The sequence below is a fragment of the Haematobia irritans genome, unplaced genomic scaffold (genome assembly GCF_050003625.1).
Source record: "Haematobia irritans isolate KBUSLIRL unplaced genomic scaffold, ASM5000362v1 scaffold_8, whole genome shotgun sequence".
Lineage (NCBI taxonomy): Eukaryota > Metazoa > Arthropoda > Insecta > Diptera > Muscidae > Haematobia > Haematobia irritans.
In genome coordinates, this window is record NW_027445841.1 from 887,714 (window position 1) to 1,031,892 (window position 144,179).

At 34.3% G+C, this 144,179-nt stretch overlaps 1 protein-coding gene and 1 long non-coding RNA gene across 2 annotated transcripts; one reads left to right on the forward strand and one right to left on the reverse strand.

Moving 5' to 3' along the window:
• The first annotated feature begins 25,518 nt into the window (after positions 1–25,518).
• Positions 25,519–108,854, forward strand: LOC142242840 (activated Cdc42 kinase-like). Its single transcript, XM_075314361.1, has 11 exons — positions 25,519–26,293; positions 61,366–61,435; positions 71,292–71,703; positions 75,116–75,417; positions 75,482–75,782; positions 75,843–76,168; positions 78,630–78,786; positions 78,871–79,625; positions 79,695–79,935; positions 100,322–101,974; positions 108,185–108,854. The coding sequence occupies exons 1-11, from the start codon at positions 26,290–26,292 to the stop codon at positions 108,374–108,376; spliced, it is 4,413 nt and encodes a 1,470-aa protein (XP_075170476.1). The 5' UTR covers positions 25,519–26,289; the 3' UTR covers positions 108,377–108,854.
• On the reverse strand, positions 52,929–53,524 carry LOC142242848 (uncharacterized). Its single transcript, XR_012724211.1, has 3 exons — positions 53,353–53,524; positions 53,199–53,276; positions 52,929–53,130 (listed from the first exon to the last, which is right to left on the reverse strand). It is a non-coding gene; the product is annotated as an uncharacterized LOC142242848 (long non-coding RNA).
• Positions 108,855–144,179: the final 35,325 nt, after the last annotated feature.

Sequence of the window (144,179 nt, forward strand, 5' to 3'; positions counted from 1 at the left end):
CCACCCTCAAAAAATTGAAGAATCCACCCAAAACCTAAAAAAATTGAAATTTTTATATGAAAAACTTCTTTTGGCCATATCTCCTAAACTAAGCGTCCTAGAGCGAAAAGGAGGATAATACGTGACCACCCTCAAACATTTGAAAAATCCACTCAAATCCTAAAAAAATTGAAATTTTTATATGAAAAACTCCTTTTGGCCATATCTCCTAAACTAAACCTCCTAGAGCGAAAAGGACGATAATTCGTGACCATCCTCAAAAAATTGAAAAATCCACCCAAAACCTAATAAAATTGAAATTTTTATATGAAAAAGTTCTTTTGGCCATATCTCCTTAAATAAGCGTCCTAGAGCGAAAAGGACGATAATTCGCGACCACCCTCAAAAAGCTGAAAAATCCACCCAAAACCTAAAAAAATTGAAATTTTTATATGAAAAACTTCTTTTGGCCATATCTCCTTAAATATGCGTCCTAGAGCGAAAAGGACGATAATTCGTGACCACCCTCAAAAAGTTGAAAAATCCACCCAAAACCTAAAAAAATTGAAATTTTTATATGAAAAACTTCTTTTGGCCATATCTCCTAAACTAAGCCTCCTAGAGCGAAAAGGACGATAATTCGTGACCACCCTCAAAAAATTGAAAAATCCACCCAAAACCTAAAAAAAAATTGAAATTTTTATATGAAAAACTTCTCTTGGCCATATCTCCTAAACTAAGCGTCCTAGAGCGAAAAGGACGATAACTCGTGACCACCCTCAAAAAATTTTTATATGAAAAACTTCTTTTGGCCATATCTCTTTAAATATGCGTCCTAGAGCGAAAAGGATGATAATTCGTGACCATCCTCAAAAAATTGAAAAATCCACCCAAAACCTAATAAAATTGAAATTTTTATATGAAAACCTTCTTTTGGCCATATCTCCTTAAATATGCGTCCTAGAGCGAAAAGGACGATAATTCGTGACCACCCTCAAAAAGTTGAAAAATCTTCTTTTTGCCATATCTCCTTCTTTTGGCCATATCTCCTTAAATATGCGTCCTACAGCGAAAAGGACGATAATTCGTGACCACCATCAAAAAATTGAAAAACCCACCCAAATCCTAAAAAAATTTAAATTTTTATATGAAAAACTTCTTTTGGCCATATCTCCTTAAATATGCGTCCTAGAGCGAAAAGGACGATAATTCGTGACCACCCTCAAAATATTGAAAAATCCACCCAAAGCCTAAAAAAATTGAAATTTTTATATGAAAAACTTCTTTTGGCCATATCTCCTAAACTAAACATCCTAGAGCGAAAAGGGCAATAATACGTGACCACCCTCAAAAAATTGAAGAATCCACCCAAAACCTAAAAAAATTGAAATTTTTATATGAAAAACTTCTTTTGGCCATATCTCCTAAACTAAGCCTCCTAAGCGAAAAGGACGATATTTCGTGACCAACCTCAAAAAATTCAAAAATACACCCAAAACCTAAAAAAATTGAAATTTTTATATGAAAAACTTCTTTTGGCCATATCTCCTTAAATATGCGTCCTAGAGCGAAAAGGACGATAATTCGTGACCACCCTCAAAAATTTGAAAAATCCACCCAACACCTAAAAAAATTGAAAGTTTTATATGAAAAACTTCTTTTGGTCATATCTCCTTAAATATGCGTCCTAGAGCGAAAAGGACGATAATTCGTGACCACCCTCAAACATTTGAAAAATCCACCCAAATCCTAAAAAAATTGAAATTTTTATATGAAAAACTTCTTTTGGCCATATCTCCTTAAATATGCGTCCTAGAGCGAAAAGGACGATAATTCGTGACCACCCTCAAAAAAATTGAAAAATCCACCCAAAACCTAAAAAAATTGAAAGTTTTATATGAAAAACTTCTTTTGGCCATATCTCCTTAAATATGCGTCCTAAAGCGAAAAGGACGATAATTCGTGACCACCCTCAAAAATTTGAAAAATCCACCCAAAACCTAAAAAAATTGAAAGTTTTGTATGAAAAACTTCTTTTGGCCATATCTCCTTCTTTTGGCCATATCTCCTTAAATATGCGTCCTAGAGCGAAAAGGACGATAATTCGTGACCACCCTTAAAAAATTGAAAAATCCACCCAAAACCTAAAAAAATTGAAATTTTTATATGAAAAACTTCTTTTGGCCATATCTCCTTAAATATGCGTCCTAGAGCGAAAAGGATGATAATTCGTGACCACCCTCAAAAAATTGAAAAATCCACCCAAAACCTAAAAAAATTGAAATTTTTATATGAAAAACTTCTTTTGGCCATATCTCCTAAACTAAGCGTCCTAGAGCGAAAAGGACAATAATTCGTGACCACCCTCAAAAAATTGAAAAATCCACCCAACACCTAAAAAATTGAAATTTTTATATAAAAAACTTCTTTTGGCCATATCTCCTAAACTAAGCGTCCTAGAGCGAAAAGGACGATAATTCGTGACCACCCTCAAAAATTTGAAAAATCCACCCAAAACCTAAAAAAATTGAAATTTTTTATGAAAAACTTCTTTTGGCCATATCTCCTAAACTAAACATCCTAGAGCGAAAAGGGCAATAATACGTGACCACCCTCAAAAAATTGAAGAATCCACCCAAAACCTAAAAAAATTGAAATTTTTATATGAAAAACTTCTTTTGGCCATATCTCCTTAAATATGCGTCCTAGAGCGAAAAGGATGATAATTCGTGACCACCCTCAAAAAATTGAAAAATCCACCCAAAACCTAAAAAAATTGAAATTTTTATATGAAAAACTTCTTTTGGCCATATCTCCTAAACTAAGCCTCCTAGAGCGAAAAGGACGATAATTCGTGACTACCCTTGAAAAATCCACCCAAAACCTAAAAAAATTGAAATTTTTATATGAAAAACTTCTTTTGGCCATATCTCCTTAAATATGCGTCCTAGAGCGAAAAGGACGATAATTCGTGACTACCCTCAAAAAGTTGAAAAATCCACCCAAAACCTAAAAAAATTGAAATTTTTATATGAAAAACTTCTTTTGGCCATATCTCCTAAACTAAGCCTCCTAGAGCGAAAAGGACGATAATTCGTGACCACCCTCAAAAAATTGAAAAATCCACCCAAAACCTAAAAAAATTGAAATTTTTTATATGAAAAACTTCTTTTGGCTATATCTCCTAAACTAAGCGTCCTAGAGCGAAAAGGACGATAATTCGTGACCACCCTCAAAAAATTCAAAAATCCACCCAAAACCTAAAAAAAAATGGAATTTTTATATGAAAAACTTCTTTTGGCCATATCTCATTAAATATGCGTCCTAGAGCGAAAAGGATGATAATTCGTGACCATCCTCAAAAAATTGAAAAATCCACCCAAACCCTAATAAAATTGAAATTTTTATATGAAAAACTTCTTTTGGCCATATCTCCTTAAATATGCGTCCTAGAGCGAAAAGGACGATAATTCGTGACCACCCTCAAAAAGTTGAAAAATCTTCTTTTTGCCATATCTCCTTCTTCTGGCCATATCTCCTTAAATATGCGTCCTACAGCGAAAAGGACGATAATTCGTGACCACCATCAAAAAATTGAAAAACCCACCCAGCGCCTAAAAAAATTTAAATTTTTATATGAAAAACTTCTTTTGGCCATATCTCTTAAACTAAGCGTCCTAGAGCGAAAAGGGCAATAATACGTGACCACCCTCAAAAAATTGAAGAATCCACCCAAAACCTAAACAAATTGAAATTTTTATATGAAAAACTTCTTTTGGCCATATCTCCTAAACTAAGCGTCCTAGAGCGAAAAGGATGATAATTCGTGACCACCCTCAAAAAATTGAAAAATCCACCCAAATCCTAAAAAAATTGAAATTTTTATATGAAAAACTTCTTTTGGCCATATCTCCTTAAATATGCGTCCTAGAGCGAAAAGGACGATAATTCGTGACCACCCTTAAAAAATTGAAAAATCCACCCAAAACCTAAAAAAATTGAAATTTTTATATGAAAAACTTCTTTTGGCCATATCTCCTTAAATATGCGTCCTAGAGCGAAAAGAATGATAATTCGTGACCACCCTCAAAAAATTGAAAAATCCACCCAAAACCTAAAAAAATTGAAATTTTTATATGAAAAACTTCTTTTGGCCATATCTCCTAAACTAAGCGTCCTAGAGCGAAAAGGATGATAATTCGTGACCACCCTCAAAAAATTGAAAAATCCACCCAAATCCTAAAAAAATTGAAATTTTTATATGAAAAACTTCTTTTGGCCATATCTCCTTAAATATGCGTCCTAGAGCGAAAAGGACGATAATTCGTGACCACCCTTAAAAAATTGAAAAATCCACCCAAAACCTAAAAAAATTGAAATTTTTATATGAAAAACTTCTTTTGGCCATATCTCCTTAAATATGCGTCCTAGAGCGAAAAGGATGATAATTCGTGACCACCCTCAAAAAATTGAAAAATCCACCCAAAACCTAAAAAAATTGAAATTTTTATATGAAAAACTTCTTTTGGCCATATCTCCTAAACTAAGCGTCCTAGAGCGAAAAGGACAATAATTCGTGACCACCCTCAAAAAATTGAAAAATCCACCCAACACCTAAAAAATTGAAATTTTTATATAAAAAACTTCTTTTGGCCATATCTCCTAAACTAAGCGTCCTACAGCGAAAAGGAGGATAATTCGTGACCACCCTCAAAAATTTGAAAAATCCACCCAAAACCTAAAAAAAATGAAATTTTTATATGAAAAACTTCTTTTGGCCATATCATAAAGCGAAAAGGACGATAATTCGTGACCACCCTCAAAAATTTGAAAAATCCACCCAAAACCTAAAAAAATTGAAAGTTTTATATGAAAAACTTCTTTTGGCCATATCTCCTTCTTTTGGCCATATCTCCTTAAATATGCGTCCTAGAGCGAAAAGGACGATAATTCGTGACCACCCTTAAAAAATTGAAAAATCCACCCAAAACCTAAAAAAATTGAAATTTTTATATGAAAAACTTCTTTTGGCCATATCTCCTTAAATATGCGTCCTAGAGCGAAAAGGATGATAATTCGTGACCACCCTCAAAAAATTGAAAAATCCACCCAAAACCTAAAAAAATTGAAATTTTTATATGAAAAACTTCTTTTGGCCATATCTCCTAAACTAAGCGTCCTAGAGCGAAAAGGACAATAATTCGTGACCACCCTCAAAAAATTGAAAAATCCACCCAACACCTAAAAAATTGAAATTTTTATATAAAAAACTTCTTTTGGCCATATCTCCTAAACTAAACGTCCTAGAGCGAAAAGGACGATATTTCGTGACCACCCTCAAAAATTTGAAAAATCCACCCAAAACCTACAAAAATTGAAATTTTTTATGAAAAACTTCTTTTGGCCATATCTCCTAAACTAAACATCCTAGAGCGAAAAGGGCAATAATACGTGACCACCCTCAAAAAATTGAAGAATCCACCCAAAACCTAAAAAAATTGAAATTTTTATATGAAAAACTCCTTTTGGCCATATCTCCTTAAATATGCGTCCTAGAGCGAAAAGGATGATAATTCGTGACCACCCTCAAAAAATTGAAAAATCCACCCAAAACCTAAAAAAATTGAAATTTTTATATGAAAAACTTCTTTTGGCCATATCTCCTTAAATATGCGTCCTAGAGCGAAAAGGACGATAATACGTGACCACCCTCAAAAAATTGAAGAATCCACCCAAAACCTAAAAAAATTGAAATTTTTATATGAAAAACTCCTTTTGGCCATATCTCCTAAACTAAGCCTCCTAGAGCGAAAAGGACGATAATTCGTGACCACCATCAAAAAATTGAAAAACCCACCCAAAGCCTAAAAAAATTGAAATTTTTATATGAAAAACTTCTTTTGGCCATATCTTCTAAACTAAACATCCTAGAGCGAAAAGGGCAATAATACGTGACCACCCTCAAAAAATTGAAGAATCCACCCAAAACCTAAACAAATTGAAATTTTTATATGAAAAACTTCTTTTGGCCATATCTCCTAAACTAAGCGTCCTAGAGCGAAAAGGATGATAATTCGTGACCACCCTCAAAAAATTGAAAAATCCACCCAAATCCTAAAAAAATTGAAATTTTTATATGAAAAACTTCTTTTGGCCATATCTCCTTAAATATGCGTCCTAGAGCGAATAGGACGATAATTCGTGACCACCCTTAAAAAATTGAAAAATCCACCCAAAACCTAAAAAAATTGAAATTTTTATATGAAAAACTTCTTTTGGCCATATCTCCTTAAATATGCGTCCTAGAGCGAAAAGAATGATAATTCGTGACCACCCTCAAAAAATTGAAAAATCCACCCAAAACCTAAAAAAATTGAAATTTTTATATGAAAAACTTCTTTTGGCCATATCTCCTAAACTAAGCGTCCTAGAGCGAAAAGGATGATAATTCGTGACCACCCTCAAAAAATTGAAAAATCCACCCAAATCCTAAAAAAATTGAAATTTTTATATGAAAAACTTCTTTTGGCCATATCTCCTTAAATATGCGTCCTAGAGCGAAAAGGACGATAATTCGTGACCACCCTTAAAAAATTGAAAAATCCACCCAAAACCTAAAAAAATTGAAATTTTTATATGAAAAACTTCTTTTGGCCATATCTCCTTAAATATGCGTCCTAGAGCGAAAAGGATGATAATTCGTGACCACCCTCAAAAAATTGAAAAATCCACCCAAAACCTAAAAAAATTGAAATTTTTATATGAAAAACTTCTTTTGGCCATATCTCCTAAACTAAGCGTCCTAGAGCGAAAAGGACAATAATTCGTGACCACCCTCAAAAAATTGAAAAATCCACCCAACACCTAAAAAATTGAAATTTTTATATAAAAAACTTCTTTTGGCCATATCTCCTAAACTAAGCGTCCTACAGCGAAAAGGAGGATAATTCGTGACCACCCTCAAAAATTTGAAAAATCCACCCAAAACCTAAAAAAATTGAAATTTTTATATGAAAAACTTCTTTTGGCCATATCTCCTAAACTAAGCGTCCTAGAGCGAAAAGGACGATAATTCGTGACTACCCTTGAAAAATCCACCCAAAACCTAAAAAAATTGAAATTTTTATATGAAAAACTTCTTTTGGCCATATCTCCTTAAATACGCGTCCTAGAGCGAAAAGGATGATAATTCGTGACCACCCTCAAAAAATTGAAAAATCCACCCGAAACCTAAAAAAATTGAATTTTTTATACGAAAAACTTCTTTTGGCCATATCTCCTTAAATATGCGTCCTAGAGCGAAAAGGACGATAATTCGTGACCACCCTCAAAAAGTTGAAAAATCCACCCAAAACCTAAAAAAATTTAAATTTTTATATGAAAAACTTCTTTTGGCCATATCTCCTAAACTAAGCGTCCTAGAGCGAAATGGGCAATAATTAGTGACCACCCTCAAAAAATTTAAAAATCCACCCAAAACCTAAAAAAATTGAAATTTTTATATGAAAAACTTCTTTTGGCCATATCTCCTAAACTAAACATCCTAGAGCGAAAAGGGCAATAATACGTGACCACCCTCAAAAAATTGAAGAATCCACCCAAAACCTAAACAAATTGAAATTTTTATATGAAAAACTTCTTTTGGCCATATCTCCTAAACTAAGCGTCCTAGAGCGAAAAGGATGATAATTCGTGACCACCCTCAAAAAATTGAAAAATCCACCCAAATCCTAAAAAAATTGAAATTTTTATATGAAAAACTTCTTTTGGTCATATCTCCTTAAATATGCGTCCTAGAGCGAAAAGGACGATAATTCGTGACCACCCTTAAAAAATTGAAAAATCCACCCAAAACCTAAAAAAATTGAAATTTTTATATGAAAAACTTCTTTTGGCCATATCTCCTAAACTAAGCGTCCTAGAGCGAAAAGGACGATAATTCGTGACCACCTTCAAAAATTTGAAAAATCCACCCAAAACCTAAAAAAATGAAATTTTTATATGAAAAACTTATTTTGGCCATATCTCCTAAACTAAGCGTCCTAGAGCGAAAAGGGCAATAATTCGTGACCACCCTCAAAAAATTGAAGAATCCACCCAAAACCTAAAAAAATTGAAATTTTTATATGAAAAACTTCTTTTGGCCATATCTCCTAAACTAAGCCTCCTAAGCGAAAAGGACGATATTTCGTGACCACCCTCAAAAAATTCAAAAAATCCATCCAAAACCTAAAAAAATTGAAATTTTTATATGAAAAACTTCTTTTGGCCATATCTCCTAAACTAAGCGTCCTAGAGCGAAAAGGACGATAATTCGTGACCACCCTCAAAAAATTCAAAAATCCACCCAAAACCTAATAAAATTGAAATTTTTATTTGAAAAAGTTCTTTTGGCCATATCTCCTTAAATATGCGTCCTAGAGCGAAAAGGACGATAATTCGTGACCACCCTCAAAAAATTCAAAAATCCACCCAAAACCTAAAAAAATTGAAATTTTTATATGAAAAACTTCTTTTGGCCATATCTCCTTAAATATGCGTCCTAGAGCGAAAAGGACGATAATTCGTGACCACCCTCAAAATATTGAAAAATCCACCCAAAACCTAAAAAAATTGAAATTTTTATATGAAAAACTTCTTTTGGCCATATTTCCTAAACTAAACATCCTAGAGCGAAAAGGGCAATAATACGTGACCACCCTCAAAAAATTGAAGAATCCACCCAAAACCTAAAAAAATTAAAATTTTTATATGAAAAACTTCTTTTGGCCATATCTCCTAAACTAAGCCTCCTAAGCGAAAAGGACGATATTTCGTGACCACCCTCAAAAAATTCAAAAATACACCCAAAACCTAAAAAAATTTAAATTTTTATATGAAAAACTTCTTTTGGCCATATCTCCTTAAATATGCGTCCTGGAGCGAAAAGGACGATAATTCGTGACCACCCTCAAAATATTCAAAAATCCACCCAAAACCTAAAAAAATTGAAATTTTTATATGAAAAACTTCTTTTGGCCATATCTCCTTAAATATGCGTCCTAGAGCGAAAAGGACGATAATTCGTGACCACCCTCAACAATTTGAAAAATCCACCCAAAACCTAAAAAAATTGAAATGTTTATATGAAAAACTTCTTTTGGCCATATCTCCTTAAATATGCGTCCTAGAGCGAAAAGGATGATGATTCGTGACCACCCTCAAAAAATTGAAAAATCCACCCGAAACCTAAAAAAATTGAAATTTTTATATGAAAAACTTCTTTTGGCCATATCTCCTTAAATATGCGTCCTAGAGCGAAAAGGACGATAATTCGTGACCACCCTCAAAAAGTTGAAAGATCCACCCAAAACCTAAAAAAATTTAAATTTTTATATGAAAAACTTCGTTTGGCCATATCTCCTAAACTAAGCGTCCTAGAGCGAAAAGGGCAATAATTCGTGACCACCATCAAAAAATTTAAAAATCCATCCAATACCTAAAAAAATTGAAATTTTTATATGAAAAACTTCTTTTGGCCATATCTCCTAAACTAAGCGTCCTAGAGCGAAAAGGGCAATAATTCGTGACCACCCTCAAAAATTTGAAAAATCCACCCAAAACCTAAAAAAATTGAAATTTTTAATATGAAAAACTTCTTTTGGCCATATCTCCTTAAATATGCGTCCTAGAGCGAAAAGGATGATAATTCGTGACCACCATCAAAAAATTGAAAAATCCACCCAAAACCTAAAAAAATTGAAATTTTTTATATGAAGAACTTCGTTTGGCCTTATCTCCTAAATTAAGCGTCCTAGAGCGAAAAGGACGATAATTCGTGACCACCCTCAAAAAATTGAAAAATCCACCCAAAACCTAAAAAAATTGAAATTTTTATATGAAAAACTTCTTTTGGCCATATCTCCTTAAATATGCGTCCTAGAGCGAAAAGGACGATAATTCGTGACCACCTTCAAAAATTTGAAAAATCCACCCAACACCTAAAAAAATTGAAATTTTTATATGAAAAACTTCTTTTGGCCATATCTCCTTAAATATGCGTCCTAGAGCGAAAAGGACGATAATTTGACCACCCTCAAAAATTTGAAAAATCCACCCAACACCTAAAAAAATTGAAAGTTTTATATGAAAAACTTATTTTGGCCATATCTAATTCTTTTGGCCATATCTCCTTAAATATGCGTCCTAGAGCGAAAAGGACGATAATTCGTGACCACCATCAAAAAATTGAAAAATCCACCCAAATCCTAAAAAAATTGAAATTTTTATATGAAAAACTTCTTTTGGCCATATCTCCTAAATTAAGCGTCCTAGAGCGAAAAGGACGATAATTCGAGACCACCCTCAAAAATTGAAAAATGCACCCAAAACCTAAAAAAATTGAAATTTTTATATGAAAAACTTCTTTTGGCCATATCTTTTATATGAAAAACTTCTTTTGGCCATATCTCCTTAAATATGCGTCCTAGAGCGAAAAGGACGATAATTCGTGACCACCCTCAAAAATTTGAAAAATCCACCCAAAACCTAAAAAAATTGAAATTTTTATATGAAAAACTTCTTTTGGCCATATCTCCTTAAATATGCGTCCTAGAGCGAAAAGAATGATAATTCGTGACCACCCTCAAAAAATTGAAAAATGCACCCAAAACCTAAAAAAATTGAAATTTTTATATGAAAAACTTCTTTTGGCCATATCTCCTTAAATATGCGTCCTAGAGCGAAAAGGACGATAATTCGTGACCACCCTCAAAAAGTTGAAAAATCCACCCAAAACCTAAAAAAATTGAAATTTTTATATGAAAAACTTCTTTTGGCCATATCTCCTAAACTAAGCGTCCTAGAGCGAAAAGGACGATAATTCGTGACCACCCTCAAAAAATTGAAAAATCCACCCAAAACCTAAAAAAATTGAAATTTTTATATGAAAAACTTCTTTTGGCCATATCTCCTAAACTAAGCGTCCTAGAGCGAAAAGGGCGATAATTCGTGACCACCCTCATTCAAAAATCCACCCAAAACCTAAAAAAATTGAAATTTTTATATGAAAAACTTCTTTTGGCCATATCTCCTTAAATATGCGTCCTAGAGCGAAAAGGATGATAATTCGTGACCATCCTCAAAAAATTGAAAAATCCACCCAAAACCTAATAAAATTGAAATTTTTATATGAAAAACTTCTTTTGGCCATATCTCCTTAAATATGCGTCCTAGAGCGAAAAGGACGATAATTCGTGACCACCCTCAAAAAGTTGAAAAATCTTCTTTTTGCCATATCTCCTTCTTTTGGCCATATCTCCTTAAATATGCGTCCTAGAGCGAAAAGGAGGATAATTCGTGACCACCCTCAAACATTTGAAAAATCCACCCAAATCCTAAAAAAATTGAAATTTTTATATGAAAAACTTCTTTTGGCCATATCTCCTTAACTATGCGTCCTAGAGCGAAAAGGACGATAATTCGTGACCACCCTCAAAAAAATTGAAAAATCCACCCAAAACCTAAAAAAATTGAAATTTTTATATGAAAAACTTCTTTTGGCCATATCTCCTTAAATATGCGTCCTGGAGCGAAAAGGACGATAATTCGTGACCACCCTCAAAAATTTGAAAAATCCACCCAAAACCTAAAAAAATTGAAAGTTTTATATGAAAAACTTCTTTTGGCCATATCTCCTTCTTTTGGCCATATCTCCTTAAATATGCGTCCTAGAGCGAAACGGACGATAATTCGTGACCACCCTTAAAAAATTGAAAAATCCACCCAAAACCTAAAAAAATTGAAATTTTTATATGAAAAACTTCTTTTGGCCATATCTCCTTAAATATGCGTCCTAGAGCGAAAAGGATGATAATTCGTGACCACCCACAAAAAATTTAAAAATCCACCCAAAACCTAAAAAAATTGACATTTTTATATGAAAAACTTCTTTTGGCCATATCTCCTAAACTAAGCGTCCTAGAGCGAAAAGGACAATAATTCGTGACCACCCTCAAAAAATTGAAATTTTTATAAAAAAACTTCTTTTGGCCATATCTCCTAAACTAAGCGTCCTAGAGCGAAAAGGAGGATAATTCGTGACCACCCTCAAAAATTTGAAAAATCCACCCAAATCCTAAAAAAAATTGAAATTTTTATATGAAAAACTTCTTTTGGCCATATCTCCGTAAATATGCGTCCTAGAGCGAAAAGGACGATAATTCGTGACCACCCTCAAAAAATTGAAAAATCCACCCAAATCCTAAAAAAAATTGAAATTTTTTTATGAAAAACTTCTTTTGGCCATATCTCCTAAACTAGGCGTCCTAGAGCGAAAAGGACGATAATTCGTGACTACCCTTGAAAAATCCACCCAAACCCTAAAAAAATTGAAATTTTTATATGAAAAACTTCTTTTGGCCATATCTCCTTAAATATGCGTCCTAGAGCGAAAAGGACGATAATTCGTGACCACCCTCAAAAAATTGAAAAATCCACCCGAAACCTAAAAAAATTTAAATTTTTATATGAAAAACTTCTTTTGGCCATATCTCCTTAAATATGCGTCCTAGAGCGAAAAGGACGATAATTCGTGACCACCCTCAAAAAGTTGAAAAATCCACCCAAAACCTAAAAAATTTAAATTTTTATATGAAAAACTTCGTTTGGCCATATCTCCTAAACTAAGCGTCCTAGAGCGAAAAGGGCAATAATTCGTGACCACCATCAAAAAATTTAAAAATCCATCCAATACCTAAAAAAATTGAAATTTTTATATGAAAAACTTCTTTTGGCCATATCTCCTAAACTAAGCGTCCTAGAGCGAAAAGGGCAATAATTCGTGACCACCCTCAAAAAATTTAAAAATCCACCCAAAACCTAAAAAAATTGAAATTTTTATATGAAAAACTTCTTTTGGCCATATCTCCGTAAATATGCGTCCTAGAGCGAAAAGGACGATAATTCGTGACCACCCTCAAAAAATTGAAAAATGCACCCAAAACCTAAAAAAATTTTAATTTTTATATGAAAAACTTCTTTTGGCCATATCTCCGTAAATATGCGTCCTAGAGCGAAAAGGACGATAATTCGTGACCACCCTCAAAAAATTGAAAAATCCACCCAAATCCTAAAAAAAATTGAAATTTTTTTATGAAAAACTTCTTTTGGCCATATCTCCTTAAATATGCGTCCTAGAGCGAAGAGGACGATAATTCGTGACCACCCTCAAAAATTTGAAAAATCCACCCAAAACCTAAAAAAATTGAAATTTTTATATGAAAAACTTCTTTTGGCCATATCTCCTTAACTATGCGTCCTAGAGCGAAAAGAATGATAATTCGTGACCACCCTCAAAAAATTGAAAAATGCACCCAAAACCTAAAAAAATTGAAATTTTTATATGAAAAACTTCTTTTGGCCATATCTCCTTAAATATGCGTCCTAGAGCGAAAAGGATGATAATTCGTGACCACCCTCAAAAAATTGAAAAATCCACCCAAAACCTAATAAAATTGAAATTTTTATATGAAAAACTTCTTTTGGCCATATCTCCTTAAATATGCATCCTAGAGCGAAAAGGACGATAATTCGTGACCACCCTCAAAAATTTGAAAAATCCACCCAAAACCTAAAAAAAATTGAAATTTTTATAAGAAAAACTTCTTTTGGCCATATCTCCTTAAATATGCGTCCTAGAGCGAAAAGGACTTTAATTCGTGACCACCCTCAAAAAATTGAAAAATCCGTCCAAAACCTAAAAAAAGTGAAATTTTTATATGAAAAACTTCTTTTGGTCATATCTTCTAAACTAAGCGTCCTAGAGCGAAAAGGACAATAATTCGTGACCACCCTCAAAAAATTGAAAAATCCACCCAACACCTAAAAAATTGAAATTTTTATATAAAAAACTTCTTTTGGCCATATCTCCTAAACTAAGCGTCCTAGAGCGAAAAGGAGGATAATTCGTGATCACCCTCAAACATTTGAAAAATCCACCCAAATCCTAAAAAAATTGAAATTTTTATATGAAAAACTTCTTTTGGCCATATCTCCTAAACTAAGCGTCCTAGAGCGAAAAGGACTTTAATTCGTGACCACCACCAAAAAATTGAAAAATCCACCCAAATCCTAAAAAAATAACATTTTTATATGAAAAACTTCTTTTCGTCATAACTAAATTTCTTTTGCTCATAACCTAAACTAAGCGTCCTAGAGCGAAAAGGACGATAATTCGTGACCACCCCCAAAAAAATGAAAAATCCACCCAAATCCTAAAAAAATGAAATTTTTATATGAAAAACTTCTTTTGCCCATATCTCCTTAAATATGCGTCCTAGAGCGAAAAGGACTTTAATTCGTGACCACCCCCAAAAAATTGAAAAATCCACCCAAATCCTAAAAAAAGTGAAATGTTTATATGAACAACTTCTTTTGGCCATATCTCCTAAACTAAGCGTCCTAGAGCGAAAACGACAATAATTCGTGACCACCCTCAAAAAATTGCAAAATCCACCCAAAACCTAAAAAAATATAAATTTTTATATGAAATATGCGTCCTAGAACGAAAAGGACGATAATTCGTGACCACCATCAAAAAATTGAAAAATCCACCCAAATCCTAAAAAAATAACATTTTTATATGAAAAACTTCTTTTCGTCATAACTAAATTTCTTTTGCTCATAACCTAAACTAAGCGTCCTAGAGCGAAAAGGACGATAATTCGTGACCACCCCCAAAAAAATGAAAAATCCACCCAAATCCTAAAGCGTCCTAGAGCGAAAACGACAATAATTCGTGACCACCCTCAAAAAATTGAAAAATCCACCAAAAACCTAAAAAAATATAAATTTTTATATGAAAAACTTCTTTTGGCCATATCTCCTTAAATATGCGTCCTAGAGCGAAAAGAACTTTAATTCGTGACCACCCCCAAAAAATTGAAAAATCCACCCAAATCATAAAAAAATTGAAATTTTGATATGAAAAACTTCTTTTGCCCATATCTCCTTAAATATGCGTCCTAGAGCGAAAAGGACGATAATTCGTGACCACCATCAAAAAAATTAAAAATCCACCCAAATCCTAAAAAAATTGAAATTTTTATATGAGCAACTTCTTTTGGCCATATCTCCTAAACTAAGCGTCCTAGAGCGAAAAGGACAATAACTCGTGACCACCCTCAAAAAATTGAAAAATCCACCCAAAACCTAAAAAAATTTAAATTTTTATATTGAAAACTTCTTTTGGCCATATCTCCTAAACTAAGCGTCCTAGAGCGAAAAGGATGATAATTCGTGACCACCCCCAAAAAATTGAAAAATCCACCCAAAACCTAAAAAAATTGAAATTTTTATATGAAAAACTTCTTTTGGCCATATCTCCACCCTTCTTTTGGCCATAATCCACCCAAAACCTAAAAAAATTGAAATTTTTATATGAAAAACTTCTTTTGGCCATATCTCCTAAACTAAGCGTCCTAGAGCGAAAAGGGCGATAATTCGTGACCACCCTCAAAAAGTTGAAAAATCCACCCAAAACCTAAAAAAATTGAAATTTTTATATGAAAAACTTCTTTTGGCCATATCTCCTTAAATATGCGTCCTAGAGCGAAAAGGATGATAATTCGTGACCACCCTCAAAAAGTTGAAAAATCCACCCAAAACCTAAAAAATTGAAATTTTTATATGAAAAACTACTTTTGGCCATATCTCCTAAACTAAGCGCCCTAGAGCGAAACGGACAATAATTCGTGACCACCCTCAAAAAATTCAAAAATCCACCCAAAACCTAAAAAAATTGAAATTTTTATATGAAAAACTGCTTTTGGCCATATCTCCTTCTTTTGACCATATCTCCTAAACTAAGCGTCCTAGACCGAAAAGGACGATAATTTGTGACCACCATCAAAAAATTGAAAAATCCACCCAAAACCTAAAAAATTTGAAATTTTTATATGAAAAACTTCTTTTGCTCATATCTCCTAAACTAAGCGTCCAAGAGCGAAAAGGAGTTTAATTCGTGACCACCCCCAAAAAATTGAAAAATCCACCCAAATCCTAAAAAAATTGAATTTTTTTATGAAAAATTTCTTTTGCCCATATCTCCTTAAATATGCGTCCTAGAGCGAAAAGGAAAAATCTTTATATGAAAAACTTCTTTTGGCCATATCTCCTTAAATATGCGTCCTAGAGCGAAAAGGGCAATAATTCGTGACCACCCTCAAAAAGTTGAAAAATCCACCCAAAACCTAAAAAAATTTAAATTTTTATATGAAAAACTTCTTTTGGCCATATCTCCTAAACAAAGCCTCCTAGAGCGAAAAGGACGATAATTCGTGACCACCCTCAAAAAATTGAAAAATCCACCCAAATCCTAAAAAAATTGAAAGTTTTATATGAAAAACTTCTTTTGGCCATATCTCCTAAACTAAGTGTCCTAAAGCGAAAAGGACGATAATTCGTGACCTCCCTCAAAAAATTCAAAAATTCACCCAAAACCTAAAAAAATTGAAAGTTTTATATGAAAAACTTCTTTTGGCCATATCTCCTTCTTTTGGCCATATCTCCTAAACTAAGCGTCCTAGACCGAAAAGGACGATAATTTGTGACCACCATCAAAAAATTGAAAAATCCACCCAAAACCTAAAAAATTTGAAATTTTTATATAAAAACTGCTTTTGCTCATATCTCCTAAACTAAGCGTCCAAGAGCGAAAAGGAGTTTAATTCGTGACCACCCCCAAAAAATTGAAAAATCCACCCAAATCCTAAAAAAATTGATTTTTTTTTATGAAAAATTTCTTTTGCCCATATCTCCTTAAATATGCGTCCTAGAGCGAAAAGGACGATAATTCGTGACCACCATCAAAAAATTGAAAAATCAACCCAAATCCTAAAAAAATGAAATTTTTATATGAAAAACTTCTTTTGGCCATATCTCCCTAAATATGCGTCCTAGAGCGAAAAGGACGATAATTCGTGACCACCATCAAAAAATTGAAAAATCCCCCCAAATCCAAAAAAAATGAAATTTTTATATGAAAAACTTCTTTTGCCCATATTTCCTTAAATATGCGTCCTAGAGCGAAAAGGACGATAATTCGTGACCACCATCAAAAAATTGAAAAATCCACCCAAATCCTAAAAAAAATAAAATTTTTATATGAAAAACTTCTTTTGGCCATATCTTCTAAACTAAGCGTCCTAGAGCGAAAAGGACGATAATTCGTGACCACCCTCAAAAAATTGAAGAATCCACCCAAAACCTAAAAAAATTGAATTTTTATATAAAAAACTTCTTTTGGCCATATCTCCTAAACTAAGCGTCCTAGAGCGAAAAGGAGGATAATTCGTGACCATCCTCAAAAATTTGAAAAATCCACCCAAAACCTAAAAAAATTGAAATTTTTATATGAAAAACTTCTTTTGGCCATATCTCCTTAAATATGCGTCCTAGAGCGAAAAGGACGATAATTCGTGACCACCCTCAAAAAATTGAAAAATCCACCCAAAACCTCAAAAATTTAAATTTTTATATGAAAAACTTCTTTTGGCCATATCTCCTAAACTAAGCCTCCTAGAGCGAAAAGGACGATAATTCGTGACCACCCTCAAAAAATTGAAAAATCCAACCAAAACCTAAAAAAATTGAAATTTTTATATTGAAAACTTCTTTTGGCCATATCTCCTAAACTAAGCGTCCTAGAGCGAAAAGGATGATAATTCGTGACCACCCTCAAAAAATTGAAAAATCCACCCAAAACCTAAAAAAATTGAAATTTTTATATGAAAAACTTCTTTTGGCCATATCTCCACCCTTCTTTTGGCCATAATCCACCCAAAACCTAAAAAAATTGAAATTTTTATATGAAAAACTTCTTTTGGCCATATCTCCTAAACTAAGCCTCCTAGAGCGAAAAGGACGATAATTCGTGACCACCCTCAAAAAATTGAAAAATCCACCCAAAACCTAAAAAAATTGAAATTTTTATATTGAAAACTTCTTTTGGCCATATCTCCTAAACTAAGCGTCCTAGAGCGAAAAGGATGATAATTCGTGACCACCCTCAATAAATTGAAAAATCCAACCAAATCCTAAAAAAGTTGAAATTTTTATATGAAAAACTTCTTTTGCACATATCTCTTACGCTATGTGTCCTAGAGCGAAAAGGACTTTAATTCGTGACTACCCCAAAAAAATTGAAAAATCCACCCAAATCCTACAAAATTGAAATTTTTATATGAAAAACTTCTTTTGCCCATATCTCCTAAACTATGCGTCCTAGAGCGAAAAGGATGATAATTCGTGACCACCCTCAAAAAATTGAAAAATCCACCCAAAACCTAAAAAAATTGAAATTTTTATATGAAAAACTTCTTTTGGCCATATCTCCACCCTTCTTTTGGCCATAATCCACCCAAAACCTAAAAAATTGAAATTTTTATATGAAAAACTTCTTTTGGCCATATCTCCTAAACTAAGCCTCCTAGAGCGAAAAGGACGATAATTCGTGACCACCCTCAAAAAATTGAAAAATCCACCCAAAACCTAAAAAAATTGAAATTTTTATATTGAAAACTTCTTTTGGCCATATCTCCTAAACTAAGCCTCCTAGAGCGAAAAGGACGATAATTCGTGACCACCCTCAAAAAATTGAAAAATCCACCCAAAACCTAAAAAAATTGAAATTTTTATATTGAAAACTTCTTTTGGCCATATCTCCTAAACTAAGCCTCCTAGAGCGAAAAGGACTTTAATTCGTGACAACCCCCAAAAAATTGAAAAATCCACCCAAATCCTAAAAAAATTGAAATTTTTATATGAAAAACATCTTTTGGCCATATCTCCTAAACTAAGCGTCCTAGAGTGAAAAGGACGATAATTCGTGACCACCCTCAAAAAATTCAAAAATCCACCCAAAACCTAAAAAAAATTGAAATTTTTATATGAAAAACTTCTTTTGGCCATATCTCCTTAAATATGCGTCCTAGAGCGAAAAGGAGTTTAATTCGCGACCACCCCAAAAAAATTGAAAAATCCACCCAAATCCTAAAAAAATTTAAATTTTTATATGAAAACCTTGTTTTGGCCATATCTCCTAAACTAAGCGTCCTAGAGTGAAAAGGACGATAATTTGTGACCACCCCCAAAAAATTGAAAAATCCAACCAAAACCTAAAAAAATTGAAATTTTTATATTGAAAACTTCTTTTGGCCATATCTCCTAAACTAAGCGTCCTAGAGCGAAAAGGATGATAATTCGTGACCACCCTCAAAAAATTGAAAAATCCACCCAAAACCTAAAAAAATTGAAATTTTTATATGAAAAACTTCTTTTGGCCATATCTCCACCCTTCTTTTGGCCATAATCCACCCAAAACCTAAAAAAATTGAAATTTTTATATGAAAAACTTCTTTTGGCCATATCTCCTAAACTAAGCCTCCTAGAGCGAAAAGGACGATAATTCGTGACCACCCTCAAAAAATTGAAAAATCCACCCAAAACCTAAAAAAATTGAAATTTTTATATTGAAAACTTCTTTTGGCCATATCTCCTAAACTAAGCGTCCTAGAGCGAAAAGGATGATAATTCGTGACCACCCTCAATAAATTGAAAAATCCAACCAAATCCTAAAAAAGTTGAAATTTTTATATGAAAAACTTCATTTGCACATATCTCTTACGCTATGTGTCCTAGAGCGAAAAGGACTTTAATTCGTGACTACCCCAAAAAAATTGAAAAATCCACCCAAATCCTACAAAATTGAAATTTTTATATGAAAAACTTCTTTTGCCCATATCTCCTAAACTATGCGTCCTAGAGCGAAAAGGATGATAATTCGTGACCACCCTCAAAAAATTGAAAAATCCACCCAAAACCTAAAAAAATTGAAATTTTTATATGAAAAACTTCTTTTGGCCATATCTCCACCCTTCTTTTGGCCATAATCCACCCAAAACCTAAAAAATTGAAATTTTTATATGAAAAACTTCTTTTGGCCATATCTCCTAAACTAAGCCTCCTAGAGCGAAAAGGACGATAATTCGTGACCACCCTCAAAAAATTGAAAAATCCACCCAAAACCTAAAAAAATTGAAATTTTTATATTGAAAACTTCTTTTGGCCATATCTCCTAAACTAAGCCTCCTAGAGCGAAAAGGACGATAATTCGTGACCACCCTCAAAAAATTGAAAAATCCACCCAAAACCTAAAAAAATTTAAATTTTTATATTGAAAACTTCTTTTGGCCATATCTCCTAAACTAAGCCTCCTAGAGCGAAAAGGACTTTAATTCGTGACAACCCCCAAAAAATTGAAAAATCCACCCAAATCCTAAAAAAATTGAAATTTTTATATGAAAAACATCTTTTGGCCATATCTCCTAAACTAAGCGTCCTAGAGTGAAAAGGACGATAATTCGTGACCATCCTCAAAAAATTCAAAAATCCACCCAAAACCTAAAAAAAATTGAAATTTTTATATGAAAAACTTCTTTTGGCCATATCTCCTTAAATATGCGTCCTAGAGCGAAAAGGAGTTTAATTCGCGACCACCCCAAAAAAATTGAAAAATCCACCCAAATCCTAAAAAAATTTAAATTTTTATATGAAAACCTTGTTTTGGCCATATCTCCTAAACTAAGCGTCCTAGAGTGAAAAGGACGATAATTTGTGACCACCATCAAAAAATTGAAAAATCCACCCAAATCCTAAAAAAGTTGAAATTTTTTTATGAAAAACTTCTTTTGCCCATATCTCCTAAGCTATGTGTCCTAGACCGAAAAGGACTTTAATTCGTGACCACCCCCAAAAAATTGAAAAATCCACCTAATCCTAAAAAAATTGAAATTTTTATACGAAAAACTTCTTTTGCACATATCTCCTAAACTAAGCGTCCTAGAGCGAAAAGGACGATAATTCGTGACCACCCCAAAAAATTCAAAAATCCACCCAAAACCAAAAAAAATTGAAATTTTTATATGAAAACCTTCTTTTGGCCATATCTCCTTAAATATGCGTCCTAGAGCGAAAAGGACGATAATTCGTGACCACCCTCAAAAAGTTGAAAAATCCACCCAAAACCTAAAAAAATTTAAATTTTTATATGAAAAACTTCTTTTGGCCATATCTCCTAAACTAAGCGTCCTAGAGCGAAAAGGACGATAATTCGTGACCATCCTCAAAAAATTGAAAAATCCACCCAAAACCTAAAAAAATTGAAATTTTTATATGAAAACCTTCTTTTGGCCATATCTCCTTAAATATGCGTCCTAGAGCGAAAAGGACGATAATTCGTGACCACCCTCAAAAAGTTGAAAAATCCACCCAAAACCTAAAAAAATTGAAATTTTTATATGAAAAACTTCTTTTGGCCATATCTCCTAAACTAAGCCTCCTAGAGCGAAAAGGACGATAATTCGTGACCACCCTCAAAAAATTGAAAAATCCACCCAAAACCTAAAAAAATTGAAATTTTTATATGAAAAACTTCTTTTGGCCATATCTCCTAAACTAAGCGTCCTAGAGCGAAAAGGACGATAATTCGTGACCACCCTCAAAAATTTGAAAAATCCACCCAAAACCTGAAAAAATTGAAATTTTTATATGAAAAACTTCTTTTGGCCATATCTCCTTAAATATGCGTCCTAGAGCGAAAAGAACTTTAATTCGTGACCACCCCCAAAATATTGAAAAATCCACCTAATCCTAAAAAAATTGAAATTTTTATACGAAAAACTTCTTTTGCACATATCTCCTAAACTATGCGTCCTAGAGCGAAAAAGACTTTAATTCGTGACCACCCCCAAAAAATTTAAAAATCCACCCAAATCCTAAAATATTTGAAATTTTTATATGAAAAACTTCTTTTGCACATATCTCCTAAACTAAGCGTCCTAGAGCGAAAAGGACTTTAATTCGTGACCACCCCCAAAGAATTGAAAAATCCACCCAAATCCTACAAAATTGAAATTTTTATATGAAAAACTTCTTTTGCCCATATCTCCTAAACTATGCGTCCTAGAGCGAAAAGGATGATAATTCGTGACCACCCTCAAAAAATTGAAAAATCCACCCAAAACCTAAAAAAATTGAAATTTTTATATGAAAAACTTCTTTTGCACATATCTCTTACGCTATGTGTCCTAGAGCGAAAAGGACTTTAATTCGTGACTACCCCAAAAAAATTGAAAAATCCACCCAAATCCTACAAAATTGAAATTTTTATATGAAAAACTTCTTTTGCCCATATCTCCTAAACTATGCGTCCTAGAGCGAAAAGGATGATAATTCGTGACCACCCTCAAAAAATTGAAAAATCCACCCAAAACCTAAAAAAATTGAAATTTTTATATGAAAAACTTCTTTTGGCCATATCTCCACCCTTCTTTTGGCCATAATCCACCCAAAACCTAAAAAATTGAAATTTTTATATGAAAAACTTATTTTGCCCATATATCCTAAACTAAGCGTCCTAGAGCGAAAAGGACTTTAATTCGTGACCACCCTCAAAAAAATTAAAAATCCACCCAACTCCTAAGAAAATTGAAATTTTTATATGAAAAACTTCTTTTGCTCATATCTCCTAAACTAAGCGTCCTAGAGCGAAAAGGACTTTAATTCTTTACCACCCCCAAAAAATTGAAAAATCCACCCAAATTTTAACAAAAATTGAAATTTTTTTGTGAAAAACTTCTTTTGCCCATATCTCCTAAACTATGCGTCCTAGAGCGACAAGGAGTTTAATTCGTGACCACCCCCAAAAAATTGAAAAATCCACCAAAATCCTAAAAAATTTGAAATTTTTATATGAAAAACTTCTTTTGCTCATATCTCCTAAACTATGCGTCCTAGAGCGAAAAGGACTTTAATTCGTGACCACCCCAAAAAAATTGAAAAATTCTCCCAAATCCTAAAAAAATTTAAATGTTTATATGAAAAACTTCTTTTGCCCATATCTCCTTAACTAAGCGTCCTAGAGCGAAAAGGACTTTAATTCGTGACCACCCCCAAAAAATTGAAAAATCCACCCAAATCCTAAAAAATTTGAAATTTTTATATGAAAAACTTCTTTTGCTCATATCTCCTAAACTATGCGTCCTAGAGCGAAAAGGACTTTAATTCGTGACTACCCCAAAAAAATTGAAAAATCCACCCAAATCCTACAAAATTGAAATTTTTATATGAAAAACTTCTTTTGCCCATATCTCCTAAACTATGCGTCCTAGAGCGAAAAGGAGTTTAATTCGTGACCACCCCCAAAAAATTGAAAAATCCACCCAATTCTTACAAAATTTAAATTTTTATATGAAAAACTTCTTTTGGCCATATTACCTTAAATATGCGTCCTAGAGCGAAAAGGATGATAATTCGTGACCATCCTCAAAAAATTGAAAAATCCACCCAAAACCTAAAAAATTTGAAATTTTTATATGAAAAACTTCTTTTGCCCATATCTCCTAAACTATGCTTCCTAGAGCGAAAAGGACTTTAATTCATGACCACCCCCAAAAAATTTAAAAATCCACCAAAATCCTAAAAAAATTGAAATTTTTATATGAAAAACTTCTTTTGCTCATATCTCGTAAACTAAGCGTCCTAGAGCGAAAAGGATTTTTAGTTCGTGACCACCCCCAAAAAATTGAAAAATCCACCCAATTCCTACAAAATTTAAATTTTTATATGAAAAACTTCTTTTGCCCATATCTTCTAAACTAAGCGTCCTAGAGCGAAAAGGACTTTAATTCGTAACCACCCCCAAAAAAATTTAAAAATCCACCCAAATCCTAAAAAAGTTGAAATTTTTATATGAAAAACTTCTTTTGCACATATCTCCTAAACTATGCGTCCTAGAGCGAGAAAGACTTTAATTCGTGACCACCCCCAAAGAATTGAAAAATCCACCCAAAATTAAAAAAAAAATAAATTTTTATATGAAAAACTTCTTTTGCCCATATATCCTAAACTAAGCGTCCTAGAGCGAAAAGGACTTTAATTAGTGACCACGCCCAAAAAATTGAAAAATCCACCCAAGTCCTAAGAAAATTGAAATTTTTATATGAAAAACTTCTTTTGCCCATATCTCCTAATCTATGCGTCCTAGAGCGAAAAGGACTTTAATTCATGACCACCCCCAAAAAATTGAAAAATCCACCAAAATCCTAAAAAATTGAAATTTTTATATGAAAAACTTTGCTCATATCTCCTAAACTAAGCGTCCTAGAGCGAAAAGGACTTTAATTCGTGACCACCCCCAAAAAATTGAAAAATCCACCAAAATCGTAAAAAAATTGAAATTTTTATATGAAAAACTTCTTTTGTCCATATCTCATTAAATATGCAACCTAGAGCGAAAAGGACATGAATTCATGATTACCAAAAAATTAAAATTTTGATGAAAATCCTCATAATAATCCCCCAAAAATTAAAAATTTCATCCATATCCTAAAATAATCAAACTTTTATATGAAAATCTTTTTTTTTTGCTCTTTTAAACTAAGCGTCCTAGAGGGAAAAAGTGGTTGTGTGTTCACCCCTAAAAAATTTAAGATTCCGTCAAATTAAATAAAAAATCCAAATTTATTAAATTAGTTTTAAATAAAATAAACTTTGTGAATTTTTGTTGTATATAATTATTTTAAAGTTGTTTAATAATATAATTTTTGGAAACATAAACTTGAACTTTTTTAGAAGAATTGATTAAATTGTGTAGCACATCTAGTCCGGCGATACTAGAGCTGTCATTCGGGATTAATGCTGTCCCTAAATTCATGGATTTTCGGGACAGGATTTATCCCGAATCCCGGGATTATAAAAAAAATAATCCAAATGTGTGAAATATTTGGCTTTTTTGGATTTTTATTATTTTTTTTATTGATTTTTATTAATAAATGTTTTATTATTATTGGCCCAATTTGGCTTATTGTATTGTCGTAATAAATTGAAATTGGTGTCTTCACAGGGTAGTGTCGACTGTGATTGATGCTTTTCATCTGCTATAAGATAAGATATACGCGAATATCTGGTGAAACTTTGGATGCCTTGATATTTTTAAGATGTTACTTAAATCGATTAAGTATAAAAAAGAATCCTTAAAATTTGAATGAAATAGCTTTTAATTTATTTTTGCCTTCATATGTTTTATTAAGTAGCAATTTACGTTTCTTTTGTTACTTTTGATTAATGTACAATACTTTTTTGATGCTGTAGATTGTTATTACTCAAAATATTTAAAGCATCCTGAAAATTTCGAGATTCCGAAAAAAAATCCCGGCATCCCCGGATTCAATATTTAGAAATCCCGAATCTCGGGATTTATAAAAATCGAATCCCCGAATGACGGACATAATCAGTACCGGTCTTTTGTAACAACTATGAGTCACCCTATTGATTATATTCACTCGTTAAATAATATCGTTCCATTGCTACGTTATACGTTAAACGCATACGATTTAATTTAAGTAACCCTAAGAACTCAGCCGTCTGCTAATGGTTGCAACAAATAGGCACAACCTGAATGAATAAAGCAAAACAAATAATGACCATCAACCATGGGCAGAACGTATTAGTAGCTCAGTCGGATGCGGAGCAATAAAGTGCACATACAAAACAAAATTTATAAACAATAATTGCTATATAATTAAGTAATGCAAACATCAAGTAAATGTAACAACACCAACACAAAATAATTAATTTCTCAGTGAAATAGTGAAGAAACTATCCAAACAAATATGCATATTGTATGGAATAAAGAAAAGCTATCGGCCTCCAACTCCCTCCGTAGAATGAAATGATGTATACCAATAAAAATGTGAAGTAATATTGTGAATGTGTATTCCTGTATTCCGAAAAGAAAATCATAGCAATTTTATCAATAATAATTTAAGTGAAAATCAAGCTCATATATATTAGTGAAGAGATATAATAAAGTGCGGCATGTTTCTAGCTAATGGAAGTAATGGTCATAGGCACAAAATTTTGTTGAGAAATATCAGTGTCCAATAAGATTTGGCATTAACTTTATTATCCGGCATATGAAGATGTCTAGTGTTTAAATCCCATGCTGCCTTCTTTTTCGATCCTAATAGAAATTTGTCACAACTCCCTTTAGTTTTGGATCGGATCAGTTATTGACGCCATCCATACTACATTACTTGATAGAATTCTTGGAAGAGTGCAGTCACCGCAATTCTTAAAAATATTTGCAGAATAGCTTCCGGCAGCACAACAAGCACAAGCACCATTATAGCACAACAAAAATAGCATCCATCCATCGTTCCATAATTACACACTCCTGTTGGTTCCTGTTGTTGTCGCTTTGGTGCAATAACAATGGGTAAGTGGAAGGAAATATTGAATCTTTATTTGTGTGGGGAGAAACAAAAAAAAAAAAAGAAGTGGTGAATGTATTGTTCTGCGTTTTGTTGTTTTTTATTGTTGTTGTATATGTGTTTGTGTGTTTTATTTTTTAATGATTTTCTGGATGTTGCTGCTCTTGGCGATTTTGTTGTTGGGTTTCTTTTTCCTCTCGCTAACTGCCACTGCCTGTGTTAAAACAAAACACAAAAAAAAAGTTTGTCGAGTGTTGGCTGGCTGGTTGGCTAGCTGGATGGCTGTTGATGAACGTTGGTTGGAAAGTTTTCTCGCTGTGTGCGGTATTGTCAAATGGAACATGTGTCCCATTTTGGATTTGCCTTGTGTTCATTGTTTTTGTTTTTGTAGTTGTTGTTGTTTTCTGTTCTTAAACCGTATGTTGTATTTTATCATAATTAGATTGTTGTACTGATTTACTTTGTTGTTTGTTGTGTGTGCATAGGCGAACAAAGTGGCATCCAAAGTCTGAATGGGTCTAGCCCGCTTTATATGTTCATGGGAGCAGTAATATATAAAATCGTATATATTATTTAAAAATACATCCAAAGTTTCTAAAAATGGCCCGAGGGGGAGGTGTGGGCTTATAGATTACTCACAAGCGTAGACAAACACACACACAAGCTCCACAATGGATAATAGCGAATAAGAACAAACGACCAAGATACCAGAGAAGGCTATGGCGTATCATTTATCGCACAAGAGGGCCAGCCGTTAATGGATAAGCTTTCATTCATAAAACCCCCTATGAGTTGGAATGTTTGAGGTTTTGTTTATGATATAGGCCTACAACAAAACAGTTTCAAATTCTTATTTTTTTTTGTTCGAAGGCCATTTTCGATGCATGAAAAAGTATTTTGCAGACATCAGCAGCCATTTGTGTTATTTCACATTGTTTTGATGTGAAGAGTCAAAATCAAGCCCTTTTTTGGAAGAAACTACATCGTAATGCTAAACATAGATGTGGGGTACGACTATCGATAGTAATATGCCTATCTCAACAAGATGACCAACCAGTGTGAACTTCAGATTGTTAAACGAATTCAAGAATGACTGTTCTCAATGGATCTTCAACTTCGATTTCAAAGTTGAGAGATTCTATGAGATTTTGAATAGTTTTGTGTCTGACAATCACCCAAAATAGGGACTTTCCTAAACCCATAATTGGAAAATTTGTATTTGTATTTTTTGTCATTAACCAAAGTAGCCATTAATAATTGAAAATACTTTAACTTTTAGGATTTGGGCAAGTATAATTCGAAAGTAGAAATCGAATATGAAATCAGTTTATTTATAGGTTAACATTGTGAAAATTGAGATTTAAGCTGAAAGTCTGATTTTGGGCAGATTTTAGTATTTGGGCCACTGTAGCAAAAATCGAAATGGGGGATATACCAAGTACTGGTTGTTGTAGCCCCTAGTAATTTATGTATGAAAAATAAATAGGGAAAAATAAAAGACAAAACATACAAATTATTAGGATTAGACATTTAGCCCTCTACATCCAGTTCGTGGAAGCGAGCTGCCTCTATTGGATGAGGACACGCGAAGAGAAACATCTTGAATTGCCGAGTTCAGAAGGGAGAGGTAACTATTTAAGTACTTGGAGATCAGGGATGGAAAATGCAGTACTATAGTACTTTTTTCAGTACCGTAGTACCTCCGCTAATGATTTAGTACCTTTTGTGTAGAAATTTTTGAGCCGATATCAGATTTATGGTATAATAGTTTTGACAAAATATTTTCAGAAAATCTTTAATAAACTTATTTGTTAATAGTCTTTTTAAAATTTGGCAAACCAGACTAGTTCATGGAAGAAAATCTCGATTTTTTAAAGCCACAGTCAAAAACATGCACGAACACTTTCTAGATAAGAATTTATCGATCGCGTACTAAAATAATCTACCAACATTTGGAAAAAATCTTACCATAAACTACCAAAAAAATATTATTTTGCAAAAATGTATTTTTCAGAAAGTTTTGTCAAAATTTTACGTCTACAGAAAATTTTGTCAAAATTTTATTTTATTTTTTGTCAACATTTTATTTCTATAGAAAGTTTTGTCAAATTCTTATTTCTATAGACATTTTTGTCAGAATTTTATTTCTGATGAATATTTTGTCAAAATTTTATTTCTATAGAAAATTTTGTCAAAATTTTATTTCTATAGAAAATTTTGTCAAAATTTTATTTCAATAGAAAATTTTGTCAAAATTTTATTTCTATAGAAAATTTTTTCAAATTTTTATATCGGTTGAACATTTTTTTTAAATTTTATTTCTATAGAAAATTTTGTCAAAATTTTATTTCTATGGAAAATTTTGGCAAAATTTTATTTCTACGAAAAATTTTGTCAAAAATTTATTTTATTTATCTATGTTTTTGGTACTTTTGTTGAAATTTAGTGAAAAGTACTTTTTCGCTCAAAAAATACCCTTGTACTTTCTTCAAAATTGTATTTTCCATCCCTGTTGGCGATACCCCATCTTAGCTTAGATAGCACCGACCTGGTTTCTCTCTCTGATCGTCGATAATAGATGGTGGTAGTACAACTCTGCACAGGTAGTAATATAGCCTTTTGAACCGCTGCCGTGTGTGCCGGCCTCAATGGCGTCCTTATTCACTCATTACTGTCATCGCCGATCAAGTGTTTTATTGATATCTTCTTTAAAATCAAACCGAGTGGGCTTGCTTCTTTCGGTTGGTACCCTCCTGGATGTGGCATCCGATAACATTTTGGGCTCATGCTTCTCTGGTGTTTTAGAGTGACCTCCAGTGGCAATCAACACTAAAGCATTTTGCACCGTTTGAAGATTTCTACATTGGGAGCCCTAACGGGGCTGCATAATCGATAAGGGACGACCACGAATGTGGGTATCGAGTTCCAGGTTAACTCCCTTGGTCCACGATATGAAAATGGTGGCCGTCGACTTAGGGGCAGAAAGTTTCAGATTCCTGTCGACAAGGAAGTCCCTAAGTGAAGGGAGGTAGTCATTAATCCTCATCTCAAGCTCCCTGATGTCCCTACCTTTTGTCACTATGGAACGGTCGTCCGCGTAGGTGAACCCTTGAACATCTGATGATGGGAGGGGAGCCCTAGCCACATAAAACTTTAAAAGGAGGGGGACAGTACACCGCCTTGAGGTACACCTTGTTTATTTCTCCTAGGCGAAGATTTTTTTCCTCTGCATTGCACATAGAACTGTCTGCCTGCCATGTAGTTCGCGAACCATCTCTTAAGATTATTAGAAAGGCAGGTTCCCATAATATCTCCTAAGAGGGTGTTTCGAACGCCTTAGACATGTACAATGCTACGAGAATCGAACGTCTATGCGGCCTCTTACTATTCAATCCCTCCGTAATGTTGGCTGTTAATTCGCACAACGCAGTGGTCGTACTCCGAGCGGAATCCATACTGATGTTGATGCCAACATTAGATGTTCTGTGAAGTAGGGCAGTAAAATAGCTTCCAGAATCTTCGTACCGGAGAAAGAAGAGTAATTGGTCGATACGAGTCTCCAAGAGGGTCCTGCTTTCCTGGTTTCAAAACTGGAATAACCTTCCCTATTTTCCAAATGTCTGCTATTTCGAAAATGTTGAGGCACACATTGAAGCTATGGGCCAGGAATCTAACGCCATTCTCCCCAATGTGCTTCAACATCCTCGAAGCCAATCCATCTGGGCCAATTGCTGTGGAGCTCTTGGTGGCCTTTATCGCCTGCAGCACATTCTGCTGACTGATGACCAAAGGGTAGCTGTTCTGTCTGAGTGAACGGAAGACTGGCTTTTGCTTTCTGTTTGCACGATCTACTGTCCGGGGTGCTCGAAAGCATTCGCTACACAGGAGTCATCTTTCGAAATTTGCTCCGGATGGTAGACCACAACCGTTTGGATCCAAGATCGGACTCCTCTAAATGCTTGCGCACTTCACTCGTTTGTTGGTGGCCACAAGACAGAGATTCGGGATCCTGCGGTCAGCTGGATCTACTTTCTGGATCTCGTCCCACTTATCTTCCACTGGTTGTTGTTGTAGCCCTTCGGAGTTTGTATTTTTGAGTTTTTAGGGAAAATAGAAATACTCCAAATGGAGGTTTGCAGTCCTTGGACAGAGTTGAAAGCCCTGTGCCCGCCCCGAGCCATAGACCCGACTGCAACGAAGCCACTTTGAGTTTTGGTTATGTACAATTTCATGGAAAGGATATGTACCTGTTACCATAGTCGTATATCACATTTGACAGATAGTGCTTTTCATATCTTCCTTTTTTATTATGGTATAAACATTTGATTATGTATTCGTATCAAAAATGTAATTTTTCTTTGAATACAAGATTGACACCATTTTTTTGTAAAAAACTTTACATATTTGGATGAGCAACATCGTGTGAACGAACATTATACAAAAAGTATATTTTTTGGGTTCCAACACATTATTATGTGATCATAATGATTTTTAATTGAAATTGCTTTTGTTTTTATTACAAAATTATTTATTACATATTTTTAGTTGTTTTTAATTTTGAATAATTTAATACGGCCAATCTAAGTCTTAGGTTCCCCTCCCATTGATTGGGCTGAATCCAAATTAAGTTTAGTTTAAGCTATCAGATTACGGAACTACAGTGACTAAAAAAAGTATTCGTTTTTTTGCTTTCTTCAAATCAAATGTATTTTTTTGTAAACCGTTTAACATTTATATATCCTCCACCATAGGATTGGCCATATTGGACAACTTTTACGTATAGCCCCCATATAAACCGACCCCCAGATATGGCTTGCGGAGCCTCTTAAAGAAGCAAATTTCATCCGATCCGGTTGAAATTTGATACGTGGTGTTAGTATATGGTCTCTAACAACCACGCAAAAATTGGTCCATGTCGGTCGATAATTATATATAGCCCCCATATAAACCGACCCCCAGAATTGACTTGCGGAGCCTCTTAGAGAAGCAAATTTCTTTTTTTTTCGCTTTTACGTATAGCCCCCATACAAACCGACACCCAGATTTGGCTTGCGGAGCCTCTTAAAGAAGCAAATTTCAACCTATCCGGTTGAAATTTGGTACGTGGTGTTAGTATATGGTCTCTAACAACCACGCAAAAATTGGTTCATATCGGTCCATAATTAAATATAGCCCCCATATAAACCGATCCCCAAATTTGAGCTCCGGAACCTCTTTGGGGAGCAAAATTCATCCGATTCCGTTGAAATTTGGTACATTACGTTAGTATATGGCCGATAACAACCATGCCAAAATTGGTCCATATCGGTCTGTAGTTATGTATAGCCGATCCCCAATCACACAAAAATTGGTTCATATCTCCAAAAACAATCTATCAACATTTTATTTCTATAGAAAAATTTGTCAAAATTTTATTTATATAGAAAATTTTGTAAGAATTTTATTTCTATAGAAAATTTTGTGAAGATTTTATTTCTATAGAAAATTTTGTCAAAATTTTATTTCTATAGAAAATTTTGTCAAAATTTTATTTCTATAGAAAATATTATCAAAATTTTATTGCTATAGAAATTTTTGTCAAAATTTTATTTCTATAGAAAATTTTATCAAAATTTTATTGCCATAGAAATTTTTGTCAAAATTTTATTTCTATAAAAAAATTTTGTCAAAATTTTATTTCTATACAAAATTTCGCCAAGAATTTATTTCTAAAGAAAATTTTGTAAAAATTTTATTTCTATAGAAAATTTTTTCAAAATGTTATTACTATAGAAAATTTTGTCAAAATTTTATTTCTATACAAAATTTCGCCAAGAATTTATTTCTAAAGAAAATTTTGTAAAAATTTTATTTCTATAGAAATTTTTGTCAAAATTTTATTTCTATAGAAATTTTTGTCAAAATTTTGTTTCTATAGAATATTTTGACAAAATTTGATTTCTATAGAATATTTTGACAAAATTTGATTTCTATAGAAAACATCCCATCCCATCTTCATCTCGGAATCCCATTTTAGCAGCGCTGAAGTGAAGATTTTCTTTCAAAATGTTTAAATATGTTTGAATACATTTTGGCATTCATTATCCCATCAAGAAAACTACGCTTCCAAATCCAAGTGCTGACATACAACCACCATTTTTTGCACTTTTACTTTTTTTATTTTCAAGGTTTCCCCAGGCTTTTGCTTGAAACTGAATGTAAAATTTCCAGATTTTACTTCTCGTAATCATTTGAATAGGTGGGGGTAAAAATCTACAGATTTTTCATTTCAAATCTTAAAGAAGCAAATTTCAACCTATCCGGTTGAAATTTGGTACGTGGTGTTAGTATATGGTCTCTAACAACCACGCAAAAATTGGTTCATATCGGTCCATAATTAAATATAGCCCCCATATAAACCGATCCCCAAATTTGAGCTCCGGAACCTCTTTGGGGAGCAAAATTCATCCGATTCCGTTGAAATTTGGTACATTACGTTAGTATATGGCCGATAACAACCATGCCAAAATTGGTCCATATCGGTCTGTAGTTATGTATAGCCGATCCCCAATCACACAAAAATTGGTTCATATCTCCAAAAACAATCTATCAACATTTTATTTCTATAGAAAAATTTGTCAAAATTTTATTTATATAGAAAATTTTGTAAGAATTTTATTTCTATAGAAAATTTTGTGAAGATTTTATTTCTATAGAAAATTTTGTCAAAATTTTATTTCTATAGAAAATTTTGTCAAAATTTTATTTCTATAGAAAATATCAAAATTTTATTGCTATAGAAATTTTTGTCAAAATTTTATTTCTATAGAAAATTTTATCAAAATTTTATTGCCATAGAAATTTTTGTCAAAATTTTATTTCTATAAAAAAATTTTGTCAAAATTTTATTTCTATACAAAATTTCGCCAAGAATTTATTTCTAAAGAAAATTTTGTAAAAATTTTATTTCTATAGAAAATTTTTTCAAAATGTTATTACTATAGAAAATTTTGTCAAAATTTTATTTCTATACAAAATTTCGCCAAGAATTTATTTCTAAAGAAAATTTTGTAAAAATTTTATTTCTATAGAAATTTTTGTCAAAATTTTATTTCTATAGAAATTTTTGTCAAAATTTTGTTTCTATAGAATATTTTGACAAAATTTGATTTCTATAGAATATTTTGACAAAATTTGATTTCTATAGAAAACATCCCATCCCATCTTCATCTCGGAATCCCATTTTAGCAGCGCTGAAGTGAAGATTTTCTTTCAAAATGTTTAAATATGTTTGAATACATTTTGGCATTCATTATCCCATCAATAAAACTACGCTTCCAAATCCAAGTGCTGACATACAACCACCATTTTTTGCACTTTTACTTTTTTTATTTTCAAGGTTACCCCAGGCTTTTGCTTGAAACTGAATGTAAAATTTCCAGATTTTACTTCTCGTAATCATTTGAATAGGTGGGGGTAAAAATCTACAGATTTTTCATTTCAAATCAAGGCGTTATTTTATTATTTTCTTGGAAACTTACACGAGATGTTTATGATTCCTCTAAAACTGAAATAAAAATGGTTCTTTTAAATCCAAAATGTTATCTAGGTAGAATCTTTAAATTTATCTTCGGGAAGCGTACTGGTTGAACTGATCTGCTTGGGAGAATATCTGTCATAAAACCCCCTGGAATTCTACATATTTTCAAGAAGAGTTTTCAAAGGAAACTATTTAAGATTTGGCCCAGGCGAACTTACTGCTGTATATACTTTTTTAATGTATGCTCGGTAAAATAAATAGACTTGTAAAGTCGTTTGGAATATAGTTCAGTATATGTTGCATCAATTTTCGATTCGACTAAGGCATGGATTTCGATTTCGACTAAGACGTGGATTTTGTTGATTTCCAACCTTCAATCCCCAAACCATTTCCCTGCATTAGGAATAATTTTCAATGTAAGTAAGCCCAAACGCAAATGATCGTTTGAAAACAATGCAATAGTCTGCCGGTAAAGATAACTATAATGTAGTTAAAATGTCTAGTCTACAAGATATAATACCATTGTGAACTTCCTAACAGTTTGTGTCAGCTACTTTATATCACACTTCAGCACCGGGAAATTGATTATTTCAATTTTGTTTTAGTCATGTAAAAAAAACTCATTTAGCAACGTCCTGATTTCGCAAACAATATAGTTTTAACTTTAATGCGGAAATTTGTTCATTTCCCACTATAGCAATTGAAAGGCTCAGTTGTGTGTAATTATTTTACAACAAAATTTAAGAACATTTTTTATAATGTCAAGTATTTCAATTGGTCATACGAATGATAAGAATTTTTCCAAAGTATTTGTGTTTTTGGAAATGTTCCGCATTCATATTCACAGTTACGCACATTTATAATAAACATCCATATAATCCAACTGTGATGTCAAGCATAACTCCCAAGGCGACGATTAGTCATCCTTTATTTTTTCCTACTAAAAGATTAAAGTACATTGAAAAATCCATATCCATTTCGTTTGGAATAAAATAAGAAATACATAAGAAAAGGCCGAGCCTTGTGTGCGAATATAAACTTTTATTATCACAAATTGGGCGGAATTAAATTGGCTTTGGCATGTATGGTCGTTGAGTGTGTGTGCGTATATATATGTTTGTAGTTTTATCAAAGACCATATAAACATTTAAATACGCACAAAATTGCCAATGTTCGATAAATACAAATATCTGAAGAAAAAACTACCTTCATATTGGCGATTCCTCAATGTACAGTAAGGAGAAAATGAATTATATCTCAATTGATTTGGAGTTATTAGTTTTACATAGAGAATTTTCCAGGTTGGCTGATAATTCCCCGGCCTAACAAAGAAAACCACATTTTTTTTGTCAAAACTCGTTTTTATTATTCAACATAGTTCCCTTCAAGAGCGATACAACGATTATAACGACCTTCCAATTTTTTTGATACCATTTTGGTAGTACTCCTTCGGTTTTGATTCCAAATAGGCCTCAGTTTGGTCGATCACCTCTTCATTGCAGCCAAATTTTTTCCCTGCGAGCATCCTTTTGAGGTCTGAAAACAAGAAAAAGTCACTGGGCCAGATGTGGAGAATACGGTGGGTGGGGAAGCAATTCGAAGCCCAATTCATGAATTTTTGCCATCGTTCTCAATGACTTGTGGCACGGTGCGTTGTCTTGGTGGAACAACACTTTTTTCTTCTTCTTCTTCATATGGGGCCGTTTTGCCGCGATTTCGACCTTCAATAAAAAAATAAAAATTATTCCATGCGCATCCCAATAAACAGAGGCCATTTCTTTGCCAGTGGACTTTTGAGTCTTTCCACGCTTCGGAGAAGGTTCACCGGTCGCTGTCCACTCAGCCGACTGTCGATTGGACTCAGGAGTGTGGTGATGGAGCCATGTTTCATACATTATCACATATCGACGGAAAAACTCGGGTGTATCACGAGTTAACAGCTGCAAACACCGCTCAGAATCACCAACACGTTGTTGTTTTTGGTCAAATGTGATCTCGCGCGGCACCCATTTTGCACAGAGCTTCCGCATATCCAAATATTGATGAATGATATGACCAACACGTTCCTTTGATATCTTAAGGCCTCTGCTATCTCGATCAACTTCATTTTACGATGATGTTTTCGTCGGTAACCACCTCATTCGGGCATCCACTGCGTTCACCGTCCCCCGTGCTCATTTCACCACGCTTGAATTTTGCATACCACTCAATTATTGTTGATTTCCCTGGGACAGAGTCCGGAAACTCATTGTCAAGCCAAGTTTTTGCTTCGACCGTATTTTTTCCCTTCAGAAAACAGTATTTTATCAAAACACGAAATTCCTTTTTTCCATTTTTTCACAATAACAAAAGTTGCTTCACAAAAGACGCTCTATCTCATAAACTAATTGACTTACAGACGTCAAATTTTGACACGAATCATTTGAAGGTTGGTACTATATAAAAATAACATGCATTTAATACTAGCGACGCCATCTACGTGTCAGACCGGGGACTTATCATCCAACCTGTTATTTCCTAACACTAATGCTATGTGGACGCGGATACTTCCGGATGTATTTGCATAAAATTTGCAAATGTGGTAGCGCTTATTGCCTCTAGGAACTGGCGAATGTCAACGATGGCGCTTTGAAAGATTGGAATTAGAGGGACAAGTAGGCGACAGAGAAGTGCAGAACCTAATAGAAAAATTGACGACAGATGGCGTTCCAACGCCATCGCGAAATATGTAAAACTCCAGGAGTGATAAGGTTTGGGTTTTTAGCCGGTATTATCGATATACATAAAGGGTGATACGGTCAAAATTTGGTCAAGGGAAAACGCGTGTAAGTCGGTGAAATCGTTTATTTAAAAAATCAAATTAAATTTCTTTTTCAAGTTCAATTAGTATAAAATTCAGGAAAAATATTCAGTTAGGCTTTCGTTTTTCCAAATCCGAATTGCCGGGCCTCACGCTTAACACCTGCCATCAGATTTTGTACAGCCACCTTGTCCACCTTCTTCGCCGCAGAAATCCAGTTTGCCTTGAACTGCTGCTCGTCCTTAGCAGTTTTTTTGGTATTCTTTAGGTTTCGCTTGACAATAGCCTAGTATTTCTCAATTGGGCGGAGCTCTGGCGTGTTGGGAGGGTTCTTGTCCTTGGGAACCACCTGCACGTTGTTGGCGGCGTACCACTCCATGGCCTTTTTACCGTAATGGCAAGATGCCAAATCCGGCCAAAACAGTACGGAAACCGTGTTTCTTCAGGAAAGGCAGCAGACGTTTATTCAAACACTCTTTCACGTAAATTTCTTGGTTGACAGTCCCGGAAGCTATGAAAATGCTGCTTTTCAAGCCACAGGTACAGATGGCTTGCCAAAGATATTTGCGATATTTCTTTGCGAACTTCGACAGTTTTATGTGCTTGAAAATATCTGCTACCTTTCCCCTTCCTTTTGCCGTATAAAACTCCTGTCCCGGAAGCTGTTTGTAGTCGGCTTTGACGTAGGTTTCGTCGTCCATTACCATGCAGTCAAACTTCGTCAGTATCGTCGTGTACAGCCTCTGGGATCGCGCTTTGGCCGTCGTATTTTGTTTATCATCGCGATTTTGAGTCACTACTCTTCTTGCTTGGACGGCATTTTGACAACTGAAGAGTGAATTCCAAAATCAAAATAGGAGCAACATTCTACACACACAAACCTTCAAAATGAGGAGTGTTCAGGTTTTTTAAATGCAAAATTGAAAGAAATACGTCAAGTTTATATTGACCAAATTTTGACCATATCACCCTTTATATCGTTCGAGTCCGGCATACGACTAAACACGTTCTTGTCAGATGTGTAAATGGATTTTTACCTCTTACTTCGAGCATACTAATATGCACTTTTTCTTATATCTGGCTTTTATATCGATTCACAAACTAACATACATATCTTAGATTATAATATCTTTGAACTTTATTAGAGATTTAAATCTTTGAATGTTTTTCAATGGTCATTTAAAAAATCTTTTCAATACATAACATTTTTGCAAATGGTCATAATTCAAAGGACCGTAACTAAACACAGCGTTTTCTCTACAATACAATATTCATATACATGTGTTTGGATTGGTTGGTGTGCCAACCAAACGAATGGAGTTCATGAACTTGATAGTGAAAAGAAAGTAATATACGAAACAAATGTTCATCCAATGTACATCAATTCTTTGATCACATTAAAGTACATTTTCCAAGGATTTTGTATTGGTAGTCTGTTTTATACTTATTTTCCACTAACGTTTCAGAAAGACCATTTATCTTAATGACATTGGGCCTGAATCTTATAGCCGTATCCTAACGATGCGTCATACATCCGTGGTTCGTCACTTATAGTAGTGTTTTCTAATGGTTCGATAACACACAGAAAAAAATTACTGATTCAATCACGAAATTAATCGATCAAATTTCCTTTTTAAATGAAATTTCTTCAATTACGAATTGTTTTGAAATAAAAACTATATCTGTTTAAAAATTACGTAATATCTTTCGGCACTTTTTAATAGTTACTTGTTAATTTAATTAAAAATTGAATTGATTTTGGTAGAAGAACTCAATTAATTTTTAATAGATTCAATATGTCGAAAAACTCAATTAATTTTTCAATTGAGAGTTTATACTTTCACCCACTTTAATTGCAACATGTTACATATACACTGAAAAAAAGCATGACCGTTTCCAAAGATTTTGTCTTTACTTTAAAAATTTTGGTATTGATTCCGAGCCAAAGCAGCGTAGAATACAAGTAAGGATATTTTTAAGACACAATTCTCTTTTAAATTTGGGTTTTGTATACTTGCTTCTAGGAAGCAAACTTTAATTTTTCGATTTTTCAGCTTTTTTTCTTCATATGCTATCAAAGTCCTTTAAAAATAACTTTATTTTCCAAATTAAGACTCGTCTTCCAGTAAAAATTAGACTATGTTTCAAGTAAAAAACCTCTTTATAATACAGTGTTGAAAAACATGTCCTATATTAAAACGATTTTTTGCTTTGTAGTCAAGATGCAAAAAGACAACGAATTTAAAGACAATTTCATTAAATTTAAAGATTTTTTCTGAATTATTGAAGTCTGAATTGGCCCATTTTTTTTTCTTTCGTGTTAACAGGATGGCTGATAAGTCCCCGATCTAACAAAGAAAAACACGTTTTTTTTTGTCAAAATTCGTTTTTATTATTCAACATAGTTCCCTTCAAGAGCGATACAACGATTATAACGACCTTCCAATTTTTTGATACTATTTTGGTAGTACTCCTTCGGTTTTGCCTCAAAATAGGCCTCAGTTTCGGCGATCACCTCTTCATTGCAGCCAAATTTGTTCCCTGCGAGCATCATTTTGAGGTCTGAGAACAAGAAAAAGTCGCTGGGGGCCCGATCTGGAGAATACGGTGGGTGGGGAAGTAATTCGAAGCCCAATTGATGAATTTTTACCATCGTTCTCAATGACTTTGGCACGGTGCGTTGTCTTGGTGGAACAACACTTTTTTCTTCTTCATATGAGGCCGTTTTGCCGCGATTTCGACCTTCAAACGCTCCACTAACGCCATATAATTGTCACTGTTGATGGTTTTTCCCTTCTCAAGATAATCGATAAAAAGTATACCATGCGCATCCCAAAAAACAGAGGCCATTACTTTGCCAGCCGACTTTCGAGTCTTTCCACGCTTCGGAGACGGTTCACCGGTCGCTGTCCACTCAGCCGACTGTCGATTGGACTCAGGAGTCTAGTGATGGAGCCATGTTTCATCCATTGTCACATGTAGACGGAAAAACTCGGGTGTATTACGAGTTAACAGCTGCAAACACCGCTCAGAATCATCAACACGTTGTTGTTTTTGGTCAAATGTGAGCTCGCGCGGCACCCATTTTGCACAGAGCTTCCGCATATCCAAATATTGATGAATGATATGACCAACACGTTCCTTTGATATCTTTAATGCCTCTGCTATTTCGATCAACTTCTTTTTACGGTTATTAAAATCATTTTGTGGATTTTTTTTGATGTTTTCGTCGGTAACCACCTCTTTCGGGCGTCCACTGCGTTCACCGCCCTCCGTGCTCATTTCACCACGCTTGAATTTTGCATACCAATCAATTATTGTTGATTTCCCTGGGGCAGAGTCCGGAAACTCATTATCAAGCCAAGTTTTTGCTTCCACCGTATTTTTTCCCTTCAGAAAACAGTATTTTATCAAATCACGAAATTCATTTTTTCCACTTTTTTCACAATAACAAAAGTTGCTTCACAAAAGACGCCCTATATCACAATCTAATTGACTTACAGACGTCAAATTATGACACGAATCATTTGAAGGTGGGTACTATATAAAAATAATATGCATTTAATACCGGGGACTTATCAGCCAACTTGTTATGATACCTATTTCTTAGTGAAATCACTTAATTATAAGGACAATACGACTTCATTGAAAAGTTTATAGACTTTTAGACAAGGAAATAAACTTTATATTAGAGAAAGGCATCTTCTATCCTAAGCAAAATTTGCATTCGTATTTTAAAGACATGAAATCTTTGACCTCACGACATTATTTTTTTTCAGTGTAAGTTAATACTTTTTGTCAAAATGAAGAAAATGTATTAAACATAAAATTAAATGTTTTTTGTTCAAATGATTTTGTTGATATTTTCTGTGTACACTTAAAATAAAATTTACTTCGATCCAAAAGTTTTTACCTTTCCTTAGGGATTTGGTTAATTATTCCGATTCCAAAGATGTATCTATTTTAAAATAAGGTAATTTTTGGGAAAATGTGTAGCTTTAAATCTAAAGGGTGATACGGTTAAAATTTGGTCAAGGGAAAACGCGTGTAAATCGGTGAAATCGTTTATTTAAAAAATCAAATTAAATTTCTTTTTCAAGTTCAATTAGTATAAAATTCAAGAAAAATATTCAGTTAGGCTTTCGCTTTTCCAAATCCGAATTGCCGGGCCTCACGCTTGACACCTGCCATCAGATTTTGTACAGCCACCTTGTCCACCTTCTTCGCCGCAGAAAGCCAGTTTGCCTTGAACTGCTGCTCGTTCTTAACAGTTTTTTGGTCTTCTTTAGGTTCCGCTTGACAATAGCCCAGTATTTCTCCTTGGGAACCACCTGCACGTTGTTGGCGGCGTACCACTCCATGGCCTTTTTACCGTAAATGGCCAAATCCGGCCAAAACAGTACGGAGCAACCGTGTTTCTTCAGGAAAGGCAGCAGACGTTTATTCAAAAACTCTTTCACGTTAATTTCTTGGTTGACAGTCCCGGAAGCTATGAAAATGCTGCTTTTCAAGCAACAGGTACAGATGGCTTGCCAAACCAGATATTTCTTTGCGATCTTTGACAGTTTTATGTGCTTGAAAATATCTGCTACCTTTCCCCTTCCTTTTGCCGTATAAAACTCCTGTCCCGGAAGCTGCTTGTATTCGGCTTTGACGTAGGTTTCGTCGTCCATTACCACGCAGTCAAACTTCGTCAGCATCGTCGTGTACAGCCTCCGGGATCGCGCTTTGGCCGTCGTATTTTGTTTATCATCGCGATTTGGAGTCACTACTTTCTTGTAAGTCGATAGTCCGGCTCGTGTTTTGGCTCGATGCACGGTTGTAGACGATACACCAAGCTTATTTGCGGCATCTCGGAGAGAGAGAGGTTAGGGTTTCGCTTGAAACTACGGGCAACTCTCTTTGTCGTCTCAGCGGCTTCCGATTTTCGATTTCCCCCCGATCCAGACTTCCTGGCTGTCGACAAACGTTCCCCAAACACTTTAATTACATTATAACGGTTGATTTGGCAAGTTTTAGTGATTTTGCCAGCTTTGCGTGCGAGCAGCTCGGATTTTCGCGATGCGCGAGCAAAATTTTGATACGCTGCTCTTCTTGCTTGGACGGCATTTTGACAACTGAAGAGTGAATTCCAAAATCAAAGTAGGAGCAACATTCTACACACACACACACCTTCAAAATGAAGGGTGTTCAGGTTTTTTAAATGCAAAAGTGAAAGAAATACGTCAAGTTTATATTGACCAAATTTTGACCGTATCACCCTTTAATGCTGAAGCATTTAGGAACACTGGGAGTTGAGTATTTGACCAGACTTCTCAATTTGTCCTTGGAATCACTCATTATACCCGATGTCTGGGGTGATTCCTGTTCTGAAGCCAGGCAAAGACTCAAGTAAAGGCGAATCGTACAGGCCGATATCCCTTCTCTCGCCAGTAGCCAAGGCACTACTCCTCCCCAGCCTTGTGAAGAATTTTCCAGCTGCTAATCACCAAAATGGATTCCGCAAAGTACACAGTACGACGGCTTTGCATGCCATTTCAGCATACATTAATGGAGGACTCAAATCACCATCTTGTGAATGGGCAACCTCCACCCAGGAATGTAATGATTGATCTTCGCCTTCTAGAGCGTGAGATCCAGCGTTATAAAAAAGAGCCTCTAGATCGGGCAAAATAGCAGTCAGTTCTGAACAGGATTCATGAGGATATTGTAGCTGAAGCGGTGAGAAGCTGCAAGGTTAATCCTGTTCTCAGAGCTCGACCACCGCCTCGGAGGAGAGAGACCTATCACGGCAGATCAGGGTAGTTTTAGCCTAACTAAGATCAGGCAAGTTCCGCCACCTCAATTCCTACCTATCAGTGATTGAATGCAGCGTCACTGACGTGTGTCCCATCTGTAATCATGGGTCACATGACACACGTCATATTTTCGCTTGCCCAGCTAAATCTACCCGTCTCACCACCAGATCACTCTAGACACATTCCATCCTTGCCGCAGAGTTCCTTGATCTAGTTACTAACTGAACTACCAAAGCATAGAGTAAAATGGATGAAACTACATTAAAAACTGTTACAACAACAACTAAATTTTTGTCTCCGGCGGCCGATATACATTTGCCCACTTTGCAACGGGCAATTATCCATTATAAAATCAATTTAAAGTTATACGCATGGTAATGACTTTACAATTTTATACAATTTTGGCAGAAATATAACAATTTAAAAAAAAAAAACTGATTTATGTCAATATTTGTGGTTAGTTGGCGGCTAAGTGTGAGTCGAGATGTGTCAACATATTCGGCGGTGGATCCGACTCGCTAAGAAAGGGTCGGCGGCGAGACTTCGTAACTTCATTCTATGGGTTTTTAACTACTTCTTCCCTAATTTTTCTTACTCCCACATTATAGGGTCATCTTAAAAAGTCGTTTATACTTTGCAAACTATTTCGTTTATTTTGCACATTTTTTGTTTTCAAAACGAAATTGTACTTCCATTTTTTTATCGTTGAAGACATTTGGAGATAGATTGAAAAAAAAATTACATAAATTCCCCTCTTTCTTAAGTTAGCTGAGATACAATTTTATATTTAAAATTCTACTTCTTAAACTATACACTGATAAAATTAACATAATATTATCCAACATAAGTTTTGGGATACGCAATATACATAATACCAAGGAAATTTTTCTTTAAAATAAAGAAAAAATTAAATTTTCGAACTTATAGTCTCTTTGTGTTTTGTTGATGAATTCCGTTATCTCTCTCATTGGCTGCCTTTATTTCTTCTGAATAATCTATTGCTCTCTCTCTCTCTCTCTTTCCAAACATATTTATGTTTACACACAATTTAAGAATTATTATATGTTTGCACCAGCACATAGAACATTTATAAAAATTATATGTCCCAAACATAATATCGCCCCCTCAATAAAACAATAGCGTATACGAATATCCACCATTATTTTTTTATTGCAGAATAAGAATCTACATAATCGATTCTAGATCTGGTCAAAATTTGTTAAAATTCTACTTCCACAAAGTTGGTCAAAATGTCAATTGAAAAAATTGTAATGCTGTTTTTTTCTAATTTGGTTGAGCTTTCGATAAAATATACAAGTATAGTAGGGATATGGATCCAAACTATGTAATGTACTTGGGTGTGCAAAGTTCCTAAGAACAAAAATAATAAAATAATAAAGCATCAACTTGGTTTGAGTTTAGAACGTACGCACGTGCTTGTTAAGCTAGTCAGTTCGGGAGATGTGGGCGGGGGTCTTGTTCCAACTGCAAACCTAAACCATTACAAAAAAAAAAAATTCACGTGCGCAATAATTGCCCAAAAAAAATCATGATTCCTATGGCTTATTTCGGAACATAGATGTTAAGCTCCGGGCCTCTTTACCCACCCATCCTAAATGGTTTTTTTCAGACGGCCAACATATTCATAAAAAAAAACCCCAACAACAACCCTTTACCTAAAACGCCTTCCGATTCACATCAACAAAGAATTATTCCATTTTAAAATATTTATTACAAAAAAAACAAAAACAATTCAAGTAGCTAGGTCGCCATTATAATTCTAGGATCTCAATAACCAAATTCAATATATAAATACACATATAGATATTGAGTGGGCGGGGCAATATTCAAAAAAGTATGGGGACATAACTCTTTTTGTATTTAATTTATTAGTGGGTTAAAGAGACTTAAAAGTGCTTATAGAATACTAAAATTCTCTTAAATCTCTTTGTACTGAAAAAAAATATATAGTATTTTTTTTTTTTAAATTATTTTTTTTTTCAAATTTAAATCACTAAATAACTTTTCAACATGTATCAAAAAAAAATTATAAAAGTCAACTTACGGTTTACATCAGCAGTACAGCATCCAACGTTGCAAGAAGGCCCCCGTGCGATGTTTGATGTTTGCTGGATCGAAATAACTATATTTGGTATTTATATGAAATAACTGTGATACATGTTAAGGAGTTAAAGTGGTTGCAAATAAGAACTAGCAAAATTAATAGTAATTGAAATTGTTTAGGATAGAATTATAAGAATAAATTGAAATGTTAGGAAAAAAATTGGGTTTTTATCGAAGAAACAACGAAAACTGAAGGTGTTGGAGGGTTTAAGAAAATTTACGGTGTTGGTTTAGAATAAAATCACTAATAGAGCCGATAATTTTGTACTTAATTAATACGGACGAAAATTATTGATATGTCAAATTCATGGTGCAGGGATTCTCTTTCCCAGTTTAAGATTGAACTTTTTTGAAAATTCTGTCTTCGCCGGGTAGCAATTAAAAATCCATTTAGATCTGCGACAAGAAACGTTGTATTTTAAAAACTCCTTCGTAAAAACTTCTCCAGTCTCTCGAAAACCCGAGGTCACCTTTTTCCCCACGTGGTCCGGTTTCCACGTTCACGTATTCTAGCGTGGTGAGGTTTTGCGATGGACACGTTTCAAGGGCACTTCGTCGAGAGACTGCCCTTTTGTATAAATTGTATATTGGCACGGACGAAAGCCTTTAAAAAAAATGGAAATTTTTCCAATTAAATCATATGTCATATCACTAGGACGAAGTTTAAATTACCTTTCGTACAAGGCCAAAACTTGTGTGGGTTCGTTTTCACGTTAGTGAACAAATTACAGTTTTTCTTGTCTTCTAATTCTAAAGGAAAATCGAAAAAAAACCGTGGGAGTCACTTAAAACTATTCTTTCCGCAGAAAAAACACAGTGTAACTACCTTTAAATCTTTTCAGAATAAAATTAAAAAGAATAGTGTATAAAGAATACCGTTTTTATTTAATACAACGCAATTACAATTCTGACACTTTTCGTTTTATGATCGAATGATCTTGCCGTTGTCTTACTCGTTAGAATTCTTAACTGAAAAGAATCAGTTATGTTGAAGCAAATAATCACACAGCCCCCCCGATTAAAGGCGTTTCAAAAAAATAGGAAAAAAAATGGAAGAAGAATAAAATTGAAATTTCTTGTCTTCTGTCCCTCAATCTGCCTAGCCTATTCACACACTATGAAATTAGCGGAACAGAAGAGAGTAGCCGTATGTCTCTCAGTGTCTCTTGTGTCAGTGATGGAAATTTGAATCATTGTACTATTCACTATGATGTAAAGAGTGTAATAGAAAATACTCTCTTGAGTAAGAAATTCAATACCAATGATCAAAGCAAAATAAATAACTGCATAGATTTAACTACAGCCTATGGTATGGTGTATTACAACACAGGTATTGGGTTATTGCTTGGAGCAAGAAGACAATAGCTGAAGTCACTCCTTGATATCTTTGGCATGGAATTTCCCAATATATTTTCCTGACATGTCCTCAAGATCATAATAACACGTCCCATGCTTTGCTATTACGCGGGCCTTTTCGAACTGGTTCGCAAGTTTACTATTGAAATGCTCAACTGCCTTTGATTGTGCAAAATTTCTGCGAAATACGATTTGTCCTACCTTGAAATCAACAGGCCGAGATCTTAAATTATATGTCGCAACATTTCTATCATATGCCTTCCTAATGTTTGCCTGTGCTTTCTGACGAATCAATTCCAATTTCTCGTCTTGCCTCACATCTATAGAACTGTCATCCAAAAGTTGTAATTTCCGTAGCAGAGCATACGATTGTCCATTAGTCATCATATTCTGTCCGAAGACTGTAAAATATGGAGAGAAGCCTGTGCTGGTATGTCTGGAGTTTCTCAATGCACAGCTTATGGAAGAGAGTTTAGCATCCCAATCTTTCTGATGAGGTTTCACATAGGCCCGTATCGCCGCAAGCACTGACCGATTTACTCTCTCACTAGCATTTGCTTGTGGAGAGTAAATGGCTGTGAGGTTATGGGATACTCCATAAGAATCCAGAAATGACTTAAATATGTGCGACTTAAATTGAACACCATTGTCCGTAGTTATTATCTCGGGTACACCGAAAATGTGAAATATGCGCTTTTCTAAATATTCCACAATAACGTTGGCTGTAAATTTTCTTATGGGTTCCAAAAAATGATATTTCGACAAATGGTCCAATACAATGATGATACCGATATTACCGAAGGACGATCTCGGATATGGACCCAATAAATCCAAATACAATTTTTGGAAAACTCGTGTAGAGACATTTTGTTGTCCCATAGGCGGTCTTGATATTTTATTGGTGGCTTTGGTTTGTTTGCACACATCACATGACAATATATACTCAGAAACCTGCTTTGCCATTTTAGGCCAAAAGAAGAAACTTTTCAAACGTCGCAAGGTTTTTCCGACGCCTCCATGAGCAGATAGTGGATGGTCGTGAGCTCGCTTTATGAGATCAGAAGTCATAGCGCGGGGAACCCAAAGTTTCCATGACATTTGTTCCTGGATTGGGTCTCCGGTAGCATGTTCGACACGTTTGTAAATGAAACCGTCTCGAATTTCAATATCTGGCAATTGCCCAATGTTGGAGTGAAATTTCTCAATAAGGGCCAAATACTCAGTCGATTTAAACTCTTCTGATTCTAAATTTATTTCGATTGAGTTATCAATCTCACTACAAATAATGTTATCAATATTGACAGAACAAATTTCATCCATATTTTCCGAGAACATTCGTGATAATGAGTCAGGCACAACGTTTTGACTGCCCTTGCGATGCCTAATTGTGAAGTTGAAACCTTGAAGCTTCAAGGCCCAACGGGCAAGTCGACCATGTAAATCGGTTTGACCCATTAGCCACTTTAGGGATGCGTGGTCAGTTATGACCTCAAATTCGTGGCCTTCCACATATGCACGGAATTTTTTGATGGCCATAACTGCCGCCAAACATTCCTGCTCTGACACCGAATAATTTCTCTGTGGTGTTGTTAGCTTATGACTCATATAAGCAATGGGGACTTCGTCTCCCTCATCATCTCTTTGAGCAAGTACAGCCCCAATTCCATATTGACTTGCGTCACATTGAATTGAGAACGGTCGAGAAAAGTCTGGATTGTGCAATACAGGGGCGGAGCAAAGAATATTCTTTAAGTGCTCAAAAGCCTCTTTTGATTGTTCAGACCATATAAATTTCCTGCCCTTCTGAAGCATATCTGTGATTGGTGAAGTTATCGTGGCAAAATTTCGCACAAATCGCCTATACCAACCACAGATACCTAGAAATCTTCTTAGCTGACGAACGGATGTTGGCAAAGGGAAATCACGAATCGCCTGAACTTTTTCAGGATCCGTTTGTATGGTACCATACCCAATTATATGTCCTAAATACTTCACGTGTTTAAGCATAAAACGACTTTTCTCAACGTTAATTGTCAAATTCGCCTTTCTCATATGTAGTGCAATTTCATGAAGTAACAAAATATGTTCGTCAAAAGTCTCTGTGATTAGGAGTAAGTCATCCAAGTAAATGAAAACTTTTGTACGCAATTGAGCCGGTATGACTTTATCCATGAGTCTGGACATCGTCTGTGGCGCGTTACACAAGCCAAACGGCATGGTAACGAACTGGTATAGGGGTCGTCCAGGTACAGTGAAAGCCGTCTTCTCCTTTGACTTTTCATCTAATGGAATTTGCCAGAAGGCGTCCTTAAGGTCAAGACTCGTAATGAATCTTGCCTTAGGCAGCCTACTGAGAATTCCATCGATTAAAGGCAAAGGATAAGCGTCTTTCACTGTAACACTGTTCAACTTCCTTGCGTCGAGACACAGTCGTACCTTCCCAGGCTTGTGCACCAAGGCCACAGGCGATGACCATGGACTCTGAGACTCCTCAATCACGCCTAGTCGAAGCATACGATCTATTTCAGCAAAAAGCAACTGCTCAACAGCAGGAGAAACCGCAAAATGCCTTTGCTTAATTGGTTTATGATCCCCGGTATCTATGCTATGAGTAACTAATGAAGTTCTACCCAAACCCTCCTTGCTGTAAGACGGAAATGCATTAATCGCAGAATTAAGGACTTTCTGTTGCTCACTAGTTAGATCGTGCATATCATCATTCGAACTAATCTCGTCTAAGATAATTTTAGAAGACATTGATATGTCATCAGAAAACAAATCCTTGGCTAAACCGAAAGTCTTAACAAAATCTACACCTAAGTATAAGTTTTGTGTCAAATTGGGTATAATCAAAAATTTCATACTTTTAGTTTCCCCTCGAAATTTCACTAAAGTATTTACACTGCCTATAGCGGAGTGTGGATTTCCGTCGGCCGTCTGTAATATAATATTGAATTTCTTCCAAGGGTGTTTATTTTGTTCAATAAATCTTTTCGCATAATCCGAAGCGAAGCAAGATACTGTCGCACCTGTGTCAATTAATCCTATAACATCCTCGTCAAAAATATTCACGGTTGCAAATGGTCGTAAATCGAAATTATTTACGCTCGAAATGATGGCTGAGCAAAATTCTTTGCGACCGTTCAAAACTTTCCGCCAAAAGGCCCTCAATCTCCGCGTGGATCGTTTCGTTTTCCCCACTGGGCTGTGTACAACTTCGTCATTAAAAATTCTAAATCTCGCATTGTTGTATTCTCTCAGTCTAATATGGTATGGTTTTAAATGTCGTGGACAGTTATTGTATTTCTCAAAATTTGTTGTTGTAATTGCAATGGATTGTGTGTCTGTTTGACACTCAATTGACTTTAAAATTGTGTCGCTTTGGACTGAACTTGTTTGTTCGTCCGATTTCCCTGATAGTTTTTTGGAAATTTATTACATTTTGTACAATGGGGTTTGTAAATATTTGGAGTGCCACAACCGTAGCAAAATAACCTCCTTTCTCCTAAACAGTCCTCAAACTTGTGACCCGGTTCTAAGCAGTTCCAACATACTATAGGAGATACCTCGTCAACCTCACTTATTTCTACTTCGTCACCATCCTCATCTCGTATTTCCGAAACCAGTCTTCGTGGCATAAATGTCCTATTACCCCGAGTTCGGGTTAATTCTTCCTCTAAAATTTCGTGTTTCCGGACATACTCTCGTAAATCAGAAATCGAATGCATTGGAAAGTGTAAAAGTTCTTTTCGAACCTCGGGTCGAAGATTACGTTTCAAAATCTCTATTAATTCGTGCTCATCAAGTGGATATTGTAATCTATCCGAAATTTGTAAGACAGCGTCGTAAAATGTATCGAAACGTTCGCCTACTTTCTGTTTCCTGCATCTAATCTGTTCTCTGAGATCAAAATCAGTGCGTCGATCCCGAAATTGATTTCTTAACTCGCGACATAAAGTGTCCCAATCAAATCGTAACGTACTTCTATGAAACCGCCAAAACCAATCTGTGGCTTTGCCAGAAAAAAGTAAATCAATATGACGACAAAGAATTTCAAAATCACCACGAAGGTGTTGAACTGTAAGTGCGTGGACCCTGTAAATGAAATTGTCCACGGATAGTCCATTCTCTTCTTCGCCAGTAAATTTCAATCGCCAACTCGAAATAATATTCGAAACTTTATCAGCGGTTAAATCAAAATTCGGATTTTGTCTAGTATTTCGCACATTATTTCGATTAGCAAAATTCGAATTCCGATTATCAAAGGGGTTTTCAATGCTAATTCTAGGGTTACCACCTCTATTCAAATTTATAGCAGCTAATTGGTCTCTAATAGCGTCGTTAATTAGATTTTGTAAATAGCTATCACTTATATTGCGATGTTCAGATAATCTAGGCTGTATACTTGAATTTAAATTTGCTTGAAAATTGGGTAAAAATTGATTGGATAATCTGGAATTTGCAACATCCATATTTGGATTAAATCCAGAAGTTTGATTAGGATTCCTATTTAATAAGTTTCTTCTAATAGGTCTCCGTTTAGATCTAGGTATAGTCGAAGCATTGCCTCCAGTATGTCTTGGACCTGCATTGCTATCTCTACCTTCATCGGCAGGTGGAAAATCAAAATTTGTTGGTTGAGACATATTTAATAATTGATCTAATGATTGAGCTCCTCCCTCGTTCACAAGCTGATCTGCGTTAGAATTTACCACATCTACTGTAGCTGGTTTTTGGTTTTGATTATTCGTTTTGGGCTTCGCCCCACTCTTGTTACTACCCGAAGCTTGGGCACTAGACACTTGGTTAGATTTTTGTGACATAATGTCATATGGTACCAGTCTATTTTGCCTACATAATTTCGCGCAAACTGGGCATACCTGCGTTTCATTCAAAATACGGACAATACATTCTTTATGAAAGATGTGTTTACACGGAGTACTAACAATCACCTCATCTAATTCGAAATCTTTGTTACAAATAATACACTGTTTAGGATTATAACTTGCTTCCAGATTGGTTAAATTTTCGTTGCTGTGAACGAGTGACATTGGGTTCTATTAGAGAAAAAAAATATATACATATATGTTGTGAATCTTGGCTGTGTTCAGTAAAGGTTTGCTTTTAAATAATTCAAATTGAAAGTCATCTCTCTATTCAGTGTTGGAAAAAATTGGAAGACGTAGTCCCCTATTTTCTGTAATATATTTCACTCTCATGAGAAAAAAAAGAATGATATAAAAAAATATTTTTGTTAATTTCCTTCACTAACACTAAACGGGATGTCTATGCCATAGTATCATGTTGTTGCTGCACTTAACGCACCTTAAAATCTCGCAGCCATAAGAAATCAGAAGGTGGACAATACTAGCTAGAATCCTACTGCTAAGTAATTGTAATTCCTATGCAATCTTATTCTTAGTTTCTCGAAATCGTAAGGGACACAAATACAACTTAGGAATCGAATTCGGTAAGGTAACTTTTGGACAAAAAGGAATGAAAAGCCAGAAAAATCAAAATGGATTCTATACGACAAAGTATCTGTAAAGAATGATTCCGATAAAGGTTTTCTGTTATTACATTCTTGATCATATGATCAAATTTAATAAACAAACACATCGACCTATACCTCATTTGAAACCTAAAATAATATGATGTTAAATATGAGGTACCCAAAAACTTGAGGAATTGCTATTTGGTGGAGTTATACGAACTAAGTGTTAAGGTCAAAATTCATTAACATGAGGTTCCTAAGTTTTCGGGCCCCACGTTGGGCGCCATCTTTGTAATGCTGTTTTTTTCTAATTTGGTTGAGCTTTCGATAAAATATACAAGTATAGTAGGGATATGGATCCAAACTATGTAATGTACTTGGGTGTGCAAAGTTCCTAAGAACAAAAATAATAAAATAATAAAGCATCAACTTGGTTTGAGTTTAGAACGTACGCACGTGCTTGTTAAGCTAGTCAGTTCGGGAGATGTGGGCGGGGGTCTTGTTCCAACTGCAAACCTAAACCATTACAAAAAAAAAAATTCACGTGCGCAATAATTGCCCAAAAAAAATCATGATTCCTATGGCTTATTTCGGAACATAGATGTTAAGCTCCGGGCCTCTTTACCCACCCATCCTAAATGGTTTTTTTCAGACGGCCAACATATTCATAAAAAAAAACCCCAACAACAACCCTTTACCTAAAACGCCTTCCGATTCACATCAACAAAGAATTATGCCATTTTAAAATATTTATTACAAAAAAAACAAAAACAATTCAAGTAGCTAGGTCGCCATTATAATTCTAGGATCTCAATAACCAAATTCAATATATAAATACACATATAGATATTGAGTGGGCGGGGCAATATTCAAAAAAGTATGGGGACATAACTCTTTTTGTATTTAATTTATTAGTGGGTTAAAGAGACTTAAAAGTGCTTATAGAATACTAAAATTCTCTTAAATCTCTTTGTACTGAAAAAAAAATATATAGTATTTTTTTTTTTTAAATTATTTTTTTTTTCAAATTTAAATCACTAAATAACTTTTCAACATGTATCAAAAAAAAATTATAAAAGTCAACTTACGGTTTACATCAGCAGTACAGCATCCAACGTTGCAAGAAGGCCCCCGTGCGATGTTTGATGTTTGCTGGATCGAAATAACTATATTTGGTATTTATATGAAATAACTGTGATACATGTTAAGGAGTTAAAGTGGTTGCAAATAAGAACTAGCAAAATTAATAGTAATTGAAATTGTTTAGGATAGAATTATAAGAATAAATTGAAATGTTAGGAAAAAAATTGGGTTTTTATCGAAGAAACAACGAAAACTGAAGGTGTTGGAGGGTTTAAGAAAATTTACGGTGTTGGTTTAGAATAAAATCACTAATAGAGCCGATAATTTTGTACTTAATTAATACGGACGAAAATTATTGATATGTCAAATTCATGGTGCAGGGATTCTCTTTCCCAGTTTAAGATTGAACTTTTTTGAAAATTCTGTCTTCGCCGGGTAGCAATTAAAAATCCATTTAGATCTGCGACAAGAAACGTTGTATTTTAAAAACTCCTTCGTAAAAACTTCTCCAGTCTCTCGAAAACCCGAGGTCACCTTTTTCCCCACGTGGTCCGGTTTCCACGTTCACGTATTCTAGCGTGGTGAGGTTTTGCGATGGACACGTTTCAAGGGCACTTCGTCGAGAGACTGCCCTTTTGTATAAATTGTATATTGGCACGGACGAAAGCCTTTAAAAAAAATGGAAATTTTTCCAATTAAATCATATGTCATATCACTAGGACGAAGTTTAAATTACCTTTCGTACAAGGCCAAAACTTGTGTGGGTTCGTTTTCACGTTAGTGAACAAATTACAGTTTTTCTTGTCTTCTAATTCTAAAGGAAAATCGAAAAAAAACCGTGGGAGTCACTTAAAACTATTCTTTCCGCAGAAAAAACACAGTGTAACTACCTTTAAATCTTTTCAGAATAAAATTAAAAAGAATAGTGTATAAAGAATACCGTTTTTATTTAATACAACGCAATTACAATTCTGACACTTTTCGTTTTATGATCGAATGATCTTGCCGTTGTCTTACTCGTTAGAATTCTTAACTGAAAAGAATCAGTTATGTTGAAGCAAATAATCACACAGCCCCCCCCGATTAAAGGCGTTTCAAAAAAATAGGAAAAAAAATGGAAGAAGAATAAAATTGAAATTTCTTGTCTTCTGTCCCTCAATCTGCCTAGCCTATTCACACACTATGAAATTAGCGGAACAGAAGAGAGTAGCCGTATGTCTCTCAGTGTCTCTTGTGTCAGTGATGGAAATTTGAATCATTGTACTATTCACTATGATGTAAAGAGTGTAATAGAAAATACTCTCTTGAGTAAGAAATTCAATACCAATGATCAAAGCAAAATAAATAACTGCATAGATTTAACTACAGCCTATGGTATGGTGTATTACAAAATAGTGTATAATTTCTCGTTAGAATATTTTCATTAATAATTGCCTAAATGCAGGTATTGTGTTTTATATAGCTGTCCCTCTGAACATAATTTCGAAGAAGAATATTGTATAAAAAGTATACACAATTTTTATTATTCAAAACAATCCATTCGCACAGACAAATAAAATGAAAAAATTTTTTGACAAATTATTATTTGAAGCCAGTTCGTATTGCACTTATACACAATTTTATATGTCAAACAAATTTGTCTGTTTGTTCAAATTTGACATAAAAAATAGCATATAATTATTATACACTATTATTGTCACCTCTTTGGGGAATGGATTCTTTAGACAGGAAGAGATATTTCATGAAAATAATGGATCTATCAAATCATGGTGAGAATTGATAATCAAATGATGACGATGTGTCTCGTATATGACTAGGTTAGGTTATGTGGCAGACCGATGTATCAGGCTCACTTAGACTTTTCAGTCCATTGTGATACCACATTGGCGAACTTCTCTCTTATCACTGAGTGCTGCCCGATTCCATGTTAAGCTCAATGATAAGGGGCCTCCTTTTTATAGCCGAGTCCGAACGGCGTTCCACATTGCAGTGAAACCACTTAGAGAAGCTTTGAAACCCTCAGAAATGTCACAAGCATTACTGAGTTGGGATAATCCACCGCTGAAAAACTTTTTGGTGTTCGGTCGTAGCAGGAATCGAACCCACGACCTTGTGTATGCAAGTCGGGCATGCTAACCATTGCACCACGGTGGCTCGTATATGACTAAGTAAATTGAATTTCGACAGATTGCGGTCCGGAATATCCAGATAATCACGAAATTGTTCTAGAAAGCGAAATAAAAACCAATATAAATTTATCTGCAGATTTATCCGATTAAACCATTCCAGAGACGGGAGATGGGGAGGCAAGGGCTCTAAATTTAAGCAACAGCTTACCATTTCGTCTTTAAAGTACAACGATCTCAAGGGGCTGTGCACCAAAAATATAATTCCCAAAGAGTTTCATTCCTTTTATATTAGTCTTCAGCCTGGGGGAATCGAAATTGCTTGGATGAGCCTGATGCGGAGGAATATATTCCCGAAGGTGAATATTAATTAATATTTTTAATTTAAATTGAATTACTCTGTAGACTACGTGTTATTGAATTTCCAAAAATGACTGAATTATAAATAAAATGGATTATTTAATACGAATACTTTTTTTATTACATGAACATTCGTCCGGCAAATTAAAATACTTCATGATAAATGGCGCAAAAAATTTAAATAAAATAGTGTATACCCTACAAAATAAAATAGTGTATGATTTTCATATAGATTCTAAAATAAATAAAGTAACCTATATGACATCATGGCATTTTGAATGTTATTTAATTGCAATTAATGCTCTTATAGCTTAGTAGAATATCATCTACCAATGGTCTGGTTATTCCACCACATAGTTAAGTTACAAGAAGTTGAAAACACCGATAATTTTCTGAAATATGACGCTTTTCCCAAAAGTCTATTTTTACAAAAACTTCAAACTCGATTTTCTCGAAACGACAAAAAAATTATACACTATTGTTTTATTGAGGGGACGATATGTTCTTACATGTTAAAACGTATGTCACACAAACTTTATACTAGTTTGTGGACATTATATGCTTGCACTTGACAATAATTTTATTTACACCAAAACATGTGAAAATCCCTCTTTTTCATTCGTGTAGTCATTCATATTTCCATACACAAAAACCCATATGCATATCCCTATATTCATAGAAGGGCCATATGTATATGGTGGATTGTTCATTTTCACAAACTATATAAATAATATATATGATTTTTTTCCACATGTACACATGCCATTTCCATCGAAAATGAATGCATGTATGTACCTAAAATTATTCCGAAACAGATTCCTTTGGAGAATTTGTGGCATTTTGTATATGAAATTTATGGCAATTTATAGTTGCAATATAAACAAATATCTGGCCATGGAATTCTTTGGAGATTCTACTTTCCCAACCCACCAATACATTGATAGTTTAGTTATACGGGTTGGCTGGTACACCCAATGTAAGCATTAGCTCATAATCACCTCAATCACCTTCATAAATCTAATCAACTCAAAACTTTATGTGACTCTATAATGTGGCCCATGCAACACTTTCCCACTCTGTCTGTTCAACACATTATATTTGTCTAGATACAGTCGTGCCTTTTTAGATGGGAAGCGCTTTTTATTGAATAATGACTGTATAAAATGGAATAAATTTATTTTAGTGCAAGTTTTTCAAAGTTACGTTCCCAGCAATTTTAAGATTTCAAGCTATCAAGCTTTAAAAAAAAAGAAAACTATAATTTGAGGTTAATATCGACAAATTGGTGGAAATCGGGAAGAATTTGGGCTATATATAAATTGGTATCAATATGGGTGATATTTTTCAGGTTTAAATGATACCATAGAGTATTACATTGATGCTAAATGTACATAAATTGTAAAAACCTCTCAGACTTAGACCGATTTCGTTTTGCAAAAAAATATGTTGTCTTGATGTGACGCTACTTTTTTTCCTCATTATATGTTTGCCCAAATGATAGTGTCATTCCAAAGTTATTGTTAATTCATAATATTGTAAGGGATGCAGGACTCACAATCTATGACAATGTCCTTCATATTTTTCAAACAATTTGAAGAATGTTGCACTTTTTATTCCAATCGAAATCGCAATTAGATACCCAGCGTCGTATACATGTTGTCCATATTTGATGCCGTAATCCGCCATTTTCCTGTAATCATAATCGAAAAGCTTTCATGGTTAAAATATTAATAGTAAAATTAAACTTCTGCGTGTTTGCAACCTATATCAAAATTTGGCGTTTATGCACTGAAAAAATATTGACCTAATATTAAAGATTATTCAACCTAAATTTTAGGGCACGCAATTCACACAATATGAAGGAGTAATTTATTTAAAATAAGGAAAATTTATTTATTTATTAATTTATTTAAAATAAGAAAATTCATAATCTTTGCCATACATTTTGTTTATAAAGATTTCAAGTGGATAGGAAAAATTACGATTTCCAAAAGTCCAATAAGTCAATTCGGGACATCTGTCTACTCGAAAACATGAACAATACAAACGATATTCGGCACACATGTTTTTGGGCATAAAATACATGTGGTGTTTGAATTTCAAGCAAATCTGATAAAAATTGTGAGATTATACCTCTAGATTTCCAGGCAAGTCGGATAAAAATTATAGGGTCTAGGAGCCATATTGAATGAAAATTGCGATTTATAGAAGTGCAAGAAGTCAAATCCGGAAATGGGAGTTATGCCAAAACTTGGACCTATAATCACCTTATTCGGCACGTTTATTTGTGGACTAAAATACCTGTAGATTTCGAATTTCATACAAATCGGATAAAACTTGCGATTTATAGAAGCCCATAAGTCCATATAAACTTATTTGTGGATCTAAAGTACCTCTGGAATTTCAATTGCAGGTAAATCTCATAAAATTTGCGGTATCTAGATGGACAATATGTCAAATCGGGAAATCGATCTATATTGGGGTCTACCAAAACATGGACCGATACATACCCTATTTAGCACCCCTATTTGTGGACGGTATTGTATCTATATTCTGAATGTCAGACACATCGGATAAAAATTGGGGTGTCTAGAAGCCAAAGAACACAAATCGGAAGATATGTCTATAAGGGGCAATGCAAAAACCATGGACCGATACACACCACATTCGTCACACTTGTTTATGAACCTATAATACCTTTAGATTTCCAATTTCAAGCAAATTGGAGAAAAATTATGGTTTCTGGGAGCCAAGAAGTAAAATTGTCAGGCCGGTCTATATGGGGGCTATACCAAAATATGAACCGATTCACACATATTCTATGAGCCAAAAGTACCTCTTCGTTTTGAATTTCATTGCAAATCGGATAAAAATTGCGGTGTATATACGCTCAAGACTCCAAATCGGAGGTCGGTTTATATGGGGGCTATATCAAAACCCGGATTTACATAAAACTTGATCCAGACCGCAGATAAAAAACGAGTTTGTGCAAAATTTCTGCACGATAAGTTCGCTACTGAAGGCTGTACACAAATAGAAAAAATTACGTTCCAAAATTGATTGTGAACGGATGGTAACAAAATGAAACGGACACGTTAAGGAAAACTCAAAATGGAATGTTCACGGTTTCGTCCACGGCCGTTCACGATTTCATGAACGGCTTTTGTTTTTCTTTGAATATATTCTTTTTAAATACGTAACCATTACGTTTACAGATAATTTTTTTTCTATGGGTGTAGCGTGATTACGAGAGACAGGCAGACGGTCGTTATAGGGTCTTAGAATTTCTACCTGATCAAGAATATACATATATACTTTCTATAGTCGGAAATCGCTATTTCGATGTGTTACAAATGTAATGACAAACTTTGGAAATTAAACAAGTATATACGGCCGTAAGTTCAGCCAGGCCGAAGCTTATGTACCCTCCACCACACGGATGAAAAAGACTGTTTTTCATATGTTTGGCTATAAACATTATATGTTTGGAACACAAATTTTTAAACACAATATTTTTGATTGCAAGCATATAATGTTCATAAACTAGCATAACATGTTTGGGACATATATGTTAATATGTTAGAACATATTATGTTTGGGACATAAAATGTTTGTAAATATAATATGCTTGGATGCAAACATATATTAATTTAGAAATAGCCTATAAACATATATGTGTTTAGTAGCTTGGAGCGCTATTTAACAGGGAGCGATATTGAATTAAGTTGGTGGTTGTTGCTTGTTATTTTTTTTTATTAACATTTTATTTATTAACATTTTATTTTCCCTTGGGCAATTGATCAGCTACTTCTTTGATCCTTACAAACTGTGTGGTCAGCTGTTCGAATCCCCGTCCGGCAAAAGGTAAAATTAAAATAAAAAAATCATAAAATTGAATAATTTCTTCTACAATGTTTGTATTACAGAAAAAGGTGCTAAGAACTAAAAAATCTCGTGGAAGTGAGATGTGAAGGGAATATACAATTAGGCAGAAACAAAATTTTGAGCATTCAGGTCGAAAACCTATGTTGTTAGCACCTCTATTACCTGTTTATTTTCATAATTCATTATGTTTGTAAATATATAAATAAATAAATAATATTTTGAGCACAATATTGTTTAGGAGAATTTTTTTTAAGCATATAATATTTTTGGGTGCAAAATGCTTCCAAACATATTATATGTTCACATAATAACATATTGTTTTTTGGAAGACAACATTATTGAATTTGGATGCAAAAATACAAAATGTTTGGAACTTAGACTACCCAATATATATTGTTTAGACCAATATGCTTTCAAACATATTATATATTGGTAGAGATCAAACATATAAATGTTTGGGCAATACCCAAAAATGTATATGCTTGAAGCAAAATATGCTTGGGAGTATATGTTACAGAAGCGATTTTTTGTGAGCGTGCATGGATTGCGTAGAAACTTCTTCTAAACACTGCCATCCACAATCGAATTACTTGGGTTGCGGTAACGCTTGCCGATGGCAAGGTATCTCAAAACCTCCTAACACCGTCTTCTAAATTGTAAGTACTCGTAAGTCCATACGAGGTATATATTCAATTAACAGAGACCGACTAAATACGTATATAATTCAGTTTGACAAAAATTTCCATAGAAATTAAATTTAAACAAAATTTTCTATAGAAATCACATTTTGACAAAAATTTCTATAGAAATAAAATTTTGACCAAATTTTCTATAGAAATAAAATTTTGGTAGATTATTTTTGGCTCGAGTGGCAACCATGATTATGAACCGATATGGACCAATTTTTGTGTGATTGGGGATCGGCTATATATAACTATAGACCGATATGGACCAATTTTGGTATGGTTGTTAGCGGCCATATACTAACACCATGTTCCAAATTTCAAACTTATCGGATGAAATTTGCTTCTCTTAGAGGCTCCGCAAGCCAAATCTGGGGATCGGTTTATATGGGGGTTATATATAATTATGAACCTATGTGGACCAATTTTTGCATTGTTGTCAGAGACCATATACCAACACCATGTACCAAATTTCAGCAGGATCGGATGAAATTTGCTTCTCTTTGAGGTTCCGCAAGTCAAATGTGGGGATTGGTTTATATGGGGTCTATATATAATTATGAGCCGATCTGGACCAGTTTTTGTATGGTTGTTAGAGGCCATATACCAACACCATGTACTGAATTTCAGCAGGATCGGATGAAATTTGCTTCTCTTTGAGGCTCCGCAAGCCAAATCTGGGGATCGGTTTATATGGGGGCTATATATAATTATGGACCGATGTGGACCAATTTTTGCACGGTTGTTAGGGACCATATACCAACACCATGTACCAAATTTCAGCCGGATCTGATGAAATATGCTTCTGTTAGAGGCTCCACAAGCCAAATCTGAAGGTCCCTTTATATGGGGGCTATACCTAAAAGTGGACTGATATGGCCCATTTGCAATACCATCCGACCTACGTCAATAACTACTACTTGTGCCAAGTTTCAAGTCGATAGCTTGTTTCGTTCGGAAGTTAGCGTGATTTCAACAGACGGACGCACGGACGGACGGACGTGCTTAGATCGACTCAGAATTTCACCACGACCCAGAATATACATACTTTATGGGGTCTTAGAGCAATATTTCGATGTGTTACAAACGGAATGACAAAGTTAATATACCTCACATCCTATGGTGGAGGGTATAAAAATTTATTGCGATTTCAATTAACAATTAAATTGTTAATTGAATCAAATAAAAATTTAATTGTATACTTCTTTATTTCTAATTAATTCTGCGATTATAAAAAATCATTTTCGAAATTAAATCATAATTTCATTAAATTTTTAATTGAATGAATTAAAAAATTGAAAAAATTGAATTGAGATTGAAGGTCTGGAGAATTAATTAATTTTTTATTCTATAAGTTCTCGCCGATTTATCAATAAATGCTTTTGTTATTGCCATTTATCTAGGCCCTACTGTATTTACGGTCATAATATTACAATATAGGTAGACATGGGACCGATTTTGAAAACAGCTATGACGACAATATAGCAACTTTTGCTGTTGTAACCCACATCCTCTGCTTCACATCACTCAAATGATATTATGTTGCTACTCGCATCCGCCCAATGTTGTCACAATGTTGTCAGTGGCTGATTCTATGGTTTTGTTGGAATGGCGCTGTCATCCGTGCTGGCTGTCGTTTGTCTTTGGTTTTATTAGGTTTGCCCTCGAAAATGTAAATTGTGAACCAAACACAGCATGTTGTCTTATTTGTTTGTTATTATGAAAGGGAACTTGGGCATTCAAAATCTATCCATTTCTCTTTTTTTTTTCAAATATCATTCGAACTGTTCATTCATTGGATTCTAACAATACATATATTTTCCCCCTCGGCTTTATCTTTTACTTGCAGATAGTCCCCAAATTGATGTGTATGAATTTCTAACAGAGGCCGAACTGCAACATTATTACACTGCTGCCAAGTGAGTATCAATATCAAGCAACAACATTTGTATAAAAAAAAAACTAACAACTAACAACAACAAAACTAAAATTGAAATTGAAAATCGATGGTCACTCAGAACGGAACTTGAACATTGAACCAACAGTGGAAAAAATTTGATAGAGGGTTATATGGTTGGTCATGTGGACATACATACATTTGTTTGAATCTCCGTCACATTAGTCACCCACATAATTTACGCATTCCAAGCAAGCCATGCATCCGTTGGATAAACTCACTGACAGTTTATCCAAAAACTGAAAAATACAAAACAATCAAATCACACAACAAAACCCAAAACGAACAATGTGCAGTGTAGAATAGCCACCGCCAGTCCAGCCCAGGCCCCCATCCCAAAAAGCACTGTTGAATGTTCGAAAGATGGCGATGAATGTGTGATTATTTTCTTTATCTTTTGTATGTTGGCTTTCACTACAGAATAACAGTGACGGAACAATACCGTATTATAAAAAAATTACGTTTCTAGAAAATATTCAATATTATTAGATTGTTTTTTGGTGATAACACAGGTTAACAGGAAATTTATGCTATGTAACGTAAACAAGTGGGAAAGGTCTGATCAGACATTAGATCTTTATTAATCCAAATATCAGACAAAAGAAATTCATATGTAATTCAAAACTCAATATTTTATAATTTGAAATTTGAAGATCATATTCTAATGGGTAAAGGTAAAGGGTTATTGGTGAACGGGATCTTTGATATTCCCGAGTTTTAACACTGTTGGCATTCTGGGGTTCTCGGGATTTCACACTATTACTATTGACTAGGAGTGTCATTCGGGATTCATTATTTTACATCCCGGGATTCGGGATTTTAATATATTGAATCCGGGGATCCCGAATTTTTCAATCTACAGCACCAAGAATTTTATTACATTGGGCCCATTTTGGTTATATTTAATTTTATTAGCAAAGAGAACACACAACAAAAGAACATGAGAGTAAATTAAAAAGCAATTTAAAATTGCTATCGTACTAAACAAAACTTATCCCAATTCAACTTTATGAAAAAAGAAGAACAAGTATATACGGCCAGGCCGAATCTTACCATGGAGTGCGTAGAAACTTCTACTAAAGACTGTCATCCACAATCGAATTACTTGGGTTGTGGTAATATTTGCCGATGGCAGGTATCTTAAAACTCCTTAACGTCGTCTTCGAAATTGTAAGTTAGTGCATACGTTGTATATATTAGACAAAAACAAGTATATACGGCCGTAAGTTCGGCCAGGCCGAATGTTATGTACCCTCTACCATGGATTGCGTACACGCTCACAAAAAATCGCTTCTGTAACATATACTCCCAAACATATTTTGCTTCAAGCATAGACATTTTTGGGTATTGCCCAAACATTTATATGTTTGATCTCTACCAATATATAATATGTTTGAAAGCATATTGGTCTAAACAATATATGTTTGGTTAGTCTATGTTCCAAAAATTTTGTATTTTTGCATCCAAATTCAATAATGTTGTCTTCCAAAAAACAATATGTTATTATGTGACCATATAATATGTTTGGAAGCATTTTGCACCCAAAAATATTATATGCTTAAAAAAATTCTCCCAAACAATATTGTGCTCAAAATTTTATTTATTTATTTATATATTTACAATCATAATGAATTATGAAAATAAACAGGTAATATAGGTGCTAACAACATAGGTTTTCGACCTGAAGACTCAAAATTTTGTTTCTGCCCAATTGTATATTCCCCCACATCTTTCTCACTTCCACGAGATTTTTTAGTTCTTAGCACCTTTTTCTGTAATACAAACATTGTAGAAGAAATTATTCAATTGTATGATTTTTTATACCCACCACCATAAAATGGTGACGGGGGTATAATAAGTTTGTCATTCCGTTTGTAACACATCGAAATATCGATTTCCGACTATATAAAGTATATATATTCTTGAGCAGGGAGAAATTCTAAGACGATATAAGCATGTCCGTCTGTCCGTCTGTCTGTCTGTCTGTTGTAATCACGCTACAGCCTTCAATAATGGCGCTATCGTCCCGAAATTTGGCACAGATTAGTTTTTTGTTTGCAGGCAGGTCAAGTTCGAAGATGGGCTATATCGGTCCAAGTTTTGATATAGTCCCCATATAAACCGACCTCCCGATTTGGGGTCTTGGGCCTATAAAAACCGTAGTTTTTATCAGATTTGCCTGAAATTGGAAATCCAGAGGTATTTTGGGACCGTAAAGAGGTGTGTCGAAAATGGTCCGTATCGATCCATGTTTTGGTATAGCCCCCATATAGACCGATCTCCCGATTTTGCTTCTTAGGCGTCTAGAAACAGTATTTTCTATCCGATTTGTCTGAAATTGAAAATCTAGAGGTATTTTAGGACCATAAGGAGGTGTGTCGAAAATGGTCTGTATCGGTCCATGTTTTGATATAGCCTCCATATAGACCGATCTCCCGAGTTTGCTTCTTGGGCGTCTAGAAACTATATTTACCATCCGATTTGCCTGAAATTGGAAATCTAGAGGTATTGTGGGACTATAAAGAGGTGTGTCGAAAATGGTCCGAATCGGTCCATGTTTTGGTATAGCCCCGATATAGACCGATCTCCCGATTTTGCTTCTTACGCGTCTAGAAACAGTATTTTCTGTCCGATTTGTATGAAATTGCAAATCTAGAGGTATTTTGGGACCATAAAGAGATGTGTCGAAAATGGTATCCATCGGTCCATGTTTTGATATAGCCCCCATATAAACCAACCTCCCGATTTGGAGTCTTGGGCCTATAAAAACCGTAGTTTTTATCCATGTTTTGGCATAGCCCCCATAGAGACCGATATCCCGATTTTGCTTCTAGGGCTTCTAGAAACTATATTTACCATCCGATTTGCCTGAAATTGGAAATCTAGATGTATTTGAGGACCATAAAAAGGTGTGCCGAAAATGGTGCTCATCGGTCCATGTTTTGATATAGCCCCCATAGAGACTGATCTCCCGATTTTGCTTCTTGGGCTTCTAGAAACTATATTTTCTATCCGATTTTCCTGAAATTGAAAATCTAGAGTTTTTTGGGACCATAAAAAGGTGTGCCGAAAATGGTGCCCATTTTTTGGTATAGCCCCCATATAGACTGATCTCTCGATTTTTACTTCTTGGGCGTCTAGAGACTATATTTTCTAGCCGATTTGTTTGAAATTGAAAATCTGGAGGTATTTTAAGATCACAAATATGTGAGTAGCACATGGTGCCTATCGGTCCATGTTTTGGTATAGCCCCCATATTTTTATTCGATTTGCTGGAAATTAGTAATCTATAATGAAATTTTAGACAAACGAAATTTCCTTTTCTTATAAAGTATTTTCGTTTATTCAACGATTGTCTCTAAAACTTGGGTCAAAAGAAAACTTTGCTTGTCTAAAATTATGTTTCTCAAAAAAGAAAACACTTCTTTCAGGGTATAGCAGGCGCACTGATCATGAAAATTGCTTCAAACTGAAAGTAAAATTTCCAGATTTTACTCATCGTATTTAAATAATGGCGGAAAAAATCTACATATTTAAAATTTTAAATCAAGGCGTAATTTCATCATATACACGATATGTTTATAATTTCTCTAAAAGTAAAACAAAATTGGTTTTCATAAATCCAGAATCTGATTTGGTCTTCATAGGTAAAATCTTTAAAGTTTGTCTTCGGGAACTGACTTGCTTGGGAGAAGATTTGTCATCAAACCCGCTACAATTCTATATATTATCAAGTAACCCACTACGACGAAGAGTTTTCAAAGTAAACTATCATATTTGATCCATGGTGCTGGGTATTTAAAATTCGGCCCGGCCGAATTTACTGCTTTATATACTTGTTTTATTTTAATTTTACCTTTTGCCGGACGGGGATTCGGACAGCGGACCACACAGTTTGTAAGGATCAAAGAAGTAGCTGATCAATTGACCAAGGAAAAATAAAATGTTAATTTTGTAATAACAAGCAACAACCACCTACTTAATTCAATATCGCTCCCTGTTAAATAGCGCTCCAAGCTACTAAACACATATATGTTTATAGGCTATTTCTAAATTAATATATGTTTGCATCCAAGCATATTATATTTACAAACATTTTATGTCCAAAACATAATATGTTCTAACATATTAACATATAAATTTGTGTTCCAAACATATAATGTTTATAGCCAAACATATGAAAAACAATCTTTTTCATCCGTGCAAGAGGCTCCGGAGGTCAAATGTGGGGATCGGTTTATATGGAAGCTATATAAAACTATGGAACGATATGGACCAACTATTGCATGGTTGTTAGAGACCATATACTTACTCCACGTATCAAATTTCAACCGGATCGGATTAAAATTGCTTCTCTAAGAGGCTCCGGAATTCAAATCTAGGGATCGGTTTATATGGAGGCCACATATAATTATGGACCGATATGGACCAATTTTTACATGGTTGTTAGAGACTATATACGTACACCACGTACCAAATTTCAACCGGATCGGATGAATTTTGCTCCTCCAAGAGTCTCCTGAGTTCAAATTGCGGATCGGTTTATATGGGGGCTATATATAATTATGAACCGATATTTACCAATTATTGCATGGTTATTAAAGACTGTATACTTATCCCACGTACCAAATTTCAACCGGATCGGATGAAATTTACTCCTCCAAGAGACTCCGGAGGTCAAATCTGGGGATCGGTTTATATGGGAGCTATATATAATTACGGACCGATATGGACCAATTTTTGCATGGTTGTTAGAGACCATATACTTACACCACGTACCAAATTTCAACCGGATCGGATTAAAATTGCTTCTTTAAGAGGCTCCGCAAGCGAAATCTGGGGGGTCGGTTTATATGGGGGCTAAACGTAAAAGTGGTCCGATATGGCCCATGTAACGACTCCCTCTCTAGGCCCTAAAGGGTGATACGGTCAACATTTTGTCAATATAAACTTGACGTATTTCTTTCCATTTTGCATTTAAAAAACCTGAACACCCCTCATTTTGAAGGTGTGTGTGTGTAGAATGTTGCTCCTATTTTGATTTTGGAATTCACTCTTCAGTTGTCAAAATGCCGTCCAAGCAAGAAGAGCAGCGTATCAAAATTTTGCTCGCGCATCGCGAAAATCCGAGCTATTCGCACGCAAAGCTGGCAAAATCGCTAAAAGTTGCCAAATCAAACGTTACAAATGTAATTAAAGTGTTTGGGGAACGTTTGTCGACAGCCAGGAAGTCTGGATCGGGGGGAAATCGAAAACCGGAAGCCGCTGAGACGACAAAGAGAGTTGCCGGTACTTTCAAGCGAAACCCTAACCTCTCTCTCCGAGATGCCGCAAATAAGCTGGGTGTATGGTCTACAACCGTGCATCGAGCCAAAAAACGAGGCGGACTATCGACTTACAAGAAGGTAGTGACTCCAAATCGCGATGATAAACAAAATACGACGGCCAAAGCGCGATCCCGGAGGCTGTACACGACGATGCTGACGAAGTTTGACTGCGTGGTAATGGACGACGAAACCTACGTCAAAGCCGACTACAAGCAGCTTCCGGGACAGGAGTTTTATACGGCAAAAGGAAGGGGAAAGGTAGCAGATATTTTCAAGCACATAAAACTGTCAAAGTTCGCCAAAAAATATCTGGTTTGGCAAGCCATCTGTACCTGTGGCTTGAAAAGCAGCATTTTCATAGCTTCCGGGACTGTCAACCAAGAAATTTACGTGATAGAATGTTTGAATAAACGTCTGCTGCCTTTCCTGAAGAAACACGGTTGTTCCGTACTGTTTTGGCCGGATTTGGCATATTGCCATTACGGTAAAAAGGCCATGGAGTGGTACGCCGCCAACAACGTGCAGGTGGTTCCCAAGGACAAGAACCCTCCCAACACGCCAGAGCTCCGCCCAATTGAGAAATACTGGGCTATTGTCAAGCGGAACCTAAAGAAGACCAAAAAACTGCTAAGGACAAGCAGCAGTTCAAGGCAAACTGGCTTTCTGCGGCGAAGAAGGTGGACAAGGTGGCTGTACAAAATCTGATGGCAGGTGTCAAGCGTGAGGCCCGGCAATTCGGATTTGGAAAGCGAAAGCCTAACTGAATATTTTTCCTGAATTTTATACTAATTGAACTTGAAAAAGAAATTTAATTTGATTTTTTAAATAAACGATTTCGCCGATTTACACGCGTTTTCCCTTGACCAAATTTTGACCGTATCACCCTTTATCTTCCTTAACCTGTGCTACCATCTAATCCGACCAAGCTCAGTGTTGGGAGGTGTCCTTAGTTCAGAAGATAGGCCTCAGTCCATTACAAAGTTATTAAATTGTAAGGTAGCAAAAAATAAAAACAAAGAACATAAAGCGACACTTTCAAAAGTTTTACGGATGAAAATCGAAATGGGATATATAGCTGTTCTTGATATCCTCAGTGCGTCGATTTCCCTACCCTACCTTGTCGACACAAATGGTTTTAGTCAGCCTGAATAACATACTATTTTTTCCCACCCTTCATTTTTTTTTGTAAATTGACAGTTTGATTGTAGTGAACCGCAATCAAACGACAATTGATTCCTTCCTTTTTTTTCAAAACGACCATAGATTTTTTTTTCAAAATCTTTTAGTTTTTTTAAACCTCCTCGATACAATTTTCTTTCTTCCAAAGCCTCCTATGCACAAGTCTAGAGTACTTACACCCATTTGCAATACCATCCAACCTACATCAATAACAACGGACGGAAAGATTTTCATTGCCAGCAAAAACTCTTTGTCACTGCCCTACCTTTACATGGCAAAGAGTTAACTGAAGAGGTGATTCAGGACCTGGCCCAGCTAAGAAACGGTCTGGAATCAAATTAGGGAATTCCTTGGAGACACTGAGTTCGTGGATTAAAACAAGAGTACAAGGAAAAGAAGAACTTAGGGCACATAAAAAGCCGAATACTGCCTTAGGTGTATGCCAACCGACATGAACTAACCTAACAGAGAGCCACCGTGGTGCAATGGTAGCATGCCCGCCTTGAATACACAAGGTCGTGGATTCGTTTCCTGCTTCGACCGAACACCAACAAGTTTTTCATCGGTGGATTATCCCACCTCAGTTATGCTGGGTGCATTGCTCAGTGTTTCAAAGCTTCTCTAAGTGGTTTCACTGCAATGTGGAACGTCGTTCGGACTCGGCTATAAAAATGAGGCCCTTGTCATTGAGCTCAACATGGAATCGGGCAGCACTAAGTGATAAGAGAGAAGTTCACCACTGTGGTATCACAATGGACTGAATAGTCTAAGTAATCCTGATACATCGGGCTGCCACATAACCTAACAGTTCATTTGTTAAATTTAAATTTAACTTAGCGAAGACATAAACCAATATGTGTTGAGTTGGTACACGAGCTTAGCTAAATAATTAACACAGCCTATCAAATAGTCTTCACCATTAAAATCCAGCAAATACCAAGAGCATTTGCGCCATACCACCAACAATACCGTATGCTTGGGAGTAATGACTTACCATGATTGAACGTTTTCGTTTACCACGCAGAAAAAATGTTCACGAAATTTTTTCCAATTAAAGTCTTAATTGACTTTTACAAAATATTCAATAAAAAATGTTATTAATTCAACAAAATCACAAAAATTAATAGTATCAATTAATCTTTTAATTGGATCAATTAATTTTTTAATTAACTTTCAATTAATTTTTTTTGTTTAAATAATGTTCTATATTTTTGCCAAGGTAGAGAACTTTTTGTTTTATTTTTATACCCTCCACCATAGGATGGGGGGTATATTAACTTTGTCATTCCGTTTGTAACACATCGAAATATTGCTCTAAGACCCCATAAAGTATATATATTCTGGGTCGTGGTGAAATTCTGAGTCGATCTGAGCATGTCCGTCCGTCCGTCCGTCCGTCTGTTGAAATCACGCTAACTTCCGAACGAAACAAGCTATCGACATGAAACTTGGCACAAGTAGTTGTTATTGATGTAGGTCGGATGGTATTGAAAATGGGCCATATCGGTCCGCTTTTACGTATAGCCCCCATATAAACGGACCCCCAAATTTGGCTTGCGAGGCCTCTAAGAGAAGCAAATTTCATCCGATCCGGCTCAAATTTGGTACATGGTGTTAGTATATGTTCTCTAACAACCATGCAAAAATTGGTCCACATCGGTCCATAATTATATATAGCCCCCATATAAACCGATCCCCCAATTTGGCTTGCGAGGCCTCTAAGTGAAGCAAATTTCATCCGATCCGGCTGAAATTTGGTACATGGTGTTAGTATATGGTCTCTAACAACCATGCAAAAATTGGTCCACATCGGTCCATAATTATATATAGCCCCCATATAAACCGATCCCCAGATTTGACCTCCGGAGCCCCTTGGAGGAGCAAAATTCATCCGATTCGGTTGAAATTTGGTACGTGATGTTAGTATATGGTATCCAACAACCATGCAGTAATTGGTTCATATCAGTCCATAATTATATATAGCACCCATATAAACCGATCCCCAGATTTGACCTCCGGTGCCTTTTGGAGAAGCAAAATTTATCCGATATTGTTGAAATTTTGTACGTGGTAGTAGTATATGATATTTAACAACCATGCCAAAAGTGGTCCATATCAGTCCATAATCACATATAGCCCCCATATAAACCGATCCCGAGATTTGGTTGTGGAGCCTCTTGGAGGAGCAAATTTCATCCGAGTCAGTTGAAATTTTGTACATTGTGCTAGTATATGGCCGTTAACAACCATGCCTAACTAGGTCCATATCGGTCTATAGCTATATATAGACCTCAGATCCATATCAATAATTGTATATAGCCCCCATATAACGACCCCCATATTTCAATTCTGGCTCCCTACGTACTGGGCAAAAGTCCATATCGATTCGTAATTATTTGTAGACTTGCTTTTACTTTTACCTTTTTGTCTAATGTATACCATGTATGGACTAACTCACAATTTAGAAAACGATTTAAGATACCACAACCCAAGTAATTTGGATGACAGTCTTTCGTAGAAGTTTCTACGCAATCCATGGTGGAGGGTACATAAGATTCGGCCTGGCCGAACTTACGGCCGTTTATACTTGTTATTTATTCATAATTCATCTTTCCTAATATTTCGCAATTTTACCTACATCTGAGGAAGCAATTCAGCGAAAATTGTGAAATACTAGGAAGGATGAATTATGAATAAATAAAAATTAAACAAAAAGATTTATTTATTTAATTGATACTATCATTTCTGTGATTGAAGACATTTCAATTTAACAATTAATTGGATCAATTAAATGCGTGATTAAATCAGACAATTTTTTTTTTTGTGTGCATCATCATCAGATTTTCATGACTACTATCACATAGGCCATATATTTCTTGTTCACTTCTAGGGAACTACATGTTTTGCTCGATAGTGTGAAATATAGTAGTTGCCAAAAAATTCCTCGATTTTAATGTTTCTGCAGTCCAATGGTATTGACTGATTGACATTTGAAAAAGTTCAATATCCCCCCTACAATAAAAATAAGTTACTCCAATTTTCAATGATGCAGATTTCAGTGCTAAAATAAAACGACCAGATACTGTTTAAGGAAGGGGTGGCGGCATGTGGGGCTCTTAACACACAGGCAAACAAAATCTACAAGTATATTTAAATTGAAAGGTTTTCCATTTCACTTTTGTTGGTTCAGTTCACATTGTTGTACATATAGTAAACTTTGTTCTCTTTGTTATTATATATCTTTAATACATACGTACATACTTGTCTTGTATATGTATATATTTACACTTATTCTTTTGCCTTTTTTTCCAGAGATGAACTTAAGATTACAAATGCCTCACAATTCAAATATGCCACCGATGAAGATCTCAAAAGCATTGGTATGTCACGACCGGAAATTCGACGTTTACGTAAATTCTATGAAAAACACTTTCCTCATGGCTACTTGAGCAAAATCAAACGATTGCTTCAAGCACCCACAGTGATTGGAAAAAGAGATGAGAATTCCGGTGGTGCAATGAATCCAACAGTGGCTAGTCCTTCGGGCAGCCTAAGTGGAACATCGACGGGCGGAGCTTCATCGAAGGCAAGCAGTAGTTCGCCCAGCAAAGCACCAAATAACAAACACATCATTCCTGCTGATGCCATAAGTGTGAACAAGCAATTGGGTACGGGCGAATTTGGAATTGTGCAGCAGGGTGTATGGACAAATGGTTCGGAGAGGGTAAGTGGATATTTAATGTTTGATACCCTGTTTTGCATAGCGATTGGTTTTCTTCAGCAAACGAATTATTGCTATTTTACCATCTATTAATAAGTGTAATAAATCTATAGTTATTGATCGAAAAATAGAATTTGGCAGCACTTATTGATAAGAGAGAAGTTCCCCGTCTAAATATGAATAACGGGCTGCCACTATACCCAACCTAAGCCCATTGTTTGCTGAAAATGACTGCTGTTTAAAGCTAAATGAAATATGCAACGTCGGGAGAATATGAAATAAAAGAGTTTTATTTCAAAAATAAGTTAGACCTAAATAGCTAAAATTAATTAATAATAAAAAAGTGGAACTTCATTATTTTTCGAATTTATTTTTTCTCGAAATCATTCACCTAATTATTTCATCCGATCTTTTGATGAAATTTTATTCTTTTAATTTATCAGTCGATTTCGCTGAAGTAAGAAACTTTTTTATCGAAATAGCAATAGAAAATTTACCTGTTATTGCGTACGAGACCGTTGAGAGACTCGTTGTACTTAATGAACGTTGAGTAGAGAATCAGGGAATCCAACATCAAGACTTCCGACCATATAAAGTATACATATTCTGGATAGGGAAAAAATCTAAGACGTTAGATCGTCTTATATCTGTTTTTTTTTTGTCTGCAATCAGGCCATGTTTGAAGATGAGCTAGATGGGCGGTTCAGGTTTTGATACTGCCCTGATATAAACCGTCCCAATAATTTGTCCTGAAATTATAAATCTCAATCTCTCCTCATATAGTTAGACAGATCTCCCGATTTGATTTCTTGGACTTCTACCTACTGCAGTGTTTACCCAATTATCCTGAAATTAGAAATCCACAAAGGCGTGTGTCGAATCCGGTTTGTATCTGTCCATGTTTTGGCAAGATTTGAGTTCCGTAATTTTATTACGATTTTCATTAAATTGGAAATATGGGTATTTTAGGTCCACATTGGAAATACATGTATTTTAGGTGCCTATGCCTCTTTTTCCGGGTCATGAAATACGGTAGGTTATAACAGGTTGGCTGATAAGTCCCCGGTCTAACAAAGAAAAACACCTTTTTTGTTGTCAAAATTCGTTTTTTTTATTCAATATAGTTCCCTTCAAGAGCGATACAACGGTTATAATGACCTTCCAATTTTTTGATACCATTTTGATAGTACTCCTTCGGTTTTGCCTCAAAATAGGCCTCAGTTTCGGCGATCACCTCTTCATTGCAGCCAAAAATTTTCCCTGTGAGCATCCTTTTGAGGTCTGAGAACAAGAAAATTCGCTGGGGGCCAGATCTGGAGAATAAGGTGGGTGGGGAAGCAATTCGAAGCTCAATCCATGATTTTTTGCCATCGTTCTCAATGACTTGTGGCACCGTGCGTTGTCTTGGTGGAACAACACTTTTTTCTACTTCATATGGGGCCGTTTTGCCGCGATTTCGACCTTCAAACGCTTCAATAACGCCATATAATAGTCACTGTTGATGGTTTTTCCCTTCTCAATATAATCGATAAAAATTATTCCATGCATCCCAATAATCAGAGGCCATTACTTTTTTTCACAATAACAAAAGTTGCTTCACAAAAGACGCTCTATCTCACAAACTAATTAACTTACAGACGACACGAATTTTGACACGAATCATTTGAAGGTTGGTACTATATAAACATAATATGCGTTTAATACTAGCGACGCCATCTATGTGTCAGACCGGGGACTTATCAGCCAACCTGTTAGGTCATCTAACTTTTTATTTTAACGTTCTAGCAGAAATGGTCAGATTTTAATAGAGCTTTTCAATCGAGAAATTTTTGAACGCCCATCTAACAGTCTAAGTATACCTGGATCAACATTCAGAGTTTAGTTCGAATGGGCCTAAATTGTTTAATAAATTGAATATTGAAAAAAATGGGAGTGCCGAACATGGTGTGTATCGGTCCAAGTTTTGAAAACGTAAAGGTATTTTTGATCCCTCAAGAGATATGTCAAATTTGGTTTATATAGGTAAATGTTTGATAAAACCTTTATATACACCGGTCTACCGACTGAATGGTCATTTACCATCTAAATTTCCAGTAACTACCAATTGACATTTCCATATTTTACTTCTCGTGCTCATTCGAATAATGGGGATAGATATCTGAAGAATTTAGATTTCAAATACTATGAAAAGCATTATTACATCGGATTTCCTTGCACGCTTAGACGGGAAGTTTAAGATTCTCTTAAATCCCAAACAAAAATAGAGACTACATCCCGTAGCTGATGTAGTCTCCACACGTAGTAACCTAAAATTTTGACTTGCGGGATCATCCCCACCTGGGGGTAGAAATGTGTCTATTTCGTTTTTCAAAGAATCATGTCCGATAAACTGTTAACTGGTTAATAAAATATTTGTATGTGATCAATTGGATGCTTCTGGAGGGATGTGGCCGTCAATTCCGTAATGTTTCCAGGACCAGGCGAATTAACATTCGCAGACATGGGTGTTAGCTCCTTTCCAGTACAACTCTGCACTTCTATGATGTAATCGACTTTGACTCTTTGTCTCTTCTGGTATTTGATTTTTTCTGCAGTTTAATTTATAGTGTAGCCCTTTGAGATGGTCAAGTTCTTAATTTGGTATGGTTTGGAGTTCCCTACTACCCTTGAAAAGTTTGTTTGGGGCAGGAGATTTCAGTGCTCATTCTCTGAGAGCATTTTGGAAATCGATGGATGTTTGTAGCGCAGAATATTCTACTATTCCTTGAGAATATTCACTTAATTGGGTGCAGACCAACCATATTCTATATGAAAAACAGTTTATTGAACGTCATTCTTTGGCCACGTATGATGATATCGAGCTTATAGTTAATCAATTATAAATCATTGTTCTATATTTGGAGGGCAGAAAACGTTGTCCTTCGAGGTCCTTGAATGGAAGTAATCATTGATACACACTTTAAGTTTTTTGACCAATTGCTACGAAGAACTATTGAGCAGTAGTCTGCATATATTTTCATGTAGATGTGTTGTAGTGAAAGGGGCCACTTAACAGTGAAATAGAATGGGGACAGAACTCAACCTTTGCGCCTGAGAGGTTGGAGCCATCAGATGGGCCACATTCGACCATCATGGGAGTCCAACCCACCGGTGTCTCTCTTTAACTGAGACCAGTAATTGAAAATATCAGTTCATATTTTAATATTAAATTGCGAAACATTCCGACTCAGTAACAAAAATCTCTATATGGAAGTTTGTAGCTTACCACCCCCAAATGTCCAATTATACGACGCAATATTTTGTCTTGCTGTTTAGAAAAATATTATAGATCACAAGAAATCATAAAAAAACAACCGAAATTTTTAATATTCAACATAGCCGATTATTCATTCATCAACCTCTTGTTTATTTTCAGATTCAAGTAGCCATAAAATGTTTATGTCGCGAACGTATGCAATCGAATCCCATGGAATTTCTGAAAGAAGCAGCTATTATGCATTCCATAGAACATGAGAATATTGTGCGTTTATATGGTGTAGTCTTGGCCACTGATTCATTAATGTTAGTCACCGAATTGGCCCATCTAAGATCATTACTTGAATGTCTGAAAGATCCAGGATTAAGAGTTAGTTTCCTTACCATACCCACGCTATGTGAATTCGGTTTACAAATATGTAATGGTATGCGTTACTTGGAAAATAAACGCTTGATACACCGGTAAGATAACCATAATATTGTGTATAAAGACCACATTTTAATCCATTCAATCTTGTCCATGTAGAGATTTGGCAGCTCGTAACATATTGGTCTTTAGTAAAAACAAAGTAAAAATCTCGGATTTCGGTTTATCACGTGCCCTAGGAGTGGGCAAGGATTATTATAAAACCAACTTCAATGTAAATCTAAAGCTGCCCATTGCTTGGTGTGCTCCAGAATGCATAAACTATTTAAGATTTACCAATGCTTCGGATGTATGGGCATTTGGTGTATGCTTATGGGAAATGTTCTCTTATGGCTTTCAACCATGGGCAGCTTTAACAGGATTACAAATATTGGAGGCTATTGATGCACCAAATTTTCAGGTTTGTTAAAATTTAATAATGAAAGTGTCAACATTTAATTGCGTTGATTTTTTCCTTTAGCGTCTTGAACAACCCGAATGCTGTCCTCGAGAATATTACACTCTTATGATGAAATGTTGGCAAGATGATCCATCTAAACGACCTAAATTTTCGGAGATCTATGAAATGTTACCCGACATGAAACCGGAACAACTGAAAGCTGTGGCAAATTGTTTAGAAGCCAAAAACAATGAACATTTAATATATAGGCAGAATGAAATTATTACAGTCCTTGATCGTAATACAGGCACCCCATATTGGAAGGGTGTATTAAATTCGGGGAAAACAGGTTTCTTTAATCCCTCCAATACGGTGGCTTATGTCGAAGGTCTTCCAACGTTAAATAGGTAAGTTTCCATTTAGAAGAGATACGTGTAAATTAAAGTTAGCGATGGAGAATAGTCATCGACTGGCGAACCATTTCATATTTGTATAATCTTTGAATAGATGCCATAGAAGCAATTTTTAAAACTTTTATGCTTGGTATGTGTGTCATGCTTGTTTGTTTAAAGGGGAGGCTATATGGGATCATGGGCACGGTTGCCACTCGAGCCAAAAATATACAAAAATTTGAAGAAAAATTTATCATATAAAAAAATCTTATTGTGCATTTTTTGATCAAATTTGTGTGGATATTATGAAAAAAACAAAAAAATTCTTCGGGAGAAATTTTTATTTTATTTTAGAAGTTTATTTATTATTTTATGGTCACTCCTATTTTTTTAGCTTGCACCAATAAGGGAAAATTGCTACTTCTACAAACAGGGAGAACGTACCCAGAATGGACTTTGATAGTACGATCCAAAACGAGAATTAAAAATTTTAAATATACTGACTTCTCTGACTTCTCAAATCACATCAAACTCAAAATTTTATTGCTACAAAAACTTCTAAAAAAATAAAATTTTGACAAACTTTTCTAGTTTGTCAAAATTTTATTTCTTTAGAAAATTTTGTCAAAATTTTTTTCTGTAGAAAATTTTGTCACAATTTTATTTCTATAGAAAATTTTGTCAACATTTTATTTCTGTAGAAAATTTTTGTCACAATTTTATTTCTATAGAAAACTTTGTCAAAAATGTATTTCTATAGAAAATTTTGTCAAAATTTTATTTCTATAGTCAAATTTGGTCAAAATTTTATTTCTATAGAAAATTTTGTCAAAATTTTAGTTCTATAGAAAATTTTGTCAAAATTTTATTTTTATAGAAAATTTTGTCAAAATTTTATTTTTATTGAAAATTTTGTCAAAATTATATTTCTATAGAAAATCTTTGTCAAAATTTTATTTATATAGAAAATTTTGTAAAAATTTTATTTTTATTGAAAATTTTGTCAAAATTATATTTCTATAGAAAATTTTGTCAAAATTTTATTTATATAGATAATTTTGTCAAAATTGCATTTCTATAGAAAATTTCGTCAAAATTTTATTTCTATAGAAAATTTTGTCAAAATTTTATTTCTATAGAAAATTTTGTCAAAATTTTATTTCTATAGAAAATTTTGTCAAAATTTTATTTCTATAGAAAATTTCGTATAAATTTTATTTCTATAGAAAATTTTGTTAAAATTTTATTTCTATAGAAAATTTTGTCAAAATTATATTTCTATAGAAAATTTTGTCAAAATTTTATTTCTATAGAAAATTTTTGTCAAAATTTTATTTCTATAGAAAATTTTTGTAAAAATTTTATTTCTATAGAAAATTTTGTCAAAAATGTATTTCAAAGAAAATTTTATTGAAATATTGACTTCTCAAATCACATCAAACTCAAAATTTTATTGCTACAAAAACTTCTAAAAAAATAAAATTTTGACAAACTTTTCTAGTTTGTCAAAATCTTATTTCTATAGAAAATGTTGTCAAAATTTTATTTCTATAGAAAATTTTTGTCAAAATTGTATTTCTATAGAATACTTTGTCAAAATTTTATTTCTATAGAAAATCTTGTCAAAATTTTATTTCTATAGAAAATCTTGTCAAAATTTTATTTCTATAGAAAATCTTGTTAAAATTTTATTTCTATAGAAAATCTTGTTAAAATTTTATTTCTATAGAAAATTTTGTCAAAATTTAATTTCTGTAGAAATTTTTGTCAAAATTTTATTTCCATAGAAAATTTTGTCAAAATTTTATTTCTATAGAAAATTTTGTCAAAATTTTATTTCTATAGTAAATTTTGTCAAAATTTTATTTCTATAGAAAATTTTGTCAAAATTTCATTTCTACAAAAAATTTTGTCAAAATTTCATTTCTATCGAAAATTTTGTCAAAATTTTATTTATAGAAAATATTGTCAAAATATTATTTCCATAGAAAATTTTATCAAATTATTATTTCAATAGAAAAATTTTGAAGTACCTCTTAGGTGGAGAGGAATATTTTGCAAATTTTTATTTTTTAAAAATTTTATCAAAATATTATTTCAATAGAAAATTTGTGAAGTACCTCTTAGGTGGAGAGGAATATTTTTCAAAAACTACCAAAATATCAAGAATTCTACCAATCTACCAAACAGTAAATCTACCATTTTTGGTAGAATTGTAACAACCGTGGCAAAACGACCTCTTTCCCCAGCAGGAAGTAGCGGTGTTGTATCGCAGGGTCACATTATACTTTCGTTGAAAATGTGAAGTATAACAGAGATCAAAATTTCAAAAGTCGAGCAAGAGGGCTCCCAAGTAGAAATTAGTTACCCTATTTAAACTTAGATCCTATCCCATTTATTATCAACACAAAAACAAATAAATTAATATTTTTATGCAAAAATATCTTTAAATCATTTTTATTCTCTACAATTACAGAGATACTTTCACCCGTAATGCCAATGAACGTTGCAGTAAAAGAAAATTACGCACAGAAATGATTTCTAAACCACAAAATGATTTTAAACATACTGGCCATGTTGGCATTGATGGAGCTTCCTTTGGTGATATTGCATTTTTAGGTACCACACAAAATGTAAGTGAATTATATCATAACCTATCGTACGAATGAGTATAACAGAATCCTTTGCTAATTTTGGTTATCCTTTTTTTGTCTTAGTATAATCATGTGCCACGGCAAATTGTTACACCATATAAACCTTCAGAAGATATTGAACAAACACCACTCTTACTGCCACCTACACCAACTAGTCCAGATTCATTGCAAACCGCAAGTGGATATTTTCCTGATGATTCGTCACAAAACAACTCAACCATGAATCCGTCATTTATACCCTCAACGGAGAATACACCCAAACAATTTTCGAATAATGGTCAAACCACAACATTCGAATTTCCCTTGCACAATACAAATCCCTTTACGCACAAAACATTGGATGATAACACTTCATCTGCATCGACATTGGCTTTGCAGAACAATAACTATGGCATTGAGGCCAAGGAGAATTTGATGTGGCGTCATTCATCAATCACAAATGGTGGTGGTGGTGCATCGAGTAGTAGTGGTGTACAATTTGAGGAACCCCATGAATACCATGAAATATCCGATGATGAAATCACACCGGATAAATTAGATTTTGGTCCATCTCTAATGGATGAGATCAATTCAATGTTTGGATCGATGAGTGCCACAGCATCGTCGTCAAAAAACTCTGAATCGGAGTCGCACAGTGCGGCCAATAAACGTAGTGATTTTTCCGATTTAACCTCAAAACTAATACGTAAGAATAGTGCCGGAGGTGGTCATACTTCTAAGAAGTCAAAAAATTCCAGCGGTACTGTTAAACCCATATCGGTTAAGGATGAGAAAATACTAAATCATGCAATCGAAATAGCTAATGAGATTAGTGCTAGGTTAGTATAGATAACCTAATCTACATATATTGTCCAATAATTACTCAATGTCCTTTATTATTCTTTTAGATCCATGTGCGATTTAGTATCCGATCAAACCCCCTCAACACAAAGTCCTAAACGAAAATTTAGTTTTCGTTTTCCACATCTAAGTAGTCATGGCAGTAGTCATCATGGTGGCGATAAAAATCATGGTTCCGGTTTACATAATCCAGGCACTGGAGGATCTACAACAAATATGAATTCCTTATCGCCACATTCGAAAAAGAAAAATTTTACAGAGGAATTGAAAAGTATACCTGATTTACAGGTAAGTTTATTTTTATTTTTGATTCTCACGTAGCAAGTCCATTATTTTTTTATACAGCAACCCAAACATTCCGAAATTTTCTTGTTAACCAATTCCCTCAGTATTACTGAGGCCATTTGAAATTTCTCTAGGTCTTGTTAGAACGTCATTCGGACTCGTCGTTATTTGGTATAAGAAATGTTCTCTACACTGGACTAGTAATCGTTCTAGAAAGGCAAAGAAATATAACGTTATCCTGCATAGGATTAAGTGAAATAAGCGGGCAGTTAAATAAAAGGATTTTCCAATAAGAGGTGTTATTTTGGTATTCAAAAAAAAACAAAAAAACATTTTTGAGATCTGATCTTTATTTCATATTTAAAAGGAAGGTATGCCATTAATAATGAAAAGCAATAAATATTACGAGCTTTTGATTTTGCTGTCTATATCTGAACTAAAGATAAACAGTATATTATACGGGAATACTCAGCCACACATGTGGATGTTGAGGTCCTAGATCACCTATGTGGAACGCCGTTCGGACTCGGCTATAAAAAGGAGGTCCCTTGTTATTGAGCTTAACATGGAATCGGCCAGCACTCAGTGATAAGAGAGAAGTTCACCGATGTGGTATCACAATGGACTGAATAGTCTAAGTGAGCCTGATACATCGGGCTGGCACCTAACCTAACCTAACCTAACCTAACCTAGATCACCTATTAAGTTCAAGAGGTTATTATGATATAAAAGTGAGACGGATGGGTTTCGCAAGACAGGGGTAATACACCTGATCCCAGATCGGCCACGATTCTGTCAATTCCGGATAGAAGTTGAGGCAGCTGTACTTGCACGATCATTGTTGGGCCAAAACCACCCAAGCTTGCTATAGGAGATTCCTCCATCAAATTGAGGAAAATGGTCAGCTGCCAAACTCCTGGTAAGCACGGTTGCCACATTTGGTAGAATTCTATCAAAAATTGTAGATTTTTTACTGCTTAGTAGATTGGTAGTATTCTTCATGTTTTGGTAGATTTTGTAAAATATTCCTCTCCAATTTAATAAATAAATTTTCTATAGAAATAAAATATTTACAAAATTTTTCATAGACAAAATTTGACAAAATTTTCATAGAGATATTTTGACAAAATTTTCTATAGAAATAAAATTTTGACAAAATTTTCTATAGAAATAAAATTTTGACAAAATTTTCTATAGAAATAAAATTTTAACAAAATTTTCTATAGAAATAAAATTTTTTTCGTTTTGTTTGTTATTGTTGGTTTTTGTTCTTTAATCATTCAGCTTAAAACCATATATTGACTAAACTATAGAAATAAAATTTTGACAAAATTTTCTATAGAAATAAAATTTGGACAAAATTTTCTATAGAAATAAAATTTTGACAAAATTTTCTATAGAAATTAAAATTTGACAAAAATTTCTATAGACATAAAATTTTGACCAAATTTTCTATAGAAAAAAATTTGACAAAATTTTCTATGTAAATAAAATTTTGACCAAATTTTCTATAGAAATAAAATTATGACAAAATTTTCTATAGAAATAAAATTTTGACAACATTTTCTATAGAAATAAAATTATGACAAAATTTTCTATAGAAACAAAATGTTGACAAAATTTTCTATAGAAATAAAATTTTGACAAAATTTTCTATAGAAATAAAATTTTGACAAAATAAAATAAAATGTTAATCAAATTTTCTATAGAAATAGAATTTTGACAAAATTTTCTATAGAAATAAAATTTTTTTTGTTTGCTAGTTTTTGATAAAATGTTCTCTAAATTTTGGTAGATAATTTTTGACTCGAGTGGCAACTGGTAAGTCCACACACAAAAAAATTTTTTTCTGAATCAATCACGAAATTAATTGATCCAATTAATTTTTTAATTGAAATGTCTTCAATCACAGGAATGATAGTATCAATTAAAAAATTAATTGATACTATTAATTTGTGTGATTGATTTTTATTTCAATTATAAAATTTGTTGATTCAATTAAATTTTTAATTGAATATTTTTTAAAACTCAATTAAGATTTTAATTGGAAAAATGTCCGTGAAATTTTTTTCTGTGCAGGTGTTTCGATATGAGCATCAAAACCTATCGGGAACAAGCGTCTTTATGGCGTAGGCTCTGTTGATAATTCTATCTATAAATAATGGCGTGTATGTGGCTCGGAGACCAAGGACACAATGAATGACCCTCCTCGGTTCAAAACGTTCGTCCACCTCCTCCGATGATCAGTGTTACGTTACCAAAGGTTACTGTAATTCTGTATACCTTATGCCGATGTTCGAGTGGTCTTTTACAGGTGTCCCAACTTTACCTTAGGATAATGCTATTGCTTTTATGATTTCCCCGTATCCCTGCCAGCAATACTAAGAAGAGAGTAGGTGATAGTTCACTAATGCGGCGATTGTTGTAGTTTTGAAAAACTTGCATTTGTCATTCGTTGAAATATATACGTCCGTATCTCAAAGTATATGAGAATTATGGGCAGGCGGCCGAAGCCCTCAGAAATGGCGGGCAATGGTTAGGTTAGTTTGTAGAACATGACATCAATTCTTGAATTTAAGCCCATTAAGATCACTATATGTCCATTGTGATTCCTCTATGCAATATTTCTCAATTTCTTCCTCCCATGGTGGTCTACTCCAAATACCAAGAGTCGTGATCACGCAAACGAAATGTCTCGCATGTTGAAATAATTCTTAAGTGTCCGTCCTTATTCGCCGTGCTTGACGTACTTTGTCATATCTATACACCTTTGGTCGTTGCATAAGAAAGAAAGACAGACAATAGTCCAGCTGGGGCCATTGTCAGTACTTCCCCCATGTGAGAGATAATTTTTTCGCTTCGTCTTCAATGCAGGTGATCATCGTGGGAGCCTTTGTTATTGTTGCCGTCTGTAAAGTAGTGTACACTATAGACAGTTTTGCACGACTTTAGGATTTCGTCTTCTGATCAATTTCTATATCTTTGATACTGAAGACAATGGATTTCGGAATGTTTGGTTGGATTAGCTATGGGATATTTTTTATAGAAAAATATTTTTGGATTTTTATTTTTTTGGACTATTTATATTTAACACAATAAAATAATTTAATCAAAAAATATTTTGTGCATCTCTTTTTCTCTTCTTCTATTTCTCGATTATTATTTTTTGAAAATTATTTTGCTTTGTTTTTTTTTTACCAATTTTTAACCAAAAACAAAATTACCCAAAAAACAGTGTTTTCGTTCCATATCAAACGACATGAATACAATGGAAAAATCATCCAGCGATATACGCATACCGCTGTTCGATAAAGAAAGTTCCGATTTTTGTTTTGAGAAATCACGTGAAATCCTATCACGTCCTTTACAATTTGGTAGTCGTAGCTCTTTTACAGCTCCCACTCCGCCGCCCTCTCTAGAATTTACGGATGCCATAACGGAAAGTCCTCGTAAGGATAAGAAAACCTTATCCGAAAATCTCTTGGACATTGAAAATACTCTTAAGGCTTTAAATTTAGATTTTATGCATACCTATACGGATGTAGATAAAAACGATTCCGATGAGACCATACTCAATGACCAATTTTCGAGTATTGTCTCATCGTTAGATGATGAAATAAGTAGTGCTACGGGTAGCCTAAATTCGGCCACCGTTTATAATTATCAAAATGGTAAACATACAACCACAACAACATTCGATTTTAAAGCGGCCACCAATCATTTAGATAAACATTTACAATTGATGAGCTCCCAGGCTCAACAGATGAACAGTAATAGCAATAATATTAAGCAGCAACAAAGTTCCCATGACAAAAGGTCAAGTACACCGGATACAGGATTTGCATCCAGAGATACGATATCACTGTCTCGCCGTAGTAGTCAAAAGTCTAGTTATAGTCCCCAAGATAGTTATTTTAGTCCCAAGGATTTGAGTTTTCCCTCACCCAGTATGTTGGGTGGTGGTGGTGGTAGCAGTGGTGGTGGCGGTGGAGCCGGTAATGGAAGTGGTGGCAGTGGAGGTGGTAGTGGCTATGCCAATTTCAAAAGTGAGCAAATCTTCAAATATGGCGATGAGAATCTGGTATCACCATTCCGTTCAGTATCGGGCATGCACAAATCAAGCAATACCTCGATTTACTCACCCAGTCAGCAATTGAGAATTGATGAACATTCGGATAATTACAATGGTGGTCTACATCATGATCAACAGAGACGCCGTTCTATGTCTTTCACTGACAATTTAAATCGCGATGGTTTGTCACTAAGAGATAAACGGGGCAGCAAAGCCAAACAATTGTCTCTGGACCCTCAGGATATGCAGCACAAACCGAAATCTTCTTACAAATCACGCTCGATAAGAGCTCGCACGCTTAGGCGTTTAAGCTATAATCCCATGCCGCAAGTGGCCACAAGTTCTTCCAGTACCGATGATGATGAGAGTGATATGGATCGTAGTATGGCACGATCCGAATGTGATATACGATCACGAACCACCAGCTCAGGAAGTTTGTATCCACGTCGTCATCGCCGTCAAGGCTATACGCGAAAAGTTTTCTCTGAATCGATACAAGATGATCGTGATGATGTTCATGCCAGAAAGAGTAAAATGTATGGATCGAATGCTAGTATTAAATCGGCTCCACACTATAACTATGGCGGAGGTGGTGGACGCAATACTGTGGCTGGTTTGGGTTCATCCCAGCGTCCCTACAATCGTAATCCCTACGAAGAATCCTATCCCTATGAGGAAAGGTTGTATGATTTTGGTGGTGGTAGTAAAGCACCCAAAAAGAATTATAATGTCCCAGTGCTTAATAAGACACCAAAAACTTTTAAAGTTTCCAGTGTCTCCAATAATTCAGGATCGGGATCCTCATCGGCATCTTCTGCGGCTACACCATTTTCACGTAATATCATTGGCAACTCTTCAGTTTTCCAAGAATTTGATGTTACTCGTCTAACAGGCCGTAGTCCACCGTCAGCGCTTAATGATAATCAAGAGCACGGTACTACAGCCACAGAATTTCAATGGCCAGAGAAAATTCATGCTTCCACCGTTAAGCAAAATGAGATGTTGTGGCGTCAACAGCAACATCAAAATACCACAAATGCTGCCACACCACACTCCTCCTATGCAACGGCCAAAGATCATCCATCTTCCACTCTAAGTTCTTCCACCACAGATAGTGATCAATTTGAATATCGTTTGGGTTATAGCGGTCCCCATCATCATCATTTACCACCGAGTCCAGCTCCATAGCTACAGCGTATGTTGAAATATTTTCTAAATTTACTTTGAGATTATATGGATTGAAAACAAGTAAAAAATTAAAAACAAAATAATGGAACCAATTATCATAAATAGTCAGATGTATACCTCCCTCCCTTTACCCTCAAGATCGTAAATAGAATGGACCTAAAACTCTAAAGAATTTAAAGAACAAACAAAAAAATATAACCCCCCGCCCTCCTTCCAATAGAAGATGTGAATGAATTTCTTAGACATAGATGAGAAAGAAAGAAAATATGAACATAATAACAATCAAGACAATAGTTGCTCTCTCTGGAAATATCCGTTAATATCCTATCTCTCAACTAAGGAGTGCCTTACAAACACCACGAATATCAACAACCACAAGAATGACAACAGCAACAACAACCGCAAATGAAACCATATAACAACCACCACTACTATAACAAAAGTAATATTCAAATCACCTAAAGACCAACAACAATCAAATCAAATCAATAAGCAACTAATCTACAAAAATATGCTATATTCATGGCAAAAAAAAAAAACAATTAGCTGGCAATTAGCATTCCATGGGTTTCTTACTCGAAAAGAATGTCTTAACATTTATTTAGAGTCTTTAGTAATATTTTTAATAGTTTTGGTTTTTGTTTTTGAAAGATGATCAATTTTTATAAACAATGTATTTTAATTACAATTATGGTTTTGTAGTTGATTTTAGTGCTGTATATTAGCCAGTGATATAGATCTGAAATGGAAGATAGTTTTGGAAAGTGTATTCACGCTTTTATAGCCACCACTATAGGATCAGTTTGCCATTCCGTTTGTAACACATAGAAATATCGATTCCAGATCACATATATACGTATATTCTAGATCAGAAATGATCTAATGATGCCCGTCTGTCTGTTGTAATCTTACTATTCACATTCAATAATGGAGCTATAATTCAGAAATTTTGCGCGAGGTCAAGTTCGAAGATCAGACCACGCGATGTATAATAATTACTGCATGAACTGTCATGATACGGAAGAAAATGAATCAATTAGACACCTCTTGTGTAAGGCGTAAGCGAATTTTAGAAGCATACAGCTTTAGATTACTGTAGGACCTGGAAAATGTTAACTTAAGCAGTATGCTGGCCGGTTTTGGAGCAATCTGGTTGGTGCAACAGAAGAAAATAATCGAGTAGGTTCAGTGGTTAAAACTAGAAGTGCCCATATTTAATAGGTACTTTTAGTTAAGTGTGGTATCACAATGGACTGAATAATCTAAGTGATCCAGAAAATACCTAGGTTAGGTTAGGTTAAAGTGGCAGCCCGATTAAGTTTCAGGCTCACTTATGGCGATTTCGATTGGGGAAAAAGGTGCAACATTCTCGAAATTGATTACAAAATATGAAGGACACTGTCATTGCTTTTGGGTCCTGGATCCCTCGCAATACTTTGAATTAACAATAACTTTGGAATGACACTATCATTTAGGCGAAAATACATTGAGGGAAAAAGTAGTGTAACACCAAGGCAACATATTTTTTGCGAAACGAAAACGCCCTTAGACTATTTAGTCCATTGTGATACCACATTTAACTAAACGTACCTATTACATATGGGCACTTCTAGTTTTAACCACTGAACCTTCAGTATTATTTTCTTTTGTTGAACCAATCAGATTGTTCCAAAAACATTAACAGACTGCTTAAGTTAACGTTTTTCAGGTCCGCCAGTAATTTAAAGCTATATGCCCCTAAAATTCGCTTACGCCTTACACAAAATGCAGGACACTCACTCAAGAGGTGTTTAATCATCGCTCGGTAACTCTCGCAACAACCCGCGGTTAAGCTTTGGTGAGGTTTGGGCCTATAGGGACTTCCCGTATAACATAAATTCGAGTTTATTTGTGCTCAAAGAAAGGACTTTACAAATAAGTGGAATGTCGTTTGACTAAAATCTCTTCATTTACTTAGTGAAACTGTGTTGTAAGTACCCTACGGGAAATGCATCAACCCCAGGACCTGGGTTATAGGGTTAGTCCCTGGTTTCTATGGACCAGTCACAGTTCTGGTCCGAGCGTATGGAATGGACCGGTCACTTTAACTTGGGATTGTCATTGGCTGGGAAAATTTACACTTTAGGACACGACTTGGACTCATCTCAAAGGACACGTCCTGGAACCACTTGGTAGGACTACCCCATAGGCAACTGCTCATAAAACAGGACCCTGTTTCCATTCGTATCACATCAGAAAGGAATATGTTGAACAATAAATAATTCTGATACTTGTATTGTAGTAAAAGTGTGGATTCAAAAAGATTTTAATATCAAGTGAGTATAGAAAATCAATAAATTATATGACTGGAGCACTAGTAAAAGTCCTGTAATGGCTCCATTAGTGGCAATCTGCACTAATTTCCCGTAGGGTAGTCATTTGCTTCTCACCTTCAGTATACTCTGCAAAAAATTTCACGTTTGGAAGAAATATATGAAGAAATAGAAAGAAATTTCGTTGAAATACAGAAAACCGGTTAACCGATGGTCAAACCCCGGTTTTCGCTGTTAACTGAAAATTCCAATTTTTTCACTATCCGGTTTCGGTTTGTGTAACTGAATCCGGTTAATCGTTGTCGGTTTTGTACACCCTAACAGGTTGGCTGATAAGTCCCCGGTCTAACAAAGAAAACACACATTTTTTTTTGTCAAAATTCGTTTTTCTTATTCAACATAGTTCCCTTCAAGAGCGATACAACGATTATAACAACCTTCCAATTCCAATGATACCGTTTTGGTAGTTCTCCTTCGATTTTGCCTCAAAATAGGCCTCAGTTTCGGCGATCACCTCTTCATTGCAGCCAAATTTTTTCCCTGCGAGCATCCTTTTGAGGTCTGAGAACAAGAAAAAGTCGATGAAGAATACGGTGGGTGGGGAAGCAATTCGAAGCCCAATTCATGAATTTTTGCCATCGTTTTCAATGACTTGTGGCCCGGTGCGTTGTCTTGGCGGAACAACACTTTTTCTTCTTCATATGGGGCCGTTTTGCCGCGATTTCGACCTTCAAACGCCCCAATAACGGCATATAATAGTCACTGTTGATGGTTTTTCCCTTTTCAAGATAATCGATAAAAGTTATTCCATGCGCATCCCAAAAGGCCATTACTTTGCCAGTGGACTTTTGAGTCTTTCCACGCTTCGGAGACGGTTCACCGTTCGCTGTCCACTCAACCGACTGTCGATTGGACTCAGGAGTGTAGTGATGGAGCCATGTTTCATCCATTGTCACATATCGACTGAAAAACTCGGGTGTATTACGAGTTAACAGCTGCAAACACCACTCAGAATAATCAACACGTTGTTGTTTTTGATCAAATGTGAGCTCGCGCGGCACCCATTTTGCACAGAGCATCCGCATATCCAAATATTGATGAATGATATGACCAACACGTTCCTTTGATATCTTTAAGGCCTCTGCTATCTCGATCAACTTTATTTTACGGTCATTCAAAATCATTTTGTGGATTTTTTTGATGTTTTCGTCGGTAACCACCTCTTTCTGGCGTCCACTGCGTTCACCGTCCTCCGTGCTCATTTCACCACGCTTGAATTTTGCATACCAATCAATTATTGTTGATTTCCCTGGGGCAGAGTCCGGAAACTCATTATCAAGCCAAGTTTTTGGTTCCACCGTATTGTTTCCCTTCAGAAAACAGTATTTTATCAAAACACGAAATTCCTTTTTTTCCCATTTTTTTCACAATAACAAAAGTTGCTTCACAAAAGACGATCTATCTCACAAACAAATTGACTTACAGACGTCAAATTTTGACACAAATCATTTGAAGGTTTATACTATATAAAAATAATATGCATTTAATACTAGCGACGCCATCTAAAGGGTGGTTAAAATTTCGAAGGCCGATGTTGATTTTGAATAAAACACATACTATTTAGGAAATTATTGTAATTTTATTTTATTATGATATATTGGTACTACTCAATTATGTATGGAACAAAATATCGGCCAAATGGGCGCCGCGACCTCGGTGGCACACATTCCGATGGTCCAAATTTTCGATGACGCTAAGGCATAATGGAGGTTCTTTGCCGCTAATGTGCCGAATTATCTCATCCTTTAGCTGTTGAATTGTTGCTGGCTTATCGACGTACACCGTTTCTTTCAAATAACCCCAAAGAAAAAAGTCCAGCGGTGTCAGATCACATGATCTTGGCGGCCAATTGACATCGCCATTACGTGAGATAACACGGCCATTGAATTTGTTGCGCAAAAGAGTCATTGTTTCATTAGCTGTGTGGCAAGTGGCACCGTCCTGCTGAATATCTTCCAATTCGGACCATAAAAAGTTCGTTATCATCTCACGATAGCGACCACCATTCACAGTAACTGCCTGACCGGTCTCATTTTGGAAAAAATACGGCCCGATGATGCCGCCAGCCCATAAACCGCACCAAACAGTCACTCTTTGTAGGTGCATTGGTTTTTCGACAATCACTCTTGAATTCTCATTCGCCCAAATGCGGCAATTCTGTTTATTGACGAATCCACTGAGGTGAAAATGTGCCTCATCACTGAAGATGAAGGTGCACGATATGCATTTTGATTTGAACACCCATTTTCATACTAAGTCTGGTTAACTTTAACACGTTGTTGGATTGTGTATCTCTCCATGGTTCAAATCGAGTAAGTCTGAAATAGAGAAATGTCAAATAAAATTCGGAAAAAAACTTGGCGTTTAGGTGTGGTTCACATTCAACATCGGCCCTTACAATTTAACCACCCTTTATGTGTCAGACCTGGGACTTATCAGCCAACCTGTTATCTAAAGGCCAACACCACCAGAACATTTTAAGCAACTCGGAGAACAATTTTCAAATATCTAGAGGAGTACCGACCAAATATGAAAAAGGGTACCATACGATCACCCTCTAAGTTCTCTGAAAATTTCAAGTAATTCGGGCTTAAATAGGTCCATATACGTAGATCCATAAACTAATATAGGTCCCAGATTTTCACTTGTTCGGGAATGGGGAAAAGCGAAGTTTTCATCTCATTCCCTTGAAAAATTTTCCTCGAAATTTAAAATGCGCAAATCAAAATATTTCTAAAAGCCTCCCTATATATGGTGATTTCAGATTTAACTTCTTCAAACTTACCATTTAAACTGACCTATTTACATTAAAATTATAGCATAACTAAACATGGCATGACATTAGAATTTTATTACCTTAAAAACTTTCCACTTTGAAAATCTTCCAGTGTCCAGTCTAGGTCCTAAGTATTATTAGTACTTTTAAAATTTTAGGTATTTTGATAAACAGTGCTAAAAGCATTATGACTAGTTTAAGAATTGTAAATAGATACTTATTTTAAAATATTTTTAAAATAAGTTTAACCATAACATATATTTTAAATAAAATAAGCCTCTAAGGATTTGATCATCTTTCTCCATATAAAGGACTCATTATGCAATAAAAGTTCAAAAGACTCTAAATTAAAAAAAAAAAAACTATGATCTCATTTAAATTGAAAAAATATCTCAACACATAGCTATTCATAAATACATCTTCTTCGCATGCACACACTCGTATATAAATAAAAACAATTTTATTGAATAAGACAGAAATAACAAGGTGGACTTTTTTAAAAAGCGACACAAAACTATCATCAAATTTTTTAAGCAAATCATTGATATTCCCATTAATCTAATTTGACTGATATAAATCATATAAATCATTATTAATATTATTAAATAATACACACACACACACATCCACATACAAAAAATGCATACTCAAGTAAAAATTCAAAGAAAACAATTAAGCAAATACTAATACAAACACATAACATAAAGCAAATCCTTAACAGATTTGAAATTTAAACGAATTAATAATCATCATACCTCAAGACTTATATATTCTCGAAAAAATGAAATTAACAAGAAAAATCATTACAAACTATTGATAAAATAAAATCAAATTTGAATCCTCTTAGAAGAAATAAAAAAAAAAAACAACTACCAAAAATTGTGAGCTATGTCCAAAATATAATAAAGAAAAATACCCTCAAAATTTACCACAAATATTTATTATACCCCGAAAATTTAAAGACAAAAAACCAAACAAATGCAAAATGGCTAAATAAAGCTTGTATTCAAATTCTAAATATTTATTGATATTATTACCTATCATTAAAAGGAACATGACAAAATACTATTCTACAATTTACCTACAATACATTCATACATATATAAATATATTTATTACAACTATGACACTATCATCGTAAACAAAATACAAATAAATATTATTACTTAAAAAAAAATGGAAAATAATACCTATCCATACACAAGTAATTAATTATTCCAAAACAATTGTCCTATTTGTAGTGTATGGAATATTCGAAAAGGGAAATGTGGGAGATGTTTGCTCTTTTGCTTTTTGGCGATAAGCATTCTATAAAATGTTTTACTGTATACACTCAGAGAAAACAATATTTTTAAATGCAATCTCAGTAGTTTAGGCTTACTTTGAAGCTAGGAATCCAAAATCGACATATCGACTTTTGCATGACTTTCGACAAAGTATAGTTTATCGGGGAGCTTAACTAAATTAAATTAAAAAATATTCACAATTTCTTTAATTCCAAATTAGGTTTTCTACACTAGGTTTACGACTTTTGCGACATACGTATTATACCGTCGTAAATGGGTGTCGCAAAAGTCACAGTTTGCGACAGGCCAACCCTGTTAACAACCATGCCTAACAACCATGTCCATATCGGTCTATAGTTATATATACCCCTCAGATAAATCGATCCCCAATCACACAAAAATTGGTCCATATCAAGTTCATAATTGTATATAGGCCCCATATGTTATAAGCGACCCCCATATTTCAATTCTGGCTCTCTAAGTACCGTTTAGAAGTATCGTTAAGTGTGCCAAATTTGGTTGAAATCAATTCAGATTTATATATAGCTCCCATATATATCTTTCGCCCGATTTACACTCATATGATCACGGAGGCCAAAGTTATTCTCCCATTTATTTGCAGAGGTAGCAGAACTATGCATGTGAAATTTGGTCAAAATCGGTTCAGATTTAGATATAGCTATCATATATATGTACGTCAGAGTTGGGGAAATAGGGTAAAATGTTTCATATTTTAGACCCATTTTCAATGGAAGTTTCCTCCAATTGCCTGTATAGTTTCCACAGAGAATATATTCAAGTTTAGTTTATTTATTGCCTCACATACAACAAGATTTATAATCTTATAATTATAGTATGTGACATAAAATATTTCAGATGTTACTTAGATTGTTTAGGAAAAAACATAACTACATGAAATAGGGTTAATACTAGTTATGACTATTTAATATATAGCATATTAAGTGTGTCATCTTGATCTCATTGGTTTAGATTTAGATAAAGCTTCCATATATTTGTTCTTCCGGTTTATACAAATATGGCCAAAAATGTGGGTAACATTTACACAAAATTCTGTGATGATTTCCCCATATTGTACTCATACCCTACACACTGTAATGTCAGACTTTCAACAGAATGGTTGAGTTTTAAATAAAGCTCCGACTTGGCGAACTTATATCACAACCCATAATTGATCACATATCTTGGCGAGATCTAACCATATCCTTGGAAAATCGCCACTGCTAAGTAGCAAATATTGTTAATATTACTCAAATTGTCCTATATCTCGGATACGTATTTATAGCCCGATATATCACAAATGCTCTTTTGTACAATTGCATTAAAATTGGTCTAGCTATATATTTCCCTTAGTTTTTACAAACATTGTGTTTATCCCAGGGCGTTAGCCGGTTTAAATTTTAATTCTAGAGATTTTGTAGAAGTACAAAAACTTGTCTCCAAATCGTTTAAGATATAAATATTTGTATATGGGAATATAAACCTTCATAATAACACAAATTTTGGTCTACATAGCGGTAAAGGGTATAATATAGTCGGCTCCGCCCGACTTTAGATTTTACTTACTTGTTTATACCTAAAATTCACCAAAAAGTCGAAAGACGTAAAAATGTTTTAACCCTATACAGTCATCCTTCGTCAAAATGACGAAGCATAATTTCATTTTCGATCTAAAATGCTTTTTGGTCGATTGGTAAATTATAAATTTAACCATTTTATGCATTTTTGTTTTATACTAATTAAAAACAAATTGAATAAGAAAATAAACCAATTTTGGTAAGCCGTAGTCAAAATGACGAAGGAAGACGTAAGTGTACGAAAAATAAGCATGACTTTCCAGGGTTAAATATGAATTTTCACTAAAGTCGAAAATCAAATTTCTCAAATTTTCGAAATATGGAAAACATAACTTTTCCAATTTTGTAAAAAGTTGGAAAATATATCCACTTTTTGTCAAAAAAAAAAATTGAGAGCGACTTTTTGTAATTTTCTAAATCGATTCATAGAATTTTTGTATTTTTTTATTTTTTTTTTTGAAAATTGGTGGTCAAAATCGACTTTTTAGTGATCAAATTTTTATACCTAAAATTCGAAAGTCGTGACATCAAAATTTGTTAAATTTTAATTTTAATTAAAGTCGATTTTAACGATTTTATATATATAGCTATTTTTATACAGAAAATACTTTTCATAAAAGTCTACTTTTTCAAAATTAGAAAAAATTGTCGAAAAGTCGACGATTTGATTTTCATTATAATCCCAACATTTAATGATCGCATAGAACAAATATTTGTATGCCGCAAACCACACAGAATCACGTCCTGATCTAGCCCTAGCCCTTGTAAGCTATGCATGGGTTCATTCCCTGTTTATACTAAAAAACTTTTTCGACGGTGGTTTAATTCCTCTCAATACACCCAAATAAGGAATATGATCACCTTATAGACAGTGAACATGTAACATGTTGGTCGCAACCATCTTATTTTTTCGGGCATTATGTATTTGATTTCGACAATCATTTTATGTTTGGAGAGAAACCAACATTTTTACGGCAAAATGTTCCATGTTCCCATCCAAAAATAATATTTTTCTCTAAGAGGTGATCATATTTCTCCTCTGCTTGGTAATGCTGCGTGTATTAAAGCATCTCTAAGTGGCTTAACCGTAATGTGAAACCCATTTCCAACTCGGCTATAAACAGGGGGTCCCTTTTCATTGAGCTAAACATGGAATCGGGCAGCAGAAATTTGGTCATAATAACCTTATTTATTAACCGATCTTAATCCAAGTTCGCACAATGTAATATTTTGTAATATCAATTACATCTGCAAACTACCATAGAAATCGTATCAGATTTAGATATAATTATCCTATATATGTATTTATTGACCGATTTTGCGAAATTTAACCTCGGCACCCTTATTTATTAATCGGCCCTTCTACATGTTCTAAGAGTGTATTATTTACAAAATTCCAAAAATTAAATTTTGCAGTATAACAAACATCCTGCCCTAAAAATCCCGAATTTAGTTCCCTAACAAATAAAATATTAAAAATTGTACACAAACACAAACACACATAAAAAAACATAATACATAATATTTCATTGTGGAATTGTATTTAAATCGTAAGAAGTTTTCTAAAAGTTATGAAAGAAATCAAAACAAAAAGAGTTATGGAAATAAAGAAGTATCATGGAGTTACAATAACCAAAATCCTATTTTGTTTAATGGTCTATAGGGAGCACAAAATTTAAAATGCGGGAAAAAAGACTGATCAAATGTCCATCGATAGCCACTACTTTTTTCCAACTTTCCGGCAACATACGGATACCGCTATGAAAATATGACTCACCCTTTGGCTCAATCCTAGAATCAACCTATCAGTCCGGTTATGCGTTATCGATTGGAACAAGTGGTAATATCTGGACAGGTGGAGTAGGACTTCCCACTAGTGTGTTTCCAAATATTGTGATCTATCAAGCAATACTCGGCCCAAACGCATCAATTGCGTTCCATACAAAGCTCCTGTGATCGTTTCACTAGGTTGCAGAAGTTCGTACATTGTTTTTTATATGTTTGGGTGTAAAAATTATATGTTTGGAACTCAATTTTTTAGCACAGTATTTTTAAGTGCAAGCATATAATATTCGTAAACTAGTATAATAAGTTTGGGATATATGTATATGGTATGTTAATATGTTAAAACATATTATGTTTGGGATATCACATTTTCTTAAATGAAATGTCTCTGGAACAAACATATAATTTAGAAATTTTTATATCTGTTTAAAAACGTCAGATAGGGCTAGATAGATTAGAGAAAGTTTAGATAAAAATGGCAACGGAGATAGATAACGAGAGACATCAACGGAACACAGTGAGAGCAAATGGTGCTCTGCTTGAGAGGCATATTTGTATTTGGATAAATGTGTTTGCATCATCAAAATCGAAAATTAAGTCTAAGCATTATTCATTTTATACATTCAACACTTTTTTATTTGCACAAATTCTGAAAATATATATGCTTGAAGCAGAATATGTCTGTCAGTAGATGCTATTTTTTCGAGGGTTAGGTTAGGTTAGGTTAGGTGGCAGCCCGATGTATCAGGCTCACTTAGACTATTCAGTCCATTGTGATACCACATTGGTGAACTTCGAGGGTGTAGTACACCACACCCATCATAAGCTTCTTTCCATAGATATTCGGCTTTGCCGTTGATGTTAAGGCGCGACCGGAGTAACCATATCATTTTGTCGCTTAGGATTATCGTAGTCGATCCACTTTTTATCGTCAATATAATTCTGGTTAATCGACTTCTTTAAAATGTACATCTCTAAAAAGCTAATGATGAGATGATGTATGAATCGATCAAGTCTGATATATCCGTTCCGGATATACAGGTTAAGATGTGGGTTTAGAACCGGTTTTGTGTAACAAAGCGGCTTAAAAGTCAAAAACTACTCGAAGTAAAGGTGCCAATTAACCGATTTAATTTTTTTAGCTAAAACTTCTACCTATTCGTTATAGCTAAATTTCGACTGATACCTCTACTAGAACCTGATATAATAACCGGTTTTTATTCATATTCATATAAAATGTTTCGCTTGCAGTGTTTTTTTATACCCTCCACCATAGGATGGGGGTATATTAACTTTGTCATTCCGTTTGTAACACATCGAAATATTGCTCTAAGACCCCATAAAGTACATATATTCTGGGTCGTGGTGAAATTCTGAGTCGATCTGAGCATGTCCGTCCGTCCGTCTGTTGAAATCACGCTAACTTCCAAAAGAAACAAGCTATCGACTTGAAACTTGGCACAAGTAGTTGTTATTGATGTACGTCGGATGGTATTGCAAATGGGTCATATCGGTCCACTTTTACGTATAGCCCTCATATAAACGGATCCCCAAATTTGGCTTGCCGATCCTCTAAGAGAAGCAAATTTCATCCGATCCGGCTGAAATTTTGTACATGGTGTAAGTATATGGTCTCTAACAACCATACAAAAATTGGTCCACATCGGTCCATAATTATATATAGCCCCCATATAAACCGATCTCCAGATTTGGCTTGCGGAGCCTCTAAGAGAAGCAAATTTCATCCGATGCGGTTGAAATTTGGAACATGGTGTCAGCATATGATCTCTAACAACCATGCAAAAATTGGTCCACATCGGTCCATTATTATATGTAGCCCCTTATAAACCGATCCAACGATTTGGCTTGCGGAGCCTCTAAAAGTAGCAAATTTTGTACATGGTGTTGGTATATGGTCTCTAGCAACTAAGCAAAAACTGGTCCACATCGGTCAATAATTATATATAGCCCCTTATAAACCGATCCCCCGATTTGGCTTGCGGAGCCTCTAAAAGAAGCAAATTTCATCCGACCCGGCTAAAATTTGGTACATGGTGTTAGTATATAGTCTCTAATGACCATGCAAAAATTGGTCCACATCGGTCCATAATTATATATAGCCCCCATATAAACCAATCACCAAATTTGACCTCCGGAGCCTCGGGGAAGACAACAATTCTTCTGATTCAGTTGAAATTTGGTACATGGTGTTATTATATGGCTTCAAACACCCATGCAACATGGTGTCAGCATATGATCTCTAACAACCATGCAAAAAGTGGTCCACATCGGTCCATTATTATATGTAGCCCCTTATAAACCGATCCAACGATTTGGCTTGCGGAGCCTCTAAAAGTAGCAAATTTTGTACATGGTGTTGGTATATGGTCTCTAGCAACTAAGCAAAAACTGGTCCACATCGGTCAATAATTATATATAGCCCCTTATAAACCGATCCCCCGATTTGGCTTGCGGAGCCTCTAAGAGAAGCAAATTTCATCCGACCCGGCTAAAATTTGGTACATGGTGTTAGTATATAGTCTCTAATGACCATGCAAAAATTGGTCCACATCGGTCCATAATTATATATAGCCCCCATATAAACCGATCACCAAATTTGACCTCCGGAGCCTCGGGGAAGACAAAAATTCTTCTGATTCAGTTGAAATTTGGTATATGGTGTTATTATATGGCTTCAAACACCCATGCAAAAATTGGTCGAAATCGGTCCATAATTATATATAGGCCCCATATAAACCGATCCTCAGATTTGACCTCCGGAGCTTCTTGGAAGACCAAAATTTATCTGATTCAGTTGAAATTTGGTACGTGGTGTTATTATATGGCCTAAAACACCCATGCAAAAATTGGTCGAAATCTGTCCATAATTATATATAGCCCCCATATAAACCGATCCCCAGATTTGAACTCCGGTGCCTTTTGAAGAAGCAAAATTCATCCGATCTGGATGAAATTTGGTACGTGATGGTAGTATATGATATTTAGCAGCCATGCCAAAAGTGATCCATATCAGTCCATAATCATATATAGCCCCCATATAAACCGATCCCGAGATTTGGTTTTGGAGCCTCTTGGAGGAGCAAATTTCATCCGAGTCAGTTGAAATTTGGTACATTGTGCTAGTATGTGGCCGTTAACAACCATGCCTAACTAGGTCCATATCGGTCTATAGTTATATATAGCCCTCAGATAAATCGATCCCAAATCACACAAAAATTGGTCCATATCAAGTTCATAATTGTATAAAGCCCACATATAAGCGACCCCCATATTTCAATTCTGGCTCTCTACGTACCGTGCAAAAGTCCATATCGATTCGTAATTATTTGTAGACTTACTTACACATACCTTTTTCGTCTAATATATACCACGTATAGACTAACTAACAATTTAGAAAACGATGTTAAGAAGTTTTAAGATACTACAACCCAATTAATTCGATTGTGGATGGCAGTCTTTCGTAGAAGTTTCTACGCAATCCATAGTGGAGGGTTCATAAGATTCGGCCTGGCCGAACTTACGGTCGTATATACTTGTTCTTATTAATTACTCCGATATCCGGAATTAATAAACGATTAATATCTATTCCCGGCTTACAACCGAAAATAATTACCGATTTATATCCATATCCGTTTAAAAAATTTCGTCCACTGCACTTTTTACATCGAAATTCTTCTTAGAACCGGAAATATGAACCGATTTATATCTATATCCGGTTTAAAAAAAAAATTTACATATTTTTTAAATTCGCGGGTTTTGTTGTTTTTATTTTTTTGTGAAAAATGTAACTCCGAATAATCGATTCACTACACCCCATAACCGATTTAAAACCCGAAAAACAACTTAAAAAAATTAATATAATAGTTTAATATGCAAAATTCCACTTTTCACCGATACAATAAAATTCATCGGCATACATATCAGGTTTTAGCAGAGATATCTGGCTAAATTCATCTTTCATGGAGAGGAGGAAGTGTTGGCTACAATTGCACCCGGTCACGTAGTACCTTTATATCGGATACCTTTAAGAAAACGGCTCAAAATACACATTTTTTTTAACGTAGAAACTAAACCTTTATATCGGATACCTTTAAGATAACGGCTCAAAATACACATTTTTTTAACGTAGAGGAGGAAGTGTTGGCTACAATTGCACCCGGTCACGTAGTACCTTTATATCGGATACCTTTAAGAAAACGGCTCAAAATACGCATTTTTTTTTTAACGTAGAAACTAAACCGATAGTTAGAAAAACGGGTCATTCTTCATTTCAAAGGTGATTGCTTTTAGTGATGTGCATTTAAAAGTAATCGGGTTACTAAATCCGGCTTTATTTACAATTAGTTACCCACATTTAGTTATTCGGTTTACTTGCTATTTCGACATAAAATTTAATTCTCTATCGACTCAAAAATCCCCGTTTTTAGCAGAGATATCTGGCTAAATTCATCTTTCATGGAGAGGAGGAAGTGTTGGCTACAATTGCACCCGGTCACTTAGTACCTTTATATCGGATACCTTTAAGAAAACGGCTCAAAATACACATTTTTTAGCGTAGAAACTAAACCGATAGTTAGAAAAACGGGTCATTCTTCATTTCAAAGGTGATTGCTTTTAGTGATGTGCATTTAAAAGTAATCTGGTTACTAAATCCGGGTTTATTTACAATTAGTTACCTACATTTAGTTATTCCGTTACTTGCTATTTCGATAAAATGTAATTCTCTATTGACTCAAAAACATTTTTTTACACATTCATATCTTTTGAGCAAGATTTTTGTGAAATTTTAATAGAAACCTAATATTGGATAATTATGGATCGAAAGTTTAAAATTAATAGATTTTTCTGTTTTTAATATTTTTTTTTTTTTTGATTAATTGGTTTTTTGATTAATTTGAGTCGAGATGAGTCGACATATTCTGCGGAGGCGTTGACTGCCAAAAAAAAAATGGGCGGCGGCTAAAATCAGCGGCATTCGACGGCTTCATTCTCTGGTCACGGTATTCGACTTAAAAATTGGTATCTTTGCATAAAATAAAATTCTATAGAACTGAGGACATTTATTCCGAATTGACATTTCCCAATTAATCTTTTGATACAGGCACAAATATTAAAAGATTTTAACATTTTGGTTTTTGAAATTTTGTTTATAGACGCTTATTTCTTTCTAAACTATCATTTTTATTATTCTTTTACGTTAAAATAATTTATTTTTTTAATTTTAATTTTTATTTTAATTTTTATTTTATTTTATTTTATGTTTTTTCTTTAATTCATCCACACTCCATATCTAGGCCATTATCGGAGAAGAAGGACGTGAAGCCTACAATAGTCTAATCGATCGTAAACACATCATGGGTATCGAACCAACCACATGTATGCTGCGAAAACCAGACTCACAATTGTCGGCGAAATCTTCCAAAACTTTGCCCAGGCGTTCGTGTAATCTAAATCGCGATAATAGTGATGATTTTATACCCACACATATGGAAAGATCCTCACAAAATGAACAAGAACTGATAATACCACCATTGCAAAATGCACCCAGACCAACAACTCTGCCAACAAGGGGTGCAGCCAGCCGAGCTAGGAAGGCGGAACTGGGATTATTTAAAGAGATGAGTAGTATGCAGGAAAGAGGAGAAACTGGTGATATCAATAGCAATCCGACTCTGAATAATCGTTTAAGTGACAACATATCACCATGTGAAAGTCCCAGTTATGTTACCAATATCTCATCATATAAATTTCCCGATCAATCAACAGCAGAGGGTAAAGCAAAAACTCCCGAGGGTGGAGATTTAAATCCTTTACCTGTACCACCCAAGGATGGTAAAAAGCATATACAAACAAATGCCAAACGTCATGTTCGTAAATATCCCTTAATAATCCCGGCCAATGGAGTCCAGAGGACTCTCAATAAGGTTATGGGAGAAGAGGAGAAATTAATGGTTTTGAAAACTTCGACGATGATGACAAGTCAATCAATCAATATTCGTAATATGACCACTGTGCCCACAATAAAACCTTTCAATGTCAATCATAACAATAACAATCCCTCCAATATGGCTGAATATGAGAATACCACGACGACGACAACAAGTCAAACACAAAATCTCCAAGAAAGAACATATCAAAATATCGGCTCCGATGATACAGCATCATTGCAATTTGAATCTATACTTGAGGCAGATTTCAATAAGGATCAAGTTTTACAATCGCCCGATGTCACCGATGGCTTTTATAATTTCTCCATACAAAAGGATCACTATCATAAGAGTAAAGAAGCGGATTTCGATGCCCAAAAATTGGCCGGTGGTCTGTATGTCAATGAAGATGAATTGAGAAATTTGGATATTGATAAGAATTTGGTAAAGCTTAGCAAACAAAATTGTGATAAGAAATCCAATGAGAGTTTAGATGTTAGACATGTAACTCCAACTCCAACACCCACACCGCCTCCTCCGCCACCTCCAACATCTGATCCACCGGAGGAGAATTCGGGTATAGAGCATTTGCAAGCGAATGAAGAGTCATCAAATGCCATTCAAAGTGAAGAGAAATCAGCTGTTGCTGGACCATCGCAAAAAGTCACAACACAATCACATTCACAATTAAGTCATTCATCGGAATCGAAATTCCTAAAATCTAAAAGTCTTTCACCACCCAAACAAGATAATGAGCTTGCTGGCAATGCTCTATTTCAAAAAGTTCGAGAATCTGTTGACAAAGCCATGGTAACACCAAAGTCTTTGGACTCAAACTCATGTGTTATAAAGCCCTTAACTGAAGCTGAGCTCTTTTCGGCAGCTGTCAATCGTTTAAATGATTCGAATTCCGTTAGTTGTGAAGATCTTCTAGAGTTCTCAGACAAGAAACCCAAAGGTCATGAACGTGGTGTGGATTCCGATGAAGTTCGCATAATGATGAAAGTCTTGGGAAAAGATGTAAGTATGCGTATATGAATTTTTTTCAAAGCAACCACTATGCATTTGTAACACATCGACATATCGATTTTTCGACTATATAAAGCGTATATGCTCTTGGTCAGGATGAAATTCTAAGACGACCAAAAGAAGTCCGTCTGTCTATTGTAAAGCCCATGCAGCCTTCAATAAGGTAAAGTTCGAAGATGAGCTATATCGGCGCATGTTTTTTATAGTCCCCATTTGACTTCTGGAGCATAGAGACTTCTCCACCTTTAACCGATTGTCCTGAAATTGAAAATCTTGAGGGATTTTTGATCCAAAATGTGATATGCCACATATGGTATATATTGGTCCATGTTTTGGCGTAGACCCATTTCCAGATTTGACTCCTTTGATCTGCAGGTATTTTAGGTTCGTATAAAGCTGTGTTTCATCTGGTATATATGGGTCCTTGTTTTGATAAAGCCTCCATTAAGACCGATTTCCCCTTTTGACTCCTTTAGGGAATGAAAGCCGCAATTGTCATGCGATTTGCATGAAATGTGAAATCTAGCGGCATTTTAAGTCATATTTTATTTATATATCGGTCCATGTTATGATATAGCGTCCATATAGACCGTTTTCCCAATTTTACTCCTTGAAAGGCATGGAAGCCGCAATTTCGTCAAATTTTCTTGAAATTTGAAATATAGTGGCCGATTTTCCGTTGACCGCAATCTTCATGCGATTTGCTTCACTTTTTGAATCTTGAGGTATTTTAAGTCAGTAAAAGGCCATATTTAATCGGCCTTTTTTTTTGTTTAATATATACGCCGTATGGACTAACTTACAATTTAGAAGACGATGTTAAGAAGTTTTAAGATATCTTACCATCGACAAATGTTACCGCAACCCAAGTAATTCGATTGTGGATGACAGTCTTTAGTAGAAGTTTCTACGCAATCCATGGTGGAGGGTACATAAGATTCGGCCTGGCTGAACTTACGGCCGTATATACTTGTTAAAATTATTTTATTTATTAAATTTAACTTAGCTTATATAAATATAAGGCAAGTATAAAGAAAAAAAAAAATAGCATTAGCTACAAAGGCTATCAGCTAAACATTTTGATAAAATATAAAGGGAAACAGTGAAAATTTGATTTTATACCATCCACTAAAATTTGATCAAAAACTTAAAATTTGATTTTTTAGTAGAATTTTCACGAAATTTTGGTAGATTATTTTTTAACATAATCGAACTGGCAACTGAGCATGGAAGCCCTCAGTATTTTTTATTTCATCTATTTTTAGTTGCATCTCTTCACGGGCTATATCAAATAGCCCCTATATAGACCGATCTCCTAATTTGACTTCTTGAGGGTATGGAAGACACCATTTTCATGCGATTTGTTTGAAATTTTAAATCTGGAGTTATCTTATATTCGCAAAGATCTTTTGATGTAGCCTCCATGACGATTTTTCGATTTGACTCTTTGAGGGCATGGACGCCAAGCAAATGCCTGGAATTTGAAATCTGGAGGTATTATAGATTGAAAAGGTGCTATGCCAAATGTACTTTGTAGCGATCAATGTTTCGATATACCTTTCTTATAGATAATCTCCCGAATTATCCGATTTGCTTGAAATTTGTAATCTGGAGGTATTTTAGATTCAAAAGGTCATTCAAAGATTTTGTCTACATTTGAATTTATTCGTTTTTCAATTTTTATACCCTCCACCATAGGATGGGGGTATATTAACTTTGTCATTCCGTTTGTAACATATCGAAATATTGCTCTAAGACCCCATAAAGTATATATATTCTGGGTCGTGGTGAAATTCTGAGTCGATCTGAGCATGTCCGTCCGTCCGTCCGTCTGTTGAAATCACGCTAACTTCCGAACGAAACAAGCTATCGACTTGAAACTTGGCACAAGTAGTTGTTATCGATGTAGGTCGGATGGTATTGAAAATGGGCCATATCGGTCCACTTTTGCGTATAGTCCCCATATAAAGGGACCCTCAGATTTGGCTTGTGGAGCCTCTAACAGAAACATATTTCATCCGATGCGGCTGAAATTTGGTACATGGTGTTGCTATATGGTCTCTAACAACCATGCAAAAATTGGTCCACATCGGTCCATAATTATATATAGCCCCCATATAAACCGGTCCCCAGGTTTGGCTTGCGGAGCCTAAAAGAGAAGCAAATTTCATCCGATCCAGCTGAAATTTGGTACATGGTGTTGTTATATGGTTTCTAACAATCGTGCAAAAATTGGTCCACATCGGTCCATAATTATATATAGCCCCCATATAAACCGATCCCCAGATTTGGCTTGCGGAGCCTCAAAGAGAAGCAAATTTCATCCGATCCGGCTGAAATTTGGTACATGATGTTGGTATTAGGTCTCTAATAACCATGCAAAAATTGGTCCACATCGGTCCATAATTATATATAGACCCCATATAAACCGATCTCCAGATTTGGCTTGCGAAGCCTCAAAGGGAAGCAAATTGCATCCGATCCGTCTGAAATTTGGTACATGGTATTGGTATACGGTCTCTAACAACCGTGCAAAAATTGGTCCACATCGGTCCATAATTATATAGAGCGCCCATATAAACCGATCCCCAGATTTGGGTTGCGGAGCCTCAAAGAGAAGCAAATTTCATCCGATCCGCCTGAAATTTGGTAAATGATATTGATATATGGTCTCTAACAACCATGCAAAAATTGGTCCACATCGGTTCATAATTATATATAGCCCCCATATAAACCGATCCCCAGATTTGGCTTGCGAAGTCTCCAAGAGAAGCAAATTTCATCCAACCCGGTTGTAATTTGGAACATGGTGTTAGTATATGATCTTTAACAACCGTGCCAGAATTGGTCCATATCGGTCCATAATTATATATAGCCCCCATATAAAACGTTCTCCAGATTTGACATCCGGATCCTCTTGGAGGAGCAAAATTCATCCGATCCGGTTCAAATTAGGAACGTGGTGTTACTATATTACTATATATTTTGGTATGGTTACTAAGAACCATACCAAAATTGGTCCAATCACACAAAAACTGGTCCATATCGGTTTATAATCATGGTTGCCACTAGAGCCAAAAATAATCTACCAAAATTTTATTTCTATAGAAAATGTTGTCAAAATTTCATTTCTATAGAAAATTTTGTCAAAATTTTATTTCTAGAAAAAATTTTGTTAAAATGTTATTCCGTTCATAATAAATTTTTCATCATTGTCAAAATTTTATTTCTATAGAAAATTTTGTCAACATTTTATTTCTATAGAAAATTTTGTTCAAATTTTATTTGGTTCATAATCAAGGTTGCCACTCGAGCCAAAAATAATCTACCAAGATTTTATTTCTATAGAAAATTTTGTCAAAAGTTTATTTCTATAGAAAATTTTGTTAAAATTTTATTTCTGTAGAAATGTTTGTCAAAATTTTCTTTCTATAGAAATTTTTGTCAAAATTTTTATTTCTATAGAAAATTTTGTGAAAATTTTATTTCTATAGAAAATTTTGTTGAAATTTTATTTCTGTAGAAAATTTTGTCAAAATTTTATGTCTACTTTGTCAAACTGAATTATATACGTATTGGATCGATCGTTTTTGATTTAATATATACCACGTATGGACTTACATACAATTTAGAAGATGGTGTTAGGAGGTTTTAAGATACCTTGCCATCGGCAAGCGTTACCGCAACTTAAGTAATTCGATTGTGGATGGCAGTGTTTAGAAGAAGTTTTTACGCAATCCATGATGGAGGGTACATAAGCTTCGGCCTGGCCGAACTTACGGCCGTATATACTTGTTTTTTTTTTTTTTTAGATTACTGGCTGACCTGGAAAACGTTAACTTAAGCAGTTTGTTAATGTTTTTGGAGCAATCTGGTTGGTTCCACAAAAGTAAATAATAGAGAAGGTTCAGTGGTTAAGACTAGAAGTGCCCATATGTAATAGGTACTTTTAGTTAAATGTGGTATCACAATGGACTGAATAGTCTAAGTGAGCCTGAAATTTAATCGGGCTGCCACTTTAACCTAACCTAACCTACAACCATACAAAAATTGGTCCACATCGGTCCATAATTATATATAGCCCCCATATAAACCGATCCCCCGATTTGGCTTTCGGAGCCTCCAAGAGAAGCAAATTTCATCCGATCCGGCTGAAACTTGGTACATGGTGTTAGTATATGGTCTTTAACAACCATGCAAAAATTGGTCCACATCGGTCCATAATTATATATAGCCCCCATATAAACCGATCCCCCGATTTGGCTTGCGGAGCCTCTAAGAGAAGAAAATTTCCTCCGATCCGGCTGAAATTTGGTACATGGTGTTAGTATATAGTCTCTAACAACTATGGAAAAATTGGTCCACATCGATCAATAATTATATATAGGCCCCATATAAACCGATCCCCCGATTTGGCTTGCGGAGCCTCTAAGAGAAGTAAATTTCATCCGATCCGGCTGAAATTTGGTACATGGTGTTAGTATATGGTCTCTAATGACCATGCAAAAATTGGTCCACATCGGTTCATAATTATATATAGCCCCCATATAAACCGATCACCAGATTTGACCTCCGGAGCCTCGTGGAAGACCAAAATACATCTGATTCAGTTGATATTTGGTTCGTTGTGTTAATATATGGCCTCAAACACCCTTGCAAAAATTGGTCGAAATCGGTCCATAATTATATATAGCCCCCATATAAACCGATCCCCAGATTTGACCTCCGGAGCCCCTTGGAAGAGCAAAATTCATCCGATTCGGTTGAAATTTGGTACGTAATGTTAGTATATGGTATCCAACAACCATGCACGAATTGGTTCATATATGTCTATAATTATATATAGCCCCCATATAAACCGATCACCAGATTTGACCTCCGGAGCCTCTTGGAAGACCAAAATACATCTGATTCAATTGATATTTGGTACGTGGTGTTAATATATGGCCTCAAACACCCTTGCAAAAATTGGTCGAAATCGGTCCATAATTATATATAGCCCCCATATAAACCGATTCCCAGATTTGACCTCCGGAGCCCCTTGGAAGAGAAAAATTCGTCCGATTCGGTTGAAATTTGGTACGTGATGTTAGTATATGGTATCCAACAACCATGCAGGAATTGGTTCATATCAGTCCATAATTATATATAACCCCCATATATACCGATCCCCAGATTTGACCTCCGGTACCTTTTGGAGAAGCAAAATTCATCCGATCTGGTTGAAATTTGGTACGTGGTGGTAGTATATGATATTTAACAACCATGCCAAAAGTGGTCCATATCAGTCCCGATCCCGAGATTTGGTTTTGGAGCCTCTTGGAGGAGCAAATTTCATCCGAGTCAGTTGAAATTTGGTACATTTTGCTAGTATATGGCCGTTAACAACCATGCCTAACTAGGTCCATATCGGTCTATAGTTATATATAGCCCTCAGATAAATAGATCCCCAATCACACAAAACTTGGTCCATATCAAGTTCATAATTGTATATAGCCCCCATATAAGCGACCCCCAAATTTCAATTCTGGCTCCCTATGTACCGTGCAAAAGTCCGTAACGATTCGTAATTATTTGTAGACTTACCTACACATACCTTTTTTGTCTAATATATACCACGTATGGACTACGTGGTAGTCCATAAGTGGTAAGTTCGGCCTGGCCGAACTTACGGCCATATATACTTGTTTTCTTCATTCAATTTCTAAATTCAGACGCGACTTTAAATAGAATTTATGCAATGTTTCAATTAAAGGCGTTTAAAAAAAAAACATATATTTTTAATCGATTTTTAGCTTTGTAGCCAAGATGCAAATAGTGAACAAATTTAAAGACAATTTCATTAAGCCAAGTTGACATTAGTAAAACGAAATTTTCTTTCATGTTAGGAAACCAAATTTTTAATTCGAATCACTTAAGTATAAGGACAAAACTACTTCATTGAAAAGTTTATCGACTTTTGAACAAGGAACAAATTTATATCAGAGAAATGCGTCTTCCATGCTAAGCTAAATCCGCATTAGAAATTTAATTTTCAGTGCACAAAAGTTATTGTATGTGTTCCATGGCAGTGGATAATTAAGATTCTTTCCGGCCGTTAAACTTGTTTTTTTTTTTTTTTGTTTTTGCAGGGATTTCAATAAAAGTTACAATAAATAACTTTCATTAAAAAATCTATATATTTTCTCCTCTCCATTTCAGAGCTCTCCAGAACGTTGTCTCAAATCATTGGAATTCATTGAATGGGATGTTCACAAAGCCATTAAAATAATAAAGTTACAAAATATTTTGAAAGATATCGAATTGAATTTACCCGAAACTGTGGAATATCTACTAAAATATGATTGGGATTTACATACAACAGCAAGACGTCTCAAAAGTTTAAAGACTTGATTATAATTCACTTAAATATAAGTTAATAATAAATAATTTGCTATAGCTTTCACTACCTTTTCATTGTTAAAAACACACATACTCCCAAGCAATCAATTTTGCAACCACCATCCTTTTTTTAATAACTGTTGCCTTTCGACTCTTTTTTTAACATTAAAAGCATGCATTTTATTGTCGACTATTATTTTTCATAAGATTTTAAATTTAAGAAAAAAAACGTTTAAAAATCCTAATTATTTTTGTACTTATCAAGAAAAACAATTTTTTATTAATATTTTCTTTATATATAATTAATTATTGAATGATATTTTTTTACGTTACATGACGTAATTTTTTGGTTTTAAAGAGAACAACAACACAACACAAAACATTCAGTGAAAATTAAAACACAAGTGCCTTTGTAACATGATGATCTTATAAAGAACAAAACAAAATATATTTTAATAAAAAAAATAAAAAACTTTATTTAAATACTAAACTAATGTTATTTTATTTGAATAGCTTTACCCTCCGTTGTCCCAGATAAAATTTTATTTAAATAAAAATATATCTAATTAAAAACGTAATTTGAATTTATACGACACATACACAGAAAAATAACATGTTGGCTGATAAGTCCCCGGTTTCACACTTAGATGGCGTCGCTAGTATTAAATGAATATTATTTTTATATAGTACCAACCTTCAAATGATTCGTGTCAAAATTTGACGTCTGTAAGTCAATTAGTTTGGAAGATAGAGCGTCTTTTGTTATTGTGAAAAAAATGGAAAAAAAGGAATTTCGTGTTTTGATAAAATACTGTTTTCTGAAGGGAAAAAATACGGTGGAAGCAAAAACTTGGCTTGATAATGAGTTTCCGGACTCTGCCCCAGGGAAATCAACAATAATTGATTGGTATGCAAAATTCAAGCGTGGTGAAATGAGCACGGAGGACGATGAACGCAGTGGACGCCCGAAAGAGGTGGTTGCCGACGAAAACATCAAAAAAATCCACAAAATGATTTTGAATGACCGTAAAACGAAGTTGACCGAGATAGCAGAGGCCTTAAAGACATCAAAGGAACGTGTTGGTCATATAATTCATCAATATTTGGATATGCGGAAGCTCTGTGCAAAATGGGTGACGCGCGAGCTCACATTTGACCAAAAACAACAACGTGTTGATGATTCTGAGCGGTGTTTGCAGCTGTTATCTCGTAATACACCCGAGTTTTTCCGTCGATATGTGACAATGGACAGTCGGCTGAGAGGACAGCGACCGGTGAACCGTGGTGAACGGTGGCCTCTGTTTTTTTGGGATGCACATGGAATAATTTTTATCGATTATCTTCAGAAGGGAAAAACTATCAACAGTGACTATTATATGGCGTTATTGGAGCGTTTGAAGGTCGAAATCGGGGCAAAACGGCCCCATATGAAGAATAAACAAGTGTTGTTCCACCAAGACAACGCTCCGCGCCACAAGTCGTTGAGAACGATGGAAAAAATTCATGAATTGGACTTCGAATTGCTTCCCCACCCTCCGTATTCTCCAGATCTGGCCCCAGCGACTTTTTCTTGTTCTCAGACCTCAAAAGGATGCTCGCAGGGAAAAAATTTGGTTGCAATGAAGAGGTGATCGCCGAAACTGAGGGCTATTTTGAGGCAAAACCGAAGGAGTACTACCAAAATGGTATCAAAAAATTGGAAGGTCGTTGTATCGCTCTTGAAGGGAACTATGTTGAATAATAAAAAACGGATTTTGACAAAAAAATGTGTTTTCTTTGTTAGACCGGGGACTTATCAGTCAACCTGTTATATCACCAAAATTTTTCATTGGATTTTACTTCTAAATTAATTTCCCAGACGAAATAAATAAAAAATCAAATAAAAAATATATACCTTAAAATTTAATTTGAATTTAAACGAATTTGTTTGGGAATAATTAATTTCTTTATATGTTCCATTTTCAGTGAATCATTAAAGAAAAATCCAACTATAATTTTAATCGGAAAATTCATAGAAAATTAAAACTCCTATAAAATTAAAAGAAATTTTATTCAAATATTTGTGAATAAATAAATAATACAATAAAAAATTAATAGAAATCAATTATTTTTTTTATCAAATATATTTACTATTTTTAATTAATTCTGTGATTAATACTCTCCCTTTCGTGATTGAAAAATTAATTAATTTTCTGATTGAATCAGAAAAAATCCTGCGTACCTGGGAATGCCGGATCTTATCTGAGATAACACCGACATTAGGTTAGGTTACACAGAAGAAAAGATCACGAAAAATTTTCCAATTAAAATTTTAATTGAGTTTTAAAAAATATTCAATAAAAAATTAATTGATTCAACAAACTTTTTAATTGAAACAAAAATCAGTCACTTTTTTAATTTACTTTTTGGAAGACATTTCAATTAAAAATTAATTGGATCAATTAATTTCGTGATTGATGACAGAAATATTTTTTTGTGTGTAGGTTTAGTGGCAGGCCGATATTTTAGGTTCACTTAGACTATTCAGCCCATTGTGATAACGCAGTGGTGAACTTCTCTCTTATCACTGAGACTCTATGTTAAGCTCAATGACAAGGGAACTCATTTTTATAGCCGAGTCCGAACAGCATTCCACATTGCAGTGAAACCACTTAGAGAAGCTTTAAAACCCTCAGAAATGTCACCAGCATTACTGAGGTGAGATAATCCACTGCTGAAAAACTTTTTGGTGTTCGATCGAAGCAGGAATCGAACCCACGACCTTGTGTATGCAAGGCGGGCATGCTAACCATTGCACCACGGTGTGTGCAGATTTAGTGGCAGGCCGATATTTCAGGTTCACTTAGACTATTCAGTCCATTGTGATAACACAGTGGTGAAATTCTCTCTTATCACTGAGACTATGTTAAGCTCAATGACAAGGGACCACATTTTTATAGCCGAGTTCGAACGGCGTTCCATATTGCTGCCAAACTACTTAGAAAAGCTTTGAAACACTTAGAAATGTCACCAGCACCGACGTGGTCTCTCTAGGTAGCCGTCTCTCGTTATCATTGACAGGTGGTGGTATTCCACCTAATACAACGCTGCACTGGTAGGAAGCTATTGCTTTCTGAATCGCTGCCATGTGTGTCACCCCGATCACTAATCAATTGGTCAATTGAATGAATTTCTTTCCTGAAATGGAAGCAGATGGGATTGGTTCGTTCAGATGGTACCCTCACACAGAAAACAGATAGGTTGAAAATCGATTATTGTAACGAAAATTCTACATTTACAATCAAATCACAGTTGTGTCATTCATTTTACTTTATTTACAATCGTTATTTCGTTCCTTCTACCATTTGTTGTTTGTAATATAAGACAATTAGTTGTATAAACTAAATGCCTCTCTTTTGAAAAAATTTGATCGAATTCGATAGGCACAACCATGGCTGAACAAGAAGGTTAAATCATGCGGCCATATGATTACAATTTTTTTATTTCGACCAAATTTTAAGATGTCAAAATCATATGTTTATGGTGATTGCAGCGCAGCAAATGCATCTCAAACAAACTCGCGCATTCATATTTTGAGAATTGTTCAAAGATGACTTGAGTATCTTGATAACATATTCCAGACCCAAAATACCACGCACATCAGTTTTTAAACTGCATCATAAACTGTTTTTGTTAATAGATGGCGAATATCCATTTGACTGACTTCCATTATTAACTTTGGTCTCATATCGGCGTTCCTCGTTCCTCATATCCACTTCACAATAACTCATAGGTGACGCAATTAAATTTGAACCTTTATTTTTCTCTGGATTTGAATTATTTTTTCAGGACAATTGAAAGAATAAATAATTACCACTTTTACCAATGCCATACGATTCTTTTATCAGCTGATTTTGACTTCTTAAAATTGTAAACAACATATTGAAATTTGTTGTTTTTGTTATCGTGATTCAACCTCCTTATTCAGCCATGGGCACAACCAACCTTATAAAACCTTTGTAACTGTCATTTAGTAGTCAGCACTTTCGTTTGGTACTCACAGCCGAATTCCTTTGAATATATTTTTGAAATGTCAATAAAAGTATTACCATCAACGTTGAAGTATAGTGTGTTTTTAATATCAAATAACTAGAACTGAAAACGGAATATTTCTTATTCGTTTCGAAGTTTCTCATCCGTGGACAGCCTATAAAATATTGTCGTGAACAACTCGCGCCGTGCGAAACTGGCCTTAATGCACTATATTGGCTGTGAAACGAAAATAATACACAGCAATATTGGCAAAAACAAATAGCTTCAGGGTACTTACTGCTACGGTGCGCATCCTCAATATGGAATAATTTCATTGGCGGCTCTGAAAAAATCCATCTCTATATATGAAACCCGAAGAAAGTGACCATCAGGGATAGGTTCGTATGTCGTTTATAAAACTCCACACTAATTTCTTTACTTAATTTATTGTGTGTTTTAGACATGCTATAGACAGACAGTTATTCAATTCGGTCATGGTGCTTTAAAGTTGGGAGATGCAACTAAATGAAGAAGGGAGCAACGACCAATTTCATCGTCTGACACAACCAACTCCGTATATAGTATTAGTTGGGTTTCCCATCATTCGATTGAGTCGACCGAATTTGTTGGGTGTCACAACTGCCAACTGGTAGTTGCTACAACTGCCAAAAGGAGGTTGGCAATAAATTCAATTGTCACAACCAATCTGTATTCTTTGTGCTTCTGGATATGATATGGTTTGGATTGTTTAGCCCTCCCTCCCTAATGTTTTAGCTGCTCCTCTGGTGTTTTGGAGTGACATCAAGTTAGTACAGTACAGTTAACATAATTAGTACACCACCTTGAGGTACGGCCTGTTTATTCTTCCTGGACGAGGATGATTTTCCTCTGTATTCTACATGAGACTGTCGGCGAGCCATATAATTTGGCATCCATTGCTACGAGAATCGCAGGCTGACTGTACCGTAAGTGAGCCCGAAATTACGGGCTGTCCTAACCTAGACTGAGAACAGGGTACAATTTTCCTTATATCATTATAGTCTAACATACACCAAATTCAGTATTCGGGTAGAGGTGTGCACGTGAGTAATATTTTGCTCACGCACACTCACGACGAAGAAATCTTATTCACGCACCATATTTTTTAGTAGGACTCACGTTCACGAAAAGAAAATTTATACTCACGCACGAAAATCTTTTAAAGTCGTGACTCACGATAAACCTCGTGACACCAATAATTGTATGAGTAATTTATCTATAGAACCTGATTAAAAACATGAGTATGCTTAAAAACGAGAGCGTTATAAAACTCTTAACACCTGGATGTCACTAAAATTATATATATATATATATATATATATATATATATATATATATATATATATATATATATATATATATATATATATATATATATATATATATATATATATATATATATATATATATATATATATATATATATATATATATATATATATATATATATATATATATATATATATATATATATATATATATATATATATATATATATATATATATATATATATATATATATATATATATATATATATATATATATATATAGAAATAAAATTTTGACAAAAAAATATTTCAAATAAATTGATATGGGCATTAAAATTGATCGATCCAGCCCATCTGCTAGTCTAACATTCTAGGAAACATAAAAAGATAGCCGTGATTGGAAGTTGATTTTCATTTACAATCATGCTGTACATTGATCGAATGAATAACGCAATGGAAACTAATTTGCGTAAAAACTTGCTTAGTTACAAAAATGTGAAATGTTTTAAAAAAATTGGTTTAGCCGGAGTCGAGCAAAATTTTTACGACTCTGACTCCGACTCCAGCAAAATCTTCAGACTCCGACTCCGGCTCTACAGCCCTGGTGATAACACAGTGGTGAACTTCTCTCTTATCACTGAGACTCTATGTTAAGCTCAATGACAAGGGACATCATTTTTATAGCCGAGTTCGAACGGCGTTTTATATTGCAACCAAACTACTTAGAAAAGCTTTGAAACACTCAGAAATGTCACCAGCACCGACGTGGTCTCTCTAGGTAGCCGTCTCTCGTCTAGGTAGCCGTCTCTCGTTATCATTGACAGGTGGTGGTATTCTACCTAATACAACGCTGCACTGGTAGGAAGCTATTGCTTTCTGAATCGCTGCCATGCGTGTCACCCCAATCGCTAACATCACTAATCAATTGGTCAATTGAATGAATTTCTTTCCTGAAATGGAAACAGATGGGATTGGCTCGTTCAGATGGTACCCTTCTGGATAGGATATGGTTTGGGTTGTTTACCTAATTTTGCAGCTGCTCTGGTGTTTTGGAGTGACATCCAGTTAGTACAGTACAGTTAGTTAGTACACCACCTTGACGTACGACCTGTTTATTCTTCCTGCACGAGTATGATTTTACTCTGTATTTCACTGAGACTGTCGGTCAGCCATATAGTTTGGCATCCATTTAAGATTATTAGGGAGGGAAGTTTCCATAATATCTCCTAAGAAGGTTGTGTGGTTGACTGTATCAAACAAGTCGAATGCTACGAGAATCGCAGACTGACTGTACCGTAAGTGAGCCCGAAATTAGGGCTGTCATAACCTAGACTGAGAACATGGTTGTACCTTATATCATTATAGGCTAACCTACACCAAATTCAGTATTCGGGTAGAGGTGTGCACGTGACTCACGCACACTCACGACGGAGAAATCTTATTCACGCACACTCACGCACGATATTTTTGGTAGGACTCACGCCCACGCACGTTCACGAAAAGAAAATTTGTACTTATGCACGAAAATCTTTTAAATGTCGCGAAAAACCTCGTGACACCAATAATTGTATGAGTAATTGATCTATAGAACCTGACGAAAAACATGAGTATTCTTAAAAACGAAAGCGTTATAAAACTTTTAAACCTAGGATGTCACTAAAATTATAAATGAACTCAACTCATAAGCACTTTATGCTCGTAAGCGGGATTATTTTCGTGAGCGTGTTTTTCCGAAATTTGTTACTCACGCACTACATTTGATTGGTAAATCACGCACACTCACGCCGTTGCTCGTGAGTCACGACAATTTCGTGTCACGTGCACACCTCTATATTCGTGTTGTCGTGCTCTCTAACTTCATTTTTGCATTACACCTTATTATATTCTAGGTAATAGGTGTCTTTATCGAATTCCTAAATTTATTTCCAGTTCATATTTCTAATGAGGGCCGTGTACCGAATCATTTTTTTTTTATCGATATAGAAGTGTCCACAACTCTAGGCGGATCATGATTTCCACAACCTTTCTCATCATACTCTCAGTAGTTCTTTTTCTTGGTTAAGTCAAACCATAGTATCATCGAAAAATGCGCTGTTCTTCATCGATTTTTGTGCCTCCCATGTTCATTGATTCGTCTCCCATAGCCTCGTAGCCTTAAACCATGTCAACGAAACGATAAAGAACCTCCAATTTTTAGCAACAAGTGAAAAGAAAATCTTGGCAAATTTCTGGTATATTTTTAATATTGTTTTCCGTGGACTTTTTTGCTATGTTATCATCCAATTACTGATCAATCAAATAGAAAACAATTAGTAATATAAGATTTATTTTGTTTTCAATTCTTTCTCTTTGTGTGAATAGTTTTCCTATTTACGGAGTAAAAATAGTCTTCCCTAGGGAAAAGTTCCCCGTCAGCCATTCATGTGAAACCAAGAATATACTCGAAAAAAAGAAATTATAGTAATTGTCTACATAGTTTTATTTAAAATCAATCCTTTACTAAGATTCGAAATTAGTTTGATTTCAATTATGACTCAAATGTATGGGTTTGCCATAACAAAAGTGTAAACCACCCATGTATTTCTCTACGTTTATCGATTACATGTAAGCTTATCGAAGAAAGCTCGATAACAGAAGCCGTTAATCTGGACTAAGCGACGGCGCCAACATGTCTATTCACAATGAGGCAATACCCCTCAGAAAACAGCAACAATCAACGAAGTGCAACACACAGACGGACGGAAATAAATTTGTAGTTCTCGAGGAAATATGCCAATAACTTGAAATAAACAAACGAATATAAATAAACCTTGGAGCATTTATTTATGGATTTTGAATAGAATGTAAATTACATTGAAAAACAATTAATAACATTTATAAGAAATATAAAGCATTGTTAAGGAATTTAGTATGTATGTAAAGGCATTTTTAGCAAATGTGATGAAAAAATGCAGTGTAAAGAGTATAGTTATCAGAGGTGTTTGAAATAATTGTTTGTGCGGGGTGGGTTGATGTGCAGGGGGCTTATGATTATAGGGAGAGTGAGGAAATTAAGAGTATTAAAATTAATTGAAGTTGTTAGTATGTGGTTGTGTGAGTATTAGAAAGGTGTGGGGGGTTAAATATTTTATATCATGATCATTGGGTAAAAGAGCGCCATATGTTGTTAGTATCCAAAATACAAGAGAATAACGGTAAGACAGGCATCCACTACGGCATTGTGAGAAAGCGAAGGTATTTAACTGAGTGTGTTTGTGTGTGTGCGCCTCTCACAAGAGATTAATGGGAACATATATTTTCTATTCTGCCTGGGGAGATATGAGGCTCTTTGGTGTTTTGGGGAATTTGCTCTGTTGAGTTGAGTTGGAGCCGTTTAACGTACAACATCGGTTGTTCGCTTGTTTCTTTCTGTTCATTCAAATTGTCGTTGCTGGTTTTTTTAGCACGCGTGTGTGTCGTTGCCGCAAAGTTTACTTTTGATTTTTTTCCGTTTCACTATTTCTCCTAACAATTTGTTTTGTGTGTTCAAGTATCCAACTGTCTGTCGTCGCTGACTAGGAGGAATACAGCTCATAGCATTGTATAATTTTGTGTGCTTTTTAGAGAAAATCCAAAGCAGCGCGCACATACACACTTGCACCCAGTCCGAAACGAACTTTTATCGTAAGTAGTAATGTGCGAACGCCGATCAGCGCTTTTAGTGTGTTTTGATTGTTTGGACCGATCGAGCTATATTAGAAGCAAAGGCATAGCATAAAATAAAGATTTATCCCATCGTTGTCGTCAACTACTTCTTCATATATCTATTTTGAAACGCACAACAACATCGTAAGCAAGCAAAATCAACCTGTGCCGGACAGCTAGCCAGCCACACAATCCAAATATAGTTTGCGGTTGTTGAAAAAAAAATTGTGATAAAAAAACAAAAAAAAAATAAATAAATAATTTTCCCAAAAAAGTGCCAGAAAAAGTTCAATAAAATAACATCTTTATGACCGTAATAAAAAAATAAAAACCAAAAAATAAGTGCAATAAAGCAATAAGTGAAAATAAAAAAAAAAAAACAAAAATTTCAAAAATAAAATCAACAACATCAAAAAAAAAAAAAACTTAAAAATTTACGTGTTCAGAAAAAAAAATATTGTGCATTTACTTACATTTTTTTAGATTTTAATCTAATCCAGTAAACTTAACAAAAATATATAATAAAATATTTATTTTAGTCTTCTACCCAAAATCTCTATTCTGTTCTACAATTAGTAGTGCTCTAAAAATAACCGCAACAACACTTTTTGTCTTCTATTGTCGTTCTTCATAGTTTATGGCCGAGAGTAAAGGAACCATGTTGGCGAAATCCGTACAAAAACACGCTGGACGTGCCAAAGAAAAGGTAAGTAAATATCTTCATGGCCCCCTTTACTTCAATTAGAGTTACCCCACACCCAATCACTTTGTTTGGTCATTCCATGCCTAACGCATTTTATGTTGCGTGAGGAGGAATGATGCAGTTTCTTTATTTTTGTTTTTGCGCACTTTGTTGCTGCAGTAGTAGTTAGCAGAGAGGACTAACGGTGGAGATTCGAAGGGAGTAATTGGGTGTCACCTTGCATGTTGCTGGTGTTTTTTTTGCTGCATATTAAATTTCTCCTGCCTTGTGGATAATAAGAATTCGAATGTGGTGTGTTGGTGTGATTTTATTTGATGTTCTCTCTGGCTCCTTTTCTCTTTGTGTTATAAATCGTTCTCTCTTAGTAATTGACAGAGATGGGAGTGGGTATATATTAATAAATGCATTGTGATAGCATATAATAGGGATGCTTACAAGGAAAAGAAAAACTCAAATAAAAATGTGCAAACGTTTGAAAAGTATGGGAATCCCAAAGCAAAGTTAAATTAAAACAAGTATATACGGCCGTAAGTTCGGCCAGGCCGAAGCTTATGTACCCTCCATCATGGATTGCGTAGAAACTTCTTCTAAACACTGCCATCCACAATCGAATTACTTAAGTTGCGGTAACGCTTGCCGATGGCAAGGTATCTTAAAACCTCCTAACACCATCTTCTAAATTGTATGTAAGTCCATACGTGGTATATATTAAATCAAAAAAGATCGATCCAATACGTATATAATTCAGTTTGACAAAGTAGACATAAAATTTTGAAAAAATTTTCTACAGAAATAAAATTTTCACAAAATTTACTATAGAAATAAACTTTTGACAAAATTTTCTATAGAAATAAAATCTTGGTAGATTATTTTTGGCTCGAGTAGCAACCATGATTATGAACCGAATAAAATTTGAACAAAATTTTCTATAGAAATAAAATTTTGACAATGATGAAAATTTTATTATGAACCGAATAAAATTTTAACAAAATTTTCTCTAGAAATAAAATTTTGACAAAATTTTCTATAGAAATAAAATTTTGACAAAATTTTCTATAGAAATAAAATTTTGGTAGACTATTTTTGGCTCTAGTGGCAACCATGATTATGAACCGATATGGACCAATTTTTGTGTGATTGGACCAATTTTGGTATGGTTGTTAGCGACCATATACTAACACCACGTTCCTAATTTGAACCGGATCGGATGAATTTTGCTCCTCCAAGAGGTTCCGGAGGTCAAATCTGGAGAACGTTTTATATGGGGGCTATATATAATTATGGACCGATATGGACCAATTCTGGCACGGTTGTTAAAGATCATATACTAACACCATGTTCCAAATTACAACCGGATTGGATGAAATTTGCTTCTCTTGGAGGCTTCGCAAGCCAAATCTGGGGATCGGTTTATATGGGGGCTATATATAATTAAGGACCGATATGGACCAATTTTTGCACGGTTGTTAGAGACCATATACCAATATCATGTACCAAATTTCAGCCGGATCGGATGAAATTTTCTTCTCTTTGAGGCTCCGCAAGCCAAATCTGGGGATCGGTTTATATGGTGGCTATATATAATTATGGACCGATATGAACCAATTTTTGCACGGTTGTTAGAGACCATATACCAACACCATGTACCAAATTTCAGCCGGATCGGATGAAATTCTGAGTCGATCTGAGCATGTCCGTCCGTCCGTCTGTTGAAATCACGCTAACTTCCGAACGAAACAAGCTATCGACTTGAAACTTGGCACAAGTAGTTGTTATTGATGTAGCTCGGATGGTATTGCAAATGGGCCATATCGGTCCACTTTTACGTATAGCCCCCATATAAACGGACCCCAAATTTGGCTTGCGAGGCCTCTAAGAGAAGCAAATTTCATCCGATCCGGCTGAAATTTGGTACATGGTGTTAGTATATGGTCTCTAACAACCATGCAAAAATTGGTCCATATTGGTCCATAATTATATATAGCCCCCATATAAACCGATCCCCCGATTTGGCTTGCAGAGCCTCTAAGAGAAGCAAATTTTATCCGATCCGGCTGAAATTTAGTACATGGTGTTAGTATATGGTCTCTAACAACCATGCAAAAATTGGTCCACATCGGTCCATAATTATATATAGCCCCCATATAAACCGATCCCCCGATTTGGCTTGCGGAGCCTCTTGGAAGACCAAATTCATCTCATTCAGTTGAAATTTGGTACGTGATGTTAGTATATGGTATCCAACAACCATGCAGGAATTGGTTCCTATCAGTCCATAATTATATATAGCTCCCATATAAACCGATCGCCAGATTTGACCTCCGGTGCCTTTTGGAGAAGCAAAATTCATCCGATCTGGTTGAAATTTGGTACGTGGTGGTAGTATATGATATTTAACAACAAAAAAGTGGCCCATATCAGTCCATAATCATATATAGCCCCCATATAAACCGATCCCGAGATTTGGTTTTGGAGCCTCTTGGAGGAGCAAATTTCATCCGAGTCAGTTGAAATTTGGTACATTGTGCTAGTATATGGCCGTTAACAAACATGCCTAACTAGGTCCATATCGGTCTATAGTTATATATAGCCCTCAGATAAATCGATCCCCAATCACACAAAAATTGGTCCATATCGAGTTCATAATTGTATATAGCCCTCATATAAGCGACCCCCATATTTCATGTGCAATAGTCCATATCGATTCGTAATTATTTGTAGACTTACCTATACATACCTTTTTTGTCTAATATATACCACGTATGGACTAACTCACAATTTAGAAAACGATTTAAGATACCACAACCCAAGTAATTCGATTGTGGATGACAGTCTTTCGTAGAAGTTTCTACACCCTCACAAAAAATCGCTTCTGTAACATATACTCCCAAACATATTTTGCTTCAAGCATATACATTTTTGGGTATTGCCCAAACATTTATATGTTTGATCTCTTCCAATATATAATATGTTTGAAAGCATATTGGTCTAAACAATATATGTTTGGGTAGTCTAAGTTCCAAACATTTTGTATTTTTGCATCCAAATTCAATAATGTTGTCTTCCAAAAAACAATATGTTATTATGTAAACATATAATATGTTTGGAAGCATTTTGCACCCAAAAATATTATATGCTTAAAAAAAAATCTCCCAAACAATATTGTGCTCAAAATTTTATTTATTTATTTATATATTTACAATCATAATGAATTATGAAAATAAACAGGTAATATAGGTGCTAACAACATAGGTTTTCGACCTGAATGCTCAAAATTTTGTTTCTGCCTAATTGTATATTCCCTCACATCTTTCTCACTTCCACGAGATTTTTTAGTTCTTAGCACCTTTTTCTGTAATACAAACATTGTAGAAGAAATTATTCAATTTTATGATTTTTTTATTTTAATTTTACCTTTTGCCGGACGGGGATTCGAACAGCGGACCACACAGTTTGTAAGGATCAAAGAAGTAGCTGATCAATTGCCCAAAGGAAAATAAAATGTTAATTTTGTAATAACAAGCAACAACCACCAACTTAATTCAATATCGCTCCCTGTTAAATAGCGCTCCAAGCTACTAAACACATATATGTTTATAGGCTACTTCTAAATTAATATATGTTTGCATCCAAGCATATTATATTTACAAACATTTTATGTCCCAAACATAATATGTTCTAACATATTAACATATTTGTCCCAAACATGTTATGCTAGTTTATGAACATTATATGCTTGCACTCAAAAATATTGTGTTTAAAAATTTGTGTTCCAAACATATAATGTTTATAGCCAAACATATGAAAAACAGTCTTTTTCATCCGTGTACGCAATCCATGGTAGAGGGTACATAAGATTCGGCCTGGCCGAACTTACGGCCATATATATTCAATTTTCTCTTTCATGAGAGGACTTAATTTCGTAAATTGGAGTTAAAAAATATATCAGGTTATTAATTTTATGAAATTATTTATTTCAATTTTCGCTCAAGGCAGTTAATTTTTCCCATAAAACAGTTTCTTAATTGCAACCAATTCCTCAAAATAAAGGCATTTTCCCTTAATATTGTGTAAATTGCGTAGCTAAATTTTTCCCAGTAGCTAACTTTTTCTAAACACTAATCAATTTTAACCTTAAATGCGCACTGTATCTTTTAAGATACAATAATAAAGAAAATTCTTACGTCTTAAAATTTTTACTCAATTCTACGAAATCAAGTTTGTTGCATTTAAAACATCATAATGCAGTTTAAAAAATGTTTTCCGAAATTATTATAGTATTTCTGTGTAATCTGAAACGAAAGTTGAAAATCAATTTTTTTTTCAAAAACCTACAAATTGGAAGATATATAATATTTATCACAGATGAAAGTAATGTTGGTAATAAATCTGTGTAGTGTCAAAATATCTCTATTCTATACTAAAATCAATTTGTTTATTTGTAAACAAAAACTTAGTTTAATGAGAACTGCATCTTCTAAGATATATGTTAATCAGTATTTTGGCAAATTCAGAAAAATGTGGTATGCAGATGTTTCATTTTTTACCATTTTGCATAATGTATATATTTTTCGGAGGAATCGTTATTCTTGTACATCTACGGGTTAACAAAAATCTTCTCTCAAAAACGTTTCCTTAAAAACTTTTTCTTTTTATTTTTTTATTTCAAAATTTTACCGAAGCTATTCAGCATCCTTGGCAGACTGGCATAAACAACATCTCTGACTTTTATTCACATTATGACATGCAGCAAATAATTTCTCTTTCTCTCTCCCTCTCTTTTTTTGAATGAGAGGGGAAAATGTAAAGAATTTTGCTGAGAGTTTAGATAGGCCTTATTCAGAGTGGGTCGATGGTATTAACTGCCAGTAAATAAATAAGAGAGTTGTTACTTTTGTTATTGTAGTATGATATGGGTGATGGGGAGTTTGGTTTCATTGGGGATCCGGTTATTTACATTTAACTGGCAATGTCGCTATAGCTTTCTTTGCGTTTTTTTGATTTTCTTGTTGCTGCTGCTGCTGCATTTGGTTATGTGGTTGGATGACGGCGTAGTCGGACACACTTTAAATTTTTTTTAATAAAATGCTGACGCAAGTGCATCACCAGCACCTGTTTTTCCACTAAACAGACATGATTTCAAAACAGCAATGCCTTAATTCTTGTTGCTTTTGTTGTTGGTGTTGTTTTTGTTGTAGTCCCAATTCACCAGCACCATTGCCATAGTCCATTTGTTATGGTTTGATCAAGTTATTGCTTATTAGCCAGCCCGCATAGAAAGATTGATGATTGGGGCTGGGGGCTGCTTTGCCTAGTACAGACGACGACGTTTTACATGACTCTGCGATGTACTAGTGCTTGCTACATCTATCTGTCTATCTATTCATAGATTCACATGTGTAAACCTGAACGAACTATGTCGTTTGCCACAAAAAAACAATTGCGGCCACCTCCATCACCACCACAAATCATCAACGATTGTTATCATGCCTGCCACCGCCTGGTTAAATTACTTCCAATTAAAGACTTTTTGTGAAGGAATATTGCCTTTTACAAAACATGTTCAAAATAAGATATCATAACAAATTGAAATTTCCTTTTTGTTTTAAAACGAATGTTCTATAAAATGATTCAATTTATAAGAATTTAAGGAGGAGCGACACACAGGTATTTCAATTAACAATTTCCTAGAATTTTTGTTTGCAATTTTATTACAAAAACATTTTGTTATCGGCTATGTATAAATAAACAAAGCAAAGGATTATTTGTGCAAATTGTTAATATCAACCAGTCAAACGAATCTGTATTCGCTGGAGAGAAATGTGAGTGGATGAGAAAGAGAAATAGTGAAAAAAATGGAGTTAGAGACTGTGTGAACAGATCTAAAATTTTTTTGCAGCTAAATCTGCATTAAAATAATGATAAAAATAATATTAAAATATTAAAAATAATGCTAAATTTAATAAGTGTTTATTTTTGGAAATGATCACTTAAAGCCTTTATTCATCAAAATTTTGTTTAGTTTAGCTAGTTTAGGTTAGGTGTCAGCCCGATGTATCAGGCTCACTTAAACGGAACCGCGTTTCACATTGCAGTGAAACCACTTAGAGAAGCTTTGAAACCCTCAGAAATGTCACCAGCATTATTGAGGTGGGATATTCCACCGCTGAAAAACTTTTTGGTGTTCGGTCGAAGCAGGAATCGAACCCACGACCTTGTGTATGCAAGACGGGCATGCTAACCATTGCACCACGGTAGGATTTTCCGAAAAAATTTGCAAAAATTTCAAAATTTTCAGATCGGCGCGAAAAAATTGCCTACCAAAAATATTGTTCATAGATTCCTAGATTAACGGTCGACCAAAATTCATATTTTATAGCAATAAAGCCTTTTCTGCATTTTCATATTAGGGCTTTTAATGATAATAAAAAATCGACTTTTTGTTTTGAAGTACACTTTTCGTTTTTGTATACCCTCCATCATAGGATGGGGGTATATTAACTTTGTCATTCCGTTTGTAACACATCGAAATATTGCTCTAAGACCCCATAAAGTATATATATTCTGGGTCGTGGTGAAATTCTGAGTCGATCTAAGCATGTCCGTCCGTCCGTCCGTCTGTTGAAATCACGCTAACTTCCGAACGAAACAAGCTATCGACTTGAAACTTGGCACAAGTAGTTGTTATAGATGTAGGTCGGATGGTATTGAAAATGGGCCATATCAGTCCACTTTTACGTATAGCCCCCATATAAAGGGACCCTCAGATTTGGCTTGTGGAGCCTCTAACAGAAGCATATTTCATCCGATCCGGCTGAAATTTGGTATATGGTCTCTAACAACCATGCAAAAATTGGTCCATATCGGTCCTTAATTATATATAGCCCCCATATAAACCGATCCCCAGATTTGGCTTTTGGAGCCTCTAAGAGAAGCATATTTCATCCGATCCGGCTGAAATTTGGTACATGGTGTTGGTATATGGTCTCTAACAATCATGCAAAAATTGGTCCACATCGGTCCATAATTATATATGGCGCCCATATAAACCGATCCCCAGATTTGGGTTGCGGAGCCTCAAAGAGAAGCAAATTTCATCCGATCCGCCTGAAATTTGGTACATGATATTGGTATATGGTCTCTAACAACCATGCAAAAATTGGTCCACATCGGTTCATAATTATATATAGCCCCCATATAAACCGATCCCCAGATTTGGCTTGCGAAGTCTCCAAGAGAAGCAAATTTCATCCAATCCGGTTGTAATTTGGAACATGGTGTTAGTATATGATCTTTAACAACCGTGCCAGAATTAGTTCGTATCGGTCCATAATTATATAAATTTTGTCAAAATTTTATTTCTATAGAAAATTTTGTTCAAATTTTATTCGGTTCATAATCATGATTGCCACTCGGACCAAAAATAATCTACCAAGATTTTATTTCTATAGAAAATTTTGTCAAAAGTTTATTTCTATAGAAAATTTTGTTAAAAGTTTATTTCTATAGAAATTTTTGTCAAAATTTTCTTTCGGTCCATAATTATATATGGCGCCCATATAAACCGATCCCCAGATTTGGGTTGCGGAGCCTCAAAGAGAAGCAAATTTCATCCGATCCGCCTGAAATTTGGTACATGATATTGGTATATGGTCTCTAACAACCATGCAAAAATTGGTCCACATCGGTTCATAATTATATATAGCCCCCATATAAACCGATCCCCAGATTTGGCTTGCGAAGTCTCCAAGAGAAGCAAATTTCATCCAATCCGGTTGTAATTTGGAACATGGTGTTAGTATATGATCTTTAACAACCGTGCCAGAATTAGTTCGTATCGGTCCATAATTATATAAATTTTGTCAAAATTTTATTTCTATAGAAAATTTTGTTCAAATTTTATTCGGTTCATAATCATGATTGCCACTCGGACCAAAAATAATCTACCAAGATTTTATTTCTATAGAAAATTTTGTCAAAAGTTTATTTCTATAGAAAATTTTGTTAAAAGTTTATTTCTATAGAAATTTTTGTCAAAATTTTCTTTCGGTCCATAATTATATATGGCGCCCATATAAACCGATCCCCAGATTTGGGTTGCGGAGCCTCAAAGAGAAGCAAATTTCATCCGATCCGCCTGAAATTTGGTACATGATATTGGTATATGGTCTCTAACAACCATGCAAAAATTGGTCCACATCGGTTCATAATTATATATAGCCCCCATATAAACCGATCCCCAGATTTGGCTTGCGAAGTCTCCAAGAGAAGCAAATTTCATCCAATCCGGTTGTAATTTGGAACATGGTGTTAGTATATGATCTTTAACAACCGTGCCAGAATTAGTTCGTATCGGTCCATAATTATATAAATTTTGTCAAAATTTTATTTCTATAGAAAATTTTGTTCAAATTTTATTCGGTTCATAATCATGGTTGCCACTCGGACCAAAAATAATCTACCAAGATTTTATTTCTATAGAAAATTTTGTCAAAAGTTTATTTCTATAGAAAATTTTGTGAAAATTTTATTTCTATAGAAAATTTTGTTAAAATTTTATTTCTGTAGAAAATTTTGTCAAAATTTTATGTCTACTTTGTCAAACTGAATTATATACGTATTGGATCGATCTTTTTTGATTTAATATATACCACGTTTGGACTTACATACAATTTAGAAGATGGTGTTAAGAGGTTTTAAGATACCTTGCCATCGGCAAGCGTTACCGCAACTTAAGTAATTCGATTGTGGATGGCAGTGTTTAGATGAAGTTTCTACGCAATCCATGATGGAGGGTACATAAGCTTCGGCCTGGCCGAACTTACGGCCGTATATACTTGTTTGATTTAATATATACCACGTTTGGACTTACATACAATTTAGAAGATGGTGTTAGGAGCTTTTAAGATACCTTGCCATCGGCAAGCGTTACCGCAACTTAAGTAATTCGATTGTGGATGGCAGTGTTTAGATGAAGTTTCTACGCAATCCATGATGGAGGGTACATAAGCTTCGGCCTGGCCGAACTTACGGCCGTATATACTTGTTTTAATTTGAAAATGTTGACTTTTCAAATTTTTCAAAAATTGGAAAAGTAAAATTTTCGACTATTTGAAAAAAAAACTCAATTTTTGACATCGCGACTTTCGATGAATTTTCAGCATAAAAAGAGCTAACAACACCAACATCAAATGTCGATTTGACTCCATTTTAATAAAATCAAAAGTCGATTGGTTTACTTGGGTCCAACGATTTTGACCTACTCTTAGGATTTTGGTATTAATTCCGGGATTTTTTGTGACATATCTGGCTTTAAATCTAATATCAATAAAATTAAAATTGCGATACAGATCTCGTTTCGAATCGAATTTTTATTTTTCTTTTGCGACATATTAATAATGTTATTCACGTACAAACAAATGCCAGTTTAAAAATTAAATGTTATAAAAGATATTTAAACGTAATAAATGTTTTCTTGATTAAAAAAACGCTTAATCCAAATATGCAAAATCGTCAAAAACAACTCTTATCCTTTATTTGAAGGATTCTTAGCTTATATGTAAAGAATCAATATATGAGTAAATTTAAAAACGATTTCTTTAAATTAAAAATGTTTGTCTTTACATTACGAAAAAATTGCACTACTTGAAAGAGGAAAGACGAAGAGATTGAATGAAACAAATTAGAAAGCCAAGATTAGAAATATGTCTTTTAAAATAGTGTAAATTGCGTGTCCTAAAATTAGGGTGCATAATCTTCCATATTAGGTCAATATTTTTACAGTAGGGCTGTTTTCTTTTAGCACTGGATACCGTAAGCCGTGAAGGACTAAAAGGAAGCAGAGTATTCGTTTATCCAGGACATCTCCAAAAATATGCAAAACTGTCATCAGCTGTTTAAAAACAATCACAGAAAAGAGATGAAATCTTGCATATTTAGAAATAAAATTTTGACAAAATTTTCGATAGAAATGAAATCTTGACATAATTTTCTATAGAATTAAAATTTTGACAAAATTTTTTATAGAAATAAAATGTTCGATTATTTTTGGCGATAGGGACCAATTTTGTTGCGCCCATCTTGAACTTCGTATGAGACAATTTTGATCTACAATTTTTCCTTGAAACTACAAAATTTTCTTAACCGAGTTAAAAAAAAAATTTTTTCTTGAATTTTGCGAAAAATATTTACTTATTTTTGTGATATCGGCGTGATATTAGCGTTTTTAATACTGTTTAGTTAAAATTTTCTAAAAATAATCTAAATTTACTAAAATTAATCAAAATTTTTCTTGCTGGTGGGTTCACTGTTTTTTCAGTGTAGTTTTATTAAAAAAATCTAAAAATAACCTACATGTTCTATCTTGGTGGGTCTAACTTTTTGAGTGGAAAGACATCTCTGATATCTCTAATAGTATCTGGGAATGATGTCAGTCTTGGTGATTTTTTTTTTGAGATCACTTGGAGTGCACCGACTCTCTTAATCACCAAATTTACAACGAAGTTCTATTTAAATTATTTTGAAGTTCATTTCCGTCATGTGGAAAAAATATTTTTAGAAAAATCAATAGCAATCACTCCTGTTATCTCCTGTTCACATTTTTCAGCTTCGTCTCCATCAAAAGATCATAGTTGAATGACCAACGAGTGAATTTCTTTGACTTCTCTACATACCGATTAAGAACACCATACTTTAAGCAAGCATGTAATCAAGAAGACTCTGGGCTTTCGTTGCTTTCTTCTCTAGGCATCAAAATGCTGAAAAAAACGTGATTTCTTTTACATTATAATTGGCGAAAAAAACAAAAAAACTCTTAGTACCAAACGACGTCTATGTGCAATGCAACACCATAGCAGCCTATGGTGCTATGGTTTAAAATTGAAAAGAATTTCTTATTGCAAGCCCAAAAAATGTGGCTAAACTTGTTTACTTGATTGGCCAAACCAGTGATGGTGGTGGTGGGTATAAATTATTCATAATTTTTAAATAAATTGTGTGTCTCAACCAAATATTCTACTAGATGGTTGGTTTTTGTAGTTTTACTTTGGATATTAATAGCACTTGTAGAATACATCATTGATCAAGATATTTTTCTGTCTTTGGATATTGTTTAGTTTTTTTTGTTTTAATTTATTTCAGAATTACGCACTATAGTAGATTCCAAAAGTAATGGGAGATTTAATCATAGTTTTAAAAATATTAAAGTACACACAAAAAAAATTTTTTTGATTTCAATCACGAAAATCGCGGATTCAATCATTTTTTAATTGAAATGTCTTCAATCACGAAAATGATAGTATCAATCACCCATTTTGATTGAAAACCAACACGATTTTTAATTAAAAATTTAATTGACTTTTGTCACGGAATCAATTAATTGTGTGATTGAATCAATTAAAAACGTGATTGATTTTTAACATAAAATTCAATCACAGTTTTAATTGAATCAATTAAAATTTTAATTAATTTCGCGACAAAAATCAATCAACTATTTGATTCATTCAATTAAATAATTAATTGAAATTGGAAATCGTATTTAGTTTTTTTTTTCTTTTGAAATAAAAGAAAATATGTGTTTCTTATAAAACATATTTAATATTTTATTATTTTTTGAATTATGCAATAGACAAATAAATTTGGTTCTTGTCATTTGTGTTTTGTTCTAACATAACTTACAAATACAACTACTATCAATAACAACTATTGGGTGAAAAAATAAATTATATAAATCATTATCTTCCTTATAATAATAACGATGTTAACATGTTCCTTCTAATATGTAGATGCGACTAGATTTCCAATAAATCAGCAGCCTGTAAGCTAAATTAGTTTTTCTGAAAGTAAACAGAATAATTCGAATTTAATTTTGTTCAATTAAAAGTTAATTTTGTTAAACATTACCTGCATAGAATATCAAGTTCAATTCTTAGTTCCAGGTTGCAGATTTATAATCTTCTTTTGCAGTTGTAGTCTTTTAGCGTAAAAAGGTGTATTAAGGAGCCCGGTAATTTAATTTTAGTAACAATTCCTTTCCAAAATTTCCACACATTAAAATCGTCTATTAAAATTTGAACCAATCAAAGACAAAAATAATGGGAAAGCAATGTAATATTTGGTATTATATTGATGATAATTTGCAAATTCTGGAAATAGAAAAAAATATAAATGGAAAATACATATTTTTATTATTTTCTGATATTTTTCATATTTTTAAATCCAAAAGAAAGAACTTTTTTACCATTACATAATTCAGCTCATTAGTTTATATACCAGATATACTGCTCTCTACTTGGGTTCAAACTGAAAAAGGCAGGTAAAACAAAAATGCAATTTAATGCCAACGCTACTTCGCAACTTCAAGGTGAATCTTCCAATAAACCCATACCGCTCTTGGTTTTAAGAAAACTAGGAGTGAAAAAAATTTATAATTTTAAAAGATCAATACGGTACCCACTTTTTTATTGCAAACATATTATTATATATTTGATAAAATGATGGGGTTGATGGGATTGATTGGTCAGTTTCACGAAATAAAATTGGTCACTAAAAGAAATGAATAAAAAATATATTATTTTAGTCCGTTTAAACAGGCTTCAATGGAAAACGGTATTCACATTTCACAATTTCTTACCTTCAATAAACGTAGATTGTTTTCCATTTTTACAATACCACAAAACACAAACACAGGTAATTTCAAATGCGTTCTGTCATATATTTTTTTTCAAACCTTTACCACGTGGCCGTTTGTTGTTGCACACTTTATTTGTTTCAACCCTTTGTTATGATTTGTTGTTGCGTTCAAAATATTTATGCACACATTTTGAATGCAGCAGACAGAATGTCGCCAATCATGTTTTTCAATTTACGCGAAAAACAAAAACCCAACCGTTCGTTACGAGTTACTTCCACAGACTGATCTCTCCATCATACATTGTTGAATAAATACCCATTCTCTTGTTCTCTTTTCGCTCTTTCCATTGCTCAAAATTATTCAGTTTCAATTACAAAGGTGATTGGATCATTCACATGTGTAATTGGAAACGGGAAAAATTTCAATCACGTTTGTAATTGAAAATTATTTCCGAATTGATTAACAAATTGATTGAATCAATTAATATTTTAATTGGAAACGTAACAAATATCAATCATTTTTTTAATTGGTTTTTATTCGGATTTGATTAAATAATTAATTGAATCAATTAACATATTAATTGAATCCGTTTCCAAATTCAATTAAGTGTTTAATTGAAAAAAAATTGGTGATAATTTTTTGTGTGTAGTTGAAAACAACTAAAAGGTAATGATCCCATCTTAAAAATAATCTTAAGAATGGATCATTACGAGTAGCTTGGAGAGAGACAGACAGAGAGAGAGAGATAGTCAAACAGTCTGGAGCAGACCGGGTTAAAGGGTGTTCGCAATATCTCTATCTAGATTGTAATCAATCTGTTTTTCTTTCCATTGGATAATTAATAACAACTTTAAAAATATTTAAAGCAAAAAAAAAAAAAAAAAACAAAAAACAAAAAAAAAAAAGTTTGTCATTCCGTTTGTAACACATTGAAATATCGATTTCCGACTATATAACTAAAGTATATATTCTTGATCAGGAAGAAATTGTAAGACGATATAAGCATGTCCGTCTGATGATTCAGATTCATCTTTTGTCTGCACGCAAGCCAAGTTTCGAAGATGGGCTATATCGGTTTTGATATAGCGCCCATATAAACCAATCCTCCGATTTGGGGTCTTGAGCTTCTAGAAATAGTAGTTTTTATTTGATGTTCCTAAAATTGAAAATCTAAAGCTAGTTTAGAATCACAAATAGGTGTGCTGAAAATAGCGTGTATCGATCCATGTTTCGGAATATCCCCCTTATAGACCAATCTACCGATTTTACTTCTGGGCTTCTAGAAATCGTAGTTTTTTATTCGATTTTCCTAAAATTGAAAATCTAAAGCTAGTTTAGAACCACAAATAGGTGTGCCGAAAATAGCGTGTATCGGTCCATGTTTTGGTATAGCCCCGATATAGACCGATATCCCGATTTTACTTATTAGGTTTCTAGTAACCGTAGTTTTTATTCGATTTGTCTGAAAGTGGAAATCTAGAAGTATTTTAGGACCACAAATAGGTGTGTGGAAAATGGTGTGTGTTGGTCCATGGTTTGGTATAGCACTCATATAGACCAATCTCCCGATTTTACTTCTTGGACTTGTAGAAATCGTAGTTTTTATCCGATTTGACTGAAATTGGAAATCTAGAGGTATTTTAGGACCACAAATAGGTGTGTCGAAAATGGTGTGTATTAGTCCATGTTTTGGTAATAGCCCCCATATAGACCGAAATACCGAGTTTACTTCTTGGGCTTCCGTATTTTCTATTTAATTTCTATGTTGATATATGTCTTTGCTTGGCAGAGTATCTATCATCAAATCCACCTGAAATTCTATATATGTAACCTGACGAAGAGTTTTCTAATAAAACAATTATATTTTTTGATTCATGGTGGTGGGTATTTAAGATTCGGCCTGGCCGAACTTAAATCCGTATATACTTATTTCCTTTCAGTTTTCTTTATAAAAATCACCGACCTATATTCTACTTTTCTTCTCATATTCCCGTTGACATCGACCAACGTCGATATTCGACTTTTGCAGAAGTCGTCTTTTAAAGTTTTCTAAATTTAGATGCAGCTCTCTATTTGATTTGGGTCAAAATATCAATCATCAAATATCAACCATTTGTAACACATCGAAATCTATCTATCTAGCGATGTCGTCTGTATGATTTTCGTTATTATCAAAACATGACGAAGAGTTTTCTAATAAAACAATTATATTTTTTGATTCATGGTGGTGGGTATTTAAGATTCGGCCTGGCCGAACTTAAATCCGTATATACTTATTTCCTTTCAGTTTTCTTTATAAAAATCACCGACCTATATTCTACTTTTCTTCTCATATTCCCGTTGACATCGACCGACGTCGATATTCGACTTTTGCAGAAGTCGTCTTTTAAAGTTTTCTAAATTTAGATGCAGCTCTCTATTTGATTTGGGTCAAAATATCAATCATCAAATATCAACCATTTGTAACACATCGAAATCTATCTATCTAGCGATGTCGTCTGTATGATTTTCGTTATTATCAAAACATGCTATCGATGTGAAACTTTGTACAAGTAGTTGCTATTGATGTAGGTCGGATAATATTGCCAAAGTGCCATATCGGTTTTAGGTATAGGCCCCCATATAAACCGATCCCCAAATTTAATTTCCGGAGCTTTCTGGAGGTGCAAATTTCATCTGGTGTGGTTGGAATTTGATTTGACTTCAGAAGCCTCTTGGAGGTTGAAATTTCATGCGATCTGGTTGAAATGTGGTACGCAATCTTAGAATATGCTCTCCTACATTAGTGCAAAAATTGGTCCATATCGGTCCATATATATATGTAGCACCCATATAAACCGACCCCCCGATTTGGCTTGCGGAGCCTCTAAGAGAAACAAATTTCATCCGATCCGGCTGAAATTTGGCACATGGTGTTAGTATATGGTCTCTAACAACCACGCAAAAATTGGTTCACATCGGTCCATAATTATATATAGCCCCCATATAAACCGATCCCCCGATTTGGCTTGCGGAGCCTCTAAGATAAGCAAATTTCATCCGATCCGGCTGAAATTTGGTACATGGTGTTAGTATATGGTCTCTAAAAACCGTGCAAAAATTGGTCCATATCGGTCCATAATTATATATAGCCCCCATATAAACCGATCACCAGATTTGACTTCCGGAGCCTCTTAGAAGACCAAAATTCATCTGATTCAGTTGAAATTTGGTACGTGATGTTAATATATGGCCTCAAACACCCATGCAAAAATTGGTCGATATCGGTCCATAATTATATATAGGCCCCATATAAGTCGATCCCCAGATTTGACCTCCGGAGCACCTTGGAAGAGCAAAATTCTCCCCATTCGGTTGAAATTTAGTACGTGATGTTAGTATAGGGTATCCAACAACCATGCAGGAATTGGTTCCTATCAGTCCATAATAATATATAGCTCCCATATAAACCGATCCCCAGATTTGACCTCCGGTGCCTTTTGGAGAAGCAAAATTCATCCGATCTGGTTGAAATTTGGTACGTGGTGGTAACATATGATATTTAACAACCATGTGAGTTGAAATTTGTGGATGACAGTCTTTCGTAGAAGTTTCTACGCAATCCATGGTGGAGGGTACATAAGATTCGGCCTGACCGAACTTACGGCCGTATATACTTGTTTTAATATAGAAATCGTTACGACCGATAATCGCCCCATTTATTTCTTAAAACTATTGTAATCTTTTGATTTTCCTACTTCATTGACACTAATGATTATATAAGTGCTTTCTTTTAAATAAATAAAATATCTGTATTTCAAAGAAGATTGTCTTTAATATAGCGTAGGTGAAGTTAGGTCATTGCTCTGATCTGATCTATTGGTGCTGACAAACTTCGATAATCGCCGCCATGTAATACAACGTATGTTTCTCTCTTTTCAATGAGTGCTTCTCGATTCTATATTTAGTTCAATGTTCTACTTCTTATAAAAAAGTTTTGAATACACTGAAAAAAATATTGTCGTGAGGTCAAAGATTTCATGTCTTTAAAATACGAATACAAATTTTGCTTAGCATAGAAGACGCATTTCTCTAAAATAAAGTTATTTTCCTTGTCCAAAAGTCGATAAACTTTTCAATGAAGTCGTATTGTCCTTATAATTAAGTGATTTGACTTAAAAATGGGTATCTTAACATGAAAGAAAAAATTGATAGGCTAAGGTCAACTTGACTTTAATAATTCAGAAAAATTCTTTAAATTTAATGAAATTGTCTTTAAATTTGTTGTATTTCTACATCTTGACTACAAAGCAAAAAATCGTTCAAATATAGGACATGTTTTTCAAAACTTTATTTTAAAGAAGTTTTTTACTTCAAACATAGCATAATTTCTAGTGGAAGTCGAGTCCTAATTTGGAAAATAAAGTTGCCGTTAACTCGTTTTTAAATTACTTTGATAGCATATGAAGAAAAAAAGCTGAGAAAGCGAAAAATTAAAATTTGCTTCCTAGAAGCAAGTACACAAAACCTAAATTTAAAAGAGAATTGTGTCTTAAAAGTATCCTTACTTGTATTCTCCGCTTCTTTGGCTCGGAATCAATACCAAATTTTTTAAAGTAAAGACAAAATCTTTGGAACCGAGTATGCTTTTTTTTCAGTGTATCATGGAGTCAATATTAACCATTGATGAAAAATTATAGGTTTTTAGGCGAGACAGGTACACAACCCATAAACCTCCTCCATAGGCATGGAAAATATTCTAACCATAGCTCCACGATGGTGTAATCATTCATTTCAATATCTTTTTCTCCATCTTGAAATGTGACGAAAACTTTTTTCCTAATGCATAACCTCCCTCTCCAGACAACGTGTAGGTAGTTGTCTACCGATTCATATGTGGACCAAAGCTATTACGATTGGTGTGGAGTTCGATAAAATAACAAAACACATAATTTCTTTCCTATTTTAACCACAGCAGCCATTATCATTTCATGACCAATTTCCAGTTTTGGCAGATTTCTTCTTCTCTATAGAAGCTGTTGATTTCTTGATTTTTTATACCGACTAACTGACTGACTGGACTGTTGCATGCAAATGGATGTTTGTTTTTCGTGACTTTGTTGTTGTTGTCGTTTTTTATTTGTGGTGTTACCATGTTAGTTGGCTTTGGTCATTTATTTTTTTTTGTTTTTGGTTGGTTTGTTGTTTCTCTCTTAAATTAAAATCGAATGAAATTGGACATTGAACAGTGTTGGTGGCGATTTAGTATCAGTTAAAACCGGCCAAGCAAACAGTGGTAACGAACCACCATCAAAGCTGAAGACGATGCCAAAAAGAAAAACTTTCACTTAAGCCACCCGTATGGCCAGTTTTAAATGTCCATATGCATGTGTTGTATAGAGATGAGCTTAGATTAAAATAAACGACCAAAACAAGTGGAAGAGAATTAATGGTGTAAGTCACACGCTGAGAGTGAGAGAGAGATGGAGAGCAAAAGGTAATTTGAGAAAGCAATGATGCCAAGTTGGTGCTTTTAGCACCAAATTTAGTGCTTTTTGATTTCAAAAAAGCACCAAATTGCCTTATTAGTACCTTTTCAAAAGAAAAAAGCACCAACTTGGCTTGGCGGAAGTAGTGCAAACTTGGATCATCTCCAATGAATTTTACGTGGGCTTGTCATAGGACGGAAGTACTCCCTTTTTGGATCCTTTGTATTGCTTTAGAAGTTGTGCCCTGGAAGTTCATTTGAATGAAGAAATTTAAAAAGCAAAAAAAAAAGTTTTTTTAGCCAATTTCAGTTTTTTTATCCATATTTTTTATTACACTGTTATTTTGCTATTATTTAATTTTTATAATATGAACAACTTTTTCGCTCCGACCAGGGGTTGAACCTGGGTTTGTTGGCACCATAATAGAACGCCTTAGCACACTCAGCCACAAACGCCATTGAACATAAAGCGTCGAAAGGTCAATTTAAATGTTTGTGATATCATCGTAATACAACACCAAGGAATAACATTCTAACTGCTTTCCGAGATGTTCTTTATTAGAATGAACGAAAAACTAGGAAACGCAGGTTCAAATCTCACCAGCGGCAATTTTTTGTATCAAAAATGTTTCTAAAAAAATATTTTTTTTACATCGTTTTTATACCCTACATAGTTTTTATACCCTAAACCACATAGTGGTTAGGGTATAATAAGTTTGATCGGCCAAAAAATGTGCCTACCAGAAATATTGATTTTAGACCCCATAAAATATATACCGATCGACTCAGAATCACCTCCTGAGTCGATCTAGCGCTCAGATCGGTTCAGATTTAGATATAGCTCCCATATATATGTATCGCTCGATTTTCCCAAATTTGGCCATAAAAACCTTATTTGTTAAGCGATCTTACTCAAACTTGGCTTACTCTAATATTTTATAGTACTGACAATATGTGCCAAAAATAATCGAAATCGGTTCATATTTAGATATAGCTCCCATATATATGTATCGCCCGATTTTGCCCAATTTGGCCGTAAAACCCTTATTTATCAACCGATAGTACTCAAAGTTGGCTAAATATAATATTCTATACCTCTAACTGTATGTGCGCAATTTCATCGAAATCGGTTCAGATTTAGATATAGCTCCCATATATATGTATCGCCCAAATGGTCAAATTTGACCGTAAAACCCTTATTTATTAACCGACCGTACTCAAAGTTGGCTAAATGTAATCTTCTATAGCACTACCTGTATGTGCAAAATTTAGATATAGCTCCCATATATGTATCGCCCGATTTTGAAAAATTTGCCCCTAATAACCTTATTTTTGACCATAGGGGCCTCATTTATTAACTGATCGTACTCAAATTTTACACAAAGTGACCTTCTGTGGTATCAATCATACCTGCAAAATATAATACAAATTGGTTCAGATTTAGATATAGGTCTCATATATATATGCATCGCTCGATTTTCCCAAATTTGACCATAATACTTTTATTTATTACTCAAATTTCAAATTGTGATGTACTAGCCGATCCTATTTGGACTTACATGTAGCTCTTACATAAATCTATTGCTCTATTTGCAGAAATTTGGATTTATTACCCCACAACTAATTGATCGATTTCCTCTGTTTTAATAATGGACTCAATATTAGTGGCATACTAACTCTTTTGGTGCAAAATAAACTATAGCTCCTAATATTAGACATTTCTGTTCAGTTTGTGACAAGACACCCATAAACATGTACCCCCCTTTATGTTCTCCAAAACCTATACCAATGATACCCCACAAACGCTTATGTTTACTAATTCAGTAGGGGTGGTTTAGGATATGATATAGTCGGCCCCGTCCGACTTTCTACTTTACTCACTGGTTATTTTTTATTTTCGGTATATATTTTCGTATAAATATATTTTTTCCATTAAAAATAAACAAAAAATTATAAATTCTCGTAATTTGCAAACCTTTCTCAAAAGAACTTCCATGGAAGCGAAAAAGTCACACGGCACAGGTTCAAATTCCACACGCTCACAAAAAATCGCTTCTGTAACATATACTCCCAAACATATTTTGCTTCAAGCATATACATTTTTGGCTATTGCCCAAACATTTATATGTTTGATCTCTTCCAATATATAATATGTTTGAAAGCATATTGGTCTAAACAATATATGTTTGGGTAGTCAATTTCCAAACATTTTGTATTTTTGCATCCAAATTCAATAATGTTGTCTTCCAAAAAACAATATGTTATTATGTGTCCATATAATATGTTTGGAAGCATTTTGCACCCAAAAATATTATATGCTTAAAAAATTTCTCCCAAACAATATTGTGCTGAAAATTTTATTTATTTATTTATATATTTACAATCATAATGAATTATGAAAATAAACAGGTAATATAGGTGCTAACAACATAGGTTTTCGACCTGAATGCTCAAAATTTTGTTTCTGCCCAATTGTATATTCCCCCACATCTTTCTCACTTCCACGAGATTTTTTAGTTCTTAGCACCTTTTTCTGTAATACAAACATTGTAGAAGAAATTATTCAATTGTATGATTTTTTTTTTATTTTAATTTTACCTTTTGCCGGACGGGGATTCGAACAGCGGACCACACAGTTTGTAAGGATCAAAGAAGTAGCTGATCAATTGCCCAAGGAAAAATAAAATGTTAATTTTGTAATAACAAGCAACAACCACCAACTTAATTCAATATCGCTCCCTGTTAAATAGCGCTCCAAGCTACTAAACACATATATGTTTATAGGCTATTTCTAAATTAATATATGTTTGCATCCAAGCATATTATATTTAAAAACATTTTATGTCCCAAACATAATATGTTCTAACATATTAACATATATGTCCCAAACATGTTATGCTAGTTTATGAACATTATATGCTTGCACTCAAAAATATTGTGTTTAAAAATTTGTTTTCCAAACATATAATGTTTATAGCCAAACATATGAAAAACAGTCTTTTTCATCCGTGCAGGGATGAAATTATTTTTTTTTATTATTTTTTCGTTTTACTTATTTTATTAATTTTCTATTTTTTTATAATTTTCTATTTTTTTGTTAAATTTAATTGTCCAAAATTTGAACTTAAAATAGCCTAATTGCGAACTTTCTAATACTTGTCCAGAAGGACTGCATCGGAAGTAGAAAAAATCATTGGGGGATCCCAAGATGCGCTTTAGAAGAAATGTTTGTGGACTTGTTCAAAAGGACAGGATCGGAAGTGGAAAAAAATCTTTGGGGGATCCCAAGATGCGCTTTAGATGAAATGTTTGTGGACTTGTACAAAAGGAATGCATCAAAAGTTGAAAAAAATCGATGGGGGATTCTGGGAATGTACTTTAAAAGAAAAGTTTGTGGAAAAATTTCCAATTTTTTTGCTGGGACGATTGACGATATCTTTTCATACAAAAATTCGGATTAGACTTTCAAAAGCTTCAGAAATTCAACTATATTGCCAAATTTAGAATTTGATTGTTATGAAGGTGGTATTGATTCTTTTTGTAATAAATATTGGTATTTAGGGTATTCTTTAGAAATGCCTAGAGAGGAGTGACGAATTTCTGAACGTGATAAATATGTCATTAAAACTAATAAAACTAAAAAAATGCGTCAAATCAATACACAAAGTTGGAAGTTTTTTTAGTTTTTTTTTTTTTTTTTAGTAGAGCATTGAATTTTAGCTGGCTTTAGTAGTTTTTGTGTTGGGAGGTGCTATGTTAAAATTTATTATATATTTTTGGTGCTTTTTGCCCTTCGGGAGTTGGCATCACTATGAGAAAGGTTTTATGAATGGCTAATATAGTGTTGCCAGATAGTTTTTAGGAAAAAAAATCACATTAATTTAAAGCCAGTAACAAAGTTCGTGTTTCATTGGTGAAAATCAAAAATGTTCACGGTTACTTTGTTATTTTAAAAGAGGGAAACTGGTTTGAATTTATGCTTAAATTGATGATTGAATAAAGCAGGGAAATGCTACAGAGCAGATCATCTATTAAGACAGTTTAAATTAACTCGAGACGAGGCTGTTTTTGAGCGATTGACAAATTGTGTGGGCTCAAAAGCAAACAAATTTTTTCGACTGTCAAATGTTCATGCAATATTGAATATATGAGGGTCCTATCAATGCCAAAGATTGTCCCAATCTCACGATAGGTCACATGCAAATCTTGTAATATAAGTTGGTGCACCGCATCAATGGTTTCCGAAACAACAACTGAATTTGGACGACCTTCACAAAATTCCTCTTGGAGTGAACTACGACCTCGGTTAAATTCATGATACCATCAATAAACACTGGTCCTTGACGGAGCTTTATCACCAAAAATTGAATTAAGATCATCGATACACTGTTGTTAAGTTAGTCCACGTCGAATGTTGTAAAAAATAATCGAGTGATAATGGACGCAATTTATTTTCTTGTTTTGGTCGGGATGAATCTTTTAAGTTGCTGTATACACCACAAATAGAGCTCCTATATCAAAACGTCCTGAGTACGTATGACCTCAATAATGCCAAGCTTTACAATAAAGCTGTCAGTTGGCAGATTTCAATACTAGGACTGTCCAATGCTAATTTAAAATTAGATGGATCAGATCAAAATATTTAAGGGAATCTTTGGATCCGCAGATCTAATATTGTTGAAGATTTTATTCAAAATTCACATATACTTTCGAATTTACTTACAGAATTGGTTAAGTATGGTAACATTGGTAAATTGTTTTACCCACTAAAGATTTCTTTTTTCTCTTCGTATACCCTTCGCCTCATCTAGCTACTTTTCCCACTATCCCCATTCAGAAGGGTTTTTGTGGGGCAAGCGAGTCTCAAATAGAGAAAAGAGAAAGAATGTAAAAAAAAACACCTCGTGGGTAAAATAAAAACAATAAACAATAATGAATTAATGTATCTATGCGATAACACACTCGTTGACCACATTATTAACTTTAAAGTTGGCAGTGGTGATGTGATTCGAGACAAGCAAAGATTTTTTTGTTTTTGAAATCGAAAGAAACTTCCACTGATGTTGTTGTGGTTCATATGGGTTTAAACATTTCAACAATAGCTAACAAGTGGATTGACTTCTTATTTTGAATCTAACTGGGGAACATCTGGTCAATTTGATGGTAAGATAGGAATGATTCGAAGTTAAAATTGGTTTTGTAAAGTAGTCTGGGTTTCTGAGGTGATTGTTTACGCTAATCCATTAATGAATGGCTTACAACGGGGTAGTCGTGTTTTCTACGATACTATTTTCAATAGAATCATTTCACAAGCTCCCTCCACTATGTGGTTAGGGTATAATAACTTTGACCTTTATGAAATTGTGTCCAGCAGAAATAATTATCCCACAATCTATTTATTCTTCCCAAAACAAATTTTAGACCATTGAATATCGTTTGAAATTTTCTTTTTGCAGTACAAAAAAGTTTGCTTGGAAAAAATTGTAAACATAATAGCAATAAACGTTGACGTATTTTACAGGATGGTTTTACGATTTACAATTTAATAGAGTCCAGCCAAAGAAAAACAAATATTTTGTTGAATTTTCTGGCAAGTTGTATCTTTTCTATATCTTCATAACTTCCACATGATTTATTTAGCTCTCATCACTTTCTATTCTGTAATACAAAGAATCAAATATGAGAAATTATATATATATTCTTTTTAATTTTACCACTTGCCCGGACGGACAATGAGACGAGGATAAAGGGTGATTTTTTAGCTGTTATCATTTTGGCAATACTGAATGAATCGTCCTACAAACGAACCATACTTACAAATTATTGAATTTTATTATCAAAATGCGTGATCTGTACGAAAGTTCATCGCATGCTTTTATCAAAAAATTTTGTTCATCAACGGAGCTCATTTTTGGCTCAATGGGTACGCAAATAAGCAGTATTTTCGATTTTGGAGTTAAGATCAGCACGAAGCCTTGCAAAGGCTTCTAATGCACCCAGTAAAATTCACAGTTTGGTGGGGTTTATGAGCTGGTGGCCTCATTAAACCGTATTTCTTCAAAGATGATGCGAATCGTAAATGTTAATGGTGGTGAGATGTTATCCAACTTTTTTTTAGTCCATAATGCAAGAACTTGACTTGTATGACATGTGGTTTCTACCAGACACTGCCACACAACACGCATAACAATGGAGTTATTGAGGGGCGGGTTCGGTAAACATTTAATTACACGTTCAGGACTGGTCAATTGACCACCTAGGCAAGCCCGCTTCATTTGACGCATTGCAAGCACGGTTGCTACTCGTGTCAAAAATAATCTACCAAAATTTAAAGAAAATTTTCTCAAAAATCCACCAAGTTTAAAAAATCTTATTTTGAAGTTTTTTTGTGGTTAATATTTTATTTGGATCGAACATGTTTTCAAAATTTTATTTCTATAGAAAATTTTGTCAAAATTTTACTTCTATAGCAAATTTTTTCAAAATTTTATTTCTATAGAAAAGTTTGTCAAATTTTTTTGTCTATGGAAAACTTTGTTAAAATTTTATTTCTATAGAAAATTTTGTCAAAATTTTTTGTCTATAGAAAAATGTTGCCAATTTGTTTTTTTTTTCTATAGAAAATATTGTCAACATTTTATTTCTATAGAAAATTGTGTCTACATTTTATTTCTGGAAGAAATTTTGTATTTTTTTTTCTGGAGGAAAATATTCGAGAGGAATATTTTGCAAAATATTCTAAAACATCAAGAATTCTACCAATCTACCAAAGAGAAAAAATCTAAAATTTTTGGTGGAATTCTACCAACTGTGCGGCATATACTGAATCTGAGATCCTGTGAAGCTTTTTCAATTTTGCCAAATCAAATGGACAAGTTCATGCTCGAATTAAATCACCATTTAGTCCGAGTCAAAAAGAAGATTTTCTTGAATTTTAAGAATATTTTGAGGCGGAAATACATGTGATTTTATGGTACTCTTATGGATTTTGCTTTCTAAAGAAGTAAAATTAAAAATTTAATAAAAGTTATTAAAAAATCGAAAGTTGACAAATTCACAAACACAATTTGATTTTCCATTGCTTTCTTATGATAAAGCTTGTGAGCAGTCTTGAAATGCACTGTGAAGAATCTAGAAGTCATATTTTATTGTCAAGATTAAAATAATAAATGGCTCGCAATTTCATTCGAAAAAAAGCTCTTGACATTAATATTCAGTCAAACACGTAACAAAAATTTGGGGATTTGAACACGACAGATTCTTGAAGTAGCATTTTGCATTTAATCTTCTGAAATGTTGTATTTTATTGTCAGGTGGTATATCAGACAATTTTTGTTAATGGGCTTACACACCGAACTCCAGATTTTAAATGGGTAATTTTTATCCCATTTGGCTTATTATTTTTATTATAAATTGCTGCTGGGACTAAAAGAGCATATTGAACTGAATATTTCAATTGTACCAATTTATGAACATGTTCATAGTACTCAAGAACTTGTATACAAATGCGTTCAATAAATCGATTAATATGATAAGAGAATATCATAGACATTTATATGTTTGATTTAAAAGTTTCGAATTAAAATTTAATTTTATCGTTTTCGTAATATATGTGAACCTGTTAACAATATCCATATCCGTGATCATAATTCTAATTGAAAGTCACGAACAATTTATATTTTTTGTCATCTTGAAAACCAGCAATGACAAGCAAAAAAAAAAAAACAATAACGAATATTCATTCGAGCCAAACCCTACAAGTTGTTCCCAAGCTTTTAGTTTTGGTACAGTTAGTGGATACTTAAAACAATCATTCATCTTAATCTCTCATCCTCGACGTTCCATTAACAAGCGAATTTCAAAATGCTCGATTGGCTGCTACATGCTGTTGGTAAGTCCTTTTACTCCTCAATACTATGTACTGTTCTACGTTTAATGCTATGCTTCATCACCACCCAAATTGTTTTTCCTACTACAAGTATAAAGAGATGAACAAGATGTTAAAAACTTT

Excerpts from the sequence above, each read along its gene's own strand:
- LOC142242840 (XM_075314361.1), top strand. Across the intron at positions 79,626-79,694 it reads GCTAATGAGATTAGTGCTAG|ATCCATGTGCGATTTAGTAT; the intron begins GTTAGTATAGAT and ends TTATTCTTTTAG. Across the intron at positions 79,936-100,321 it reads AAAGTATACCTGATTTACAG|GCCATTATCGGAGAAGAAGG; the intron begins GTAAGTTTATTT and ends CTCCATATCTAG.